The 144,179-nt window shown below is 39.1% G+C and overlaps 1 protein-coding gene and 3 pseudogenes across 1 annotated transcript; 2 read left to right on the forward strand and 2 right to left on the reverse strand.

Moving 5' to 3' along the window:
• The first annotated feature begins 253 nt into the window (after positions 1-253).
• Positions 254-91,292, forward strand: PTH2R (parathyroid hormone 2 receptor). Its single transcript, XM_012926579.2, has 13 exons — positions 254-475; positions 18,490-18,592; positions 28,484-28,594; positions 28,710-28,831; positions 38,354-38,451; positions 41,050-41,239; positions 42,402-42,555; positions 50,016-50,076; positions 59,868-59,931; positions 83,647-83,741; positions 87,215-87,353; positions 88,642-88,683; positions 90,595-91,292. The coding sequence occupies exons 1-13, from the start codon at positions 401-403 to the stop codon at positions 90,988-90,990; spliced, it is 1,650 nt and encodes a 549-aa protein (XP_012782033.2). The 5' UTR covers positions 254-400; the 3' UTR covers positions 90,991-91,292.
• LOC105942471 (nuclear transcription factor Y subunit beta-like) lies at positions 57,477-58,010 on the forward strand (annotated as a pseudogene).
• On the reverse strand, positions 81,149-82,224 carry LOC101530412 (E3 SUMO-protein ligase NSE2-like; annotated as a pseudogene).
• A 1,825-nt stretch (positions 91,293-93,117) lies between the features above and the next one.
• On the reverse strand, positions 93,118-93,296 carry LOC118757992 (U2 spliceosomal RNA; annotated as a pseudogene).
• Between the last annotated feature and the right edge of the window lie 50,883 nt (positions 93,297-144,179).

Consider the following 144,179-nt stretch of genomic DNA (forward strand, 5'->3'; position numbering starts at 1 on the left):
CCAGAACCCAGGGACCCCTGCTCCCAGGGACCCCGGGGAACTGAAGGAGGAGAACGAAGGTCTCGGGCGGGGGCCCCCCGCAGAGGCGCCCAGAGCGCCCTGATTTCGGGCTCAGAGTCCGCCCCCTTCCCGCCGCCTCCTCCCCGCGGCGGGCGCGCGAGGCTGCGAGGCGAGCCCGGGGCGCCCGTGCTCCGGTCTGCAAGAGCCACACAGCGCCGAGCCACGGGGCGGCGCGCCTCGGGCTGGACTCGCACCCCCGAGCGGCCTCGGCCTCCGAACCCCGGGCTCACCGCCCCGCTTCTGGCCCGCAAGTTCTGACCCCCGCGCCGGCAAAGTTGGCGACTCTGCAAGCTTCCCACGGGCTCGCCAAGAGCTTCCCGCGCCTCACTGGGGTTCGGGAATGGCCTGGCCAGGGGCATCACGACATCTCTGGGTGTGGGTGCTGCTCCGCAGCTGCCTCCTTATCGGAGCCCAGGTAAGAGCGGGGGCCCCGGGGCACCCGGGCCGGGCAGGCGGCCGGTGGGTCTGCACCGAGGAGCCTCGGGCGAGAGCCACCTCGGGACCCGCAGGGTTTGCCCCAGCGTCGTGGCAACTGCAGACCCCACGGGCCGCGGAGTCTTGGGTCAGGAGGGCGAGGCTGGAAGGCAAAGGAACTTTTCTTCCTCGCAGACCCGTGTTTCCTTTTAAGTTAAATCCAAGTAGTTCTTGCCTGGGGGCGATTTACCCGTCGCTGTTTGTGATCTTTAACTTCCAGCGTGAAGGGTGAGCCCTGTCGGACAGGTGCCTCGCCGGCTTTCTCTGACAGGAGCGGCTCGCAAGGGTCCTCGGAGGGAGAGTAGGCACACCGTGCTCTTCGCAGCTCAGTTGTTAAGGTTGAGAATGAGCAGTGTTGTTTTCGTTCTGTTAATGTCATTTAGAGATGTTTTGGGGGCATAAGTTTCCAACGGAATGCATTTAATGTGGAAAAAACAATTTGTTCCCTTTTTTTTTCTTTGAGAATCATGTAAACGCCGGGTTTGCAGCCCTCTTTTCAGAAGAGCTGAGGAGATGCTTGTAGGAGTGGGTGTGGATTTAAAATGAATAGGCTATTCCTCGACTGTGCAGCAGAGGGCGCAGGTGGACCGTCAAATGGAGTCCCGACTCCTGAAGTATCAGAAAATGAGGTTTATGTACTGATAGGATCTAAACTTATTACTGTACTTTGTTCTTGGATTTCATGAGACCAGTTTGATTTAAATTATTCTCAAAGGTTCAATTTCGAAAGGCCTATCTCTTGTAGGCTAGGCATGCGTTACTATGTTAAAGGGATTTCTTCCAGGAAACGGGTGCATTGTTAAATTCTGAGCTTTACCTGGTGTGTGACTAGGATGTGTCACGGAGGTCGAGACTGTGAAGCGTGAGTTCGTGGATCGCACACTGACTAATACTATTAACATCAGAGACTTCAAAGCAAGGTGTACTAAACTGTCACCAAGGTAACAGAAAGCACAGTATTCACGTGAGAAACCAGTCTCTAGAACTTGACAATGAATTTACATGACAGCTTTAGAACTCTGACTGCAAAGGTCCCTCTTACGTCCCTGGGTCCTATATGGATGCTGAAATCGCTGCCGCCTTGTGTAAGGCACAAATGAATCATTTTTTGTATTCATCCTCCTAGATTGTTTTTTTCCAAGGCAATAAGGAGAAAAATTTGCAATGGGATTGTGTGGAGGATGTTTTCTTTTCCTTTCACGGAAGCGGTCAGGCACCGTGTAGTTTTCCTAGAGCAGCCTCAAGCCAGGGGTTCCCACCTTGGATGCTATTGGCATGCCAAGCCTTGTGACTGTTGGCTGTGGGCCTTGCCCTGTACACTGTGGAATGTTTGCCATTCCTCGTCCTTCACCTGTTAGAATGCCATTGGCTCTCCGCTAACCCCCTACATACTGCTGTCACTACCAAGGATGCCTTTTGGTGGCAGAGCCACTCCTGGGAGAACATTCCTGTTTTAAAATTCTTTTACTTATGTCTATAGATGAAGAACTATGAAAAATGGCAGTCTGTAATTTATAACATGTGTCAACTTTCTTGGTACTTTACATAAAATCTGAATATCAAGGTAAGTGATTTACAATGACATGTTGACACACTTTCTGACTTTATTTTGTCTTACAAAAAGTGATATTGGATGGAGATTGTTCCACTTGTAATTATTTGCTTTTTATTTTAAGTCATGGTCAATCTCTATTCTGAAATCTGGTAAATTAATTTGGAAGTAAATGGAAGCCTAAAAATATTCTGGGTACTTTTTACTGTAGTGGGTCGCTTGATGGTTTTATTAGCTCAACTTTGAGATGTAGGATATGTGTGAAAAATGAGCCTGACTCACATTTTTAGAGTGCCCATTTAATGATGAATGCATTTGGCTAATTCATGTATTTAAAAATGTATGATACATTGCTGTAACACCTGAGAGAACACAGGAAGGCAGAGCTTTGGTAGAATACATGTTTTTGTCCAGTAAACGTTAGATCACTTCACAAAGCAGATGACACAGAACTAGAGCTGATCAACTGTTTTGAAGATCTCTTGCTTTTTGATGGGGTTGGTAAACATGCTGTTTTTGCCTGAACTCACAGTTCAGATCGCATACATTCCACCTCAGGCATCATTGGGGTGCTCATCAACGCATTTCCTAAAGCCACGTTATCATATGGTGATGAGGACCACTCATGGAAATGTTCAGTGTTTTCGTTTGCTGTGCCAGTGGGTCCTGCTGGAGACAGGTGGAGGTGGGGATAAGGGTGCAGGAGGTTTAAGGGGTGAGGGATCATGCTGTGATGGAGACAAGGTTGAAGAAGCAGGGCTGGACACAGACGGCCTCACTCCAGCAAAAGCACCCGATAGACCTTTGGAGAACTCTGTGGTGAAGATCGCCCATCAGAGGATCCTCAGACTTTGCCAGGAGGGCCAGATCCTAGTCTGCAGAAGATGGCAGGCCTGCACCAAAGCTGAGAAAATGTTTGAAAGTTCTTTCTTGGGAGGCTGCACCTCCGTGGCTACCTCCTGGATGAGATGATCGCCTGGTCATTTCACATCGGTGAAGCATATTGGCACTGCTTGGCTGGAGAATGGGCTGGTCCTGATTCAGTTGCCTTGTGAAGGCCCAGTGGCCATGGAAGAGTGTGACTGTGACACAGCATTTGCTGAGAAATGGATATGAATAGTCCTCAGTCACTGGGAACAGTCGCAGGAAACTCATGCCATCCATTCCAGGAACATGCCTCCGTGCAGTAGCAGGTGTGAGCAGATACTGAAGAGCAGATGTGTTTTCTGGTAGTCACTGAGTGTCGCTTCAGTGACGTCCTAGCTCTGCTGTGAACACTCTGATGTAGGGGCAGGAGTTTAGCCTGGGATCCTGAAATTCTGCCACATTCGCTTTCCTCATCAAGTAGCACTTCACCTCCCCGGGCAAGACACCATCTCTCTGGTCCTCCTGTCCATCTGTGCAGTGAGGAGGGTGAGCTTTACTCGCCTAGTATGGTGATTCGGACAATACTGGAAACTCAGACATCTCCTAAAGGGCAGGAAAATTATGCTTGATTATGATGCTTATTTACTTGTTAGATGTCAAAAACTGCTAAGCGCTCCAGTTGTTCATTTCATTCTACTGTAATCATTCATACTCCTATGTCAGAAAATGGGGCTGAGGGATATTGGTCGTATGCTGTACTGTTAAAGCTTACATTAGAGTAGCCATGAGACACATTGGGACTGCTCCTTCCACAGTGCATGCCCCCAGCTGGTGTCCTCATTGGAGAACTCAGTTGGGCACCACTTACGTATACATGTACCCTGTACCCTCTAGTGCAGCAATAAGCATGCCTGGACTTCTAGCCCAAGGGATTCTCACACAGGTCTATATCAGTCTTTGCATTAATACTATGGAGTTGAGTACTGAAGGTCATGTAAGTGTTCAAGTAGGGATATTTTGCTGCAATAAAAAACCATTTAAATGCATGTAAACCAGAATAGATATGACTGTAAAAACAGGATAAGACATCACACACACATACACACACACACACACACACACACAGAGATATGTGTTTATGTGCATAAAATAAACGCACTTGATCAGTAATTCATATTGTGTAAACATACTTAGGCAAAAGGTGTGTGCATGTGTATCTTCTGTAAATGCCTGTGTGTGGGAGGCAGAGAAATAGCAATGGGACACAGAGCTGAAAGAGGATACATCAGGTTCATCAGTAAATCGAGTACACTTACATTCTGGCTCTTCATCTCTGGTGTTAATTGGAGATTGTGTGGATGGATCACAGATGGTGCTACCAATAAGCCACTGCTGGTGGATTCATGAGAACCGTTCTCCAGTGTGGGAGGTGGGGGACCAGCCTTGGCAAAACCAGACTGGAGCTCAGCTGCTGGTTAGCTCTGCGCTGTGCTTACTGTGAGATTCCACCTGGGATGGTTTCCCTGCCTGTTGACAGCTGGGTCGCTTGCAGTCTCAGCTCCCTCAGGGTGGGCTTCAAGGAGACTGCGGTGCTGCTTGTGGTGTGTTTCAGCCCCTGCAGTCCAGGAGCAGTGGGATGGAAGGGAGCCGGGTGCTGTGTTGGCAATGCAGATAGAGTAGGATTTATTTCTCCAGAACTTCCTCAATTCTTGGTGAATAAAAATAGAACATGTTCAGCTGACATCCATGCGTTCAATTTATTTTCCAGTCTTAACATCAACTGGTTCTGTCATTCTGTTGGAATTCCCCCACGTCTTTTCTTTTCCTTCTATTTTGTTTCTTTGTTTTCTCTGACTTGCGCTTTAGATTTTGACATGGCCGTGTGACTGTGGGAAGCTTGTGCTCTCTCTTCCACTCATTTCCTCAGTCGTACAGTCATGGTAATGATAGCCTTTACACACAGAACTCGACAGTCTCAAATTTATGAATACACCAACAAAGACCTTAAGGTCTGACAGTGAAAATATCAGTTCCTCCCTCCTCCATTAAAGATTCATTGGAGAATTTCAGTACTATGACTGTTTGATGATGGTTACTTCTGAACTTGACTGGGACCCAATGTAAGCGTGTGTGTGTGTGTTTGTGTGTGTGGTGCTTCTCTCACTGTGTCTGGGAGAGAATTTTGTGAGGCTGCTCCTTCTGCCTGCAGAACGCTTTCTGCTATTTCTTAATCTTTCTTCTTCAAATGCCAACATCTTTCTACTGGCAGTTGGCTATTTTATTAGAGTTTTGATAGCTGTAATAATATTGCATTTATGAATGAGGATTTGATTAGTGTCTATCTTCATTTCAACAAAAGGTAGCTGCAGCAGTCCGGAGAGCCACTGCTCTGTCCTCTGGGGAAGCTGAAAAGCAAGAGACCTGGGAAATGTACTCCTCTGAGTAGTTAGGGCAGGCTTGGTGAGTTACGCCCTTAGATAAACTGGGTTTAACTACCTAGTAGATGATTGAAATTTGGATTATGGAGTTTATGAAAAAGCCAGAAGAAAAGGTCTTTAAAAATTTTTTTTTTTTGGTTAAAAAGATTGATTTATTTGAAAGCAGAGTTACAGAGACAGAAGGAAGACAGATCTTCCCTCTTGCTGGTTCTTGCCTCAAATGTCTGCAACATCCAGGGATGGGCCAGACTGAAACCAGTAGCCAGGAGTTTCCTCCCGGTCTCCCACATGGGTAAAAGGGCCCAAGCACTTGGGCCGTCTTCTACTGCTTTCCCAGGGGCATTAGCAGGGAGCTTGATCAGAAGTGGGGCAGCCAGGGTTTGAACTGACAACCATATGGAATGCCAGTGTCCCAGACAGGGTAAAGCACACTGCTGTATTACAACACTGGCCTCAGGAAGGTCTTAAAGGAAAGGTTTTTGCCATCACCACCCAATAGGGGATCTCTCTTCATGGTAAAGAAGCAGGTTAAGGGTGAAGCTTAACAGTTATTCCATTGGATAATAAAACCTAAAGAAGGAGAATCATAGATCGGAGGAGTGCTAGGGAGCTCTTCAAAGTGGTTAAAATTAGGGACCTTTATGTCAGAATGAAATGTGGAATCTGTATCTCCTGTTCTTTGTTACTTAGCATCTCAAAAAGGTTGCTTATTCATTTGAAAAATGGGGATAGCCAAATGCCAAAATGCATTCATTGGTGTGTTTAATGTGTATAACCTTGAAGAAGCACTAAGGACTGCCTATCCCAGTTTGTTTGCCATGAATATTAGTCATCATCATGTTTGTAAACATTGCTGTCATCATCACTATCATTATAATTTCTGTTATATTTTCTAACTAGTTATTGTTAATATAGAAAATATGATTTCATGTATTATTGTCTACAAAACATATTACTGAGTAGTCACAATATCTGTATCTATTATTGTTTGTCTTATTACATTACATTGCATTAGCTTTAATGTTGTATAGTTTTTATTGTAGAGGTCCCTCACACCCTTGCTTAAATTTATTCCAAGACATTTACATTTTTTGAAACTATTATGAATGGGACTGATCATACAAGTTTTTTCTCAGCCATGTGATTATTTGTGCATACAAAGAATATTGGTTAAGAAGTGATTCTCTATTTTTTTAAAAAGTGATTCTTGGTCAGTTTTTCACAGTGTATGTTAGACGATACTTTTTAAAACCATGATGGGTATTTGCAAGCTCATAGAGTAAATGTTATTATATATTGTATTCATATAATTTAATAGCTAAAATATTCATGTTGATAATAAAATACACGTTGATTAAAAATTAGCACACTTTAGAACAGACAAAAATTTGTTGACTGCTTTCTGACCAATATTAAGGTGACGAGATTGGAATAGATTTGCTTGTATAATTAAAATTCCTGAAAGCAAGCTCTATCTCCTTTATGCAGTCATTTATATGAAATTGTGAATGAGCTGTTAATTTTGAATAACTTATGGTACTTTCCACTTTCTTAACATACTTGGGCCAGCTCCAGTGACAAAAATTTTTAAGTATATATGTTTTTTCTCTCAGCGTAGATTGTTTGACAATGCTTATAAACCATTTTTTGTGGGCAAGATATGTGTATGCTTGCTTATCCATCCACCTACACTTCTAGGAAATGACTTGAGGAAAACATTTATGCATGTACTGAGCGCCAAGATAAACTTCTTTCACTGTATAGTCTAACATTATTTTTCCTTAGAGGATGAAGTCTGTAACACAGTACTTTGAAAGTTGTATAAGTGAAACTTAAGACCATTTTCATGTTGATTAATTAGCTTTGAGGCTTGTAGAAACTGGAACACAAATTGAGTAGACTTGTAGAACTTTTCCTACAGCTTCAAAAAAAGTCATTTAAAACCGACATTAAAGACACAGCATACTGCATTTTCTACAATGTTGACAATGTATTAGTAATAACACTTTGTTCGTGAATATACTGAGTTTTGCTACTTATGACAGTTACATCATGAAGAACCATGTTGTATTTTCTGACCTATCTGAGGGCTAGCTCTGTGCTTCGGAATTGCTTTATATGTATGTTCTGCCATAGTTGCCCTAGATAGTGTCCTACCAAAGGGGAAGTCTCACCAAATGTTTGTAGTGTAAATATGTTCACTGCTTCTCATTCAGACCAGCACACTCAGCACAGAGCAGGAAGGTGACTGAGCAAAAACTATTCAGGAAATACAAGGAAAAATCAATAATTACATTTCTCCTTCCTTAGATCTTCTCATTTTCAATTCAAGCAAACTGCAATGGACTACAACTTCCTTGTATTGTATTGACTCTCAGAGAGACTAGGGCATGGCCCTTGCCTCTTAAGTCGTCCTACTCTACAGGGGACGAGGAGATAGTCACTAGGGAGAGCTCTCTCCCTTGGCTCTCGACTTCTGCCTTTCTTCCTGCAGTGGCTGTTTAATTTTCTCTTCCTTTTGTTATGTATTGTTTGTCTTTCACTTTCGTATTTGCACAGTGTAAATGATTTGTCTTCAGTTGGGAATGGGAAAGTCTCCTGGATGTCTGCCAAAATTTTCTGATGTTCAACACTTTTTTTTTCCTTTCTGCTCCTTCACTGTTTACTTTGGCCAACTGTATTTAGACAGTGATAAGAATATAGGATTTATGATAAGAGCAGTAATCATGGCCACACTTGCATAGTGCTCACTGTACTCTTTATACATTACTTTCTTTAATCTTCACCACAACTTTATGCAAAAATCCAATCAGCGTTTTGGCACTGATTGTCTGTCTAACATTCTTCCATTCCTCGTTAAAGTAATTGTGTAGCAAGAAATGCCAAGCCGCAGTGGGGATAGACTGTGAACAAGGTACAACACCAAAGGTTCTTGCCCTCATCATGCCTTGCCCTCACCATTCCTTCATTTTTGAGAAGGCTATGGTACCTGAAAATTAAGATATACGTGTTAAGAATTTTTTGCAAGTTTAATAATTTGTTTAAACATTTTAAGATTTCTTCATGTCAATTAAAATGCACCACTTTGTTTATATTTTCTAATTCTGAAGCAGTTTGCATATTCATTTTCTGTAGTTAATTACATAGTAGGTAAATTTTAGGTAGAAAGCAAAGGGAGGCTTGCATTTTGATTAGATATGGGAAAATCAGTGATAACCTTATCCAAACAACCACCCACTGCAGCAACTCAACACAACTCATGACAATTCAAATTCGAAAGTACCTCAAGTGTTTTTCCTGTCCCAGACAATGTAATAATCATGGGAAATGCAAATACAACGAAACACCTGCGCATATTTTCCAAAAGATGTGGTGCTCAGAATTTTAAGATGTAAGTTTGAGTTAATATTTAAAAGAGCCTTGGAGTGATAATGGTCCTTTTGGAAGGAGAAATGAACCTCAAAGGACCTTATTTTTCAGTTGATACTTGTTGTCTCTTCCTCTTATCCATGTGTTTGATGCAGTATTACAGTTCAAATTCAATCAAGATTCTTTCCTTGCAAACATATACCAAGCATAGAGTCCAGCTACTTATTGTCCAGATGGGTTGAACAGTTTCTTGGGGAGACCATTTCTGGTCCGAAGTTAGAGCTGGTAGGATATCATCCCAGTCAATTGAGAGTCCCAATATAACATCAACAGCAGTTTGCAATATTATGGAATTGAAATGGTTTGAGTAACTAGTACGTTAGAAAAAAAAAAGCAAGTCCTAACCACAACCTATGATTAGCTCATTGACATTTCAGTTTTACTTCATATACAGGACTGGCTGCTATATACCTTAAAATGGCTATAAGGTACCATTCAGCTGTCTCGTGTCTATTTCATTTTAGTATTTAGCCATTTGTTGTGTTGAAGTATAGTTTTGCTGATCTTGGCAGATTTTAGGATAATCTAGACTGGCTTGTAACTCTAACAAGACATTTGTCGACATTTAAGGTGCAGAACATTTTTTTTTTTGGGGGGGGGTGTGCAGGAAAATCCTCAACACCATGGTGAGGAGTGACTAATCTTTGTGTCCCACCCAGCGAGGCATGAGGCAATCCACGCCAGCTCTTTCCTGTCAGATTTCAAGCTCTACTTTCTGTTGTTTGTCTATTTATTTTAGGTTTTTTTAGTTTGTATGATTGTTTGTTTGCTGTGAGTGGTTTTCGAAGTGATCCCGATGGTCATTGCGAGGGAGGGTGGAGGTCCAGAGGTGGAGCCAGGCTCAGACCAGAGAAAGCTTTCCTCCCTGGTCCTGAAGGACATTTATTGTTCTTCTGTTTCTGCGGACCGCTCAGGGCTTCTGGTTGTCTTTCTGATGACGTTGGTTTCTGCACGGTAGTGTTTGGACTTCTTCCGTCCCCTGCGGAAGCTCCGGTTGGGGGTGGGTGACCTCAGAGTACTCGGCCTCCGAGGGCATCCAATTCCCTGTGGCCTCCTTGGCAGTTGGGATATAGTCTTTGTTGCTCGTATTAATAGTTTGCGGTGAAGGTCTGGGAGTCTTCATGGTTGGGATCCAAGCTTCCTCCTTACCACCTGCTCCACTCTGGAGTGCCCCCCTGCTCCACGCACATGACCTCCCGTTAAGAGGTTGTCAGGATCGCAGCCGGTTCCCCCCTCATGCATTGGTATAGTAGTTTTACTGTTGTTTAGTGCCGCTTTGAGTCTGTTGTCTATGAATTACCAGATTTGATCTTGATAGGCTATATTGTACTTTTTTCTCACTTTTTTTATGGTCCTGAAAGATTTCCCTGCACTCCCTCCCCATTTCAGGTTAACATAGCATATTGAGGGTATAGTAGGTTTTACAGTTTTTCGATGTAGATCTTAAGTATTCTGACATTAATTGTTGGTTTATAGATTATATCGCATTATCTTATTGCATTGGATACAGGTTGTTAGAGATTGCACTAATATTACAATATCCAGGTACTATCTTCCAAGTTGTCATCTTTTCATCTCAGATTAAGGCAAACATGTGGTATTTAACCTTTTGGGATTGGTTCATTTCTCTTAGCATGATGGATTCCAGTCAGGCCCATTTGACCACAAAGAACTGCATTTCGTTTTTTTTAATAGCTGAGTAGTATTCCATAGAGTAGATGAACCATAGCTTTCTTATCCAGTCTTCTATTGATGGGCCTTTTGGCTGCTTCCAGGTTTTTGCGATTGTAGATTGTGCTGCTATGAACATAGGCGTGCATGTTGTTTTCTTGTGTAGGAGATGTTTTGGATATAACCCTAGGAGTGCTATTGCTGGATCATATGGTATGTTGATTTTCAGTTGTTTGAGTATTCGCCAAACTGATTCCCATAGAGGCTGTACAAGTCTGCAGTCCCACCAGCAGTGGAGTAGGGTTCCCTTTTCCCCACATCCTCGCCAGCAAGTGTTGATGGTATTATGTATGTGTGCCATCTTTACTGGAGTTAGGTGGTACCTCATTGTTGTCTTCATTTGGATTTCCCTTATTGCCAGGGAACTTGAGCATTTTTTCATATGCTTGTTTGCCATTTGGGTTTGTTCTTTTGTGAAATGTGTGCCCATTTCCCGTGCCCATTTCTTGAGCAGTTTGTTTGTTCTGGTGTTTTGGTTTCTCTGGATATCTTCGTATATTCTGGAGATTAGCCCTCTATCTCCTATGTAGTGTGCAAAGATCTTCTCCCATTCTGTAGGTTGTTTTTTTACTTTGTTGATTGTTTCTCTAGCTGTACAGAAGCTTCTTAGTTTGATGAGGTCCCAGTTGTTTATTTTGGTCTCGATTTCTACTGCTTTTGGAGTCTTTTTTAGGAAGTGAGGGCCTACCCCTAAGTGTTGCAGTGTGTTTCCAACATTTTCTTCCAAAAGTTTGAAGGTTTCTAGATGTAGGTTTAGGTCTTTTATCCATTTAGATTCGATCTTGGTGTATGGTGAGAGATGTGGGTCTATCTTTTTGTTTCTGCAGGCTATCAACCAGTTGTCCCAACAGCATTTATGGAACAGACCTTCCCATTTGCTTGGATTGTTGTCTGTCTTTTTGTCAAAGATTAATTGACTGTTCTGTGTGGGTTTCCATCTGTTGTTTCTATTCTGTTCCACTGATCTTCCTCTCTATCTTTGTGCCAGTACCAGGCTGTTTTGATGACCACTGCCCTATAGTATGTCCATAGATCCGGTACTGTGATTCCCCCTGTTAAGTTCCTGTTCTTCAGAGTGGTTCTGGCTATCCGTGGTTTTTTGTGTTTCCAGATGAATCTGTGTATCATTTTTTCCAGTTCGATGAAGAATGTTTTGAGTAATTTGATTGGGATTGCATTGAATGTATATATTGCTTTTGGTAGTATAGACATTTTGATGATATTAATTTTGCCTATCCAGGAGCATGGGATGTTGTTCCATCTTTCGAGGTCTTGTTCTATTTGTTTTTTGAGTGTTTTGTAATTTCCTTCATAAAGGTCTTCTACGCTTTTGGTTAAATTTATTCCCAGACATTTCATGCTTTTCTCTGTTATTTTGAATGGTAGCTTGTTGGTTAGATCTTCTTCCATCTTGCGGCCATTTGCATACACTATGGCTGTTGATTTTTGTTCATTTATCTTGTATCCTGCCACTCTGCCAAATTCTTATATGAGTTCTAAGAGTCTTTGTATTGAGTTTTTTGGTTCTTCTATGTAAAGAATCATGTCGTCTGCGAATAGTTGAAAGCTTGACTTCTTCATTTCCAATTTGAATTCCTTTGATTGCTTTGTCTTGTCTTATGGCTTCTGCAAGTACCTCTAGGACTATATTGAATAGCAGTGGGGATAGTGGGCAGCCTTGTCTCGTTCCAGATCTCAGTGATATCCCACAAGTTTTGATTTGTTGTGATGATGCCTTCATTTGTTTCAAGCAATTTTTAAATTTCCCCTATGGTTTTCTCAAAACCCATTATTCATTTATCAGCATATTATTCAGTCTCCAGCTCTTTGCATATTTTCTTTGGTATTTTGAGCTCTTGGTCTCCGGTTTTACTTCATGATGATCTGAGAAGATGCATGGTATAATTTTGATTTTTTAAAATTTGCTGAGGCTTACTTTTTGACCTATAGCATGGTCAATTCTGGAGACAGTTCCATGTACTGATGAAAAAAAGATATATTCTTAGTCTATAGGACGAAAGGGTCTGTAGATATCAAGTCCATTACTCTAGTGTCTGGGTGAGTTCTCTTGTTTCCTTGCTCAGTTTTTGTCTCATCAATCTGTCCATTAATGTTAATGGGGTATTAAGGTCCACTATTGCTTCTTTGTGGGGGAGGCTTAAGTAATATTCATTGTGCTTCTGTCTCATCTTTTGCTCTTGGACACTGCTATTCTGATGAACAGATTTCTCTCCCTCTGGCTGGTTTTTAAGCTGTGTTGCCTACTGCTCTACAGGTCAATTTTATTTTTTTGTTTTTGGTATCTGGTTCTTGTGCCATTCCCTCTAGCAAATTTCAGTCCCAGCTTCTCGTGCTAGGCTTCTACCACAGTCTCTGTATCCACAGCTCCTGTCTTACCACTCTTCATCCCTGTGATGCTATGCTGTAGCCACACCCTAGACTGCACAGTCTCTCTCCCACTTGCGTCTTGAACAATGCCCGGGATAATGGAGACACCAGCTGTCCTAATTCACTGGGTTCTGGTCTTGCCGGAACCTGCTGGCTTTTAGGTCTGAGGGCCACCGGGACCTATTTTGGTTGGAATCTATAAAATGCCAGGTTGGTACTGATTTCCCTATGGGACCAACGTGATGCAGTGAACCAGGATTGCTTTTGCTCTTGGATTAGCACATGCACAGCTCACTGTTGTCCCTTTGGTCCCTCAGCCTTTGCCAAAGTGCACAAAATGACAACTGATCACTCCTGGCTTAGTGCCTGCATAGCTCATTGTTATTACTCTGGGGCTGCAGCTTTTGTTACAGTACACAAAATGGCTCCCGAAGTGGCACTAGTGGGGTTTGGGCTATGAAATCTACCCTGTTCCTGCAATGCCATTTGGGATCTGCTACTCCGTCTCTGCTCATTGTCAGATCAAGCAAATCAATGGGAAGGACAGTTCTTTGCCTTGGTTCCCATCCTGATCTCTTGGTGAACTCCCCACCTGGTCATCAGTTGAGCTGCTATCACCGATTGCCAACAGCTGACTTCCTCTGGAGTATCTGGTCACTGTAACACTACTCTGTTGCTTCTGCTGATTCCCAGTGTCTGTGGGTCCCCAGGACCCCTCTGTTATCAGTCCGTCCTCTCCTATTTCCTGAAATCTCTCCTCTCTGCATCACCCTGGCTAATTATTCTCCATCGGTTTAAACCTGTCTTCACCCTATACCATCCAGTCTTTTTCAACCTTATTATTGTTAACAAATCTATAGAAGACATGTGCTTAGTATTTTTTTAGAAACTAAATGATCAACTTTGTGAAATTATGGTTGTTTAAAAATATAGTTGCAAAAGTTTTGATAGCTACCTTTAAGAATTGGAAGTGAATTCATTCTTTAGATTTATTTATTTTTATTTGAAAGGCAGATCTAAAGAGAAGAAGAAGAAGAAGAAGAAGAAAGAGAGAGACAGACAGAGAGAGAGAGAGAGAGAAGAGAGAGAGAGAGAGAGAGAGAGAGAGAGAGAGAGAGATCTTTCATTTGCTGATTCATTCCCTAAATGGCCATAATGGCCAGAGCTGGGCCTATCTGAAACTAGAAGCCTGGAAGCTTCTTTTTGGTCTCCCACATTGAAGCAGGGTCCCAAGAACTTGGTCCATCTTCTGCTGCTTTTCCAGGTGCATTAGTAGGGAGCTAGATCCTAACTGAAACAGCCAGGACACAAATTGGTTCCCATGTGGGATGCTGGCTGCACAGGCAGAATCTTAGGATAGTATGCCACCATGTTGGCCCTGACTACTTCTCTTGACTGAGAGCTGCTGACTCAAATAGAATATGATAGGACTAACCCAGACAGGTTTTTGTGGTAATTTCCAGTCTCCACTTTTGTTTATAAATTCTGATTTGCTGTATCTGGTGTGCAGCCTAAGAATCTACATTTTATGCAGTCATGACTGAATACTTGTGAGTAATACATCACATTTAAAATGTATTCAATTGAACTTAAACTTTTCCTATTGGGGAGTCATTGTAGTATAGTGAGTTAATCTGCTAGTTCCACATGGGTGCGAGTTTGAGTTCTAGCTGCTGTTGCACTTCTGATTCATCTCCTTGTCAATGTGCTTAAAATAGCAACAAATGACCCAAGTGCTTGGATTCCTGAACCCACATGGGACACCTGGGTGAATCTCCTGGCTCTTGGCTGTCTAGTGTAGCCATTTGGGAAGTCTCTCTCTCTCTCCTTTTCAAATAAATAGATACATACAGAAATAATGTTTGAAAAAAGTTCCAATTGAAAATTTTCCTTCTCATTATGAATATTAAAACCAAATCTAGGTGGTTTGACTCAGCAAGTATTTGTTATATGTCAAAACATGTAGTGAAAGATGTCCCAAAGAAAGAAGCACCAACGTGATGATGAGGTCTTATTAAATGCTTTCATACATCTCTGTATAACAGTGTTTTCTGAAATTGTTTTGAAAAGTTCTATGATTTTCAGAGTACGATTGTGTATAAAGAACAGGTCCAATTACTGAGGCAGTGTGATTTTTTAGTTGCCTTTCCTGATATTTTTTTAATATGAAATTGCTCATGAGAATATTTTTATTTGAAGAAAATATACTACATGAACTATCTGAAAATAAAAACTCTTACTATACTATGAAGCACCTTATTTTTTCTATAAAATATTAGCCAACAATGGCATGAATGATAGATCCATTGGTGCATATCTTAATATTGTTGAGTCTTAGCATTTAGGTATAAAGACAATAGACTCTAAAGTATTGTTTATCTCATAGATGAATAAACCAGAGCTCAAAGTTATTGACTGGTTTTTATTTGTATTTTTCTTAATAGCTATGGAGCCAGAGTATTTTTTCATATGAATATTAGCCATTTTAATTTGTTCTTTAGAAAAATACCTGCTCATTTCCTTTCATCTATTTCTTCACAGGGTTGTGTGTTTTGCTGTTGTTGAGTTTCTGAAGTTCTTTATGAATCCTGAATATTAGTCTCTTATCTGTTTTGTAGTGTGCAAAGCTTTTCTTCCATTCTGTTGGTTGCTTCTTTGCTTTATTGATTGTTTCCTTTGCTGTACGGAACTTCTTAGTTTGATATAGTCCCTTTGTTTATTTTGGTTTTGAATGCCTGTGATTTTGGACTTTTCTAGGGAGTCTGTGCCAATACTTATATCTTATGGAATGCTTCCTCTATTTTCTTCTACAGTTTGACTGTTTCTGGGTGCAGATTTAGAGTTAATTTTTTATTTTTTTATTTTTTTTGAAATTGAAAAACAAACTGGACATTTTATTTTATTTTATTTTATTTATTTTTTTTTTAAATAAAGCAAACATTTATTAAACTATAATAAAAACATTCAATCAAATTACAAAACCTGAGCAAGAAAAACAAATGGCACATGCTTAACTGTAGTAAATAAAATTTACATTCCCAAAATATTATACAGTAATTAGAAAACACCAGCCAAAGTAATATTAGGATACTTTTACGTGCAATCTCAACAAATTTGAACAGAAGCAAATTTTAACAAAGGTAAATTTTACAGTGAAACATAGCAGTAGATTAAGGATCTTAACATGTTTATTTTACTGCTATTTGACACTATGATACAAAAATAAGAGGATTTACATGACATTTTTAATAAATATCTCATGGGCAGAGATGATGCTTACTAATTGTACAAAATGGATTGATGAGATTAGCCAGTTAAATCTTTTCACCAGTAAGGCACTCAACAGATTTAGAGTTAATTTTTTAAATGAAGTAACAGATGAGGGTCTTTTTTCTTACTTCTGCAGGCTGATATCCAATTGTCTCAACAGTATTTGTTGAGAAGCCCAACTTTTTCCATTGGTTGTTTTCAGTTCTGTTGGATTGGTTGACTGTACATGTGTGGGCTCCCTTCTAGGATTTCTATTCTGGCCCATTGATCTTCTTATTTGCTTATGTAATGTCGCTGTCCCGCAGCGATGGACTTGGTGCATGGAGCCGATAATAACACCTGGACCCTGACTGATGGTCAAAAGCCGTAGTTTATTAGTGGCATCAAACTTTATACACTAAGGGCCATACAGGATTAGGGTAGAGATACTTAGTTCATCAACAAAACCATCAACTGTTTCTATGCCTTTGTTTGGAAGTCCTTTTCTCTTGTATATTACTTTCCACTCAACTGTTCTTATACAAATGATATCTCATCAGGTATACAAAAGGTAGCCATTTGGTTATTCTCCTCCAAATATCCAAACAACTGTAATCCTGTGCTCACTGACCTTCTACAGTCACAATGTCCTCCTACAATGTAACAGACTGTTTTGATTATCAGTGTCTTGAGGTCTCAGTTGTGATTCCTCAAGCTTTATTTTTATTGTCCAGGATAGCATTGACTATTCGTGAACCTCTTGTTTCCAGATGAATTTTGGCATTTTGATGAGGTTGGTCCTGCCAATCCAGAAACATGGTAAATTTCTTCATCTTTTGATGTTTGCTATTTCGTGTTTTAATGTTTTATAATTTTCATCAGAGGCCTTCCATATCTTTTGTTAGGTTTATTCCAAGGTACTTATGCTATTTTAAAAGAAATTGTGATTATTTCTCAGCCATGGAGTTATTTGTGTATTCTAGTACATTCAATTTGTGTTCATTAATTTTGTATCCTCCTACCCTGCCAAATTAAAGTGAAGATAAGTTGCAGTATGCATCTCTATTCCCAAATAAAAGGAGAACTCCCAATGAAGCTGTTAAATATACCTTGTCAATATGATACTAGGTTTTCCATCATTGACAGTATATACAATGCCATGACACACTTAGTTATTAGAATATTGGACTTGTGACTGTTGTTGAAGAACTATACTCTTGTAATAACATAGGAGAAATTGGTGTGTAGTTGATAAAATGGGGAGGGAAGGAGGAAGTGAAGGTGAAGGGGGTATCCCCCCAAAACTATCATTGAATAATAATAATAGTCATAATAATAAAACAAAAAAGAGAAATAGAATACATGGACCACCAAAAACAGTTTAAGGGCTCCTTTAAAAGTTTGAAAAAAGTAAAGAAGAAAGAGAAGGGAGGGTGGCAAGTATCATTATGATCTTAAAACAGTTTATCTAAAATACATGAAATTTGTTTCCTTTATATTTTAAGTTTTAAAATATAAAAATTTTAAAAAGTAAGAAGATATTGAGTGGTTCCTCCTCTCTCCCCACATTTCATTGGTAGTTTTATGGAAGACTTAAATGTAGTGTTTTAATTCATTTCTCTATGTGCTTTGGCTGTTTTAAAGAATTAACAAAATATTGGTCTCTATAACATTCCAGGGTTTTTTTTCAAAGTTTTTTTTTTTTTAAGATTTTATTATTATTGGAAAGCCGGATATACAGAGAGGAGGAGAGACAGAGAGGAAGATCTTCCATCCGATGGTTCACTCCTCAAGTGAGCCGCAACGGGCCGTTGCTGCGCCAATCCGAAGCCGGGAACCAGGAACCTCTTCCAGGTCTCCCACGCGGGTGCAGGGTCCCAAATACTTGGGCCGTTCTTGAGTGCTTTCCCAGGCCACAAGCAGGGAGCTGGATGGGAAGTGGAGCTGCTGGGATTAGAACCGTCGCCAAAATGGGATCCCGGGGCGTTCAAGGCGAGGACTTTAGCCGTTAGGCCACGCCGCTGGGCCCTCAAAGTTTTTTTTAAAGTAACTACATTAAACATTTCCACACATTTCTAGCATGGATCTTTGTTTTTTTTTTTTCACACTGATCTGGTACATGAATGATTTCTTTAAGATCTTTTACATGGATGGAAATGGAATTTTGATTCTAATGAAGGACTACTCCAAATAACCTAGCATCAAAGTTTATTTTAAAAGATTAGGAGATGAACTAATGAAGGCTTATGTCATGACTTATACTTGATGCTGAACCTGCTTGTGGTTTGCTCATTTGTACAGCTGGATTCCTCTGGCACTGTTACGATCGAGGAGCAGATTGTGCTTATGATGAAAGCCAAAGTACAGTGTGAACGCAACATCACAGCACAGCTCCAGGAAGGAGGTAACGGTGGGAAAGGGAATTTTTCTGTTCTCCTGTGTTCCTCATCATAATGCAGATTTATCTCCCTATTTGTTGTTACAGAAGTGCTTGTCTGTCAGCCCATGTTTCCTTGGAGAGGGATGTTTCACAGAATAGCACTCTTTCCATCTCTTTTTCAGCTTTTTATGTTTTGTTTATTAATATAAGCAGAACAGATTAATGTGTGTTTTTTAAAATTTTTTTATTCATTAATTTTTTTTTTTATTATGTGACACAGTTACATAGGTATTGGGATTCTTCCCACCCCTCCCCAAACCCTCCCCCCATGGCGGATTCCTCCACCTTGTTGCATAACCACAGTTTAAGTTCAGTTGAGATTCATTCATTGCAAGCATATACCAAGCATAGATTCCAGCATCTTATAGTCCAGTCAAGTTCAACGGCTACTTAGGGAGACCCTCTCTGGTCTGAAGACAGAGCCAGCAGAGTATCAAATTATAATTCTAAGAGGATGATTTTATTTGTTTATCTCCAGCATTCCTTCCTTTTTCTTTTCTTATTGTTCTACTTTTTTTTTGATAGCCTACTTTCAATTTACGTTGTAATCACAGTCTTAAAGCTCATCTAAATAAAGCATTTGACAAAAAGAAAAACAGAAAGACCAATTTTCAACAAGGAAGTGGACAAGGGCTACACACACAATAATCAAATCAGAACATGCTTTTTCATCTCCTTCCCTCCTTGGTTTTCGCTCCCCATGGAAGCAGTGACTTGGAAGTGAGTTTGGGAACATCAGCTAAACCTAGGCATATCAGCCTCATCCTTGGGCCACGCTTTGGGATCCGTCTGCCTGCAGAGAGCATGCATGTTGGTTAACACTGTACCACGCAGTGTCCTCGGAAGAAGGGGCCCTGCCTTTATTGGCAGCAGCTTTAGGTTGTAAGTCCAATTCAGAGCAGTGCTAAGTCAGTCCATTTATACACATCCAAGTAATATTTATTTGTTAATAAATAACTCAAGAAACTTATTTGTTAATTAAATCATGATTTTATTCCCTTGTCTGAAACTTTATCAGTTTTCAATTATTTCCAAAGGAAAAGAGTTAATATCTGTTTGAATTTCTCCAAATTCTCAATTAACTAAAGACAGCATTATTTTAAAATTTTTATTCCTGAGATAAAATACGCAGTTTGATATGTTTCATATCGGACTCTAGATATGAAATGCATTGTGATTGATTTATCAGATTGGTTATAATCAGAGAATGTGGCTTGCATGCTACTGAGTTTTTTAGTTACCAAGAATGGCTTGCATTGTATCAAAGTTGATAAATGTTTATTAGGTCTTTAAAGGAATGTATGACAGTGTTTGGTTTTTATGGTATCTGATTGGGCTTATTAGCTGTGGGGTCCATATGCATTGTACTCATAGTGATTCTTTCAATGTGCTTTAACTATCCTATCTTCAGCTATAAATATCTTAAAGCATTTTAACATGGTGATATTTTAGTTTCTCATTGAAGCATTTATTTTTTTATGTTTTTTGAAAAAAGTTATTAGGTTTATAAAAGTTTAGTAATGTCATATTTTTTGTGAATTATGGCTTTCACCAATATGAAACATACTTCTTTATTGATAGATGCTCTTGCTTTAAACATTAAGAATGTCTGATATAAAATTATCACATTGACAATAACATTTAATAAACAACACATTTTTTCTCTTCCATTTGGTATTTGCTTTGCATGATTCTCTTTCTTTTTATTAAAAACTTATTTATTTTTTTTTACATGAAAGGCAGATCTGACAGAGATAAGGAGAGACAGAGAGAAAGATCTTCCTTCTTCTGGTTCACTCCCCAAGGGAATGACTGGAAGGAGTTGACCTGATCTGTAGCCAGGATCCTGGTGGTTGCAAGGCAACCTAGGCTATCGTGCTACGCCCATGTTTCTCCTTTAAAATGCTCAAATTATGAACTTACAACTTTTTATGAGGGACTTATTTTTGTAATAATATGGGGGAGATTAGTGTGGGGGGAAAGGGGACTTAGGGAGGAGAGAAAGGGAAATCCCAGAGCCAATGGAACGGTATCATAAAAGACTAAAAAATAAAAATAAAAGAATAAGTAAAGAATGTTCTAATTATGGTGAATGCACACAACAATAAATTTAGTATTCCATCAATTTTTAGTGCATTGTTCAATACTTTCAAAAGTATTTGTATTGTTGTGCAATTACTCCCCAGAAAATTTTTATCTTGCAAAATTAAAACCCTATAGTGAGTGAAAAAGAACACCTAATATTTCCTCATCCTTTTGAAGAAACCTTCCTGTATACTTGTGTTTTGGGGGCATATTTTATAAATAGGACACATATGAGCCTCTTTCTAATTAATGCTAATCTTGTTAACTGAAGAGGAGAGCCCAGTTACATTGTTGTGATTATTGGCATGCACACGATAAATTTAGTTCTACAGTCTTGTCTGGGTTTCTAGTTTTACCAGATTCTCTCACTTATTCCCCTACTTCCTTTATCCCAACTGTTTTAAAAAAGATTTATTTATTTTTACTGGAAAGGCAGATTTACAGAGAGAAGTACACTTAGATAGCAGAATGTTGGACTTAATGACTGTTGCTGAAGAATTATACTATTGTAATAATATGGTGGAAAATAGTGGGGAAAACGTGACTGCGAGGGTGGAAGGGGGAATCCCTGTGCCCATGGAACTGTATGGTGAAAGATTAAAAAAAATCTCTAAATAATTAAACAATTAAATAGAAGAAATTTTGAGCTGGAAGATTTTCTTGGTGATTATCTGGTCTAACCCCTTCAATGTCCTTTTAACAGTTCAGTCAATGTTCTCAGGCACCTACAAAGTTTTGTTTTGTAGTAAACACTGACAAACAGTAAGATTCCAGTCTTGGCCTGTGTGGTTGAAGGGTTTGGAAGGGAACATGATATCTTTCAGGATGCTGTGCAATTTTAGCAACAGAGATCTGCAAACCAAGGCAATCTTGATAGCATTTTGATTAATCAGGGAAAGATCAGGAAAGGCTTCCTGGAAGGCTAATTATTTCATCTTCAAATCAAAGGCGAATTAGATGTGGAAACTGCAAGACTGTTGCTGTAGAGGGAATAGGATGGGCAGTGGTAAGTGTGAATGTGTCATCATCCTGTGAATGGCATGTCAAAGAATAAATCAGTGAAATATAAGCTCATCTGAGTCATGAGTCATGAATCATGAAATATGTAGATGGAGAAATACCTAAAGAAATGAAACACTTGAGATCCTTCCCCATACAAACTGAATTAAAGTTAGTTGAGTTTTGATCTACCTTTCAATGAAAATGTCTGGTAATATATAAATTCGATTCACTTTTAAATTGTAAAAACCAGCATGACCGTTTGAATTCACTAGCTAATTCAATAAATTTCATTTTAAAATTGAAAGATACATATCACAGTATTTAGGAGTGAGGTGTTGTCTACAGTTTAGTTTAAAATGATAGCAAATTATAAGTTAGAGGAAATAAAAGTTATAAAACATTACTAATTGTCAATTCTAAGTTGTGGGGGTATAGTGCTTTGTGTTATTTCTGAAAAATAATTATAATATATATAACATAAAAATTTCCCTGGTGTTTAGGAAAGAAAGGAAAATATAAAGGAAGATACTTAGTTATAAAACTTGTCTAACATTTAAAAAACCCAAAATATTATTGGCCATAACTTCCCTTAAAAATATGGTTGTATATCCCTATGAGTATCTTAGGGGTTAAATTCTGTAACTTTCATATTATTCTTTGTAAATAAGTGATTTAGAGAGCTACATCTAGCAATTACTTTGTTCTAGCATACGCAAAGAACTACAGGATTACTGTTAATGGCATTAATTTATTAAAGAGAGATTGGTGAATCATTAGGCAATTAATTAGTTTCTTGCTAAATAGTGAAGTATTTACTGACATGGCAGTCAAAGAGAAGATGCTAATTAATATCTCTGTATTTTAAGTGTGAAATCATGGCTTTCCCAACCTTTTCAACCTTTTGTTCATATTGTCATTCTCTTTGTGAAAGAGCCACCAGAGAACCAGTAAGATCCACACAAATATAATTTGAGCGTGCAGTGTTTTTCTGGTTTGAGGTTCATGTCTGCATGTGTATGTGTAAGGGATGATTTTTGTAGAGAGTTAGAAAAGGTCCTGTTTAGAGCATGAGAAAAAAAATCTTTCCTGTAACAGTTTTTTTTAAGAGATTATTTCTTAGTTAAAAGACAGAATGAGAGAAAGAGGGGGAAGAGGGAGAAACACAAAAATAAACAAAGGGAGAGAGAGATTTTGCATTCACCCTCTATATGGTAGCAAAAACCAAACCAAACCAAAACAAACAAACAAAGACAGAACAAAGCCAGGAGCTCAGAACTCTGTCTGAGTCTTCCTCATGGATTGGCAGGAATTCAAGTATTCATTCCATATTCTGCTATTTTCCCAGTTACATTATCAGTTCATATTCTGCTGTTATTCCAGGAGCTGAAACAAGAGCATACTGTTGGAACTTGAACACTCCAAAATAAGAAAATGGCATTGCAATTTGCAGCTTATGCCACTGTACCACAGTGCCAGTTCAACTCTGTCAAAGTCTTAAAACTGAATAATTATAGAATAAACTGTTTGCTGGATTCTCATCTATTATGGAGACTTCATTACATCATGTGACCAACTATTGCAGGAAATAGCACAGAACATTGCAGCATGTATTTTAGTGGGGTTACAGTTATATGTTCAGGTCCAGTTTATGCAGATGGCACAGTATTTCCTGTGTGCATGTGCAGTGTTGGTTTGTCCAATCCAGATGTGCAAAGGCATATGACTTATTAATGACAAAGTAAATGGATAGGAAATTGTATGGATTGCTTTCAAGACATGGACCTTTGTGTAGGCCAAGTTCTTGGGAGACACCAATTATTGCCCTCTGTATAAACAAGAAGGAAAAGAAACAAATGAACAGGAATAGAGGACAGTGAGGTAGGGGAGGCTGTGCACCTTCAGCAGGAGCCGCTGTGGTAAGTCCCTGTGTTGTCTCAGATACGCAAAGTGCGGAGCGTAGTGAGGCTGCTTCTCAGAACACATTCTTGTGTGTAAGACCAGTACGTGAGGGTAGACATTTTCTTGATTAAGTGTCCCACCAATCCACAGAGAAAATCAAATAGTTATTTCCTTGTGATATTATGGACACTAAGAGGTTAATTTCAGGTTTATGGCGAATTCTTTTCCACAGAGATCAATGTTTGTGTGGGGTTCTGTTATGCGGAGTATTCAAAGCCCAACAAAACACTTCAAGTCTTACATACTGCCTAGAAAAACACCCTAGATTATGTTTAGTGTCATCAGTCACTAAGAAATTTGAGAGTTACAAAGGATAGTACTTGTGGTGGCAGAATGCTGGCTCTTTTTTTTTTTTAAGATTTATTTATTTTTATTGTAAAGTCAGATGTACAGAGAGAAGGAGAGATAGAGAGAAAGATCGTCTGTTCGATGATTAACTCCCCAAGTGACCACAATGGCCGGTACTGTGCCAATCTGAAGCCAGGAGCCAGGAGCTCTTCTGGGTCTCCCACACGGGTGCAGGAACCCAAGGCTTTGGGCCATCCTCGACTGACTGCTTTCCCAGGGCACAAGCAGGGAGCTGGATGGGAAGTGGGGCTGCTGGGATTAGAACCGGTGCCCATATGGGATCCCGGCACATTCAAGCCGAGCATTTTAGCCACTAGGCCACGCTGCCGGGCCCAGAATGCTGGCAATTCAGAGATGTCTATGCCCTAAAAGCAGGTGTTCTATTTGTGTATGCTGAGACTCCCAAGATATGTTCAATTTTTATGTGTCAATTAAAAAGTTAAAAAAACAATAAAAAGGAGATTTAGCAGATAATATTAAGATTATGGAACTTAAACTGGGGAGTTGTTCTGGGTAGTCTGGAGGGGCCCAGTGTAAGCACTTGCATATTTGAAAGTAGAATTCAAAGGCTCTAACAGTTAGTCAGAGGCTGTGGTCACAAAGGATGGCAAAAGGAGGATTCAAACTGTGAAAAGGACTGCACTTGACTTACCTACTTCAGGGTGGTGGTGGCCATGAATTGAGGAGTGTTAGAAACTTCTAGAAGTTGTGAATGACCTCTTGCTGATGATCAGTAGCCAGAAAGGAAGTGGGAGCCCCAGTTCCACGGCTGCAAGGAACTGACTCTTCCAACAACCTGAATGAGCAAGAAGTGGATTCTCCCCACCAGAGACTCCAAAAAAGGGGAGGAACCCTGCTTAGCCCCTGGTTATGGACCCGAGAGCCTGCAAGTAAACCTGCAGCCAAGACCATCAGACTTCTGAACTACAGAAATGCTGAGAAGATAAATATGAGCTGTTAAGTTTGTGGCATTAAAATCTTTTTTTTCTTGTAGCAATGGAAAACAAATACAGCACTTATTACAAGCATCGGTCTTTGGAGAGTTGGGTAAGACATAGCTGCTAGGCTCTTTTCCTGGAAGAAAATACGTGGCTGATGGAAAGGAGTCTTGAAGAGTGAAGTATTGGCATTGAAAATTGTGTGACGCCCCAGCTGAGTGCTAGTTTTTGTTCCAGGAATGTGGCTAAAATGAGACATAAAGTAGACAGAAAAAAAAAAAAAAACCCATGCTCAAGATTATTCTCACGTCTTGGCTTAACAAAACAATACTTTTAAAACACTTTTTTTTTTTAAAGGCAGAGCTAGAGAGGAGACAGAGAGAGAAAGATCTTTAATCCATTGTTTTACTCCCTAAATGGCTACAATGATCAGAGCTGAGCCGATCCAAAGCCATTATGCAGAAGCTTCTTCCAGGTCTCCTTTTGGTGGTACAGAGTCCCAGGGACTTGGGCCGTCCTCTGCTGCTTCCCAGGCCATAAACATGGGGCTAGAGGGAAAGTGGAGCAGCTGGGACATGAACCAGCAGTCACATGGCATGCTGGTGCTGCAGATGAAGGATTAGCCTATGAGACCCTGGTGCCAGCCCCCAAAACAATTATTCTTGTTTTTAAAAAATTATATGCAAATTAAAAATATTTTATTTTTGATGTCATTTACATAGTTGAAAAGGATGCACGCCCATGAGGACCACTGATTAGGGTGGGGAGGGCCAAGTAATGGGTCAGACAAGTGCTTCCAGTTTTCCTTTTCTTTTCTTTCCTCCGTGTATCTAGGGTGGGAGTGGGGGAAGGAAAGGGAGGGGATTGCTCGTAGCTGCCAAACTACATCAGGTGTTGGGGATGTCCACTTGATGTTATCTTAGAAACCCCAATGTGGAGAAGAATGTTCTGATGGTATTGCTTGAGTGATTTTAATAGTTCTGAGATGCTGTTGATCTCATTGCTTCACAGTTGAGAAAATCCTTCCAGAGTCCTTTGACTGACAGAGTCCACCCCAGTGCATCCACTCACCCAGACCCTTGCTGCCAAAGTTGCCAGGACAGTTGTCTGACTTATTCTACTCTCCATCCTCTTATGTGGCACTTGACATCCTTTGCAGGCCTAATTGGGCAGTCATGTCCCCCTTATGCACCTGGGCAGACTATCCACTGCATGGACATCAGCAGTCGAGGAGGCCCAGTCCCAATACATGCATTCTAAGATAGGACCACAAATCATATGATTTTCCCTGTGGCTGTAGTTTTGACTCTAGTGGTCCAATTGGGGAGCCACTCTCTCCCCTCCAAGAAACCTCGCCAATGGTGACCCTAGATTTAACTTGTATGTGCCAGCCAGTACAGGGTCTGGTTCAGTCCATCAACTACATAAGCCTATGCATGCATTGGTGATTGTATTTGCCTAGTCAGTTCTAGCCTCAGCCCCATGTCCTATGCAAACTGAAGGGTGTTATGGCCAAGCCCAACCCAGTGTGCCACAGAGCTGGCCCTTGCTCACACCAGAGAGAACTATAGCTTAATTGGGGTGACCCCATATAACCCCACCAGACGTGCCTACAGCCCTGGTTTTTGCATGTGCCAGCATATACAACAGATTAGTCTGGTCCATGATGCATCCCCGTTGGGCTCTTGTACACGCCTATGGTGGTGGTTGGTGCTAGCTAATCCAGTTCAGGTCCTTCGTGTTGCCAGGTACATTGGTATGACTCAGAAAGGTCCTCTGGTTTTCCTCTTCCAAACTACCTGGTCTCAGCCTCCTTGTTTACCTGCAAGTACAGGGTTGGTGGAAGTCCCTCAAAAGTCATTCCTTACCTGTGACTTCTCCCACACATACTCATACCCTTTTGCCTGAGCAATCGACAGCTCCCCTGTCTGAAGTGCATGGGTTTCTGAGCCCAGTCTTCCAGTGGAGTAGTCCCTACCCATCTGCCCAGGGCCCGCGTGCAAGTGTGTGCAAGTCACCACAGCCAGTCTCCTTGCTTGCTGTCATCTGTCAGCATGCTGGATTCCCAAAATACTTAATCTTAGAAGATGATACAATTCAGATGAAAATATAGCAGGAAAAAGGATAGGATAGGTAGTGTTTCAGAATGCTATTTTAATGGGAAAAATTTATCAAGAAGTTGATTTGAGTGAACATTGGAAGAAGGAACGGCATAAGCCTTGGTGCTGTCTGGGGGAAAAGGTACTAATCCCAAGCAAGGGCAGGCAGAGTCCTGGATGGGACAAGAACCACGCAGAAGCTAAGATCAACAAGATGGGGAAGGTAGCAGAGTGTGTTGTCTTCACTTTGGCGATCAGTCTTTTGCACGGAGTAAGTTGGGGAAGATTTGGAGCTATGATGCTGAAAATAAAGGAAATGAGGATTTGAACCCTGTTCATAATGCACTAGTTACAGACTGAAGTCTGAGTCCAGTGGTGCAGAGTACACTTAAGTATACAACAGATTGCATAAAATGGGTTTATTAAGTACAGAAAGGCTGTATAGGACAATCGAACCTTAGGAACCATTGCAAGTTGGGTCTGCCAAGGATCAGAATGCTGCCTAGAGTGGATGGAATGTTGACAGCACATGCCCTACCTGCACCATATATGAAGCTTGCCAAATAACAGACACTAGATTATCTGCCTTGGGGAACACTTGACTCACTGGGACAAACTAGCAAAGACACCTATTTCTGGGAGGGAATGGAACAGAGCCTAGGGTGTTCAATCTGGATGTTGCATTTCCAGGACACTCAGGGTTATTCTTGAGAACTGTGTCAAAAGTGGTGCAGAGAATTGGGCTGGTTTCAAGCCATTCAGAGAATTGTCGTATGGGAGCAAGAGCCAAGTGAGGAAGTCCAGCTGGAGACGATTGCAGTAATTCAGGATGATGGATGTGAGATGATGTGAACTTTGTGGCAGTGAAAGTTGTAAGAAGTGGTGGGAATCTGTATTCATCTTTACAAGGGTATAGCTTGTGATAATTATGCTTGAAATATACACAAGACCCAGAGAAGTTATTAAAATTACTGGTGGAAAGAGCTTCATTTTGAGGCTTATCTGTGAAGTGTCATCTGTTACATGATTTTTTAAAAAAACAACAACTGAAAAAGAGCTTGGATAAAAAGAGAACTACAATGAAAATATTGGGACTTTAACTGTAGAAGTTCATTTCCAATGTTTCTTAAATACTATTTGTTATGACCATCATAACTAATATCTTGGCAAAAATAAATTCTTAAAATCTATGCTAATAAAATACTCCTACAAATGGCCTTCGATCAGGCTAGGTAGAAAATTTTGAGACATTTGCATGTTATCTAACTGTTCCATTCTAACTTAACAGATTAACGATTTGCTTTGTATTTTGGCTTAGGTAATGACCTGAAATTTTGCATTTTGAATGCATTTGTAATGCTTCTGGCTGTATTTTTTTTTTTTTTAGTTTATTTGCTTTTTATTCTTTTTTCTTTCCTTGTCAGAAGGTAATTGCTTTCCTGAATGGGATGGACTCATTTGCTGGCCCAGAGGAACAGTGGGGAAAATATTAGCTGTCCCTTGCCCTTCATATATTTTTGACTTCAATCATAAAGGTAATGAATTGTTCTGAAATGATTAATTTGAAACAGAAATGTACTTGGCTTTTTTTGTTGTTGTAATAGATTCCAAAGGAGTTGAGTAATGTAAATATTTTTTATGTCTTTACAGGGGTTGCTTTCCGACACTGTAACCCCAATGGAACATGGGATTTTGTGCATAGCTTAAATAAAACATGGTCTAATTATTCAGACTGCCTTCGCTTTATGCAGTCAGATATCAGCATAGGAAAGGTAATGAAATTTTTGTATTTGTGAGCCCTAACGAAAATGTTTTATGTGATTGTTGGTTATCAATCATTATTGAAAAATGCTTTCATTCTGTGGCACAAAGGTCATTAAAGATAAAAGCAATGTTGGACTCTTTCAAATGTATCTGAAACGTGTTGGTATTTTCTTTAGATGAATTTCTTGGCTGAGATATTTATAAATAGATGTATTATGTTATATTTACATTATTTTATGTTATATTTTCATTATATTGCATTACTTACAAGTATAAAAAATCATAATAGCTAATCTGTAACATGCTCCATGATTTTGTGAATTTAGTGACCCATGAATTGCTGCATCTTGTCTCATTTCATGTTCCTGAAGGCCTGTGCATTTTACATATAAAATGCTTCAAAAATAATCTTTAGCTCATTGGCAGTAGCAAACATTCACTGATACCTATATACTCTATGAAGCCCTTCCTGTGTGCCTTCAGTCCTGATGAATGCAAGGTGGGTGTTTAACCTAGTGCTTAAATCCCTGCGTCTCACATGGAAGGCGTTGCTTGGACACTGGGATCTGCCCCTGAGGAGCCTCCTGCTGTTGCAGACTGCTGGAGGCAGGGTTGATAACTGATGGCTCACTTGGTTGTGTTTTTGCCACCTGCTTGGAGACCAGTTTTGAGTTCCCAACGAGAGAATTTCCATTGGCTCCTTGCTGTAGTAGGCATGTGGGGATGGAAAGGTAGATGAGTGCTCTCTCCTCTCTCTTTTTTGTTTCTCTGTCTGACTCTCTGCCTTTCAAATAACTAAAATATTTTAAAATGACAAATTCAATTTTTCAACGCTTTTAATTGGTCATTAAATTAAATCATGTCTATATTCACGCTAATCTTACAATAACTCATAATCCTGTATCTGAAGAATCTAAACAACTGAAGATGGATAATATACCCAAAATGTATTTGTAAAAAATAATGCAAAAGTTAATTAGGAACAAGGAAAACTTAGAACCAGACAGGAAACGGTCAGCGTGGACTCACACACACCTTACTATAGGACACAAAGATTAGTTACTCCTCACTGAGGTATTGAGGATTTCTATGCACATCCCTCCTAAAATTGTTCTGCACTTGAAAAGTTGACATAAGCCTTATTAGAGTTATAAGCCAGCTAAGACTATCCGAAAATCTGCCAAGTCCAGCAAAATTATGCTTCAACACTATAAACCACTAAATACTAAAACGAAAATACATGAGACAGCTGAATAGTGGTACCCTATTGCCATTTTAAGGTGTATAGAAGCCAATTGTATATAAACTAAAACTGAAATGTCAATGAAGCAGTCACAGGATGTGGTTAAGAACTTGCATTTTTAACATATTTGTCACTCAATACCATGTCAAATAATTCCATAATGTTGTAAATTGTGGTTGATGTTATGTTGTGGCCTTTAATTGATTGGTATAATATTCTGCCAGCCCTGCCTTCAGACCAGAGATGGTCTCCTCAAGAAACCATTGAATTTAACTGGACAATAAGATGCTGGACGCTATGCTTGGTATATGCTTGCAATGAAAGAATCTTGACTGAATTTAAACTATAATACTACAACAATGTGGAGGAATCCACCATGGGGGGGAGGGTACGGGGAGGAGTGGGGTGAATCCCAGAGCCTATGAAACTGCGTCACATGATGCAATGTAATTAATATAAAATAAATAAATTTAAAAAGTTAATTAGGGCCTGGCATGATAGCGTAGTGGTTAAAGTCCTCGCCTTGTATGCCTGGGATCCCATATGGGTGCTGGTTCTAATCCCGGCAGCTCCACTTCCCATCCAGCTCCCTGCCTGTGGCTGGGAAAAAAAAAAGTTAATTCAAATTTTGCAGAATTTTGTTAGTAAGAATAAGTTAATTTTATTTCCTTAGTTGCAAATGGTGTTTTGTGTTATTACAACCCTCAAGCAACAATTTGAGAAGACTGAATCCATGAAGCAAAACCAGAGAGCTTAAGTTTTGATATGGTGTAGAATGAGTGATATTACTTACTTAGAAGACATAAATTTTTAAATATTTTAAATGAGGGTTTCTAAAAGAAAAGAAAAATAAATAAACTAGAATGTTTATTTTAGAATAAAAGTCACATATTCAGAAAAAAAGGAATTTATGCATACGTTTAGGGAAACGAGACTAAGCTATTGTTGATCACTTGTTTTTTCTCTAAATTATCTCTGTATTACTGGCTTGCAAAATGAAATAGTAAGCAAAGAAAGAACTCTAATGACAGATCACAATGTTATAAAGTTCTTTAGAGATTGAGATTTAAAACAGTATTGTATAACAGTTATTGTATAACATTTTCAGATAAACTGTCTCTACTTTTAGATAGTAGTTTATCAATGTATTTTCAAAACATTTGAGGAGGTAGTGTGCTTCTGTCCTAATCTAAGCTGAATAGTGAAAAAAGATTTGGAGTGAGGTAAATGAATGAAAAAAATGTCATTTAACAATTAATTATTGCAATGATTATTTTGAAGAATTTAAATTTTGAATAAATAACATGAGATGAGGTCAAACATGCATTTTTAATAAATAATTAGCAATCTTGAGAGCTTCTTTTGTCATATAGTTAACTGAAAAAAATGAGTTAATAAATTTGCATATAAATTTAGAATGCAGATACTTATAATAATAGAAACTGATGCATAGAAACAGACTGAAAAGAAATACATGAGATGCCAACATTGTTTCCTTTTGGTTACTGAGATGTTAGGAGGTTTTGTTTTCCTCTTCTTATATTTTAAACATTATCCAAGTATTTCCTATGGAAAATTTTAAGTGTTAAAGTTAATAGAAATAATATGTCTTCAACCATACTTAGAAGATTTAACAAGCAGTGAAATCTGCTCCTAGTCAGAATGTATGCAGTCATGATAATAAGTTGTGTAAGAGATAAAGTCTATAATTTATAAAAAATATATGCCTTCAGTCCTGATGAATGCAAGGTGGGCGTGAAATTTCAATGAACTTAATCCCAGAAATGAACAAAGCTTTCCAATGAGAGAAGAAACCCATGCACTTCTCCCTGGGATCCCAGCATTAGGCGAGCAACCAGATCATATAAGGGGATAAAAAGAAAACTGAATGATTAAGTCCTGGCCACGGTGAGGTCCCTGCGGCCTTCTGGGGGTTCATGGAGGCAGCGGAGCAGAGGCTGGGACTTGGTGAGCATGAGGCATTCAGAAGGAAGACAGCGGTTAGCTGAGGGCAAGGGGCAGAGCGAAGGAACAGGGAGGCATTTCTCCGTGAGGCACACAGAGGCCTCGCCAGGGGTGTGACTTCTGCAGCCCACGGCCAGGGAAAGAGAAATCCCCAGAGAGGCACAAGTCTCGGAGTGGAAGGCTGCTGGCTGACAAAGTGACAGGAGGAAAGATCTGTCAGTCACTGAGAGTTTTCCTCTAAGCAGTGGGGCTGGCTGAGAATGGCAGAGCAACACGGTGGCACCATAGCCCTGGAGGTACAAGCTGAAGGGCAAAGTGATGGCCTCCGAAGTTGCCAGCGCTATTGCTTGGCTTGAAACCACACTGGGTTCTTAGTTTGGAAAACTGACACATAGACAGCCCATGTTGGAATGCCTGGATTTGAGTCCTAGATTGACTTCTTTTTAAAAAAAGCATATTATTATTATTATCATTTTATGATACAGTTCCATAAACTCCTGGTATTTCCCATATCCCAGCCCCAATTCCCTCCCCCACCCCCACCTAGTTCCTCTATATCATTACTGCAGTATAGTTTTTCATACACAGTCATATGTCCATCATTGTGGGCATGGACAAGGCAGAGAGTCCAGCATCCTATTGTCAAGATATAGTAAACAGTTTCATTGTAAGTCCATCTTTTTCTGGAAGTAGAAATGCTTACTACATTGTATCCTTACATCTGGATAAGTTAATCTCCATTTCACAGTTACTGTATATCCCCTCAAATGAAAAGTCATAATTACAAATTCAACAATAGAAAGAAAAATAGAAATTTACAATGCCATGAAGTTAAATAACATGTTACTAGATATGACAGTCTCCATTACACAGCTACTATACATCCCCTTAATTGAAAAGTCACAAAACAAAATCAACATCAAGTAGAAAAAAATTAATAACACCATGAAGTTAAATAACATGCTACTAAATGACCAACGTGTAGCTGAAGAAATGAAAATCAAGAACCTTCTTGCAGAAAATGATACTACTGTATGATCTATGAGTCATTGAAGAATTTAATAAGAAGAAAGTGTTTTGAAGAGATGAAACTAACAGAAAACATCAAAACCCATGCAATATAGTTTCCACTGATTTTTGTTGGTGAAATGTGTCTCTTCTAGACAACAAATAGATGGGTTTTGTTTTTTAATCAGGTCTACTAATCCTTGACGTTTGATTGAGCTTAAGCCATTTACATTCAGAGTTTAATATGTATGGGTGGTACTTTGGTCCTGCCATTTTAGGAATGGGTTGTTCATTGGTTTAGTCTTCTGTTGTCATTTTAGTGGGATGTTCGTCACATTTGCCTTTGGCTTTGGTGGGTGCTATTCCTCTTCTCTGTCGAGGGAACATCTTTAAGTATCATTTGTAGGGCAGGTTAGGAAGAGGCAAATTCTTTTTTTTTTTTAAAGATTTATTTATTTTTATTACAAAGTCAGATATACAGAGAGAAAGATCTTCCATCTGATGATTCACTCTCCCAAGTGAGCGCAACGGCCAGTGCTGTGACAATCCGATGCCGGGAACCTGGAAACTCTTCCAGGTCTCCCACGTGGGTGCAGGGTCCCAAAGCTTTGGGCCGTCCTCGACTGCTTTTCCCAGGCCACAAGCAGGGAGCTGGATGGGAAGTGGAGCTGCTGGGATTAGAACCAGCTCCCATATGGGATCCCGGGGCATTCAAGGCGAGGACCTTAGACACTAGGCCATGCCGCTGGGCCCGAGGCAAATTCTTTTAACTTTTCTTGACTGTGGATGAATTTTATGTCATTTTCAAAGACAAAAGAAAGCTTTACTGGATATGTTATCCTAGGCCAACGATTTTTTTTCTTTTAGAATCTGGAGTATGTTACTCCATTCTCTTCTTGCCTGTAGAGTTTCCTGTGAGAGATCTCCTGTGAGTTTGATTGGCATTCCTTTATATGTCAACTGATTTTTTTTTTCACATACACATTTAAGGATCTTTTCCTTGTGCTCGATTGAAGAGAGCTTGATGATCATGTGTCATGGTGAAGATCGCATTTGGTCATCCCTCCTGGATGTTTTTTTCCAATTCTTTCTCTAGATTAGGGAAATTTTCTCTTATTATTTCATTGAATATATTTGTAAAACCAGTTTCTCTTTCTGCTCCTTCTGAGACTCCCATAATTCTTATATTTGGCCTTTTAATAGTGCCTTTCAATTCTTGAATACTTTTTTGGCCTGATCCAGCTCTGCTTCCAGCTTTTTGTTTGTTTCCCCCTGATGACAGGAAATATCTGCCAATTCTGAGATTCTTTCTTCTGCTTGCTTCATTCTATTTTGGAGACTCTCCACTGTACTTTCAATTTGCTCTACTGTGTTCTTACTTTCTGATATATCAGCCTTGATTTGCTTTATTGCTTCCTTAATTTCTTGTGTAGCATATTCCTTAAATTCTTTGAACTCTTGTAGTGCTTCTCATTGTTGATCAGAAGCTTTATAATGAGTGTTTTGAATTCTGTGTCTCCCATTTTCTCTATGTCTTCCTCAGTTAACTCTGAGGTTGGCATAGGGTTTGCTCCTTTGCAGGGGAATCTTCAGTAATATTCATTTTTGCCTTTGTATCTTCTTTTGCTCTTGATCATTGTACTTCTAGTTATCTGATTCTTCTCCTTGCGGCAGGTTTCTAAGCTGTGTCACCCATTGGTCTACAGTTCAATTTTACTTATTGCTGTTGGTGCACAGCTCTTTGCTTGCAGCCAATTGTGCCTCTCCCTCCAGCAACTTCCAGGTCTGGATTCTTAGATTTTCACCATGGTCTCCATGGCCCCAGCTCCTGGCTCAGCAGTCTCCACCTCCTGTGCTATTGTGCTGAAATTGCACTGTTGTCTGTACAACCTTTCTCCCACTTCCGGTTGGAACAGGTCCCAGGATTAGAGAGACACCAGGTGTCCTATATAGCTAGGTTGTTGTTGGTGCTGATCTTGCTGGAACCTGTTGGATGTTAGGTCTGGGTGCCACACAGACCTATTTTGACCCACACGATGCCACAGTAGTCATTATTTTCCTGTGGGACCAGTGCAACCCACGGAACTGAGTTCCTGTGAGCTCAGCACATGTGCAGTTCACTGTTGTCCCCTGCAGTGCTAAAGCTATTGCCACGCTGTGCAAAATGGTGCCTGATGTACCACTATTAGAGTTCTTGATCTGCTGGCCATCAAGTCTGAGGACTACCCAGATGTTCCTTAAAAGCAGGGATATCCTGATTTAAGCTGAAAAGTCCAGTCACAAACAATTTCACTTGAGCATCTTGTAAATGAGGGAATGCAGATTTAAGAAGATTAGCCACATATTCCTGAATAAACATCTGGTTGTTAACTGGGTTTCCGGGATTTAGTGGTGTACTTATTTTTCCTTCTTCAACCAAATTAAACATATATGCAAGAATTGATGCATGCATTGTTAAACCAACAGTATGAGAGGTGTCCGTCACAACAGAGAAGATATGTTGAAGTATGTCACAAAAGTAAGTTTGATAGAAACTCTGAGCCGCCGCTTCTTCTTGTGCACCATTTTGTAAAAGTGTAAAAAGGATTTGTAACCCTGTATCTGCGACATTCTTCATAGTATGTTTGAAAGCCCAAATAATGGAATCCAAAACAAGCTTAAACTGTGCAGGTGGAATAGCCAGGAATGCTGGGAAACAATGAGAATTGACAGCCTGAAGTAGTAAGAAAAAGTTTGTTCTATGTTCAGGATATTCCTCAAAGTCATTATTTATCATATTCAATGTGCATTCAAAAACAGCATCAAATATTTGAGGTATTTCAGCTGTTATATGTCCCCCTAACTTGTTGACAATAATAGCCATTGTACTAAGTACTTCTGGTTCTCTAGCAGCTGGGACATTCCTTTGATAATCAATCAGAACTGCATCCAACAAAGGAGGGACAAAATTTTCAGCTACCGTTTGTGGATCATTAGACCAGCTTACCTAACCAGATATCAATTCAAAGTTTCTCTTTTTACTGTTCGCATACTTCTAATCAATGGTTGCTTTGTAACCATTTCACCATTAGCCTGAATTGCTGCAGAAATATTTTCACTGAGGCACTTGTATACATTAAGCATATCTAAGTAAATTCTCCCAAGCTGTCTTTTAATAGAAAAAAAGAATGGTGAAAATTCATCAATCCATTTCCATATTATCATAATCCTAACCCCAGAGATTATTAGGAGCAGAATACAAAGATGCAATAAAATGGAATTCTGGAAAAAAAGACTCATAAAACAGGATGGAGGGAAAAATAAACCAGATAAGTAAAAAATAGGATGATAAATTTAAAAGTGAGAAGATGGACATTGCCTTAATATGTCACTGTAATATTACAAGTAAATGGCCTGGGAGCAGGCCTTTAGGCCAGCAGGTGAGATGCTGCTGTCCTGTATCAGGGGGTCTGTGTTTAATATCTCACTTTGCTTCTGACTCCAGCTTCCTGTTAGTGTAGACCCCAAGAGGCAGAGCTTGTGGCTCAAGTAACTGAGCTCCCATCATCCCTTCTTTGAAGACCTGAATCGAGATTGTTGCTCCTGGATTTGGCACAATCCTGCTCTGAATGTTGTGACCATTTGGGGATTGAATCAGTAGATGTGAGTTATTTTTGAGCCAAGTTAATGCTATCTACAAGAAGCCTGCTTCAGGGGTCAAAGTGTTGTGGTGTAGCTGTTAAAACTACTGCTTGCGTCGCCAATATCCAAGTGGGTGCTGGTTCGAATGCTGGCTGCTCCTTTTCTAATCTTGCTCCCTACTAATGGGAAAGGTAGTATATAACCCAAGTGCTTGGGCTTCTACCACCCTGAACACTAGGAACAAGCTCCTGGCTCCTGACTTCAGCCCGGTCTAGCTGTTGAGGCTTCTGGAGAATGAATCAGAGGATGGTGATCTCCTTGTCTCTCCCTCTCTCTGCAACTCTGAGTTTCAAATAAATAAGTATTTTTTAAAGAGCTCAAATATACCATGTAATATGCAAATGTACCATGGAATAGTATTTATCAGCATAACAGAGCTTTGTGTGACAATTTGGATGGATCTTGGGTACATTACTCTAAGTAAGCAAGGCAATCTCAAAAAGTCTCATACTGCGTGACTAATATAATGTTATGAAATAACAGAATGACAAAGAAGGAAGCAAATTAAGGATTGTCAGCCCAGATGGTGGGGAGTAGGAGGGTGGGTGTGTCTGTGAAGTGACAGCACAAGGGTGGCCTTTGTGCTGATGGGCTTGTAATGCAACGTGGTTACAGTGGTCATTCTAAAACTGCACATATGTAATAAGATGACACAGTACTATAAATATACACATTACAAGGATGTCAGATACCTGCTTTTGATGGTTTAATTATATAATACAACTAATGGAGGCTACTGGGTGATGAATACATGAGACTTTTCCTACTGTATTTTCCATGTATCTAAAAGAATTTTAAGATCAAAAAAATTAAAAAGGAATTAACCATTAATGCAGGTAACAATATTGATGAAAACAGAAACAGTATATGGAGAAAAAGCATATACCATGTAACTCTAAGAAGTCTAAGAACAATCCAGGAGTATATATGGTACATGAACAAATAAAGCTGGCTCTGGGTGACAGCAATTGGAGCAGTGGTTACTTGGAGGTAGAAGGTGGGCCATTTTGTTGTTGGCAAGGGGCAGAAACGAAAATGGCTTGTCAAAACCCACTAAACTAGTAAATCAAGATCTCTAAATCTTACTGCATATGAGTTGCTGTTTTAAAAGTTAAGGGAGATCTTGATACCATGTCAATTAACTTCATGATGTTGTAAATTTCCATGTTTTTTCCTGTTGTTGAATTTGTGTTGTGGCTTTTCATTGGAGGGGATGATATTCTGCCAGCTCTACTTTCAGACCAAGGAGGGTCTCCCAACGAAACTGTTGAATTTATCTGGACAATAAGATGCTGGACTCTCTGCATGGACCATGCCCACAATGATGGAATTATGACTCGTTTTGAGCTGTACTATTGTAACAATATGGAGGAAATTAATATGGGGGAGGGCTTGGGGAGGGGCTGGGGGAATCTCAGAGCCTGTGGAACTGTGTCATAAGATGAAAAAAAAAAGAATATTAGGATGATCAGTATTATCCAAGAAAATTGTATACTAACAAGGTCCATTAAAAGAAAAATTGAAAGAAACAAACAAAAAGTTAAAGGAGAAATGATTTTCCCCAAATAACAATTTTATACCAGTTTCCTGGTAAAGCAGTGTTTTAACTTATTTGCTTGTCTGTTCCCTATAGGAAGAATTCTTTGAGCGCCTCTATGTCGTGTACACTGTTGGCTATTCTATCTCCTTGGGTTCCTTAGTGGTGGCTGTTCTCCTCATTGGTTACTTCAGGTAAGATGTCCCCAGGGACTGTCTTCAGTAGGTGACATGTTCCATTTCTATCCACAGAGATGGAGGGGGTCTCCTCTGTGTCTGCCCCAAATATTTTTCCCAGGCACAGATTTTGATTATATTGACTGACAATTTTTCTGATTAACTCAGTTGTTTTGTTTTGGTTAAAAGTTTAAAGACTCTACAATAACAGCTCCGCACTGTGGTAAGTGCAAAGGCACTTTAAAAAGCTCATGGAAAATGGAATGCAAATGGTGTAAATTAATTTAGACAAAGGAGAAAATGAGAGGGAAGGTCTTTTAGATGAAGTGAATTTTCAGTTCACATTTAGGCATAAATAAAATTTAATCATAATAAGAGAATAGTGAAGAGTGATAGAAACCTGTGTTTAGAATAAGAAAAAGCACAGAAAATTTGGGAATTTAGGATTTCTGTAATGATTCAATATTAACGCAAAAAATTTTTCCATGTAATAGACCTTTTTTCAGATGTCATTGATGTTCAAGATAAGTTATGCTCTAGGCCAGAAAAGAGGTTGAACCATTGCATGATTACATTAAAAAGTTAGTACTGTGTTTGTATAAAAGATTTGGGGAGCACCAAGATAATAGTCTAACCCTGAGTAGGAGAGGAAAGAAAGGGGAGGGGAGGGAGGATGAGCATCCTATAGCAACTGGAATTTGAACCAGTATTGAATAATATGTTCCACTGTAGAGCATGGGAGCAGGATGTGCAGAGACTCACAGGTATAAAGAAGCAGACCACTAAGGGAACATAGGAGAGGCCCACACATATGCAGCATTTGATGCCAGGGAGGGATTAGATTTTTGCAGCATAAGGTTTTGTAAACCCTCGTCAAATCCTTTGAATTTTGCCACATAAGGATAACAGCTAATCAATTTTTACTTTTGTGTAGAGGAGCCCCATGGTCAGATTTGGAGGATTGGAGAAGGCTTCCTCAAAACAGCCCTGAGAGGTTGGCTTAGCACAGGTGCACTGAAGCTCTGTGTCTGAGATCACAAAGTCAGACAGGTGGTTGAGCTGGCAATAGAACCTTTATCATCTGGCTCTTCATAGAGAGCTGGTTCAATTCAATCATAGCTGGTTCTGAAACAAGCTTTGTGAAAATTAAGCAGTGTAGAATTAAGTAATACTTATTTGGTTTCCATAATTCATCATAGTATTTACGGATTCTTTACACTTTTTATACAGTTTCATGCCATTTCTATCCTTGATAACAAAACATACAAAAATTTCAGAAACTTTTTTCTGTTTCACAAAATGAGGTGTTCCTTTATTAGGACAGTAAAGTCTGCTTACATCCTGTGATGGCTCCATTCATAGTAAATGTCACGTATACATGATGGCCTATCTGGCTGTATACGGCTTCATTGTAAGGAATCAGTGAATGAGAGCTGTCCAGGCATGGTGCATATAAGCACATGTCCATAACATGTACTGATGCAATCATTTCCCAGATGTCTTACTTCAGCACGGTCTCATTGAGACTGTCCCCTTATTATGAAATTCAATCTAGACACAAAAGAAAACATAGTATTTGGTTCCATTTTTATAAAAGGTGGACATGAGGGATTCTTTTTGATGTTCAGTTTGCCAATCCAGTGACTGGAATGAGACGTGAAGGTGGAGTCTGACAGTGGATATTATTTTTCTTGATCTGGGTTCTGATTACCCTGTGAAATATATATGTGAATTTGCTCGCTTGTCTGCCATTTTTATATTATAAAATTTTATATAATATTTTATATTATAAAACATTGAAAATATTAATCATGGTATATACTTGATCTAGTATCACTTTTAAAAATAAGAGTGATTTTTAAATAAGAGAATATGAATGTATTATAATGACTAAGATTAAAAAATATATTTTTGGATTAATATATCTTATTCCCTTATATTTGCCTACTTCATCTTTTCTAGCAGAAAAGCAATATTAGTGTATTTATTGAACAGAAAAGTTGGGCATTTGGGTTTGGCTTTCTTATGATTAATAAATGATGGTTTCAGGCCCTTTGACAAGGAAATATAATCATTTTCATAGTGTGTGATTTTCACTAATATAAAATATAATTTTATTTATAAATTTCTGTGCAAGAATTTAATTATATCTAAGTTTAAGTATGTTTTTGGCTTAACTTGTGTCTAGCATTCCTTTGTAGTTCTAAGATTAAGTTAAAAGTTATTCTTAGGAAATTCATGTCTTTCTAGAGTATCTTTTTTCATACAGAATATGTTGAAAAACTCGGAGTTCTGGTTTCAATAATGTTTATCCTTTTTCAAAGTGATTCTCATGAATCATTTATCACTTTAACAGACAGTATCATCTGTACTGATATTTGCTATTAACACTGCAACATCTGGATGAACATGACAGATCAGGATATATGTAAATTTAATTCTCCAAAAGTTACTTTTTAGTTTCAGATCCGTTTTTCCTTTTGGAAATATCTAATAATGAGCTTCTGTTCTTGTCTGGGTTTATCATACTTTCTTTTTGGGGAGATGTTTGTGCTTACAGTCTGTCCCTATTTCTAATTTTGCTCAGATCTAGATAGTGAATATTTCTCCCCACAGACGGTTACATTGCACTAGGAACTATATCCACATGCACTTATTTGTGTCGTTCATGATGAGAGCCACCAGCATCTTTGTCAAGGATAGAGTGGTCCACGCTCACATAGGTGTCAAGGAGTTGAAGTCTGTGCTGATGCAGGACGGCCTACAGAATTCCACGGAGGCACCATCTGTGGAGAAGTCACAGTATGTAAGTATTTTCACCATTGTTGCTCACTGCTGATTTATACGATATTATGAATAAGCAAAAATTTGCGGTCCACTAAACATTTGTTAACTTGCTATGGGTTGTCTTATCTCCTAACTAAATGAATCAGACTGGCAATCTGCATTCTCTTATCTATACCGCTATTCTCTCCTCTCGTGTCTAGTCATGCATCATTTTAATTGTTGAAAGTGCCTGGGTCTTCCACAATGTTCTGGAAAGGACACTATAGAAAGCACATGGCTGGAATGGCATGGGATACATGTTCTGTAAAAATGGTCATAGCTCATTGCTGTCAAAAATGAAAAACCCATCAACAAAATCAGAAACCTGGGATGTAAAGACCCATAGAACTGAGTTCTTTGACGTGGATACAAAATTTTGTTCCAATATGGTATTCTGTAGTAATCTATCTTGCTCTTAAATGCCCTGGTGTTTGTAGGTAGAATCACACAACCGTTTAGTTCATCAGGTCACGAAGTGGGATAAATGGATATGAGTTACTGTTTTGATTGTACAGCTCAGTGCCTTGGCCATAGCTATGCCTGTTCACTGTGATTTTGTACTTTCTGCTGATTCTGATTCTGGACTCGCCTTGTCGTTTTCCTTTTCAGCAGAAGGAAGTGAGGTGCTAGTGTGTCAGGTGAAGCGGGCTCTGTAAGTCTGGCCGAGATGAGTCAGCTAAGATCCTCAAAGCTCCTTCACCATCCACAGACTTATAGACCTGTTAGATGTTTGTGGTTTTGTTATTACCTTTTTTTTTTGTCATTTTAAGCAATATTTACATTAAGAAGACCAGAATAAATAAATGCACTGTAGAAAAGCAGGTACTATTTTCCCATGATTTTAAAGTTTCATCTGATGCTCACGTATTATTTTTAAAAAGGCAAAAAATTAAAAAGTGATTTTTTTTTAATTTCTGAAGGAAAACATTTTGTTTTAGGAATGAAATTGAATCTGTTGTGTTTAAAAAGCCACGTTAAAGTAACTTCTGATCTCTTTCTGGAATCTTGGCCTTCCCACATATAGAAGACATTTTTAAAAATAATATAATGATTCTAAATAAACTGAAGAACTCTTTTGTAATGGTCTAATGTTGGCAGCCTGTACAATTCTAATACAATCCGCTTCTGTTTATTTGAAACAGATTGGGTGCAAGATTGCTGTTGTAATGTTTATTTACTTCTTGGCTACAAACTACTATTGGGTCCTGGTGGAAGGTCTCTACCTGCACAGTCTAATCTTCGTGGCATTCTTTTCAGACACCAGACACCTGTGGGGCTTCATCTTAATAGGATGGGGTAAGGCACCTTATCACCTTTCCTTTTGAATTACTGTGAAACTTAAGGGCTTGCTTTCAAGCCTGGCGTTTCTCCCACCATTTTTCTGAAACCGCCCACCTGTCCATTTTATGTTTATTCCACCTTCTTTCTCTTTCATTGTTCTTAGGCGAAATAATTAAGAATGATTTTGTAGTTCTCTCATTGGCAGCAATGATTTCCATTTTGGCTAAATTATTGGAGGAAATCATAGGAAGTATATTGCTAGCTGTGCACATTCACAGCTACTCTTGTCCTAAGTCAGTGTTCTGCCTTAACATAGGTCATTCTCTAAATTTGCATTTTTGAAATTTGACACTGTAGTAATGTGTCTTTGATTTGTATTCCTAGAACAGAGGAGGAAAATGCTAGAAAGAATTTAATATAATCAAGTTAGCTATATTTAACAAATACAAATTAGAAACTAAGGTGGATTTAGCATTTCTTTCAGAAGGCAATCATTCAAATTATGTTGTCTATAAATAATTATAAAAATGTGTTCAGCTTGCATTTAAAAATGACTTATTAATCTAGGAGTGATTATTGGATCCAACCCTAACACAATTGATAAGCAGACGAGGATGCTGTTTATTTGTTCAAATTTAAGGGAAATTAAAACTTGTGTAATTAAAATTAAGAGGTTTCTGAAAGCTAACTCATAGATCTCAGTTGCTATTTTTGTATTTAAACTATAAAGTTCTCAATACGGAAAAAAAGTACTGACTTTGAAGTTTTTTCCCCTTCAAAAATAAGGATTTTCCAGTGCCTGTTTTACTTTAACACTTGAAAATGTGAAGAAACATTAATTTCTTAGCAGCTAATTATTAACCCTTAAGAATACCAAGTGAAAATTTATTGCAGCACTTCATTTTGAAATACTAATTGCTAGGAATATAGTGTTATTTCTGAAGGCATCTCAAGTTTTAAGGCTCTCCCTTATCTTTGACTAACAATTCATAAAAATTATTTCTAAGGCCATTTTAGAAATTTCCTTCACAATAGTTTGTCTTCATTTCAAAATTATTTCTGTGTACCCATATGCAGCAATTTCTAAAGTTTCTTAGATTTGTTGGAAAAAATTTCAGTCATGCAGGTGAAAGTCAATGTTTGACTTAGTGATTAAAATGTTTGTAAATCATGTCGGAGTACATCTTTTTAAGATTTAAAAAATATATGTATTGGTAGGATAGAATTACCAAGAGATGGAGAGACAGCGAAATTTTCCCATCTGCTGTTTTGCTTTTCAAATAGCTGTGATTGTCAGGGCTGAGCCATGTCAAAATCAAGAGCCTTGAACTCCATCTGGGTCTCCCCTGTGACTGTCTGGTATTCAAGTACCAAGTCTATCTTTCCTACTTTCCCAGCCATTTTGTCAAATTAAAGTGAACCAGCCAGGTTTCTCATGTGGAGTGTTCATGTGGCACGTGGTATAATCTGTGTGGGTGACGCTAGGCCTGAGAACCTGGACTTGATACTTGCTTCCAGCTTCTGACTCCTGCTTTCGTTAATTCATATCCTAAGAATCACAAGCAATGAGCAAGTAATTGGGTCCCTGCCACCTAAGGGGAGACTAATTCTTGGCTACAGCTAGACTCAGTCCTGGCTGTTTCAAGAAAGGCATTTTGGGAGCAAACTATAGACTGTTCTCTCTTTCTTTCTCTCTTTCCAATAAATAAGTGTAGAGTGCTAAGAGAACTAAAAATTGACCTGCCATATTACCCATTTATCCCACTCCTGGGAATATATCCAAAATAAATGAGATATGCATATGAGAAGGGGATCGATAATCCTATAAATACAGCAGCACAATCTGTATTAGCAAAGACATGGAAACAACCCAGATGCACATCCAAAAAGGAGTGGATAAAGAAAATGTGGTATTTCTACCCCGTGGAATACTATTCAGCCATTGAAAAGAATGAAATTATATCATTTGCAACCAAATGTTTCTGCCTAGAGGCCATTCTGTTCAGTGAAACAAGTCAATCCCCAAAGGACAAATAGCCTAGGTTTTCTCTAATACAGAGCAACCTTCACACAAAATACAGGATCAATAACCCTTTCAATATTGATTTTTGCTACATCTCAGGGGGGTTTGAGTCTTTCGTTTTTATTTTCATTCATTCAAATAAAAGTTTTTGTTTTTCTTCTCACTTGCTCATTGGTCACACAATAGCATTGTTTGCTTCAGGAAGGTCTTTGATTTTCATTTTCATTTCTTCAGCTGCACACTGGTCATTCGTTAGCATGTTATTTTACTTCGTGGCATTGTACATTTTCTAGTTTTCTGTCTGCTGTTGATTTTGCTTTATGGCTTGTCATTTAAGGGGATGTACAGTAACTGTGTAGTAGAGACTCACTTCCAGATGTGAAGATACAATGTAATGCGCATCTTGACTTCCAAATCAAAGCTGGACTCCCAATAAAACTGTTGAATGTATCTTGATAATAGAATGCTGGACTCTCTGTCATTGTCCATGCCTATAATGCCAGGATAGCAGAATGATGGACTTTCAGCTCATTGTGAAGGACTGAACTATTGTAATGATATGAGGGAACTCAGTGGGGGTTGACAGGTTGGGGAGAGGGAATAGAACTCTGTTATGTAATAATAAAATAAATACATTTTAAAAATCATTTCTTTTAAGTCTTCTAAAAAGTTCAGGAGTTAGTATAAGTATCTGAAATATATTTTATTTATTTATTTTGGTTTCTACATTGCTTATCACATTGGTAATCAACCTTCTCTTTACTTACTGGTTGTACTGATAGCTAACTCATGCAGTCCTCTAACTCTTTACTTGGTGTGTATCACTCACTCAGTCCCTTCTTAAAGCAAAAAGTTTACTCAAACTCAAGTTAACTTCCACATCTTTCTGTGAAAAGGTGAGTAATAAACAGCCAGGATTCTAATGAGCTTCCATGCTTCATGAATTTCTTACTTCACTTAAAAACTCACTTATTTGACTCAAAAATTTTTGGCGCAAGAGTGAACTACAATTGATATAAATTATCTTGAAATTTTTCATTTTATTGAATAGTTTAAAGCATAAATGAGAGCAAGTGGGATTTCTGTGGGCACTCACTGTGAAAGCATTTTGTGTGCATTTTCATGCTTAGTTAGCCGGTCTCAAATAGCAATGACCCAGGATTTATAGAGTTCCAGTTCTAAAGCTAGTCTACCTGCTGACTATCCCTGTAACTTCATGATTTGAAAAAAAAGATATTCTAGTCTGGGGCATATATAATGAGAATAATATTGCTGAAATTCTGTTTTTTTTTTTTTTTTATGATAAGCTGCTTCCTACACATAGGAAGGGCTGAAAGAGAGTCATTTTAATTTAGCATTGTAAGACTAGAGGCTTGATTTTGTTTTTTAAAATAATATTTTTTTCTTTAAAAGTTGCAGAAAAGATTCTTTAGGACTGTTTCTCTGCTCCTAAACACTGTTTCTGAAAGGCCATAGTGAACTCTGTTTGATTAGTAAGTTGTTTTTCTCTTATTTCTCTACTAGAACTCTATTTTAAAAATATTATCTTTTGTATTTGATTTTACAAACTCATTTTCAAAATAATCAGAAACATTATAGTTGGATATAGCAGAATCCTTGAAAGTGTAACTTGTAGAGGACTGGTTTCATATTTCTTCTAGTGATGTGATTTATTGGTTTCACCTGAGGAAAGACCTTGCTTGAATTCCGCTGTTACTCTGGGGCACCACACTCTTGTAATTTTGAGCTCTCTTCAGCTAGGTAAATGCTCAGAAGAGCATTACTCGCATTGGAGTGTTGTCTGCCATTGTACTGTTTACCCTGATTTTCATGCCTCTTAACTGTAAACTGGAAGAAAAGAAAATTGCAAAATGTAGAGGAATGGATGTTTGTTTTGCCTTTACTAAAGATAAATGTTTGAAATGACTGTATTATAATTTTTATCACAAAGCAGATGCATAGAAGAATGAATGCAGATACTGATGGGATGGTCTCTTTAGTCAACCACACTTTCAAACATTTTATTAGTTTAATTTTTCTTTTAAACCAAAAATTTTCCCCCATGTTTATGTTATACACCTAAAAGGTGTCAGCCTTATTTCTTTGTCCTTATCGAATGTGATAATTTGCTTCTACATAAGCAACTACCCTCAATTTTCAGCTGTCAGATGAGGTACCAGTATGTTCGTATTATCATGTAAAAATACCTCTCGGTACTTCAAATAGATTATTTTCATATCTTGTGTTTTTGAAAGTAATCAGGAGAAGGCATTTACTTCCAGTTTTATTATTATCTCTGTTATAACATGGTCTCAATCTGGCAAACATTTTTTTGAACATCTGTTTGACAGAACAGTTATATGTGTGAAAGTCTCCATTTGAGAACATTTTGTGTTGCTATGATCAAATTCTTGAAACTGTGTAGCAAGAAAAATTGGTTTGTTTGGCTTCAATTTCTGGAGGTCCAGGAACATGGATGTCTTGTGAGGTTGTGGTGGCAGCTAACTTCACATGGTGGAAGTGTGTACAGGAGAGATTACATGACAGGAGAGGTGCTGTGAGACCGAGCTGACAAGGTTAATCAGCTTTACAACAACCCATTTTCCTCAAGACCTAGCCTACTCCCATGAGACTTCATTAATGTTGCCTGTGGCTGGTGCCCCCACGAATACACTCCGTAATTCACTAAGCCCCGTCTCTTTAAGGATTCCACTGCCTGTCAATATGAACATGCTGGGGACTGAACTGTTATGTGAACCTTTGGGGCAGGGGGAAACACATCCAAACCTTAGTTCCCTGCCAAGAAGTATGAGTCAGATATTTTTATGTTAATTTATCTGTTTCCCTATTCTAATGCTATGTATCAGGTTAAAAATATCATTAATTAGCCTTTATTTATTTGAGTGAGAGAGAAAGGGAGAGAAGGTACTTCCACCTGCGAGTTCACTCTCTCAGGTGTCTGCAGCAGCCAGGCTAGGCCACGCTGAAGTTAGAAGCCCAGAGCTCCATCTGGGTATCCCAAATAGAGGCAGGGACCCAACTATTTGAGCTATCACCTGCTGCTTCTCATGATGCACATTAGCAGGAAGTTGAAATTGGAAGCAGAGCCAGGGCTGAAATCTCGCTACTCAGATACGGGATGAGGCATCCCAAGTGCTCACGAGACTCATTCACACTGGTGTGTCTTACGAAAATAGCTCAGTTTCTAGTGAATGTAAATATTGAATAACACTTACGTTTCTATTAAATTTATTTAATATTTGAATTTAAGCATTTTAAATTTTAAATATTTTTCTTTGTATGTGTTCTAGATTATGTAATAATGGGATACTGATGAACGAAATTTAAAAAAAAATCACAGAAATGGTGATTTCTGTTCCTTTTTCCTTCATGATGATCTCTATTCTTGTGAACAGCATTCTTTGGGATGAGAAACATAATTTCATTCATATACACAGTCTAATACAAGACATTTGACATAATGTAAAACTAAACTGCAACTCAAGCACCAGCAGAATGTATAGAATATCATCCAGGAAACGTTTGATTTGATTAGGTGATTATAGAGAAACAGAGGATATGCCGTTCTTAGAAAACTTTTCACCAAGACAGAATAGCCAAGGGGCTATGTCAGGTCTTTTTTGGTCATCCTGTGAAAAGTGGAAGCAGCTGTGCTCTCCTCATTACATAGTATCGATCGTTTTCTTCATAGGAGTAGGTAGAACTACAGGGATTATTGCCTTTACCTTGTTCACTTCAGTCTGAGTTTCAGGTAAAGAAGAATATGGTCTATTTCTGAGTGTTTCATTTTCCGAGACAACAATAATCCTGGACATGGAGGTGAACTCTTAATACATGCTTCATGGATAAATGGGTGGATGGACGGATTAATGATTGGGTACATGATAGAACAAACAAGACCTTCTTAAGAAATACAAGAATTGGGGCCAGAGCGATGGCTCAATTGACTCTAATCTTGCAAGCATCTGCATCCCATGTGGGTACCAGTTCATGTCCTGGCTGCTCCTGTTCATGTCCCAAACTGCTTCACTTCTGATTCAGCTCTCTGCTAATGACCTAGGAAAGCAGAGGAGGAAGATCCAGTCCCTTGGGACCCTGTACCATGTGGGAGACTGAAGAAGCTTCTGGGTCCTGGCTTTGGATTGGTTCAGTTCCAGGTGCTGTGGTGATTTTGGGAGTGAACCAGCAAATGGGACAGAAGATCTTTTTTATTGTCTCTGCTTGTGTCTATAAATCTGCCTTTTCAATAAAAAATTAAGAAAAAATTAACTAGACTTAGGTCATTTTGTGACAAAATTTACTAGAATGTGGAAACTGGTCATATTAAAAAAGTTGAAAAACAAGAAATAAATATAGAATACAGACTCATGAAATTGAACAGTTAGTTAGATAATTTGAGGCTGAATTAGATGAGGAGGCCAAAATGACTCTCTGTTAAGGATCTCATATTTTCATTGTTTTGTGAGCATTTTCTTCATCTGAACCTATTCTCTGTTCATTTTTTTGCCAAAAAAATAATATCTGAAAAGTCATAAATGTGTTTTTAAAATGTAAAGAATTTACTATTGTGCTCGATCAAACTTTCCTAAAGTAGATTATTAAATTTTTTCTTTCTTTACATGATACTTCCCAGTTCTGTAGTGTTTTTATTGTATTTTACATATCTCTATTATTTCAGCTGGCTTCATGAAAACAATTTAATGAAAAGTTATCCATTAAATCTTGCAGTCCTCTACTGCATTGTTTTATAAAGTTATGGCTTATTTTTCCTTTTTATTGTCAAAATTAAATTAGATATAATATGAACTTTACTGTGGAGCAAAGAACTAGTGGAAAGTCTGTGCAATGTATATGTTGTTACAAGCCCAAATGTGCTCATTACTTATGATGGACAAATGTCTCATACTGAAATCAAACTACCATAGTGACCTATTTATATTAAGCTACTAATGCAGAGAAATACATCAATTTTGAGATGTATAAAGCATCAATGAGGAGGTTCAACTGTTCAGAGTTCCTAATTTTCTAAGTTGCTGGGCAGCCTCCCTAAGCCTTCCATTTTTTATATTGAAAAAAAATCTTATCCTTTAAAGCAACAACTTCTGTAGGCTTCTGTCTTGTATGGCAAGAGTCACTTGTACCTGTCACTGCCTATTTCTGTTCTGAGGAATTTGACTCTTCTGCTTGACCCAAGTCTCTCAATGAAAATTGGGTCAGCCTTTCTTTATCTATGGACTTCCAGGGACAAATAGCATGAATTTTCTCGGCCTTAAGTTGAAAAAATGAAAATTATTTCATGCTCTTTTACCAGCATTTCCATGTCTGTTTTTCTGTCTTATCTGCTAATATCATATCCATAGGTAGTGAATAAGAGGACAAAAAACCATCATGTTAACATAAATGTGTTGTTTGAATCCCTTTCTGATTACAGGGTTTCCAGCAGTCTTTGTGGCAGCATGGGCTGTGGAGCGAGCCATCCTGGCTGATGCAAGGTGAGTGGAAAAAAGTATAGGAGTGAAGAGAGAACCTGAGATGTTCTCCGACTTCCTGTTTGAAAGCCACACCCCTGTTCTGGATGCCATTGTCCTTCAGGGAGTGATGTGGGAAGTAACTGGACACTGTGGGAACCTCCATGAGGTCACAGAACACGGAGGCTCATGGGCCACGTGTAGATGTTGGCGCTCCACGTGTAGAGTGTGAGATGGATTTACAGCATGTGGTGAGAAACAAAGGTAAAGACGTAAGGAAAGAAAAACACGTAGGATGGGGCAAGCAGGTGAGGCGAACACGCTGACTGCTGAGATGAGCAGCGTTCATACTTGTTCTCTCTCTGCCAAATCATCTTCTCCCTAATATAGCAGTTATGTAAACATAAGGTGAGGTTTCCCAGGTAGAACCTCCAGAGCTAAAGCATCCTAGGCCAATGATACACGCTTGCTGTCTCAGCTTTAATGTATGTATGTAGCAGTGCTGTGCTCTGTTTTTTTTTTTTAACAGACTCCAACTTAGTAACCACAGATTGTGTATGTTTCATGACAGTAATTTCCTTTTGTTAGCTCCTGGGAGCCTTTCTTTCACTTGAGGTGGTGTATTTGTTGTGGGTGATTAGATATTTCTTCCAGTAATTATTTCATTTGCAATGCACTGGAAAAAAACATTGTACCATGTAATCTCCCTGCTCCATACGTGCTCTGCCACAAAAAGTCCAAGCTTTCCAGAGTCACTGCCTTTAGCTGCAACTCTCCTGCTACTTGCTTCCCAGCTGTCCTGCTACCTGTCTCACAGCTCTCTGTTCATCAGATTTCCTGAGTTCCAATCCAGAACAGATTTGCATTCTTAATGCTTTTGTCCAGTTAGGTCATTTGGATTTGTTTACAGCGGAGGGGCAACGCTATGGCCATCATTGTTGCTGTGTCCGTATTTGCATACAGGTGTTGAAATCTCAGGGAAAACTTCAAGCACATGCTTTTGATTACTGGAGAGAGAGTGAGTAAAGGAGTGCTAACTAATCAGTACTCCAAGAAGTGTATTTGAGTTGTGAAACTCTAACTTGGCTCTGAAATTCTGGAAATGGAGGGACCTAAGGCATTTTTGGGTCTATTTTAGAGTCAAATACAGTGAGATTAAGAGACACCAGGACACGGTCTCAAGGCATATAGCTGACCTGGAGCAGAATTTTGACTCATTCATGTGCTTAACAGATACTCTGGGCCTTAATACAGAAAACAACTATATTTGAAATGTACTTTATACTGACTTAGAGATTTAGTTTTCATTACTTGTTTTCTTTTTTAAAAATCATGACTGTCTTAAGGCAATAATCATCTCTTTCCACTGAAAATAAGAAATACAAGTTTCTTTTTTGTGAAACAGAGTATGTTAAGCACACGCATTGAAAATATAATAGATATTAAATATTGTTCTAAAGCAGTGAGCTGCACTGAAAATTATCTCATTTGCTTTATAACCTTACTTAGAGTAAAATCCTGAATTTTAATGTAGGAAAAAGGGTGAGAGAGTGATTTCTTTAAAAACAACAACAACAGAATGATTTGTTTGTTTATTTGAAAGGCAGACTTAGAGGGAAAGGAAGACAGAGAGAGTAAGAGAGAGAGGGATATTCTATCTGCTGCTTCATCCACAAATGACTGTAATGGTGCTAGGAGTGAGGAGCCAGGACCTCCATCTGGGTCTTCCTTGTGAGTGGTGGGGCTGAAGCGCCAGGACTATCATCTACTGTTTTTCCCAGGCCAAGGCATTGGATCAAAGGTAGAAATCGAACTTGAACCCATTCCCCTACGGGGATGCAGGCCACTGCAGGTAGTCACTTAGCTTACTGTGGCACAGTACTGGGCCCAGAGGGAATCATTTTATGTGCCATTTTTGCAAATAAAATCAAATAGTATTACTATTCACCTGACGTTTAAAAATTGTGTCTTTATTTTCTCATAAAGTTCAGCTTCTATGGACAGAAAGTTTTGAGTGTTTCCTTGGATGTAACCTGACTTACTTATCATGAAGTGATAAGAACAGACTCTGAGTATCTCTAAAGAACAGACAGGATCCATATTTATGATTTTTGCATTACATTTACACTTTTTACTAGTTGGCCAAAGCTAGATTCCTGATTTACTCTGCATTTTGCTCATCATGCTCAGATCTAGAGGTGAGGAGATCAGACCCATTTTGAAAAGACATCCCAAACTCGTGAAAGTTCAAAAGAAGTCTCCTCCAGTTCAACCATTCTATTAAGAATATTATTTAAATAAGGCAATTGAATAGTTCCTGTTGGAAAAATGAAATGATGAGTGTTTTGTTTCCTTTTTTTTGTCACTTACAAAACCAAAAACACCTTATGAGATACCCTAATTACCGTCTCCGTTCCTCATTCAGAAATGCCAGTGAGATGGGATATCTCTAACTCCTTTGCTATGTTTTACTTCAACATTCAGCAGGAAAGCTAGGCCTGTAGTGGAGAGGACCAAGAGAAGATGCTCTGTGACACACCTAGGACCCCTGTAGGTTCTCTCTGCGCCTCGTTCCTATTGATTGTGAGATGTAGAATGTGGTATCAACAGCACTCACGGTTTCCTCAGGCAGGACAATGCACGCTTCCACCCACGCTACAGAAAGCCCTGCTTTCTCGTCAGGCCCTTGTGCCTCATGCTCTACCATTCAGAACTGCCTTTACTAGAACGCTAAATTACGTTTAAAAAAATGTGAGCAAAGGGTGATTGCTGGGCTACAAAACAAAAATAGTGTGAACTGGGACATAGGGGACTTCATTAAAAATAAGGATTCATAGCTTTTCCTTTGATAAGTCTGAAATCTAAAGTTGCCTCTCCATATCAAAGAGAAAATTGGAACATAGACACTGACCACGATTGAAATTAAGTTTTTCATGTTTTTTTGAGCTGACTGATTTTTGATCTATTTCCAAATGCAAACATTTTGCAGAGCTGGAAGTGTATAATTGAATTCCGGGGTATAAGTGACAGGAAGATTATATGTTACTGATGTGAAGAAAGAAGATTGTGAAGATATTACCAAGTGTCAAAAACTGAGAAGAAAGTTTATGGAAGCCTTGTAACTCATATATCAGTGTAAAATTTATATTCACAAGTACATATGACACCTTCCTTACAGTGAAAGCCCTTTTAATTATTTTGTTTACATTTTTGACATGATTATAACATAAATCTATTCTGAAGTCCCATGTCATGGCTGAAAGCTTTAGCAGGGCGTTTGGCACATGCTCTGCACAATTCAGTAGTGCTATCTTATCTTTCTTGTATGACTGAATAATGTGAACAATAGAAGCCTGTATGTAATGCTAGTAATAGCCAATCACATGTGAGTGGAAATTTCTATGTCTCAGATTTCCATTTTGTTCAGATTGCAAGTTCATTGACTACCCAGATTTCAATTTTTGTTGAACAAAATTAGGCTGTGGCATAGGAATCTGGTAGATTTCTCCATATAATAAGTTAACAAAAGGTATTTTACATGTATGGTTGGGCAGAGATAGACAGGAATAAGGGGGGGGCCTGACACATCTCAGCATCTATATTTTCATGTACTATGACTGTGAAAATGGGGCTAACTGCCTATACATGAAAATTGAACTTTAAAAATATGTAATTATATAGTTTTAATGATTTTATATTTTAAAATTACCTGATTGATGTTGAACATCTTTTCATTTGATTGTTGTTGATAATACATGGCTGTTTTCCTGCTCAGTGATGATCTTTGTACTTTTTATTTGTTGATTTCTTTATCTGGTGGAACATAAAGCCTTTGATCATACTATAAAATAAAAATTGAAAGCATAAAATACTCAAAATAATTTCCATTGTTAAAAAGTAGATTTTTTTCATTAAAATGTTTTACCTTTATGGAATGAAACAGCCTTTTTTCTATATTACTTTCTTAATATAAATAGCTTCTTGATAAGTTTGCCATTTAGTATTTAACAATTATTATTGTCCTCTTTAAAATTCCTTACGCCATTTATTGTTTTTATTTTTAAAATTTATTTATTATTTTTAATCCATTAATTACATTGTATTATGTGACACAGTTTCATAGGTACTTGGATTCTCCCCACTCCTCCCCAAACTCTCCCACCATGGTGGATTCCTCCACTTTGTTGCATAACCACAGTTCAAGTTCAGTTGAGATTCCCCCATTGCAAGCATATACCAAACATAGAGTCCAGCATCTTATTGTTCAGTCAAGTATGCCATTTATTGTTGCTACAATCATGCTTAAGGAGAATACAGTTTGAGGCTTTCATTACATATCTTGACTTAAAAGATGTACATTGCTGTTTTGAGTGGAAGTAATTTTTTAATCCACTCTGTGCTATTATTTCTAGTGTGAGACCTTCACTGAATCAACCTAGGCTGAGTGAGGCTGGGTCAGATTTACCTGTATCCAGTTTCTGTGATTTCAATCCAATGTTTATTGATGACCTGCATACTATTTTAGGTTCTTGGTAATGGTAACGTGTCATAGCACAGAGGCAATAATAATAATTTCCACTCATGTGAACTTTTAGTTACAGTGGGAGGTAAGCAGAAGACACACAAGAAATATACAATTGTTGAATGTTGAAATGTTGAAAATGTTGAAATTTTTGAGAGCAATCTACAAATTCAGCATAATTAAAATGCCATGATATTCTTTACAGAATTAGAAAAAACAGTCCAAAAATCATGTATAATCACAAAAGACCCAAGTGATCAAAAAGTGATCCCAAGGAAATCAAACTGGAAACATCACAATACTGAACTTCAAATTATATAAAGCTGTTGTGATGAAAACAGCAGGCATGTGTAGAAAAACAGACATCAATCAATTTAATAGATGAATATAAATAAATTAATTGAATAGATTGAATAGATCAAATTAATCCATTTGATCAACTTTCAATAAAAGTGCTCAAACATCATTGGAATAAGAATAATTTTTTCAGCAAATAGAGCTGGAAAAGCAAGATATATATGCATGAAGAATAAATTTAGATCCACACTTCTCACCTTCAATAACAATCAAATCTTTTTCAGTCAAAAAACTTAAGGTCTAAGACTGTGATGTTGCTAGAAGACAATGTAGAAGTATTCCAAGACACTAATGTAGGTGATGACTTGCTGAACAAACCCCTCAAAGTACAGACAACGAGAGAACTAAACAAATGGTTTATGTCAAAGTGAGAAGCTTTTACACAGCAAAGGAAATGGTCAGTAGAATGAGGAGATATTCCCCCCAAAATGGGGAAAAATACATACTAGTTGCATATGTAACAGAAGATTAATATCCAGAATATACCAGTAACTTAACAAAAAAATCAACAGCTAAAAAAAAGTCAATCCAGGGAAGAAATGTGCAAACGATCTTGATAGACATTTCTCAAAAGAAGAAATACAGACGTCTCAAAGTGTATGTAAAAAATGCTCAACATCACTAGCCACCAGATAAATGTAAATCAAAACCATAGTGAGAAGTCACCTGAACCCTTATTAAAATATCTGTTATTCAAAAGACAGTAGCAAGTTCTGGTGAGGATGTGGAGAGGGAACACTTATATGCTATTGGTAGGAGTGTAATTTTGTGCAACTACTGTGGAAAATAGTATATAGATTTCTTAAAAAAACCAACAAACTAGAAATAGGTTTGCTGTATGAACCAGCAATTCCACTGGGTGTATACCCAAATGACATGAACTTGTGTTAAAGAGGTACCTACAGCATCATGTTTATTGCAGCACAGTTACAATAACTAAAATATGGAGTTGATCAAGGTGTCCATTACTAGATTAATGGTTAAAAAAACGTGATGTCTGTACATAGTGGAATACTATTAAGGTATAAAAAGCAATAAATTCTACTATTTGCATAAAAATGGATGCAACTGGAGGATATTGTGTTGAGTGAGATAAACCAGACACAGAAAGAGAGATACCACATGTTCTCCCTTCCTTGTGGGAGAAAAAAGTTAAAAAAGGAAAAGCAAAAAGCATAAAGAAATGTCTATGTGTATCAGTATTGCTGCAAGTATATTTTGACAAGTTTTTTTCCATATCTTGTCAAAAATGGTTAAGAATTTTACACTACCATTTAAGGAGATGTATAATAACTGTGTAGTAGAGACTGTCACATACAGATTTGAAGATATAATGCAATGTGCATCTCTACTTCCAAGCCAAAGCTGGAGTCCCAAAGAAACTGTTGAATGAATCTTGACAATAGGATGCTGGACACTCTGCCATTGTCCACGCCTACAATGCCAGGATACACTAAAATAGCAGAATGGTGGATTTATGACTGATTGTGAAGGACTAGACTATTGTAATGATATGGGGGAAATCAGTGGGGATTGGAGATTTGGGGGGCGGGGGCAAGGGAATTCCCAAAGCCTATAGAATTGTGTCATGGAATAATTAAATAGATATTTTTTAAAAGAAAGAAAATAAGGGCCCGGCGGCATGGCCTAGCGGCTAAAGTCCTTGCCTTGAAAGTCCCGGGATCCCATATGGGCGCCAGTTCTAATCCTGGCAGCCCCACTTCCCATCCAGCTCCCTGCTTGTGGCCTGGGAAAGCAGTCAAGGACGGCCCAAAGCTTTGGGACCCTGCACCCGTGTGGGAGACCCGGAAGAGGTTCCAGGTTCCCGGCTTCAGATCGGCGCGCACTGGCCCGTTGCGGCTCACTTGGGGAGTGAATCATAGGACGGAAGATCTTCCTCTCTGTCTCTCCTCCTCTGTGTATATCTGGCTGTAATAAAATGAATAAATCTTAAAAAAAAAAAAAAGAAAATAAGAGAAATACATTTATCTTTTTAGAAATGAAATCTAGTCCATATTAATAAAATAAAATACTTGGCAATTAAAAGAAGTAGAAGTTAAAAGTAAAAGTTAAAAAAGTATGTTAAAAAGTAAAAAATATGTTTTAAAGTAAAAGTTGAAGAGTAAAAAGTAAAAAAGATTAAAGGTAAAATTATAGATCTTACACAGATATTTAATGGATACTTGTCAATGATCTTAAAGCATTAATTTAGAAAAGCATTAGTACAATCTTATTCATTAAAAGGAGAATTCAAAGAGTCATTTGTTTTTCATCAGTAGATTAAATATTGAAAATTTACAAATAAAGCAAAGGCTAGCTAACATGTTACAGGATATAGATCAATTTTATTCTGAAGACAGCTAGTTTTCCTTTATATGGTAAAAAATCATTTGCATTGAGTATTCCATTGAATTTCTAAATTATTTGCATTATTGGCAATTTTTGGAGTCACACTATTGTAACTTCAGGAAAGTGAGATAAATTCTTCATCGGCAAATTTAGAAATGGCACATCCCAATGATGATAAAAGTAAAGTGTCACTGAAGGCAGCATGAATGATCACAGAGACACAGATGGTTCAAAAGAAAGTTTTTGACAACAAAATATGTATCTTCTCATTGTAAATATGGCTAGAATAATGAAGAACACTATACCACAGACAGGAAAGACTGTAAAGGGAGCCAAAGAATGTGTTCAAGAATGTGAGAGTGAATTCATAAACTTTATCACATCTGAAGCAGGTGAAAGGTACCCTGAGGAAAATGGAACACAATGAAGGAGGTGTTTTCTTCCTTTGCTTTGTTTGTCTTGGACTTGGGCATTGCTGTATGACTTCTGAAATTTTCCCTTTAAAGATTCAGAGAGGCTGTGAAAGGAGAGAAAGGAATTGGATCAGTCACAGCTACAGAGGGACTAATGAAGAGCTTACAGAGGAGCCATTCACTAACCAGTTACTGGCTGAGCAATTGTTGATGGCCAACCGAAAAATGGTCTGGTTTATACAACATCCTGTCAACATATTTCTGGTGTTCAGCAAATTCAGTTTTCAGAATCTGAAGAAATGATGGGATGGGAGTGAGAAAAATTAAGGTCTGTGATGCTGGATTGGGGACATTAGAAGAAAATGGAGAAAACTGTTCGTTCACACATGATATAGTTATGATGTAGCTTCCTGGTGCTTGGCTAATTGAGGCACTAATTCTGATCCGAAAATCTTCTTAGTCTTCTTTCACGAATGTAATGAAAAATTTGGATTTTAAAGATGTTAAAATATTTTTATATGAGACATTGTTGCTGTCTGTGACTCCTATCTGTGTTTTATGTTGAGATGTGTTATGGTGAGAGATTTGTAGTCAGTTTCTTTATTTCATATTGAATCACGGTTCTTTGCAATTCAAATAAGCAGCTGTGTTAATTCATGATGTTTTCCCTCAATGAAATATAAGGGTAGAATTAATTTTAAATTCAAATTGCCTTTATTATAAATTTGAGTTTGTCTTGGCTGTATGTAATATGTTGTATAATGACCCAGCTTGATTTTTTAAAGCATTTTCTTTATTTATTAAAATTATTTTTTGGGAAAACATTCAAAAGTAGCACCATTCAAAAATATAATGGAATAATCGTGAATATTGAAGAAATTATTATCAGTCCTGCTAAGCTTAGTGTGTATTAACAGTGTTGACACTCTTCATATGACTGTTAACATAGTTTTATTTGTTAGATATTTTGTTAAGACTGTCTTTGTTTTTGAGCTACATTATTCTGGTGTTGGCATTCAAAAACCCTTAATGGTTCCCCTTTCATTTGGTATATGATTTTTTTCAAAGCATATTTCAAGTATTAATATATTGTCTTCCAGAAGAGGAATTTTGTCATCTGATGGCAAATGTCCTTATTTTACCTTTTTAATTCAAATGTCAAGTTTCCTATTATACTGTGGTAACCAGCGAACACTAGCATCAGTATGTGTACAAACCTTTTGCATGGTGAATGAGTGAGAATGAGAATGAGAACAGAGTGAGTGCGATTCACAGTGCAAAGTGGGAGCCAGGACTTCATGTGCTGTCTTTATCTTTGCAATAAGCTGTATTTAGATAATGAATTTACATTTAGTCGAAAAATAAGGATTAGTATTTTCTCATCCATTCTTTTTGGTGATAATTAAGGTAGCTTTTAAAAATTTTAATACCACAAGTTACTATAGTGTATTTTGTCTAAAAAGATGTTTGACTGATGTGTTTGAAAGGCACTTCAATTCATAAGGCAGAAGCAGCCTCCCCCTGACTTTCCCAGGAGCCTTCCAGAGTGTGTTTTGGCTACTGTAGGTAACAATTTCCCCTCCTTCCACTCCCTGTTCATTATAGAAGTGCAAATAGGAAAAATAGTGAGGGGTAGTTGAGCAGAATCAACTGTCATCCTATTGTGTTGAAATAATCAATGTTAATATTTTGATAAATGTTATTTTACTTTACAAAACAGGCATATTTTCATAAAAATGGGCCTACTGTGCATATTGTTTTATAACCTGCTCTTTTTACTTGACAAAGTATTGCGAATGTCTCTGTCAGTTCACTCATAGTCTTCTGTAGTTGTTATTTTTCTATTCTATGATTATCATTTATTCACCAGACATGTTAGCTATTTATTTCTTTTCACTTACAAACAACAATTCACTGAAAAAAAAAAAGAAAAGCTGTTCACCAATATTTATGATATACTATTCACACAAGAGAGATCTACAAGCACGGAGACTAACCAAAACCCATTTATGTGTCTTTTTCACTTGTTTGCATGTCTTAAGATCAGATTTTTATTTGTTTGTTCCTTACAAAACTTGGGGCTGCAAATTTTGGTAAAGCTTAAAATGCTGCTTAATCCTCATTGCCCATTTGCTTTGCTGGTTTATTCAAGAAAGTTCCTTTTCATGTTTCAGGTGCTGGGAACTTACTGCTGAAGACAAGTGGATTTATCAAGCCCCTATCTTAGCAGCAATTGGGGTAAGTTTAAAAGCTTGTCTAGTTTTAACGAAAAGAGCCAAACTCTTTTTAAAACATAGAGAAAGTGTATATGTTTGTTTAATTTATTCCACAACAGGTTTGGGAGTTTAACACAAACAGCAATAACTGTTGAGAGAGTTGGGGCTACAGATTATACTGTTTTATGAACATTGGGATCTATGTCAAAAGCATGTTTCCTTTTGTTGATCTGCTACTACATGGAGTTAATTTCTAGTCTTAAATATATCTGTGAAAATTTGTGTATAGGGAGTTCAAAGTTAAAATATCATTCCTTTTCCAACTGCTGTATTGTATCTCCTTTTAATGTTTAGTTCATGGCGATGAGTAAGAAAGACGGAACACCAAATGACTTTCTTTTTTTTTTTTTTAAGATTTATTCATTTTATTACAGCCAGATATACACAGAGGAGGAGAGACAGAGAGGAAGATCTTCCATCCGATGATTCATTCCCCAAGTGAGCCACAATGGGCCAGTGCGCGCCTATCCGAAGCCGGGAACCCGGAACCTCTTCCGGGTCTCCCATGTGGGTGCAGTGTCCCAATGCATTGGGCCGTCCTCAACTGCTTTCCCAGGCCACAAGCAGGGAGCTGGATGGGAAGTGGAGCTGCCGGGATTAGAACCGGCGCCCATATGGGATCCCGGGACTTTCAAGGCGAGGACTTTAGCCGCTAGGCCATGCCGCCGGGCCCCACCAAATGACTTTCTAAAACTTTGTTTACTATTCTAAATATGTTGCCCAGATGTTAAGTGGATTAAATAACAAAAAATATGAATTCCAGAATTTTTTTAACTGAAATGTGCAGTTGAGATTTTCATAGGGATTACATTGCATCTGTATATTGCTTTGGATGGTATTGGCATTTTATACTAATTAAAATTTTAATTGCATCTTTCAGTTTATTTAAAGTGAACATATTTCATAAATGCACATTTAACAGCATAATGTTCATTTTCCACCCTGTCCTCCCTTCTTGCCCACACTCCCATCGTCTCTTCTTCTTCCTTTCTTATTTGTTTTTGTTTCCATTTTTGCTGTGAAACACTTTGCTAATAATCACAAAACTCCACCAAATAAAGAATTCAACAAGTGGTAGAGAAATCACTGTTTCTCAAGAGTATAGGCAAGATCTCTAAGTAATAACCAAATCTCAAAATGTCAAGTTTGCTTATGTATTTTCTTTGTGCTTTGTATATTAATTACCCCAAATCAGGGGAAGTATATGATATGTGTCTTTTTGGGACTGGCTTGATTCACTAAGCATTATTGTTTCCAAATGCATTCTTTTGTTGCAAAAGACCTGACTTCATTTAAAAAAATGATTGAGTACTATTCCGTAATGTATATATAGCACATTTTCTTTATCGAGTCATCAGTTGATGGACAGTTGGTGGGTTGAGGCCATATATTAGCTATTGTGAATACAGCAGTGGTAAACGTGGGAGAGAGATAACTCTTTCCTATGCTGATTTCATTTATTTGGGGTAAATTCTGAGGAGTGGAGTGAATGGATTATATAGTGGATTTGTTGTCATTTCTGAGCAATCTCCACTATCTGGTATAATGCATGTACTAGTTTACATTTCTACCAACAGCTAATCAGGTACTTTCCCCCCCAAACGTTGCCTACGTTTATAATTTTTTAAATTTTGGATGGTAGGCATTCTAGGTTGAATGAAGTGAATCTCTCTTCTCTCTCTCTCTCTCTCTCTCTCTCTCTATCTCCTGCATTTCATTGATACCTAGTGGTCCTGTTCATGTATCTTTTGGCTATTTATGCCTCATCCTTTGAGGAATGTGAGTTCATGTCCTTTGCTTATTTATTAACTGGATTTTTGTTTTGCTGTTGGAAAGTAGGGGTTTTGTTTTATCCGTTTGCATGGAGATACACTTTTCCCTACTTGATTGACTCTTTTGATTGTTACTGTCCTGTAATATATCTTGAAATTTAGTATTATTATGTCTTGGCGTTGTTTTTTTTTTTTAAGATTGCTGCAGATATTTGAGATTTGTTGTATTTTCATATGACTTTTAGGAAATCTGGATCTGTGAATAGTGTTTGGTTCACATGTAATGTTTGTATGTTTTTATGAACTACTTTCTGATATTTCAACCCATATGTACAGCATGAACTGATTGAACCAGGAAACTAGTCTCTCCATGTCCTTATTTTTCTTTCTTATGATGGAAGTCTTCCAGACCCTCTCTCCCAGCTTTTTCATGTAGTAATACTGCATTGTTGAGAACTATCAGTGGCTACTGCATTATGGACCAGTGAAATTCACTTACATCTGATTGTATTTTGGAGCCCAATATGCAACTTCTTTCTATCCTCACCCTCCACATCCTTTCAGCCTGTAGAATATCACTATTCTAAGTTCTTTGTAACTCTTTAAGGCCCTCCCCCCAGTCTAAATTGTCACCTATTACAGTACCCAGAGCACAGTGAGAATTTTTCTTCTGAATATCACCATGGTGTATAACATTTTTGGCAGTTTGTTCATCTTGCTCACTAAATTACATGGTTTATTGTATAACAATAATTTATTTTTTCCAGTTTTTATTCCTAGTATGAAGTGAGTTTCCTGGCACATGGTAGCCAATCAATTAATATTTGTTGAAAAAGCCAGACCTGCATGCATAATTGATACTCTAGGAAACTGAGAACACAAAACAAGTAAATTATAGAACTTCAGAATGCTTTTCATTTTCTAGGGAAGGAAATGGTAGCTCATGCAGGTGGTAGTCAAATGGTTAGAACAACAAAGAAGAGCTATTACCTGTATGTTCCCCCACTATGTCCTTTGCATGTCCATTCCAAAACATAGCTAGCTATTTCTAGAATTTTTTCCATCTATTTGACTACAATTGTAATTTCAGAAAATATATTAACTTTAGGGTAAAAGGTGTTTTTTTTTAACCAAAAATCTTGTATTGTGCGTGATATGAACTTATGTGACTGGATATGTTACTGAACAATCATTTGGAATTACAACCCTGAGTCTGCTTGCTGATTGACACTGGGATGGTAGAAAAAGTAGGCATTTATTGCAGAGTATGAAACAATGAGGCGGACAAGTATTTCTTAGTTCCTGGTCTCACAAGAAATTAGAGCTGGAGAGTCTTACAGGTTGGAACTGGGGCTGAGAGATGCTTCTTCAGCTCATGTCCAGGCTCCTGATTGGTCAGTGGTGCTTGTGACTTTCTTTTGGTTGAATGGTGATGTCGTGCTTTTTAGGGAATTTATAATGGCTGGGTGGGCTTAGTTGGTCTAGTGGTAGGAAGCTGGGATTACAGCCAAGTTATTACCTTCTGTCTCAGGCATGAGATTTTGCTGCTTGTATCTGGTATCCCACCAAACAAACCTGACAATATCAGTCATGCATTTTAGCTATTGACTCTTGAGTCTGGTGGTTGTGTTGGCCATATTTATCACTTCCTCAATTCAGAGAATTCCCTTTGATGAGTTTGGTCTTGTATTTCATCTGTGCTATCACAAAATTATTTACTCAAAATTTTAAGCCCATATTGGACTGCTTATTTCATTCCAGCAGTATAGGTTCTGTTAATAGGACATCTATTTATCTTTAGCTGATCAAATATGCTTAAAATTTCTAAGTGATATACAAGGCAACCTGAATTTGAAAGCGTAAAGAATTGTAAAGTATGGTCAGAAAAGTCATATGAAAATAACTCAACTTTTGAGATAACTACAGATTTCAGTATAGATCTAGAAGGAACCACTGATTGCAGAATTGTAGGACCTAATATAATAATAATATCCTGAACATAGATGAGAGTTGCAAGAGAGAGGGTAGTTTTACAGATATTTAATCACAGTGAGCTTCCTCTACCTAAAGGCAGACTTCTTTGTCTGATTGTATCTATTGTGAGACTTACCTAGAAGTGAAAATTCTGTGCCAAGGGGAATATTCTAACTTACCACAATATCAGTAGTGTTTAGAATGTGCATCTCCCATTGGGTCATTTACTCTGTCATTCACTTATCACATTATGATTAGGCAGCAAGAACATCTCAGGCCTTGTGTGACCATGCAGATGAGAGGCAGCGGGGAAACACCCTGGTTTCACTTCGCAATGATTCAGCATTATCATTGAGGCACAAATTTAAGTACAAGTGATCTGGTAGGGGATGGGCATCAGAAACAACTTCTGAGAAGACATTCAGACTTAAGCCTGACAATGCACTGAGCTGGTAAGGCTGAGTGAGTGGACAGATGGAAGAGTAAGAACCTGGTGTAGGAACCTCCAAAAGCAGTCTCAGAGGTAGAATGGCCTGAGGAACCAGAGTTCCTGGGTGCAAGTCAACCTCATGGCTTGGTGTATGGTTCATGCCAGATAAATCTTTACATGTATTCAAATCCTTAAAACATGTGTTTATCTATCTATCTATCTATCTATCTATCTATCTATCTATCTATCTATCTATCTATCTATGAGAGAGAGACTCATATCAGCTGGTTCACTGTTTGCAATGACTTGTCAGCTGGAGCTCAATTCAGGCCTTGAGTCATCATCTGCTGCATCATTAGCAGGATACTGGAATAGATAGTGAAGCTAAGACTTAGACCCAGTACTCTTGAGATGAGATGTGGATATTCTAAACTGTGTCTTTATTACTAGACCATACATCTGCCCCCTAAATCTTTGAGAAAGTATTTCACTTCTATTTTTGCCCTACTTAAAAAACAGATCTTACAGAAAATTCACTGTATGTGTATTGGCTATAATGCTTCTAACGGTCATTTTATTCCACTTCTCTCTCTCTCTCTTAAAACTTTTCTTTTACTTGTAGTTTGATTGAAGCAGAACTTCAAGCAAATTTTTTCACTCAAGAAGGTTGCATGAAATACACGATGTTTCTCTACATGATCTTTCTTGAAATTGTTTTTTAGACTTTTTAAAAAATAACAATAAATTATTGAATCTTTAATCTGGCAATTAAGATGCTTGTGTTCTGTATCAGACTAAGGGGATTTGAATCCTGATTTTGGTTCCTGACTCTTCTTGTCATTTTGAACTTTGGTCAGCAGGTGATAACTCAAGTACTTGGGTCCTGGACACACTAGTTAGGAGACCTAGATGAGTTTCAGATTCTCACCTGCAGCCCAGCCCAACTCAGCCCCAGCAGGATGTTGGGGGTATTTGGGAGCATAAGCCATCCAATGGGAACCTTCTCTTGCTCACTCTCCTGCCTTTCTTTCTACCTCTTTCATCCTCAAATAAAAAATATAGTTCAAACAATATTGGTACCATCTCATCAAATGCCTCCTGTTGGTGTATATTGCCATGGCCCCATCTGCGGGCTTGGGTCTTTTTATTTTTTTATTACGTTGCATTATGTGACACATTTTCATAGGCTCTGGGATTCCCCCAACCCCTCCCCGAGCTCTCCCCCCATGGTGGATTCCTCCACCATGTTGCTGTATTACAGTTCAAATTAAGTCAGTATCCTTTCGTTGCAAACATATACCAAGCATAAAGTCCAGCATCTTATTGTCCAGATAAATTCAACAGTTTCTTGGGGAGACCATCTCTGGTCTGAAGGTAGAGCTGGCAGAATATCATCCCGATCAATTAGAAGCCCCAGCACAACAACAATTTACAACATTATGGAATTAATTGACATGGTATTGGGTCTTTTTTTAATGATGACTTGTTTTCTGGTATGACTTCATTTGCTGATTCTGTTTACCATCATCTTTTCTTCATGAAGAGAGGTAATGTGTTTGTGGGTTGTGGGTTACATGCCCTCTGTGTAACCATTTTATCCTTCATTATACAGATCTTAGGTCTTTTCCTAATTTGGGAGGACTCTCTCAGTACCTTAAATTAATGAATCTACTTCCTGTTCTGTCAGATCCATTGTTTGCTATACCCAACGCTGATTTAAAACTTGGCTATAGTGTAGATTCTTTTTTTTTCTTGTTAAGAAAGTATATATATATATATATATGTAATTAAAAAATTTATTTCCTTTTATTATTATCATTTGATTATACAGTCCCATAGTCCCTGAGATTTCCCTTATTCTCTCCCCAATTCCCTCCTCCCTCACTGAGGCTCCCTATATCATTACAATAGTATAGCTCTTCAGACAAAGTTATATGCCCATCATTGCGGGAACAATGCCAGAGATTCCAGCATCCTATTGTCAAGATACAGTAAACAGTTTCATTGGGAGTCCATCATTGTCTGGAAGTAGAGATGCATGCTGCATTGTATCCTCACATCTGGGTATGATAGTCTCCATTACACAGTTACTTTACATCCCCTTAAACGAAAAACCACAATACAAAATCCACAACAGGAAGAATAAAAAAACAAATTAACAACACCATGAAGTTAAATAACATGCTGCTGAATGACTAATGCATCGCTGAAGAAATGAAAAAGAAAATCAAGAACCTTCTTGAAGCAAATGATGCTTCTGTATTATCTATGAGTCATTGAAGAATTTAATGAGAAAGTGTTTTGAAGAGATGAAACTAAAAAAAAAAAAATCAAAGCCCATGAGATAAAGTTTCCGCTGATTGGTAAAATGTGTCTCCTGTAGGCAACGAATAGCTGGGTTATGTTTTTTAATCCAGTCTACCAATTCATGATGTTTGGTTGATAATGTTAAGCCATTTACATTCAGGGTTAAATGAATGGGTGGTGATTTGGTCCTGTCCTTTTAGCAATGGGTTGTTCATTGATTTAGTCTTCTGTTGTCATTTTACTGGGATGTTCTTTGCATTTGCCTTTGGTTTTGGTGGGCGCTATTCCTTTTCTCTGTCAAGAGAACATCTTGAAGTATCCTTTGTAGGGCAGGTTTGTAACAGGCATTCTTTTAACTTTTCTTGGCTGTGGAAAAATTTTATTTCATTTTCAAAGACAAAGGAAGGTTTTGCTGGGCCGACAATTTTTTTCCTTTAGAATCTGGACTATGTCACTCCATTCTCTTCTGGCCTGTAGAGTTTCCTCTGAGGGGTCTCCTTTCAGTTTAATTGCCATTCCTTTATATGTCAACTGTTTTTTTTCACATACACATTTAAGGATCTTTTTCTTGTGCTAGATTGAAGAGAGCTTGATGATCATGTGTCATGGTGAAGATCGCATTTGGTCAACCCTATTGGGAGTTCTGTGCCCCTCCTGGATGTTTTTTTCCAATTCTTTCTCTAGATTAGGGAAATTTTCACTTATTATTTCATTAAAAACATTCGTAAACCTAGCTTTTCTCTCTGTACCTTTTGGGACAAAAAGACAGAGTTACAAGTGTATCTCTTTCATTTGTCCTTTTAATATTGTCTTTCAATTCTTCAATACTTTTTTTGGCCTGATCCAGCTCTGCTTCCAGCTTTTTGTTTGCTTCCCCCTGGTGACAGGAAATATCTGCCAATTGTGAGATTCTTTCTTTTGCTTGCTTCATTCTAATTTGGAGACTCTCCACTGTATTTGGAATTTGCTCTGCTGTGTTCTTACGTTCTGATATATCAGCTTTCTTTTTGTTTTAAACATATTTTTATTGCATTTAATTTTTAAAATTAATTACATTGCATTATGTGATACATTTTTTATGCACTGGGATTTCCCCCTGCCCCTCCCTACACCCTCCCCCCCCCCAGTGGATTACTCCACCTTGTTGCATTTCCATAGTTCAAATTCAGTTGACATTCTTTCATTGGAGGTTTTGACCAAGCATAAAGTCCAACATCTTATTGTCCTGGTAAGTTCAATGGTTTCTTGGTGAGACCATCTCTGGTCTGAAGGTAGAGGCAGCAGAGTATCATCCCAATCAAGTAAAACCCCAACATAATATTTCCAACCATTTACAACATTGTGGCATTAATTGACATGGTATTAATTAACCAATATGTTAATAGGAAAATGCAGGTTCTCAACCACAACCTGTGACTTCTTCATAGACATTTCAATTTTGGTTTATATTTAACCGTGTTCTATACACCTTAAAATGGCTATAGATTGCTATTCAGCTGTCTCATGCCTATTTTAATTTTAGTCTTTAGCAGTTTATAGCATTGAAGCACGTTTTCGCTGAACCTGGCTGTTTTTCGGGTGGTCTAACTCTATAATTCTAACAGGATATATGTCAACAGTTTAGGTGAACGTTTTTGGGAGGGGTGTGCAGAGAAATCTTCCATACCCCAGTGAGGAGTAACTAATCTTTGTGTCCCACCCAGTGAGGTATAAGTGTATCCCCGCTGACCGTTTCCTGTCTGTTTCTAAGCTTTCCTTGTTGTTCTCTGTCTATCTATTCTAGTTTTGTTTGTTTGTTTGTTTTGAGGGGTTTCTGGAGCGCTCCTGATGGTTATTACGAGAGGAGGTGGGGACCTAAAATTGGAAGCAGGCAAGGACCAGAGAAAGCTCCTCTCGCTAGTCCTGAAGGAAGTTTACTGTTCTTCTGTTTCTGCAGACCGCTCAGGGATCCTGGTTGTTCCAATGACCTTGGGTCCTGCTAGGCAGGATTTGGGCTTCTTCCATCCCATGTGGTAGATCCAAATGGGGGTGGTTGACCTCAGAGTTCTTGGTCTCCGAAGGCACTCCATTTCCCCGTGGTCTTCTTGGCAGTAGGGATGTAGTCCTCGGTGTCATACTGATAGTCCTTGGTGAGGATCTAGGAGTCTTCAGGTTTGGGATAAAAGCCTCCTCCTGTCCGCCTGCTCCACTCTGGGGACCCCTCCCTGCTCTATGCGCATGACGTCCTGTTAAGAGGGTTGTTAGGATTACTCCTGATTCCCCCATATGCCTTTGTAGTTTTGCTATTGTCTAATGCTAATTCGAGTCTGTTGTCTATGAGTTACCAGTTATGATCCTGATAGGTTATATTTCCCGTCTTCCTCACACCTTCTAGGGTGATGTAAGATTTCTCTGCTCTCCCTCCCCATTTCCAAGTATCCTGGGGTCTTACAAGTACATTAGGTTTTACAATTCTTTGATGTAGATCATAAGCAATCTGCCTCATATCATTGGTTACTTCACAATATCTTATTGCATGAGATACAGGCTGTTTGGGGTTGAGATAATATTACTGTTTTTCAGATTGACATCATTTCATAACAGCCACATCGATCACAACAACAACAACAACAACATCAACAACAAATTGTAGCACCCTGCTAAAATAATGTGCCACTGAGTAAACAGCACATGGTTAACTAAAAGGAAACACAGAAGTCTTTTGGGAAATGTGATGCGATCATATACTTCATGAGCACTTGATGAATTCTGCTAGAGAATAGAGCTTATTTGGAAGCAAACAAACTGACATAAAAACATCAAAACATATGAGATCCAGCCAAAAGAGCAAACAGACAATCACCGAAAAAAAAAAAAAAAACAGTATAGATTGGACTGTTGGAGTTACACTTTCTATGTTGGCCTCCTTATATGAGAGAGAATATATGGTATTTGTTCTTTTGTGATTGACTCATTTCACTGAGCATAATGGCTTCTAGTTGGGACCACCTGGTTTTAAATAGAATGATATCATTTTTCTTAATAGCTGAATAATATTCCATAGAGTAGATGTACCACAGTTTCTTTAACCACTCTTCCTTGGACGCACATCTGTTTTGTTTCCATGACTTTGCTATTGTAGATTGCGCTGCTGTAAATATAGGATTACAGATCCCCTTCTCATATGCAGATTTCACTCCTTTTGGGTATATTCCTAAGAGCGGGATTGCTGGGTCATATGGCAGGTTTATTTGCAATTTTCCAAGCACTCTCCATACTGATTTCCACAGTGGTTGCACTAGCCTACACTCCCACCAGCAGTGAAGGAGGGTGCCTTTCTCCCCACATCCTCGCCAGCCTGTGTTGTTTTTCGAGTTCTGAATGTAGGCCAGTCTCACTGGAGTTAGGTGGTACCTCAAGGTGGTTTTCATTTGTATCTCTCTGATGGCTAGAGAGCCTGAGCATCTTTTCATATGTCTGTTAGCCATTTGAACCTGTTCTTTTGAGAAATGTCTGTTCATTTCCCTTGCCCATCTTGCTACAGGGTTTGTTTTTTTACTGTCCCTGGGTTTCTGAAGCTCTTTGTACATTCTGGATATTAGTCCCCTATCACTCGTGTAGAATGCAAAAATTTTCTCCCATTCTGTTGGTTGCTTCTTCACTTTGTTAATTGTTTCCTTTGCTGTACAGAAGCTTTTTAGTTTGATGTAGTCCCATTTGTTCATTTTGGATTTGATTGCCTTTGCTTTAGGCGTCTTTTCTAAGAAGTCTTTCCCTGTTCCTATATCTTGGAGTGTGTTTCCTATGTTTTCCTTTAAGTTTGATGGTTTCTGGGTGTAGATTTGGGTCCTTGAGCCAGTTAGAGCTGTTTTGTATAGTGCGACAGGTGCGGGTCTTGCTTCTTTATTCTGCAAGCTGCTATCCAGTTGTCCCAACAGCTTTTATTGAATAGACCAGGTTTTTTACCTGGATTGTTTTCCATTTTCTTGTCAAAGATTAGTTGACTATACATGTGTGGATTCCTTCTGGTGTTTCTATTCTGTCCCACTGATCTTCTTCTCTGTTTCTGTACCAGTACCAGACTGTTTTGATAACCACCGCTCTGTAGTATGTCTTGAGGTCTGGAATTGTGATTCCTCCAGTTTGATTTCTATTTTTCAGGACAGCTTTAGCTATTTGTGGTCTTTTGTGATTCCAGATGAACTTCTGTATCGTCTTTTCTATTTCTGAGAAGAATGTTGCTGGGATTTTGATTGGGATTGCGTTGAATCTGTATATTGCTTTTGGTAATATGGCCATTTTGATAATGTTGATCCTGCCAATCCAAGAACATGGTAAGGTTCTCCATTTTTCAAGGTCTTCTTCTATTTCTTTTTTAAATGATTTATAGTTTTCATCATAGAGGTCTTTCACATCTTTAGTTAGCTTAATTCCTAGGTATTTAAGATTCCTTTCCTCTGTTTTAAAGGGAACTGTACTTACAATTTCTTTCTCAGCAGTGGAATTATTTGTGTACACTAGTGCCATCGATTTGTGTTCATTAATTTTGTATCCTGCTACTCTGCCAAAGTCTCTTATGAGTTCCAATAGTCTCTTGACTGAGTCTTTTGGTTCTGCTATGTAGAGAATCATGTCATCTGCGAATAGCGATAATTTCAATTCCTCATTTCCAATTTGTATTCCTTTAATTGCTTTTTCTTGTCTAATAGCTCTGGCAAGGACTTCCAAAACTATATTGAAGAGTAGCGGTGAGAGTGGACATCCCTGTCTAGTTTCAGATTTTAGCGGGAAGGCTTCCAATCTTTCCCCATTTAGTATGATACTGGCATTGGGTTTATCGTAAATTGCTTTGATTGTGTTATAGAATGTTCCTTCTATGCCTATCTTGTTTAGGGTTTTTAACATGAAGTGGTGTTGGATTTTATCAAATGCCTTCTCTGCATCTATTGAGAGGATCATATGGTTTTTATGAGTCAACTTGTTGATGTGATGTATCACATTTATTGTTTTGCGAATGTTGAACCATCCCTGCATGCCTGGGATGAATCCCACCTGGTCCGGGTGAATGATCTGCCTGATGTGTTGTTGGATCCTGTTGGGTAGTATTTTATTTAAGATCTTTGCATCTATGTTCATCAAGGATATCGGTCTGTAGTTCTCTTTTTCTGTTGTTTCTCTCTCTGGCTTTGGTATTAAGGTGATATTAGCTTCATAGAAAGAGCTTGGAAGGATTGCCTCTTTTTCTATTGTTTGAAAAAGCTTGTGTAAGATTGGGGTAAGTTCCTTTTGGAACATTTGGTAGAATTCAGCAGTGAAGCCATCTGGTCCTGGACTCTTCTTGGTTGGGAGGGCTTTAATTACTGATTCAATCTCAGTATATGTTATTGGGCTGTTTAGATTGTTAATTGCTTCTTGACTCAATTTTGGTGGATTGTGTGTGTTCAAAAATCTATCCATCTTCTCTAGGTTTTCTGATTTGTTCGCATATAGTTGCTTGTAATAGTTCCTGATGATTCTTTGTATTTCTGAGGTATCTGTTGTTTTGTCTCCTTTCTCATCTCTGATACTATTGATGTGTATTTTCTCCCTCCTGTTTTTAATTAGTCGAGCTAGTGGGGAGTCTATTTTGTTGATTTTCTCAAAGAACCAGCTCTTTGATTGATTGATCTTGTGTATAGTCCTCTTGGTCTCTATTTGGTTTATTTCCTCCCTTATTTTGATGATTTCTTTTTTCCTACTAATCTTGGGATTGCTTTGTTGTTGTGTTTCTAGTTCCTTCAACTGTAAGGTTAGCTGATTTACTTGGTGCTTTTCTTGTTTCTTGACATAAGCACTGATTGAAATGAACTTTCCTCTCAGCACCGCCTTGATTGTGTCCCATAAGTTCTGATAAGTTGTGTTGATGCCTTCATTTGTTTCAAGCAATTTTTTAATTTCCCCTTTGATTTTCTCTCTAACCCATTGCTCATTTAGTAACATATTATTCAGCCTCCATATGTTTGTAAGTCTTCCTTGGTGTTTTGAATTCTTGGTCTCATGCTTCACTCCTTGGTGGTCTGAGAAGATGCATGATATGATTTCCGCTTTTTAAAATTTGCTGAGGCTTGTTTTATGGCCTATAATATGATCAATTCTGGAGAAAGTTCCATGTACTGATGAAAAAAAGGTGTATTCTCTGTCTGTAGGATGAAAGGTTCGATAGATGTCAACTAAGTCCATTTGCTCTAGAGTTTGGGTGAGTTCTATCATTTCTTTGCTGAGTTTCTGATTTTTTGATCTGTCCATTTGCGTTAATGGGGTATTAAGGTCTCCCACTATGATCGCATTGGAGTCTATTTCTCCCTTTAAGCCCGTTAATATTTGTTTCACGTAGCTAGATGCTTTGGTGTTTGGAGTGTAAACATTTATTATGCTGATCTGTTCCTGCTGGAGGCTTCCTTTGATCATTATGTGGTATCCTTCTTTGTCTCTTTTGAGGCTCTTTACCTCAAAGTCTATGTCATCTGATATAAGAATGGCTACACCTGCTCGTCTTTCCTTACCATTAGCTTGAAATATCTTTTTCCATCCTTTCACTTTCAATTTTTTCTGATCTTTGTTGGTGAGATGCGTCTCCTGTAAGCAGCAGATAGTTGGGTTTTGTTTTTTGATCCACTCCTCCAATCTATGGTGTTTGACTGATGAGTTTTAAGCCATTTACATTCAGTGTTATTATGGATAAGGGGCAGTTTGGTCCTGTCATTTTGGTGATGTATTGTTCTATGATTGGGTCTTCTGTTAGCCTTTTAGTGGGATGTTCTCCACATTTGCCTTTGTTTCTGGTGGTTGCTATTTCTTTTTTCTTTCATGGGAACATCCTTGAGTATCATTTGTAGGGCAGGTTTAGAAGAGACAAAATCTTGAAGTTTTTCTTTATTCTGGAAGAATTTTATTTCATTTTCAAAGACAAAGGAGAGCTTTGCAGGGTAAGTTATTCTGGATTGAAAATTTTTCTCTTTTAGAATCTGGAATATGTCACTCCAGTCTCTTCTGGCCTGTAGTGTTTCCTCTGAAAGGTCAGCTGTGAGTTTGATTGGGGTTCCCCTATATGACACCTGATTTTTTTCCTGTGCACATTTAAGGATTTTTTCTTTTTGTTCAACTGAAGAGAGCTTGATTATCATGTGTCGTGATGAAGTTCGTTTTTGGCCAACTCTGTTGGGAGTTCTGTCGCCCTCCTGTATATTACTTTCTAATTCTTTGCTCAGATTAGGGAAGTTTTCCTGTATTATTTCACTGAATATGCCTCTAATCCCAGCTTCTCTTTCTGTACCTTCTGGAACTCCCATAACTCTTATGTTAGACCTTTTAATTATATCTTTTAATTCTTGGATACTTTTTTTAGCTTGACCTAGCTCTGCTTCCAGCTTTTTGCTTGTTTCTTCATGGTGACAGGAACTATCTTCTAATTCTGAAATTCTTTCTTCTGCCTCATTCATTCTGTTGTTGAGACTCTCCACTGTATTTTTAATTTGCTCTACTGTGTTCTTCATTTCTGATATATCAGCCTTAATTTGATGTATTACTGCTATTTCTTCTTTGAACTCTTGTTTGTACTTCTCATTGTTGACCAGCAGCTTTGCAATGAGTTTTCTGAGTTCTTTGTCCCCCATTTTCTCACTCTGGGAGTGGGCGAAGCTTTTGCTCCTTTGTTGGAGAGACTTCAGTAACATTCATAGTGCTTTTGTCTTGTCTTTTACCTTTTGTAGTTGCCAATCTGGTTGACGAAATCATCTCTATGGTGTATTACCTACAGGTCCATAAGTTGATTGTTATGTTCAATCAGTGCCCTGGATTTGGCGAACACAGCTGCCCTGAATAATTGCTTCGTCCACAGCACTGATTTTGTAAGCAGCACTGAGCTTGTCGCCCCCTGCTGGCCAATAAGTCTAAATACCTCTTGGGGTTATTTTGGGTGGAGTTGGAGGCATGCCTTTTCGGGGCTGTTTTTTTCCATGGAGCCTATGCAGTGCTCTAAGATGGAGGTATTTTTGTCCCCAGGTCAGTCCTTGGGCGATTCAGCTGACCTCCCTTCAGTGTAACAGTGTCTGGTCCCGTGACACTGGTATCTGAGAGTTGCTGAATTAGTGCATGCGCAGTTTCCACTCTTCCTCTTGTAATTAGTTTATCAGTGTTAGGAGCACATGCCTCAGTGTCCAAGATGGCACCCGTATGGGGCACCAGTAAAGATCAGGGGGCTGTCGCTGTCAGCTCCAGGGACCACACAGACCCCACAGGCTGCAAAGCTGTTGCCGTGGGCTCAGCTCCGTGCAGTTAACCAGCAACACGCCTACTCTGGATCTCCACTTGGGGTCCACACTTGCTGCCCTGCCACCCGATATGGCACCAGGTGGAGAACTGCAGCTGCTGGCTTTCAGTTCCAGGGACCACACACGCCCTGCAGGGAGCAGAGCCGGTGCTCCCCTCCACCCTTGGATCAGTTCCGTATGAACAGCCAGAAAGGGGCCTGTGTGTTGCTCTGTCAACTCCGCGTTCCGCCTCTCCACACAAGATGACGTCCTGAGTCCCCGACTCTCTCTGCCCGCAGCTGGTCCCAGTCACTCAGCTTGTCTGTCCGCTCCCAGACCACACTCGCTTTCCTAGCTCCCCACGCAGACACAGGCTCTCACCTGGCGGTCACAACGTCTGTGTGGAGGCCACTGCTGGATGTTTGGCTGGCGTTGGAAACGGATTGCTGGAGCCCGGATCACTGGAGCCTGGATAGTCGGAGACCGGATCACTGGGGTCTGAGTTGCTGCTTGCTGACTGCTGGTGGGTTCTTTGGTCCACCACAACACTGCTGTCTCGTTTCTGCAGCTTCCCTGTGTCCAGGGGGGGTTCCTGGTACCCCCTGCTTACTGCCTGAGCCCTACTTACCCCTTGTAATCTACTTATTGTACTTCTCCCTGCCTAAAGATTCTCCGCCTTATCAAACGTGTCTGTACTCTATTCCGCCATCTTGGTTCTCCTGATATATCAGCTTTCATTTGATTCATTTCCAGTGTGACATATTCTTTAAATTACTTGAATGCCTGCTCTATGTGCTTCTTGTTGATAAAAAGTTTTATAACAAGTGGTTTGAATTCTGTGTCTTCCATTTTCTCGATGTCTTCCTCAGTTAACTCTGAGGTTGGCATAGGGTTTTGCTCCTTTGCAGGGGAGTCTTCAGTAATATTCATTGTGCCTTTGTGTCTTCTTTAGCTCTTGGTCATTGTACTTGTGGTTAGCAGATTCTTCTTCTAGGGGCAGGTTTCTAAGCTGTGTCACCCACTGGTCTACAGTTCAATTTTACTCATTGAGGTTGTTACACGACTCTTTGTTTGCAGTCACTTCTGTCTCTCCCTCCAGCAAGTTCTGGGACCTGATTCTGAGTTCTTCTGTTAGATTTCCACCATGGTCTCCATGGCTCCAGCTCCTAGCTCAGCAGTCTCCACTTCCTTGATACGGTGCTATGGCTGCACCATTTTCTGTACAACCTTTCTCCGACTTCCAGGGTCCAGAATTAGGGAGACATCAGGTATCCTATATAGCTAGGGTATTGTTGGTGGTGATCTTGCTAGAACCTGTTGGATGTTAGGTCTGAGTGCCACATGGACCTATTTTGACCCGTACGATGCCAAAGTCAGTATTACTTTCCCATGGGACCAGTGCAATGCATTGAGCTCAGTGAGTTCTTGCTGAGCTCAGTGTGTGTGCAGCTCATTGTTGTCCCTGCAGTCTTTTATTCTTTGCTACACTTTAAGAAATGGCACATGATGTGCCCCTACTAGAGCCATCAGATCTGAGAGCTACCTAGATCTATCTTGAGTGGAACCTGTAGGATGCCACGTTGTTTTATTTCTCTGAGCCAGAAATGAGTTCACTCCCAGCTCAGTGCATGTGCAATACTGTCCATATCCCTTGCCTCCTTAATCAAAATGGTGTCTGATACGGCCCCAGGGGTTGGACTGGGTTGTGAAATCCACCCTGTGCTTGTACCACCTGTCCGGGATCTGCTGCTCTGTCTCTACTCCGGGTCAAATCAAATAGACCAGCAGTATGGACAGTTGTTTGTCTAGGCTCACCTCCTGAACTCTCCCAGTGAAAGTCCCTTCTCACCTGGTTGCTGATGGATTTCTGGCTGTTAGTGCAATTCAGATCACCAGTTGCTGGATACTGCTGGGGTATCTGTCACTGCAGCATGGCACCGTAGTGTCCTCTGCTTTGTTGCATCTGTCCGTGTCTGGGTACCCCTCTGCTGTTGTTCTGTCCTCTGCTATTTCCTGGCATGTGCCCTCTTTGCTTCACACTGGTTAATCTTTCTCCATCTGTTTAAACGTATCCTTACCTTATTCTGCCATATTGATTTACTCTGTAGTTTAGATTCTTTTACAATCTTTGTTGATCCAACTTGATACTTAGTTTAACAGTAAATAAAAAATACAATAATACAATTTAATAAAAATACTGATTTATCTGTAAGGCAGATGGGGTGGTGGGGAACAGCAAAGAAAGAAATCTTCAGTCCACTGATTTACTCCCCAAATGGCTAGGACTTGAACCGGTGCTTTAAGACTAAAATGTGGGTGTTGCAGGTACTAGCTTAATTACTTACCTGCCATGCTGATTCTTTCTTCCTCTCAGTCTGCTCTTCATTCAGCTCTGAATGATGGGACTCTACAGAATACACACTGGCACAGGCCCTGATGAGCTGCCCTGGGTCACTGCCACTGCTTACTTGATAGCCACGCATGTATAAGCTGTGCTACATATATGTTATTTATAAAATGGGGATTATAATATGCCTTGTCTTCGCAACAGCTCATTAAACATTTAGAATGTTAAGTAGTCTTATGGACCCGGTGGTGTGGCCTAGTGGCTTAAGTCCTCGCCTTGAACCCCAGAGATCCCATATGGGCGCCGGTTCTAATCCCGGCAGCTCCACTTCCCATTCAGCTCCCTGCTTGTGGCCTGGGAAAGCAGTCTAGTATGGCCCAAAGATTTTGAACTCTGCACCCACGTGGGAAACCTGGGAAGAGGTTCCAGGTTCCTGGCTTCGGATCAGCGCAGCACCGGCCGTTGCGGCTCACTTGGGGAGTGAATCATCGGACGGAAGATCTTCCTCTCTGTCTCTCCTCCTCTCTGTATATCTGACTTTGTAATAAAATAAATAAATCTTTTAAAAAAAAGAATGTTAGGTAGTTAACAGTTTTGTTCCTAATTAACACTTATTTCCAATTTTCCTCAATTTCACAGAATAATTATTTGGAATTTCATCCAACTATTGTTGCATACATGAATATATACGTGTGTGTATGTTGCAAAAGACATTGCATTGAACTCAATGTTTGTGTTTCTTAATCTTAATTCTTTCCATAATCATTAAGTTATTAAACTGTTTGGGTAATTAATGATAATTTCCTGTGGTCAGATTTCTAGGGAGTTGTAGCATTCATCTATTGAATTGAGGACAGAGTCCTTGGTCTTGTGCATTTTAGTATGAGTTGCCTATTTGCAGCCCTCTGTATTTCCAGGAGTAGGAAACGACCAGTGAAAGTCCTCAGCTGCATTGCTCCCTAGGCTGCTAGATTCAGCTCATTCTATTTAGTCTTTTGCATAGCAGCCCTTGCCAGTATTTTCACCCCAGTTATACTGTGTTTCTGTGGATCGCAGTCTTAAAAGATGGAGAGAGAGAGAGAGAGAGAGAGAGAGAGAGAGAAAGAGAGAGAGAGAGAGAGAGAGATGTTGGGGAAAGAAATACATTTGTCATTGAAAAAGTACTCCCATGTGATGGACGAAATTTTCCCACCTTTTGATTGGAAGACTGTGTTTGTGAACATGGTGTTATAGAGGGTGACGGTAGGAATCCTTAACTCTCATGTTTTCCATCTTCTTTCTCTACTAGGGAGGAGGTATGATACAGTGGTAAAGAATTCACAATGTGAACTCCACAGACCTGATTCAAATTCCATCTCACAGTGGGCATTTCAGGTCAAATTATCTAATCTCCTTCAACTGGAGTTTTTCTTCTGTAATAAGTAGAAATAATATTCATGTGAGGTTTTACATCAGAGTTTTAATAAATGACACATTTTTCTTACAATCAGTTCACAGCATGCCTTTGTTCAAGATCCAATACTCATTGGTTCTTGAGGAAGGCTGTGAAGTTGTTGAGAGGTATTTAGTGTAGCATGGTAAAGAGGGTGGAAGGTGGCTCCAAGCTGATGCAAGCAAACAGCTGAATTGGAGGCAGAGCCATATGAATCACCGAGTAACCAAAAATACCAAATTCCAGAAATGATGAGGATTCTGCAAGACAAGCCATTTTGAAGAGTATGGAACCGTATGGGTCCTCCCTTTTGCCCCTACTCTGGAACTGACACAATCCCCTCTTTTGGTGTTTGCATCACTACTGTCCCTGAATACTAGCACGCATAGACATCACTCTGCATGAAGGGATTCAACAAGCTCAGGCTTCCATCTCTCTTTGGCCCCAGCTCTGCAGTTGCGTCTTCATTTTGCATTGTTTTACTAATCCCTGAGACTCTTGGAAACAAGATCACTGATTTTACCACATTCCATCTCGTCCTTTAAATTGATTATCCATAGTTATGACTGCACCTGTAACATTTAAAATTCAATCCAGTTGGAGAATAAAGATGGCAGAATAGTGTAAGGAGACATTTAAACAGTCAGAGAAACATTTAATCAGGATGAAGCAGAGAGGACACATTGAGGAAATAGGAGAGGACAGAACAACAGCACAGGGGCACCTGGGGATTGTCAGACACAGGAAAGCAGCAAAAACAATGGTGTGGTGTTGCACTGACTGATAATCCAGCAGCATTCAGCTAACGGTGATCTGAACTCCACCAACAGCTGGAACTCCACCAACAACCAGGTGGGAAGGGACTTTCACTGGGAGCTTGGGAGGTAAACCCAGATAAAGAACTGTCCGTCCTGCTGGTCTGTTTGATTTCAACAGGAGTAGAGAAAGGGTATCAGATCCCAGATGGGCAGCGCAAGAATAGGGTGGATTTCACAGCCCATGTCCACCTCCTAGTGCTGAATTGGGCGCCATTTTGCCTAAGGAGGCAAAGGCAAGGGAAAGGACTGAGCATACCCGAGCTGGGAGAGAACTCATTTTTGAATCAGTGAACTGCAACAAAGTGGCATCCTACAGGTTCCACCCAAGACAGGTCTGGGTATCCTCAGCCCTGACAGCCAGAAGATCAAGAACTCTAGTAGGGGCATTTTGTACACTGTGGCAAAAGTTTAGGACTACAGGGGACAACAGTAAACTGCACATGTGCTGAGCTCGTGAGAATTCACTGAACTCAGTGCATTGCACTGGTCCCACAGGAAAATAATACTGACAGTGGCATCCTACAGGTCAAAAGAGGTCCATGTGGCACTCAGACCTAACATCCAACAGGTTCCAGCAAGATCAGCACCAACAACAACCTAGCTATATAGGACACCTGGTATCTCTCTAATCCTGGGAGCTGTTCCAACCGGAAGTGGGAGAAAGGTTGTACAGACAACAGTGTAACTTCAGCATGATAGCACAGGAGGTGGAGACTGCTGAGCCAGGAGCTGTGGTTACAGAGACCATGGTGGAAATCTAGCATAAGAATCCAGACCTGGAAGTTGCTGGAGGGAGAGGCACTATTGGCTGCAAGCAAAGAGCTGTGTACCAATGGCAATAAGTAAAATTGAACTGTAGACCAGTGGGTGACACAGCTTAGAAACCTGCCCCAAGGAGAAGACTCTGCTAGCCACAAGTACAATGACCAAGAGCTAAAGAAGACACAAAGGCACAAGGAATATTACTGAAGACTCCCCTGCAAAGGAGCAAAACCCTATGCCAACTTCAGAGTTAACTGAGGAAGACATCGAGAAAATGGGAGACACAGAATTCAAAGCACTCATTATTAAGCTTCTGATCAACAATGAGAAGCACATACAAGAGTTCAAAGAATTTAAGGAATATGTTACACAAGAAATTAAGGAAGCAATAAAGCAAATCAAGGCTGATATATAAGAACGTAAGAACACAGCAGAGCAAATTCCAAATACAGTGGAGAGTCTCCAAATTAGAATGAAGCAAGCAAAAGAAAGAATCTCACAATTGGCAGATATTTCCTGTCACCAGGGGGAAGCAAACAAAAAGCTGGAAGCAGAGCTGGATCAGGCCAAAAAAAGTATTGAAGAATTGAAAGACAATATTAAAAGGACAAATGAAAGAGATACACTTGTAACTCTGTCTTTTTGTCCCAAAAGGTACAGAGAGAAAAGCTAGGTTTACGAATGTTTTTAATGAAATAATAAGAGAAAATTTCCCTAATCTAGAGAAAGAATTGGGAAAAAACATCCAGGAGGGGCACAGAACTCCCAATAGGGTTGACCAAATGCGATCTTCACCATGACACATGATCATCAAGCTCTCTTCAATCGAGCACAAGGAAAAGATCCTTAGATGTGCATTTGAAAAAAAACAGTTGACATATAAAGGAATGGCAATTAAACTGAAAGGAGACCCCTCAGAGGAAACTCTACAGGCCAGAAGAGAATGGAGTGACATAGTCCAGATTCTAAAAGAAAAAAAATTGTCGGCCTAGGATTTCATAGCTAGCAAAACCTTCCTTTATCTTTGAAAATGAAATAAAATTATTCCACAGTCAAGAAAAGTATTTTTTTAATGTGCTTGCATGTTTATTGAGGATCTTACAAGAATTGCTTTCAATCACAGTTAAAACCAAGTTTGACCCCTAACAGATTATGCAGTGCTGCCAATCCCTGACAGCTCTGACAAGCATCACCCTGAGCAGGAGGCTTAGGTAGGAGGGAGGCTGCTGAGCTCCCTGTGGGCCGAGACACTGTCCTACTCGGAATGGCGGTGCCTCTTCTTGTTGTGGTTTTCAGTTGCCCTTCAGAGGGCTTCATCTTGGATGAGATCCGACATTCTCATATCCGTGTGGCTGCAGCCAATCTTGGGGCAAGAGGCCTTTTTCTTGCGCTTGTGCTTGAACTCCATCATGTGAACAATGGCTTCTGCTTCTTAGGTGTGGTCACGCACTTTGTTTTTCACTGGCTTCTTCATTTCCAACTGTGTAATGGGGCAGATGAAATTGGTCTGACTCTGGGTCACGATCATGTCTTCATCAACTCCTTTCGGTGCATCAGCCTCTCTGTCTGCCTGAAGACCGTCTCGTTAATTGCCTGCTCTACTTGCATCTTCATTGTGTCTTCCATCTTCGTTAGCTTTCACTGATTGCTTCCTTAGTTCCTTCAGCTGCTGCTTAAACTGCAAATTCTTCATTGTTTTGAAAGTCGGCATCAGAATTCTTATTCTGTAAGCACAAAAATTTCTTCTCTACTAGTAACTTTAAATCTGGCATGTTTTCTGTACATTCTTCTTTAACATGATTCATTGCAGATTGAACAGCCTTTATGTAGTGGTTTAGTTCTCCATCCATTATAGCAAATTCAACCATTGCTTTGTCCATACTATATTCACTACTCACTTCAGTTTGACTTTCCACAAGATCCAGAGCAACACTGGACACTGTGTCCATTCCCGAGCTGATGCAGGACTGAAAGTTTCTTAGGGAAGAGAGAGCCGACTCTATCCCACTGAAGGATATGAATCCAGTGGAGCCTGAGTTCGAGCTGGAATGTCCTGGCATCTTGAAATGATTACCTGCTGCCCAATCCTGATGCTCCTGATAGACCCGAGCTTCCCACATCTGGATCCCCAATCCCTTCCTCAACTCCCCTCCAATCAAGAAAAGTTAAAAGAATATGCCTGTTACAAACCTGCCCTACAAAGGATACTTCAAGATGTTCTCTTGACAGAGAAAAGGAATAGCGCCCACCAAAACCAAAGGCAAATGCAAAGAACATCCCAGTAAAATGACAACAGAAGACTAAATCAATGAACAACCCATTGCTAAAAGGACAGGACCAAATCACCACCCATTCATTTAACCCTGAATGTAAATGGCTTAACATTATCAACCAAACATCATGAATTGGTAGACTGGATTAAAAAACATAACCCAGCTATTTGTTGCCTACAGGAGACACATTTCACCAATCAGCGGAAACTTTATCTCATGGGCTTTGATTTTTTTTTTTTAGTTTTATCTCTTCAAAACACTTTCTCATTAAATTCTTCAGTGACTCATAGATAACACAGAAGCATCATTTTCTTCAAGAAGGTTCTTGATTTTCTTTTTCATTTCTTCATTAGTCATTCAGCAGCATGTTATTTAACTTCATGGTGTTGTTAATTTGTTTTTTTATTCTTCCTGTTGTGGATTTTGTATTGTGGCTTTTTGTTTAAGGGGATGTAAAGTAACTGTGTAATGGAGACTATCATATCCAGATGTGAGGATACAATGCAGCATGCATCTCTACTTCCAGACAATGATGGACTCCCAATGAAACTGTTTACTGTATCTTGACAATAGAATGCTGGAATCTCTGGCATTGTTCATACCCGCAGTGATGGACATATGACTGTGTATGCGTAATTGTGCTATGGTAATGATATAGAGGAAGTAGGTGGTGGTGGGGATATTGGGGAGGGGATTAAAGAAATCCAGGGAGCCTATGGAACTGTATCATAAAGATGATAATAATAATAATAATAAAAGAGAGATATGGGACGAGCAAGAAAAGATTCAATTCAGTTGCCTCGGCTGTGGACCATTTCTTATACAACATGTTTCTTTTGCTTTAAACCTTGATATACTATTCCCACTGATTTTCATACATTATAGGGGAAACAATACTTCCTCCTAAATGACTTTGTTATTTCTTTAATAAAAATAAAAAGATTCTGGGAATTAGTTCATTTACAAAAATCAATAATTAATTTCTACAATAATTATCCTTTTTTACTGATGCTTTGCTTTGAAGTTTCCTTTGAGCCTTGGTTTGGAAATTCTTGTGGCTCTTCATATTACCCTGTGATATTTCTGATTTCCAGGGCTGTTGGAGCTTGTAAAACTTATGAGTATTTTTATGAAAGCAAATTCAGAATCTCTATCCTTCTAGCATCAGCACGTTAACATCCACATTTATGAAATGAGCAATGATCAGTCTTTGAATACAAGTTAAGTTCAATGTATTTAGGTTTTTATAAACATTCTGCAGGCTAACTGTTTTGTGATATTACCTTTTATTTCAGCTGAATTTTATTCTGTTTCTGAACACAGTTAGAATCTTGGCTACCAAGTTTTGGGAAACCAGTGCACTTGGACATGACATGAGAAGGCAATACAGGTAATTCGAAAAACAAGCATGCATGAAGGGAAGCATTTTGATCATTATTTAAAGAACAAATCCTAATGTTTATTGGAGATATGAACTGTCTGAAGTGTGTGTAAGTTTAAGCATAAATATTTGCGTTTATTTGAATTTTGTGGCTTATTAGAAAAATAAGTTTTAAAAAAATATAAAAAAATCTAAAACCTTCCTAATGTGCTGAAATTTAATATATATCTAAAAATCTGTTCTGAGCATATTTGCATTTTCTAATAAATAAAATTAACCCCCCAAATAATTAGTTGATGATCTTGGAACAGTTTATCTTTTTTGTAAAACCATGTAACTGAAACTGAAACACATAACTACAATGTGAAGAAAATGAATGTGCTGTGTTGTCTCTAATCTTTCAAGTTGGCAACTACCCATTATAATTATTTCAATTTCAAATGCACAGATTTAAGGAGATTTATTACTTAGTCTTTTACAAAGAAAAAGTTGGATGTCTGTAATCTATCAAAATGTTTTAATGATGTGGCCATTTCTCATAGTGATCATCTTAGAAATTCTAAATTGTAGTCATGATCCAATTGTACACAAATGTCCAGTATTCAAATGGATATGGATTAGTTCAGTTGAAAGGGAAGGAGGAGGGGAAGGACAGAGAGAAAGAATACATGTACAAACACACACACTCACACGCACCGAGGATGACAGAGAGAATCTCCCATCAGCTGGCTTACTCCCCAGATGCCTGCAACAGCTGGGGCTGGGCTAGGCCCCACATCAGATGCTGGAAACTAGGGACTCAAGTACATGAGTCACCATTTGCTGCCTCCTAACGTGATTAAGAAACAAAGAATGAAATAAGGGATGAAAGGAAGGAGGGAGGGTGAGTCATTACATTTTTAAAAAAATATTTATTTTTTATTGGAAAGGTAGATCTACAGAGAGAGGGAGATCAGAGTAAAAGATCTTTTGTCCACTGGTTCACTCACAAATGGCTGCAATAGCTGGAGCTGAGCTGATTTAAAGCCAGGAGCCAGATGCCAGGAGCCAGGAGTCTTCTCCAGGTCTTCTATGTGGGTGTATGGTCCCAAGGCCTCAGATCCCTCTCTGATTTCTTAGGCCACAGGTAGAGAGCTGGTTGGGAAATTGAGCAGCTTGGATCCTATGGGATTCCAGTACTTGAAGGCAGAGGATTAACCAATTGAACCATCTTGTTGGTCCCAATTCATATGCTCTTGGAACTGTATTTTTGAACTATATTGAATCTGTTTACCACCCCCAAGCAACCCCCAAACCAAAACAAAACCCTCAGGCTTAAGACAGTTCTTCCAAAATGAGTGGACTTTAGTTAACTTAGGATATAAGGTCCAAGGACTTGTAGCAGTGCCAGGAAAAGCCAAAAGACTACAGGGCAAACAGAATGTGAGGCAAAGTATTCAGCTTTGTGCCAAGAGGAGCAGATGGCTCAGACACTATTGGAAGATAAGATAAGCAAAGGGAGATGGCATGGAGCCGATGAAAAACTCCAGATGTTTAAATTAGGCATCTCAACATGTAGGAGTTGGATTGAGGGTTGTAGCAGGAAATTGTATATATGATGGAAATTTTGTCTAGTAAAGCCTTAAACACTCCGGGCTTTTTGAAAATTCTGGGCGCTAGTCCCTAACTTTATAGGCAAGATGACTAAATCGTGATTCACACATGGAATTAACAGCAGGTATAGAAGCTGAGCTGAGTTGTAGATTTATTTCAGTGTGATCTCAACTCACCTAATAGATTGTTTACAAAAAGAAAAATCAACCAATAAAGCAGCTGGAGGAGGCCAGCAAGAAAAGAAGGTCATGATGAACTCATGGTATGAATTATTCTGAAAAAGAGATATTTTAGAAATAAGAAACAAGCCATTTTTTTTGTAATTTCTTGGATAACCATACACACGCAAAAACTTCCCTCACACTCGCAAAAAAAAAAACCTTTAAAACAAAAGTCAATAACCATAAAATGATGTGCTTGAATTTTTTAACTAGTTATGTCTATAAAATAAATTGCCACAAACTTAATGACTTAAAATACACTTGGTATTTCAAAATTTCTGTAGGTCAGGGATCTGGGTGTGGCAACCCATTTTGGATTCTTCAAGTTGGGATGCCAGTGGGCCTGTGATCTTAAAACTGGACTAGGGAAGGTTTCACTTTTAAGTTCTTGTGGTTGTTGGCTTACTTTGTCAGAAAGACAAAGGAGAGAATTTTGTAGATAAAATGAAAGTTAAGCAACAGTCATGAAAGTGGCACTTTCTACTGTTATTGTCACAATCTAAGTGAATCCCTGGTCCTGCGTATGCTCACTGAGTGAACATTAATGATGATGGAAATAGGAGGAGGTGGGATATTGGCAGTCAGAGTAAGCCAAATGCATTAGCCAAAGTTCTTGATAGACCAAATAAAAAGACACAGATGTGTATTCATGGATATAGATGGGTGTATGGGGGCGCAGATATTAGAGGAATTAGCTGATATGATTATGAAAACCAGGGATGCCAATGTACCTCTGAAGTGAAGTACTGAGAATCTAAGGGGCTGTCTGACCAAGGGAGATTGGTACCCCAACTGTAGGAGAGTTAATTCATCTTTCCTCTCCATCTTTTCGTCATAAGTGCCCCCCCCCCACTATATTGGACAATTTCTGGCCACATTGAGAGTGAAACTTCACGCAGTCCCATTACATAGGAAACAATCTCCTCTGAAAATACTCAGGCTAATACACCAAGAAATTAATGCTTTACCACTTCTCTAGGGACTCCTTAGCCCTGCCACACAGACATCTAAAGTTAACTACCACATTATCATTTGAGAAAACTCAAGATTTCTCCATATGCACAAGAAAATTTTTATGAAGAGGCAGTTACGGGAAATTATGTCAAACCATCTTGCAAAAAATCAAAACTATAAAATAGAACCATAGGCATTTTGAGATAGAATATTTCACAAAGAATAACCAGAGAAGACAAGAGGACTGAGTCAGATGTAGCTCAAATAAAGTGTAAGGTGTCCCTAGGAATAAGAATCATCAATGATAAATGAAGAATTAAGATACAAGAAATAAGAAATAAGAAGCAGTTTATTTTAAAATGTTGTCTATGAAAAGAAAGGCCATCAACACAGATGGAGTTAATGCTTCTTTAAGTTTCAAACAGAAGTTAAAGTTTTGAGACAAGAAATCAAAGCATTTCCAATTTATTAAATATTGTCCATTAAGCAAGCAAAATGAATTTAATAGAGAACATTTGGGAGATACTCATGATAAGAAGAAACTACTTGAAGTAGTGACAGAGGTGGGAGGATGAAAAGCTAGCAGAAGTGTTAGGACTGGAAAGAGCTGGGGCAGTCATGTTTACCAGCTCAGCTGTTTTCGTTTTCTCCATACACGGTTGCTTCTGAATGGCATGCTAGGTTATTAATGAAAAGGTTTGTTCTTACCTGCAGGAAACTTGCCAAGTCAACGCTGGTGCTTGTCTTGGTTTTTGGAGTGCACTACATTGTGTTCATTTGCCTGCCACACTCCTTCACTGGGCTTGGCTGGGAGATCCGCATGCACTGTGAGCTCTTCTTCAACTCCTTCCAGGTAAGCAGTGCTGCCTTGTTGCCTGGTTCTTGTTATTTGCATCCTCTACACTGTCCCTGGCAACTTTTTCCTCTGTTCCTCTCTCTGGCTTTGATGCACCTGTCTTTCTTGGATCATGAAAGGGTAAAACTGTAGGGCACCTGTGCTTTTCTGTCTCATAGTACTTAGGTTAATCCCTGGAGTACAGCAAGGGTGGTTCTGGAGCTGTTTCACACACAAATCTTGGCAGCAAAATAAGGAGGCTCACTGTTGTTAAATATGTAACACCTGATAAGCAGGGACCTGTGAAAATAAATAGAAAATAAATGAGAATGAAAAGGTATTGGCATGGAAAAGGAATGAAAGAGGGAAGAGAGGCACCAAGAGGAAGAGGTTGCTGTCACCGATGTATCTGAGGTTGCTGTCACCGATGTATCTGAGGTTGCTGTCACCGATGTATCTGAGGTTGCTGTCACTGATGTATCTCATTTGGAAGTGTGATGTGTCGTCATTTCCCATGTGGATTATTCTTTGCTCGCTCATTTGCTGTTTTTTCTTTTTTTCTGCTGCCTTAAAACTTAATACGGCAATCTAAATAATCTTAACAACAGCAATCTGCTCATGTCATTTGCTTGCTGAACACATCCAAAAGTTTTCTATTGCACTCAGAATAAAACCCAAATGCTGGCTTCTGGCCTACACAACTCTATGTGCAGAGCAACCTGCATGACTCGCCCATGCTCCAAATTACCTCCTAAGTTTTCACTGTATGGTTTCTTCTATATTTGCTGTTTCTCTAGACCTTGCAGTCTCAGAAGCCGACCCTTCTTGTCTCCCTAGCCTGGAATGCTGTCTCCCCACCAGTATTCACAGAGCTGACTTCTTTGTCATTGTAACACTCCAACCAGCTTAAAAGTCCATGGTTCTTATTGCATCACTTATTTTATATGCATAAACCTTATTGTCTTTTTTTTCTCATATGAATATTTGTATTTCTTCTATGCCTCTTCTATTCCAAAACGGGGATAGACACACAGAGCAGATCCCAACATACTCTATCCATTCAATACTATTTTTAGATGAACATTATTTCTTTGTGTTCTTATCCTATACTATTATATGTCCATAGTTTTTAACATTAAAAGTTTGTATATAAGTATCTTTCACCAAATAGAGGATGGAAGGTATGTGATCATTGAGTGCTAATATCAAATCTAATATAATAGAAATAGCTTTTTTAGTCATATTTAGACACTTCAGTGCAAGCATATGAGTTGCAATTGGATTGACCTTCTTTTTGGTTCTGCAGGGTTTCTTTGTGTCTATCATCTACTGCTACTGCAATGGCGAGGTAGGTGTGCTGGAAGGGACCCTGGATACCCTACAGTCTAGCTCTGAGTTAGCTGTGTCTTAGCTTCACGCCACTGTGACAGAACACCTGAAATTGCATAATTTATCAAGAACAGGAATTTATTTATTATATTTCTGGAAGATGGGAAGCCCAAAGTTGATGAGCCCACACCTGATGAAGTCACGTCAGCCCCCATGGTAAAAGACAAGAAGGATGGGGAGCATTTGAAGGAAAGGAGGAAATGAAAGGATTAAATCCACAACCTTAAGTCGCTTATATTTGGCCTTAACCCATTCATGAGAGTGAAGCCCTCATAACATTGGCATCACCCGTTAGGACCCACCTGCTAACATGATTGCATTGGGGATTAAGCTGCCAACATGTAAGCATTGAAGTCACATTCAAACCATAAGCAGGTATCAATGGCCATCACAATGTGACCTGTATCTCTTTAGAGGATTTCCAGGAGTTACGGGACAGAATGGAAAGGGAGAAATAGATGTATTAATCATAAATTATCTTGATGGAGCAAGAATTAGTGTTTGTAGCCCAGCACTTTTAAATATTGGTTATAAGCTCTGATGTTAAACATAATTTAGTGGAATATGACTTAATAATTGCTTGGACAGTGAACTTCCTATTTCAGTTAATACTGAGATTTTTATTGTTTCACTTGTTATAAGAAATCAAATATAAGCTGTCCTGAGCCAAATTCATTCAAATATTTTTATAATTTTTTTTAAAGATTTATTCATTTTATTACAGTCAGATATACAGAGAGGAGGAGAGACAGAGAGGAAGATCTTCCGTCCAATGATTCACTCCCCAAGTGAGCTGCAACGGGCCGATGTGCGCCGATCCGAAGCCAGGAACCTGGAACCTCTTCCGGGTCTCCCACGTGGGTGCAGTGTCCCAATGCATTGGGCCGTCCTCAACTGCTTTCCCAGGCCACAAGCAGGGAGCTGAATGGGAAGTGGAGCTGCCGGGATTAGAACCGGTGTCCATATGGGATCCCGGGGCTTTCAAGGCGAGGACTTTAGCTGCTAGTCCACGCTTCCGGGCCCTTTATAATTTTTTAATGATAAGATGGTGTCAGTTCTTTTAGGGTTTGACTGAAGAGAGGTAACCTCATTGTATGATATCTTTAACATTCCTTTAGCTTGTCTTACTGTTGGATAAGACGGCACCTCTCTTTTCTCCAATTTTAAACTTATTGCTAGTCCCTTAAATGCAAGGACACTTGTAACCTCCAGTGACCAGATGACGTCTGCATTTAGAGTTTTGTTGTATTGGCATTTTTCAGACCCTGCAGAGACAGTTTCAATTAATCAGTAGTTCATTAATCCCATGATTTGCTTCTGTGTTTGCTTTTACCTTATTTGTTGGTGGGGCAAGCAAGTCAGAAGCACAGAAGTTAGATGTTTCAGGTGACACTAGCTTTCCAGGGTTCCCGTTTCCCATTCATCTAAGTCTCTTCTGGAAAGGGGCGACAGCAGTAGAACTGAGTCTCCAATAGCAGTATTAGAAACAAACAAGGGCCCCATCCTGACACTTCTTGCTTTCCACCTACAAAAGAATTGCCTCTGATTCGTCTTGGCTGGTCTGTCTTCCACATTGTTGTTTACTCTTTTTTTCCCCCGTTTTTGGTGTGGCTACACAAAGAGAGCACACACACACAATGCAGTCCATTTCAAATCCTTTCATCTTAAAGACTGAGTTTTGTGTTCTCCAAAAATAACAGTTATCTTGGAGGTTGTTTCAAGGTGAGAGGGAAAATATAGTTGAAAAGTTCAAAGAAGAAGCTCAGCCACTGAATGTGGCTACTATTGAAATCAAGACAGGCATCCCTGTGGCAGGGTTGCAGGATCTGCTTCATCCTGTGTGATGCGCATTGTGTTTCCTGTGGCTTAGGTTCAGGCTGAGGTGAAGAAGCTGTGGAGCCGTTGGAACCCATCCCTGGACTGGAAAAGGATGCCACCATGTGGCAGCCACAGGTATGGCTCCGTGCTCACAACCGTGACTCACAGCTCCAGCAGCCAGTCCCAGATGGCAGCCAGCACTCACATGGTGCTCCTTGCAGGCAGAGCCTCCAAGCCCATCCCCAGGCAGCCCGACAGCCACGTGACTTTACCTGGCTATGTCCGCAGTAACTCTGAGCAGGAGTGCCTGCCACACACAGTCCAAAAGGAGACCGAGGAAGGTAATGAGCGCCAGGGATTTGGTGCTCCAGTGGCGGAGTCTTTCAGAGCACTGGAAGTCAACCCAGACGCTGAAGGATGCAAAGCAGTCACTGAGGATGCTGTCTGAGCCATCATCACTCGTGGCTTTTATGGGCTCATGGGTCTGGGTGTGTGAAGAAGATTGACTGGTGCTCTCCTCCTTGTGCCTGAAAACTGCAGATCCTGGGCTAAGACATTGTTCAACATGTTTTCAGGTTCCATGAATTTCATTCTTAAACACTAACAACACAAAAAGGCCAAGCATCAATGGAGTGGTTTTCTAACTTATTTTGGCAGCACTTTGTTTTCTGAATTGAGGTGTGAAACCTGCTTGATCAACTTTTCTGCTACTTTGGGGTAGAAACAGCTTCTTTTGCTTGATTGTTCCATTCTGTCGTGATTATCACACTATAATATGTCAATTTCCTGTAAGAAGTCAGTGATCAGTTTTTCTCGTTGCGATTTTAATTTATTCTTGTTGCAATTGTTTTGCTTGTGCATTCAGTGCTTTTAGAAACTGCAAAATGTAGCTTAAAAGACTAAGGTTATAAAAACAAACACACACTGGAAAGTTAGCTGGCTGCACATTGATAAAATGATAAATCTGTGACAATTAAGATTGATTCTTTCCAGGAACAAGGACATTTACTCAAGAAGGAATATTTTACACATCACTGCTTTCAAATGTTTGCTTGCAATTAGCCAAATCCCTGTTTATAAGTGGTGACATTGCAAAAGCTTTTTTTTTCCCAGTGTGATTGTATCTGCAAAGTAATTTTGTTTGTTTGTAATAATTCAAACTGACTGTAAATTTCAGTGTCTCTATCCTTGCTTTTTTTTGTTCTTTATTCTGCTACAAATGGCATGGGGGATAAATTAAAAGTTTGTTGAAAAACACAATTTGGGTCACTTTTCTGTATTTTCCTTTTGAGTGCACCACGCAGAACAAAGTTCCCTTCTGAAAAGCGGTAGTATTAGCATTTAATAAAAACTCCCAGTTATGATGTAGTTAAGAAAATGCAAGTTATGAGAAATAAAAAAATAACTCAAAGTGATGTATTTCCAGGCAAAAGGACACAGACAATGCTGATATATGCCAATCTATTGAATGAGTTAACCAACATGCAAACAGTGAAGTGACGTTGTTTTAATTTAAATCTCTCTCTCATTTTATTATGAAAGTCATTATTAGTCATTGCAGCAGTATAAATAGAGTTGATGCGTTTTTGATAATATGAAAAATGAGTTCCTCTTAAGCTTTTACTTACAAAATGTCAGGCTGTCTAACTACTTGTGCATTTGTAGGCATGAAGAAAAGAGAGTAGCCAAAGTTTTCCTTCAGGTTTGTTTTTATTCATTTACTCATTTACATCACATCCTGTGATGTGACGGATGTCATTCAAGCCGAAGCTGCCACAAGAACAATGAACAAAGAACCACTCAGTCAGTCACTAAGGCTGTTTGTCTCCCTCGAGTATGTGCGTCTGATTTCTGCCAGGTTCTGGAAATGTCAGACAGTGCAGGGTAGTAGTGTGCTGACTTCACACAGTAAGACGTGGCTCGGCTGATTTTGCAGCTTCACAACTATTGGCCCGTGAGCCAACTCTGTTCCATAGCTGTGCTTGACTGGCTTGGTTGAGGGGCCTGACGTATTTATTTGGCTGCCAAGATTGAAACTTGAACACTAGCATAATAAAATGACATTTCAGAATTATGGAAATGTAAGAGGGTCATGTGTGATAATATTCAGCTGGAACTGCTTAGTGGCTGGCTATAGAATAAGGCCTGAAGTTTGTCCAGGACCCACCTCTCTGTATCCCTTTTATTCCTGTACCTTCCTGAGTTCCAGACATGTTCACGTTGTTCTCTTTCATCTAGTTCTTGAAGAATTTGGCAGTAGCTTAAAAATACTCTGAAAGAATGCTATTCTTTTTACTTTTTTCTAATGAAATTAAAGTGCAATGGTATAGGTTCAAGGTTGACACATTGATGCTTGTATGACCCTGGGAAAAGGAAAGCCTGAAAAACGATATTTGTATTCATGATTCGAATTAAAGGGTATTATTCAAAATCTTATTTCTAACACATTATCCTGAGGTACATATTGTTAATGCAGCAGATGTTTTTCCTTTTAGAGTCACAGAAATGGAAGATTCAAGAGGTTTGAATAGTATGGTAGTTACAGGGGTGTGTGAAGATGCGTAAGCCACCTTACATGAATTACTGAAATGCAGAGTAATGCTGTTACATTTTTCTGTGACCAAAGGAAAGCCAATCATCAGAAGCATCAATAGGAATAGCTTTGGTCATGTTACACTGACTTATTAAATAATATGGAACATCTTTACTTTGCATGTTCTACACTTGATCTTAGCCAAAAGGCCAAGAAGCGATACTTTGCAATTTCTAAAGTTGCCAAAAAAAATCAAGATTTTTTTTAGAGGAAATGAATAAGGCATGTGCAAGTTGCACCATATTACTTAAACATGGGGATTAATGTTACACATTTCAAATATGAGCTTCTGTGGAAATTCTAATAGGCAGAGTAATGACCCTCCAAAATGTTCACCTTCAAATCCCCAGAACCTATGAGTGACACCCAGACTGGGTATGCTGGAGCCCCTGTGGCTGTGGTCCATGTGGGCAGGGTGTGCTTGAGTTGGCTAGTGTGTGCTAGTCATAGCCTTTCTGTTTGCTAGAGGGGAGCCACTGATTCACAGCCTGGGATGCACTCACAGAGCCAGTACTCCTCATGACCTAGGTCTATGCAGTGTGCAATGTGTCTTCTAACAATTCCCTGGTGCAAGGAGCTCTGAGTCTCCACGTGCAGACAAAAGTGGTACTCAGAAATCCAGCAAAATCTCCCTCCATTTCTGAAACTCTGACTTTCAAATAGGTTAATTTTAAAAACCCATCAATAAACAGCATATCCTAGACATGTGAAAAATGCATTGCAAACTCACAATTTCATGTACTATATTTGGCTTATTGTTTTCTTATTAAAATCATTCATTGAAAGAGCCACACAAACTCCCAAAATGAAAGGTTTTAGAATAGATTAGCCTTCAAAGGAGGAGCTGAATTTGAATTTGTCCACTTCCCGCCAACTAGTGGGAGTTCCAACCCAGTCAAAGGTATCCTCTTTGCTCCCCAACTGGGCCTGTTCCCAGTCACAGATTGCGTGTGTGCCAGTGGTTGCTCTGACCTAGCTTGGCATAATCCCTCAGCTCTCTTGACTTTTGCCTTAGATGCTACAGCCTGGCCTGGCCCAGACTGCCCCCCCCTTCTTTTTGGTGGGTGGTGGAACCTGGCCCTGCTCAGTCTATTCCCATCCCTGGCTCATGCAAACCAGTAGGTGTAAGAGCCTAGCTTGACATGACTTGTGCTCCAACCTGATTTCTGTTCTTGCTGGTGAGCTGAGTTTTGCTCAGCCCTGCCCAGTTCATTTCCCATTAGCCAACTCATGCATCAGCCAACAGTTGGAGCTAACTTTGTCCAGCTTGCATGACCACCAAGCCTGGAGCACTGATCGTCAGTGAGAGTTATGACCCACTAGGGGAGTATCCAGGGTTTTCCCACTTGACCCACTCCCAGATCCAGATCGCATAGATGCCAGCGGATGTTAGGCCAGTGCCCTGCATAATCTGCCCTTCCGTCTTGGCCTTGTATGAACTGGTGAATGTTGCGATCTGGCCTGCCTCACACCCTGTTTTAGGATGCACATGTGGGTGCTGCAGCCTGGACCTGCCCAGACTTTTGTGGGTCCCTTTACCCATTAGTGATGGCAGGTTCCATGGTCACACTAGCTCAGTCCATCACCACCCCAACTCTTGAGCTAACCAGTGGGACTTGTATTTCCATAGGATTGGCCCCCCGTCCTCGAATCTACCCCAGGACCTGGTTCTCTTGTGTGCTGGTTAGTGTCATGACCCTGCTCAGTGTGACTCATCCCCTGATCCAACATTCTTTCAGGTACTAGGATCTAGCCCTGCTAGACAGGCCCCCAGCCTTAGATTTCACATGGACTGGTGTGTGTGTGTATGTGTGTGTGTGGTGGTTAGTATTGTTTGGAGGTAACAAGTCCTACACAGGACTCTCAAGTGGGCTGGTGTATCAATCTGACCCATACAGATCATCTGATCTCTCCCCTTCAATCCACCAGGTCTCAGTACCCTTGCTTACCTTCAAGGAAAAGTTACCCTGTGGTTGGGAGTCCCTCAGGATTGATTCCGCACCGACATGCATAGTGGCCTCACTCATGGACATAACTAGGCAGCAATTCCACACCCCTAACCCCCAGATCTTGCCACTGGGTGGCCAGCAGGTGGAGCCTGATGCCAATTGGCACACTGGGCGCCCAGGACTTGCTCACTGTGTGGCAGCGGTGACTGTGGCCAGGGCCCCAAGCATTGAGTTCAACCTTGCTTGGATACTCCCAGCAGCTGTTAGGCTGCTGGAAGCTCTCTGCACTGAGGCCCTGAGGTTGAACTTCCCTAGGTCCCTCTCACTGCAGGATGTTGGTGGCAGGTGGAGCTTAGGCCCACCCTTGTTCTCAAGAGATCTCCTCCTCCAGGGAGGGAGATGCCTCCTGAGCCCAGGCAAGCACTCAACTTGCTCACCGTGTGCTATTAGGTGTCTTTTTGTTTCTGTAAGTTTTGGAATGAGTTTGTTGATATCTGTAAAGAATTTGCCACAATGTTAATTAAGAGTGCAGTAAAACTACAGATAAAATTCAGGAAAGTCATGGCATCATTATCTTCTTATCAGCCATAATGCAATAGTTGCCCATTTATTTATTCAATTTCTTTCAACACCATTTTGTTGTTTTTTTATATGCTTCTTCTACTTACTGTATTGTAGTTGTTCTAATTATTTTATTTTTAGAAGGAGTGTTAATGTAAAACTGATTGTCCAGTTAATTTCAAATCTTACTGTTCATCACTGGTAAATGGGAATACTATTGGCTTTTGTATGGTTGGGTTTATATCGTCGCATGAACTCACTGTAATCACTTATTAGTTTTAGGAATCTTTTGGTCAATCTTTAGGCTCATCTATACAGACCATCTATGAACAGAGTTTTATTTCTTTCTTTCTTCCTTCCACCCTATTAACATATACTTTTTTATTTTAGTGTTTTATTGTGTTATCTAAAACTTCCAGAATAGTGTTAAAAAGCAATTGTGAAAGGTAAAAATCTTGACCATTTTCTTGATCTTTGACGGGAAGATTCAAGTTTCTCGCTTAAGTATGAAGTTAGCGTGTAGGTTTAGTCTTGTTGATATTTATCAAGTGAAAAAGTTCTCTAATTCTGCATTATTAAGAGTTTTAAAAATATTTTAAATGGTTTCATTTACATAAGGTGAACCAGTTTAATCTATTTCGCACTAAACATTTAGGAGCATAGAGATACTTCTCACCCTACCCCACCCACCTGCATGAATCTGGGTCTCCCACATGAGTGAGAGAGACACAATTACTCAAATCATCACTAGTTGCGCCCAAAATGCCCAATTCACAGAGACTGGAATTCAGAGTTAAGCCAGACTATAACCCAAGTACTCTGACATGGGATGTGGGTATCCCCAGTGGTGTCCTAGGCACTGAACCAAGCACTCAGATCCCATTCATTGACTTTCTTTTTTTTTTTTTTAATTATTTATTATTTAACTTCAGTAATTACATTGTATTATGTGACACAGTTACATAGATACTTGGGTTCTCCCCACCCCTCCCCAAACCCTCCCACCATGGTGGATTCCTCCAGCTTGTTGCATAACCACAGCTCAAGTTCAGTTGAGATTTCCCCATTGCAAGCGTATACCAAACATAGAGTCCAGCATCTTATTGTCCCGTCAAGTTCAACGGTTTCTTAGGTATACCCTCTCTGGTCTGAAGACAGAGCCAGCAGAGTATCATCCCAGTCAATTGAAAGCTCCAACATACCATCAGCAAAAATTTACATCATTATGGAATTAATTGACATAGTAATGAGTAACCAATATGTTAAAAGTAAATGCGAGTTCCCAGCCACCTTCTGTGACCACCTCACCTGTACTTCAATTTTAGTTTATACACAACATATAACATTCAAAACATAACATGTTATACATAACATCATATCATCTTAAATTAAGGCAAACATGTGGTATTTAACCTTTTGGGATTGGCTCATTTCCCTTAGCATGATGGTTTCCAGTTTGGCCCATTTGGCCACAAAGAACTGTATTTTGTTTTTTTTAATAGCTGAGTAGTATTCCATGGAGTAGATGAACCATAGCTTTCTTATCCAATCCTCTGTTGATGGGCATTTTGGTTGTTTCCATGTTTTTGCAATTACTGATTGTGCTGCTATGAACATAGGAGTGCATGTTGGTTTCTCATAGAACAAGTGTTCTGGATATATTCCTAGGAGTGCTATTGCTGGATCATACGGTATGTTGAATTTGAGTTGTTTGAATATTCTCCATACTGCGTTCCATAGAGGCTGTACCAGCCTGCAGCCCCACCAGCAGTGGAGTAGGGTTCCCTTTTCCCCGCAACCTCGCCAACGAGTGTCGTTGGTGCTTTTATTCATGTGGGCCAGTCTTACTGGCGTTAGGTGGTACCTCCTTGATGTTTTAATTTGGATTTCCCTTATTGCCAGGGAACTTGAGCATTTTTTCATATGTTTATTTGCCATTTGGGTTTGTTCCTTTGTGAAGTGTTTGCCCATTTCCCGTGCCCATTTCTTGAGTGGCTTGTTTTGACATTTTGGTTGTTTTGTAGCTCTTTGTATATTCTGGATATTAGCCCTCTATCACCTATGTCATGTGCGAAGATCTTCTCCCATTCTGTGGGTTGCCTTTTTACTTTGTTGATTGTTTCTCTAGCTGTACAGAAGCTTCTTAGTTTGATGAGGTCCCAATTGTTTATTTTGGTCTTGATTTCTACTGCATCTGGAGTCTTTTTTAGGAAGTGAGGGCCTACCCCTAGGTGTTCCAGTGTGTTTCCAACATTTTCTTCCAAAAGTTTGAAGGTTTCTGGATGTAGGTTTAGATCTGTTATCCATTTAGATCTGATCTTAGTGTATGGTGAGAGATGTGGATCTATTTTTTTTGTTTCTGCAGGCTATCAACCAGTTGTCCCAACAGCATTTATTGAACAGACCTTCCCATTTGCCTGGATTGTCGTTTGTCTTTTTGTCAAAGATTATTTGGCTGTATCTGTGTGGGTTTCCTTCTGGCGTTTCTATTCTGCTCCATTGATCTTCCTCTCTATCTTTGTGCCAGTACCACGCTGTTTTGATAACCACTGCCCTATAGTATGTCCAGAGGTCCGGAACTGTGATTCCCCCTGCTAACTTCCTGTTCTTCAGGATAGTTCTAGCTATCCGTGGTTTTTTGTGCTTCCAGATGAACCTTTGGATCATTGTTTCCAGTTCCATGAAGAATGTTTTGGGCAATTTGATTGGGATTGCGTTGAATGTATATATTGCTTTTGGCAGTATAGACATTTTAATGATATTGATTTTACCTATCCAGGAGCATGGGATGTTACTCCATCTTTTGAGGTCTTGCTCAATTTCTTTTTAAAGTAGTTTGTAGTTTTCTTCAAATAAGTCTTCTACATTTTTGGTTAGATTTATTCCCAGATATTTCATACTTTTCTCTGTTATTTTGAATGGTATCTTGCTGGTTAAGTCTTTTTCCATCTTGGGGCTGTTCGCATACACTATGGCTGTTGATTTTTGTTCATTAATTTTGTACCCTGCCACTCTACCAAACTCTCGTACAAGTTCTAGCAGTCTCTGTATTGAGTCTCTTGGCTCTTCTACATAAAGAATCATATCATCTGCATATAGTGAGAGTTTAACTTCTTCGTTTCCCATTTGAATTCCTCTGATTTTTTTTTCTTGTCTTATGGCCTCAGCGAGTACCTCTAGGACTATGTTGAATAGTAGTGGAGAAAGAGGACATCCCTGTTTTGTTCCAGATCTCAGTGGGAAGGGTTCCAGCTTTTCTCCATTCAGTATGATGCTGGCGTTGGGTTTTTCATATATGGCTTTAATTATGTTGTGGATTTTTCCATCTATGCCTACCTTGGTTAGGGTTTTTAGTAGGAAGTGATGTTGGATTTCGTCGAAAGCTTTTTCTGCATCTATTGATACTATCATGTGATTCTTGTTTTTCAGTTTTTGGATGTGGTGTATCACATTTATAGATTTTCGAATGTTGAACCATCCCTGCATTCCAGGGATGAATCCTACTTGATCTGGATGAATGATCTGTCTGATGTGTTTTTGAATTCTGTTGGCTAGGATTTTGTTGAGAATCTTAGCATCAATGTTCATCAAAGAGATAGGTCTGTAGTTTTCCTTCTCTGTTAGTTCTCTGTCTGGTTTTGGGATTAAGGTAATGTTGGTTTCATAGAATGAGTTTGGAAGGGTTGCCTCTTTTTCTATTGTTTTGAAGAGTTTGTAGAGGATTGGGGTCAGCTCCGTTCGGAATGTTTTGTAGAATTCTGGAGTGAAGCCGTCTGGGCCTGGGCTTTTCCTTGTTGGGAGGTCTTTAATCACTGATTCAATCTCTACTTCAGTTATGGGTTTGTTCAGGTCGTTTGTTGCCTCTGGGCTAAGTTTTGGCAAGTGGTAGAAGTCTAAGAACTTTTCCATTTCTTGGTGATCTTCTGATTTGTTGGAGTACAGTGCTTTGTAGTAATTTCTAATTATGGCCTTAATGGATGCGGTGTCTGTTGTTATGTTGCCTTTTTCATCTTTGATGCTGTTAATTCTTGCCTTCTCTTGTTTTTTCTTTGTCAGTCGGGCCAGTGGGGTGTCTATCTTGTTTATCTTCTCAAAAAAACAGCTTTTTGATTCATTGATTTTGTGTATGGTTTTTTTTATTTCTATCTGGTTGATTTCCTCCCTTGTTTTGATGATTTCTTGTTTCCTATTGTGTGTGGGGCTCTTCTGCTGTTGTTTTTCCAGTTCCTGGAGGTGTGTGTTTAGTTCCTGTATTTGGCGCCTCTCTTGGGCCTTGACATGAGCTCCAATTGCGATGAGTTTACCCCGTAGCACTGCTTTGGCAGTGTCCCACAAATTTTGGAATGTTGTGTCAGAGTTTTCATTGGTTTCCATAAATTTTTTGATCTCATCTTTAATTTCTTCTCTGATCCATTGTTCGTTTAGTAGCATATTGTTCAGCCTCCAAGAGTTTCTGTATTTCCTGGGGCATTTTGAATTGCTGATTTCCAGCTTCATTCCGTGGTGGTCTGAGAGGGTACATGGTATGATTCCTATCTTTTTGAAGTTATTTAGGTTTGCTTTGTGTCCTATCATGTGGTCGATCCTGGAGAAGGTGCCATGCACTGCTGAAAAAAATGTATAATCTGTGGCCTTAGGGTAAAAAATTCTATAAATGTCAACCAAGTCCAGTTGTTCTATTGTTTGTATGAGTTCTGTTGTTTCTTTGTTGAGTTTTTGTTTTATTGATCTGTCTATAGTTGTTAGTGGGGTGTTAAGATCACCCACTATTATTGTGTGCATATCTATGTCTCCCCTTAAGTCCGTGAGTAATTGCTTCACGTAGCTAGGTGCGTTTGAATTTGATGCATATATGTTCACAATGGTAATTACTTCCTGATGGATCAGTCCCTTCACCAATATATAATGTCCTTCCCTGTCCTTTTTGATGTGTGTCAGATTGAAGTCCACATCATCTGAAATTAAGACAGCTACCCCAGCCTTTTTTTCTCGTCCATTGGCATAAAATATCTGTTTCCAACCTTTCACTTTCAGCTTCTTCGAATCTCTTCTGGTTAGATGTGTCTCTTGTAGGCAACAGATAGTTGGGTGCTGTTTGATAATCCATTCTGTTAATCTATGCCTTTTGATTGGTGAGTTCAGGCCATTTGTGTTGAGAGTTAAAATTGAGAGGTTGTGATTTTGCCCTGCCATACTTGTTTTTGTGGGTGTTGATATCTGTGTAATTGCCCTTCCTTGTGTGGACTTTAGTGGGGAGATCTTCCTGTTTGCCATCTTTGCTTATGATTCACCTCCTTTTTTTCTGGAATTAGTGCATTTCTAAGGAGATTTTGTAGAGCTGGTTTTGTGCTGGCATATTCTTCTAATTTCTCTTTGCTGTGGAAGTATTTGATTTCGTTCTCAAATACGAATGAGATCTTTGCTGGGTACAATAGTCTTGGTTGACAGTTGTTCTGATTCAGGATTTGGAAGATCTTTGTCCATTCTCTTCTTGCTTGTAAGGTCTCTTCAGAAAAGTCAGCCGTGATCCTGATTGGTTTTCCCCGGTATGTGATCTTTTCTCTGCTTCGTACTTGTCTCAGGATTCTTTCTTTGTCTTCGTTGGAGTGGAACTTGAGCACCATATGTCTGGGTGAAGATCGCTTTGGGTCGTATCTGCTGGGAGTCCTATGACCGTCCTGGATTTGAGCTGGATTCATGTTCCAAGTGTTTTGAAAGTTTTCCTGTATAATTTCGTCGAGCACCATTTGCATTCCTGATTCTTTTTCCGCTCCTTCAGGAAGGCCAATAATCCTAATATTTGATTTTCTGAGGTTGTCTTTCATTTCTTGTATGGTCTTATTGGCTTTGTTCAGACTTGTCTCCAGCTGTTTAATGAACTGGGTGTGTTCGTTTTGTGTGTCTTCCGTTTCAGAGATCCTCTCTTCTGCTGTATTTGTTCTGTTGGTTAGGCTCTCAATTTTGTGCTCTAAGTCAAGGATTTTACTTTTCATTTGTTGTATTTCTGAGGCTATGTGGTTCTTGAATTCCTTGAAGTCCTCCCAATTCTTCTCATTGTCTCTGACATATTTTAACATCATTTTTTTGAATTCCTTGTCTGGTAGATCTTCTATGTCTTCATCTCGCATCTCCGAAATAGACATTGGCTTTCGATCCTTTATTGGTAGGGTGTTGGCACTCTCATCTGGATCATTACCTTTTCTGGTATTTCTTCCCATTGTGTTAGTGTTTCTTTTTTGAGAGACCTAGGCACCAGTGTGCTGAGGGGTCTCCAAGCACTATCCTGTAGAGATCGGAGTCTGCAGGCGTGGAGTAGCAGGGTGTGGGAATTTTCAAGGCACTTTTGGTGCGTCTCCAGAACACTGGACCTCAGGGCGCCACTTCCAGGGCCCAGAGGATTCAAAGCGCACTCTCAGCTCGTCCCCTACAGGTATGCTACCACAGGGCGTGGGGGAGTGAAGGCACTCTCTGTGCACGCCCCCTGTGCGCTGGATCACAGGGCTCGGAGCAAGGGACTATAGGGCGTGGGGTGTTCCAGGTGCTCTCTGGAAGCGCCTCCTGTGCAGGCCTGCCCACCCCAGCACTTGCAGGGGACCGACCGCCCCGGCGCTAGCAGGGAACTGCCCAGCCCAGAGGCGTGCTTGGGTTCCTGTGGGATAGCACCGCCCAGCTGAGTGCCAGACCGCAAAGGCACAGGGGAGTATCCAGTGTGCCTTTTGCCTTTCTCCCAGACACAGTTTTGGCAGTTTCAAGGCACTCGCCCTGTGTCTCTAGAGGCCGGAGCCGGGGGGGGGGAGGGGCGGGGAGATGAGCACCAATTGTGTTCAGGCTCTGTGCGTGCCCCTGGGGGGCCAACTCCCGAAGCCTGCAACCCACCACTGTCCCCACCTAACTCACTCAAACCTCAGGTTCTTGCAGTCTGCCTCTTCCTCTGGTGGGAATCCTGGCCGCCGGTGCGTCTCCCGACTGCTGCGTCCGTTGCTGGTCGCGGCAGGTTGCGATGGAGCCTGGAGGCTGCGGCTGGTGCAGGTCCCGGGGCTTGGCGACCAGGGTGGGCAGATGCTGGCGGGTCCCGGTGATTCAGGGTCCTGGTGTCCGCAGCGGGGCAGGTCCTGGCGAGTCCTGGTGACCAGGGTGAGCAGATGCCAGCGGGTCCCAATCACCGCCGGTCCTCACGGCCACAGCGTCTGCGGGTCGGTCTTTGGGTGGGTCGGCGGCTTTCAGCGTCTGCACTCAGAGGTGACTCAGCAGGTCAGGAGCGGAAAGTCGTCTTCCCTGTCCTTTGCTTTGTTTTTCCCTGGTTGCTCTTCCGAGTTGTGTGGATTTTTTTGGCTCCACACTGTCCAGGGAACTTCACGTTCTTCTCCCTGTAGTTCTATGCTGCTCCACTTACACTTTTGTCGCATTCTAGCCCTCTCTGTCTGTGAGCTCTCTCACAGTCTTCCTCCTATGTCGGCCATCTTCAACCTGTTGTCCCATTCATTGACTTTCAAATGTAACCAGTCACTTGTAATTAGGATAAATCTCATTTACTACAGTGTATAGTTATTTTAGTTGTACAAAGTAAAAAATGCAAATGCATTTGTTTTGCTTCACTTGCTGAAGGCTTTGGCACTTATGTTCATGAGAAATATAAGTCTGTAATTTCCCTGTAATGTAATTGACTGTTGGTGTTAGGTTGATGCCTGCCCCATTGAATGAGTTAGAAGGCTTCCAGTATGTTTTTATCTTCTCATAGATTGTAAGAACTGTAATAGTTTATTACTTATATGTGTAGAAACTTTCACCAGTGAACTCATTCAAACCTTGTGATTTCTGTTATGGAAGACTGTTCATTATTGATTTATTTTTATAATTGATTTATGGTTCATCTGACCATGGAAGTGCAGCAACTCTCTTGAATACAACGCTGCCCCTGGAGAAGATGGACCCCCAGTGGAACTGCCTCTAAGAACTGAAAAACTAAATTTGTTTAATATTCCTCTTACAAGTCAGGAGTGCAGAGAAATTCTCCAACTTCTTAGACTGTTTGAGGAAGACTGTAAGTGTAACTTATTATTTATAGATAACAAATTCTTAATGGCCTTAGACATTAGAAAATTTAGAAAAATTAGAAATTTGTGGTGGGATCCAAGAACAACCCTGACACCCTCTTAGAAGGAGGTTGTATGTGTAGAGCAGGCGGGGATCTCAGGGTGGAACAGGAGGAGAAGAGGAGGTCTGTATCCTAGTCCCGGAGACTCCCAGAGACTCCTGAAGGCCTCCCAAGTGCTTTGCCACAGAAGCAATGGATACTTTGTCAAGGATTGTCAGTATGGACACCGAGAACCATATCCCGACTGCCTAGGAGATCACAGGGAATATGAATGTCCTCGGAAGCTGAGAACTCTGAGATCAGTCATTTCCTATTGGATTTCCCACACGGGATGGGATCAGCCCCAAACCCTCTCATAGGGTCTGGTGACATCATGGGAACTACAGCCAGGAGCCCTGGGTGGCACTCAGAGATAAAGGGATTGCAAATTTCCTTCAAGACTCAGGAGGGGAGATTTCTCTGGTCCTTATCTAGTTCCAGCCTTGGCTCCCAGCCCTCTCTTACACCAACCATCAGGGTTGCTTGTGAGCCCCAAAATTAGTTCAGATACACAGAGACTAATAAAAGTCTGCTAGTTGATAATCACTCAGCTTGTACCTTACTGATCAGGCTTCCCATTTGGCTTTTCAGACAGAGAGAGGCATAGATATAGATATAGAAAGTCTGGAACAGCCAGGGAAAAGGCCAACTAGCCTATAATCACTCAGCCTGTACTTACTGATCAGGCTCTCTATTTGCTTCTCCTGGACTTCACTAGGTAGGATGTAGAGTTAAATTCTTCCTCACCTACTAGGTTGTTGGGGATTTCCCTGCTCACATGCCTAAAACTTTTCTACTCTTCAATTGTTAAAATGCAAAGTTCTGTAAAACTGTGCTTAATCACTATACACTGCAAAGTTTAAATTGTGGCTTAAGATTCCCAAAACTTTACCAATTTATGACTGTTAATGCTAAACAAGATGTAACTGCAGAGAAACTTTGATGTTAAGTTTGTACTCAGCTGTTATATATATGATGGATGTTAATGTTGATCCTTTCACTTTCTTGCGCCACTCTGATTTAGGTTAAACTCAAAAACATGTTACCTTGGGAGAGAAAAAAAAGGTTTATAGCAGTCAGTTATGCATAAACTAAAATTGAGATGTCAGTGAAGTAGTTCCCGGATGTGGTTAAGAACTTGCATTTTCTAACACATTGGTCACTCAGTACCATGTCAATTAACTTCATGGTGTTGTTAACTTCCATGTTTCTTCCTGTTGATGAATTTGTGTTGTGGCTTTTCATTGGAGGGAATGATATTCTGCCAGCTCTGCTTTCAGATCAAGGATGGTCTCCCAATGAAACTGTTGAATTTATCTGGACAATAAGATGCTGGACTCTCCGTATGGTCCATGCCTGCAATGATGGAATCATGGCTGGTTATGAACTGTACTACTGTAACAATATGGAGGAATTCAATATGGAAAAAAGGCTTGGGGAGGAGCTGGGGGAATCTCAGAGCCTATGAAACTGTGTCATAAAATAATATAAAAATAAACAAATAATGAAACAAATAAAAGTAAATGATTAATTTCTTGTGCTTGTTTGGCAGTTTATGTTTTGAAGACCACAGGGTTCTAGTGGATTTCAAAATGCACATCCAACCACCATCCAATGCTGGAAGCAATAGAGAATTTTTCTTAGATAGTTACGACGTAAACCTGGAATTAAAATTCACACAAAATCTGGAATTTTAAACTCTCAGACTTGTTGATACTGATTTTTTAGTAACAACAATTACAGTTTAGATTTTTCTACTCCAGCATTCATTTCCAGGGACATTTCTTCTCTACTGTGTTGTCTGAATTTGAGTAAGAAGATAGAAAAATAGCTTTTACAAGAAGTATTTCCTTACTTGATAATGCAAAAGTTCCCATACATTATGACAAACTTTTTATGAATTTCCATACTGTTTACCACAGTACTTAAACTAATTTGCATTCCCACTGGCAGTGTGCAAGGGTTTCTTTCTCTCCCCATCACTGCCTGATTTTTTTTTTTTTTAAATAATAGTCAACCTAACTGTTAAAATGTCACTTGTGGGGCTAGCATACGGCACAGCACATTGAGCCACTGCCTGCAATCCCAGCACCCCAATTGAGAGCCAGTTTGAGTCCCAGCTGCTACACTTCTGATCCAATTCTCTGATAATGTACCTGGGAAAACAGAAAAATATGGCCCAATTACTTGGACCCCTACCACCTACACAGGAAACCTGATGGAATTCTAGGCTTCTGATTTTGGCCTGCCCCAATCCCAGCTATTGCAGCCATTAAGAACTAAACCAGTGGATGGAGCTCTGTCTCTGTAACTTTGCCTTTCAAATAAGTAAATATGTATACATATTTTAAGAAAGCACATGGTACCCCATGGTAACCCATAAAATGTGTATTTTTTACGTGCTTGCTAAAATGAAAAGAAACCACTTGTGTCATCTAAAAATAGAAAAAAAAAAACCCGGTTGCTTAAAGTTTTAAAATTAAAGCAGTTGAAGCCAAAATAGGGAACATAACTTCATAGAGCAGACTGCCATGGTCTTGGTGCCCCTCTTCTAAGCCCACTCAGCAGCCATTAATCTAGTGCTCAGCTGCTTGCTGTCCCAAGAGTTTCTTCTGTATCATCTCTAAGGTTTCATCCAAAGAAAAGGGTCACAGTTTAATATTTTAAGGCTGTTGAAGGATGCGATAGGGCTTCACAGGGCTGGTACTTTCCCTGTCTGTGGAGACATGCAGGTATAATGGCAACCAGTGGTTAGAAGTTGTTGAATTAATCTAAGAAGGAACATTAAGAATCACAGTCACTGTATTTTTTATTTTCATCATTCTGATCAGAAATAACAGAACATTATAAAGCTAAATAATATTCACATAAAGGAAGGTTTGAATTATGCTATGGTCTATGGCAATGATAGGGCTAGAAGATGCTCTAGAGAGCTTCTTGTGTTTCCTGCCCAGAACTCTTCCTTCTTCTGGCGATAATGCTTTGAACTGGCATGCTGTCCTGTGAGATACCTGCATCCAATGTTAGGTATTTGGGTTTGAGTCCTGGCTTCACTCTCTGTTTCAGCTTCTCACTAATGAGAAAATGGGAAACACAGGTGATGGCTCAAATATTTGAGTTTTTGCCACTTACATGGAAGACCCGAATGGAGTTCCACAGTCCTGGCATTGGCCTGACCTTCTGTATGTTGTGGGTGTTTGGTTAGTGAACCAGCAGATGGAGGATCTCTTTGTATCTGTCTCTGCATCTCTCTGTTTTTCAGACAAATAAAATGAAAAAGCATTGTGCTCCTCTGGCAAATTACTGAATTGGTGATGATGACACTCCAAGGAGAAATGGACTGGGCTTCTGGGGAAGAGACACTGTCTGCTCTACTGGACTGATAGGCATGCTGCGTTGCTGAAGCTGATATCACACAGAACTTCCCAATAGACCAGCTCTGAAAAGACAGCTAACACACGCATCCTGGCTGTTCTGTTGAAGGTATGAACCTCTCCACCTTGTTAGAGGGGTTTCAGAAGGTTCACAGAACCCACATAGTACTAGGAAATTAGGCATAGGTTTAATATTTTTGTGGCACCAAAATATATTTTAATTCCATTTTCTATGAATTTTTGAAGCATTTCTATATAAATATTTTAATGATGAAACTATATAACTTAGTTTAAATTTTCATATTCTAGTAAAACAAATGGGCTTGGATTTTTCTTTTTTTCAAAATGCATTTCCTTAAAATGCAAAAAGCAGTTACAGAGGTGGAGAGAGAGAAGGAGAAAGAGAGAGAGAGAGAGAGAGAGAGAGACTGTTCATCTGCAAGTTCTTGCCTCAAATGGCTTGTAAAAGTTGAGGCTGGATCAATCTGAAGCCAGGAGTCTGAAACTCCGTTTGGGTTTCACACATGAATGACAGAGGTCCAGGTACTTTCCTTCTACTAGGGAAATCCTCCACTGCTTTTTCAGGCATATTAGCAGAGAGCTGAGTCAGAAGTGGAACAACTGATTGCAAGTCTTCACTCAGATGCTGGCATCTACGGAGGTAGCTTAACCCACAGCGCCACAATGCTGGCCCCAGGATCTTGATTTTTAATAAGTCACAATTTGTTTGGAAGTGTGTGTTGTTTATTCAACAAATGTGTAGTATGTGTCAAGCTATTTTCAAGAAGGATTAATTAAAGATGTAAACAAGGTAGGATTTTTATTCTTAATATGGTTGCATTCTTTGGGTAAGCAAATGAATGCAGACAATAAAGAGATGAAGTCTTGTAAAGATGCCGTAATGTCAGGCTGAGAATAAATCTGATAGGGGGACAGAAGAGCAGGTGCTACTGAAGGAAGAGCTTTCACTGTTCAGTGTGTGCAGAGGATGTGGCTTTAGTGTTGCGCCACACCAGGTGGGAAAGGAGCTGCTGCAGAAACATGTTTGAGGCAGCTGCACGATAAAGGTCAAGTTCTGCAGCAAGGAATGGTTTTGCGTTTTCTAAAAAAATGTGATGAAAGTTGGCATTTTGAAAATAATGAGAAAAACAGAGAGACAGAGAGAGATGAGACTCGAGAGGTGAGCTTGATGCACCTTCCCTGTGAAACTCCTTCCCCCAGAGGGATTTCTACCTCATCCCCACATTATTCATCCCACTGACTTTTGTGCAATTTTATGTGCCAGTGATGAATACAACATAAAAGGGATGAATCATTCAGCATTCCTCTTCAGGAAGATGTCATCATCCCTGAGAGTGCTTTTCACTCAGAACTCCTAGAATGTCAAGAACTTCTCTGGTTTTGTGCCAATCCTCAGGGCTCTAAGCATGAAGTCCACAGCCTGGCATTCATCAACAGCTCTGCCATAACCCGTCATTCCTACCCCAAATCCTGTTACATCTTTTCTGTGAACTTTCCACATAATTGTGGCAACAAGTTGTTTATATTTCGTGGTCATATGGATAAAGCTATTATAAACATTTGTAGAGAAGTTTTTGTGTGAATATGTGCTTGTATTTTTCTTGCATAAATGTCAGAACTGTTAGTGTGTTAAGTGTATGTTTAAGGACCTACTTAACTGTGATGACTGTATCATTTTGTACTCACCATAGTGCAATACATGAAAGTTGAGCTGTTCCACATGTTTGTGAACAATTGTGTATTAATATTGGATTTTAATATTAGCTATTCGAATGGAAAGTGATACATAAGTATTATGTTAGTAATAGTTTTACTTCATTATTTCTTTTCCCAGCCTTTATAAAGCATTTGGAAGTCAAAGAGACATAATGACAATGGGTTTTTTATTTGCTGATTCATATCCTTAAATGTCTACAAAGGTCGAGACTCAGCCATGCTAAAATTGGGGACCAAGAACTCAAGTCAGGTTTCCCACTTTGGTTTCAAAGGATCCAACTACTCGAGCTGTAACCTGCCTCCTTCTCACGTCTTCATTAACACAAAGCTGGAATCTGGAGTACAGCAGAGGCACAAACCCTGGCCTTCTGATTGGGATGTGTGTGGGAGGCATCCTAATATGGATCCCTTTGGTTTTTTTCTTTTGGCCTATTTACAGTAGCTGGGGTTTCTAGAACAATATTCACTAAATGTCATGACAGCAGGTAAATTTTCTTCTGCAATTTCAGAGAAAGCATCCATTGTCTCGCCCTTGAACATGGTGGGAACTGTAGACTATTCATAGATGTCTTCATTTTGAATTAGGAAACTTCTTTCTTTTCTAGATTGCTGCAAGTTTTATTTCTATTTTTTTAAAAGATGCATTTGCTTTTATTTGAAAGGTAGATTTACACAGAAAGGTGACACACACACACACACACAAACACACAAGTCTTCTATCTGCTGTTTTACTCCTCAAATGGCTATACTGGCCGGAGCTGAGATGCCCTGAAGCCAGGATCCTGGAACTATGGGTCCAAGGGCCCACACACTTGGACCATTCTCTGCTACTTTCCCAATTCATACACAGCTGGACAGAAAGTGGAGCAGCCAGAACATCAACCAAGCAGTGTCCATATGGGATGCCAGTGCCACAGGTGGAGGATTAGCTTGCTATGCAACTGCACTGGCCTCTGTTGAAAGTTTTATTGTGGAAGAGTATTACAAGGTGTCAGTATTTTTTTCTAATCTAATGAGATATAGACACACGTGTCTTTATCTAAGAGTGGTGAATTACATTAAATGATTTCATTATGTTAAGCAGTCTTGCAAACCTGGAAAACGTTTTTTAGATTACGGTGTATCAGCATTTTTACTTCTTGCTGTTAAGAATGTTTGTATCTAGGATCATGAGGATGCTTTAATATCTTGTAATAGTTTGTCTTATTTTTGATGGAAAGATTAAATGGGATAGGAAATCTTTTTTTCTTGGGAGCAATTTGTGTACGTTTGGTATTTTAAGTATTTAATACAATTCACTATTGAATACTCTATGTGGAGTTTTCCTTGTAGAAAAGTTTTAAATTATGAAGTCCATTGTTTAAAATTTTAATATGGGTTATTTGGCCTTTCACTTTTTTGTTGGTCAGTGTTAATGCTATATAAATGGCCAAACTAGTGGCACATTATTATAATAAATTTTTAAAGATGTTTGTTTGTATTTGAAAGGCATAATACAGAGAGAAGCAGAGAGAGACAGAAAGATCTTCCATCTGCTCGTTCATTCCACAAATGGCTCCCAATAGCTGGAGCTATTTTAATTGCCTGGAGCTGAGACGATGAAGCCAGGAACTTCCTCCAGTTCTCCCAAGTGGGTACAGGGGCCCAAGCGCTTGAGTCACTTGCTGCTTCTTTCCCAAGCCATAAGCAGGGGCTGGATCAGCCAGGACATGAACTGGTGGTACATGGGATGCCGATGCTGCAGGTGGAAGGTTGGTTTGTTATCCACACTGGTCCCTTCAATATTTTGAAAGCAACAGCATTTAGTTTCCTTGGTTTTCCTTATTATTTGACAGCTTTCATTTCTCCTTGTAATTTTCTATTTTAGGTTACTTTTCTCCCCTGTGTTGCTCCATGAAGTGTGATTTAAGTTATTAATTTTAGAATTTTCTCCTGTTCTGAAATTTATGTTTCAGCACTACTTACTAGGACTTCATGTGGTTTGCTATGTTGAGTTTCATTTTATTCTTTGCAAAATATTTTCTGTTTTGTCTTGTAAGTTCTTTAACTAACGGTTTACTTAAAATTTTAAGCTGTTTTCAGATACTTGGGAATTTTCCAGATTTATTCCTCTTTTTTTTCCTACTTTAATTCCATTGTGATATGTGAACATACTCCGAACTATTGCACTGCATTTCTGGAAATTTGACTTTTGGAATACTGTAGGGTCTAATTTTGTCAGTGTTCCACATTTACTTGAAGGAGATATACTCAAATGTCTGTTAAACGATTAATTATAGTTAATATAGGATGATCTCAACAATTATTTGGATAATCATACATCATTGTAGTAATAGTCATTGAGGCACACATTGGTAATATCATTGATGGCAGTTTTGGGGCTTTTTCACCATGAAATGCAATCATCCTTTATTCAATATTGTATGTAATTTTCACTCAAAATGAACAACAAAGAAGATGTGGCAGAAGTTTTTGAGAGATAGTCATATTCAATTTGCACCAAAATCTACCATATGTGCTAAAAATGAGTTTGGTTCTTAGTAAAATTCTATGTTGAATAAAAACAACAGCTTTTCGTATCAGCCATGGAAAAAAGCTAGAGCCATATGTTTGGGAATGGTGAGTGTGGCTCTTGCCATAAACATCAGTAGGAGGAACCATTTCAGCAGCACATTCACTGATAGAAAACAAGCAGGAGTTTTGAGGAACTCAGAACCAAAACAAGGCTCTGAGGGCAGGGAGGCTGAAAGGAAATACATATATTTGATTTTCTGAGGACACGGAAATGCTTTCTTTCACAATAAAGTTATGAGGTATACATACATGTTAAAACTGCATGGATAATGTTTCTTGAAAGTGTTTTTGCTATTCAAAGCAAAAATTAATATACCATGAAATTTAACACATATGTAGTTTAGAAAGTATATTTCCTTAACACATGTGAGCTATCTGGGGTGTCTGTTAAATATTTAAGTTGCCCTGTTTCACAGCAGAAATTCCGGTTGCTTGGTCTGGGCTGAGTGTTGATGTAACTGTTCCAGGCACTCCGTGTGAAGATAGTCATTCTTGAGAAATATGAGCAGAAAGAATTCCAGAGAGGGGTCCTGGGCAAGAGATGTAAGGTGTCTGGTCGCTGGGAAGGGCTTTCTGAAAGACATAGAGCTTAACATATGCATTGCAGAGTAGCAAACTTCTGTTAACATGAAAAAGTAAGCAAGTGGGTCCATTTTGTACACAAACATTCATTACTGGAAAATCCTGAGTTGCAAGGATACATTTCAGTCTTACACTCTTTGGTAGATAGTAAGTCAAACAAAACATGTAACAGGATGGCTCATGTGTAACCATAGCAACACTTTAAAACCTCAGTTCTGAAACAGTCAAAATGGATATGTAAGCAATACATCTACTTTTCTTTTTAGCATCAAAATGAAAACCAGTAGGAAAAAGGAATTGAATGTAGTGAGGTACAGAGTTCTAGCTGAAGAAAATATGTTACAGCATATTGAGGCTAATACCTTAGCCTTTACTCAGGAATAACAGACAAGATAAGACACACTTCTTGTTTGTCAGAACTGTCAGAGATTAGTAACTTAGAGGGTATCTTAAGACTTTAAGGCAATGGCTTAACTTTGTATACATTTAAGATTTTGAGAATTAACAGAAATATATGGTTATAATTCATATGCAAATTCTGTATAATTCACATTGGGAAAGACATATCCTATGTTAAAATGGAATAAAAGTGGCAGTGTCAGGAATCTGTGTGACTGCACGGTTTTGGGAAATGCCAAAGAGCATTCCCTACTTTTTACGGCAGTGTTTTACAACATGAGGCCGATGTGCTTACCTGTCAGTAATCCGAAGAGACTATAGAATGATTATAGTGATGGAGAACAGCTGTTACCCCTAATTAGTAAGAACTAAAAGCAGACACAGAGGAAGCAGGTCCAAGCCATTTCTTTCTTCCTCGTTTTTCCCGTGTTTTTGCACATAGGCGCATGTGTATGTGTGAAGATGGGACTGAGGGTGCATGTTTACATGGCAGAGAAGATGTTGGTTAATTACACATCCAGGATGTATATGGGTTACGTGCTATCTTGTAACATTGTGATGGCTATGTCACTAGGTGACAGGGATTTCTCAGTTTCATTGTAATCTATAGGACCACTGCTGTTGATGGGGTCCTTGGTTGACTACAATGTGATTTTGGAATGCATGCTTGTATGCATTGTGTGTTATAATCAAATTCATTTGTTGCGCTTCTCAGTAGTATATTATTTTACAAATAAGATATAATGATTTCTCCATCTTTCATAAGCCTCACATTTGAAAATGAAAAGGCTACTGAAAATGTTTCCAAATCAAGGGAGGAATGATTTAAAAGTGTGAGAAAAAGGAAAGCTCTCATGAAAAATAGGGCACATGAAATGGGGCTTTTAAAGCTTATTTTTCTGAGTGTATGTCAATATTTTGATTTTTTTCTTATTCCAAATCAGCCAAAGAACTCTCAGGGCTGGTGCTATCCATTATATTACTCTCAGCAAAAATCATATTATGGAGACTATTGTGATTTTATTACGGCTGAAAATGTCTATTCTTCAGCATAAATCTACAGTATTTTATCATCATCTTAAATACGCTTTCCCTGACATGTAATATTGTAAAGTTGTCTAGCAACTCAAGTTATACATTTCATTTTCATTTTGTGACGCTGACGTGGTGTTAGCAAGGCACATGGTTTAGGGTCACAGTGGAAGCCGCACCCCTCCAGTCTGTGTTATTCTTTTTTACCCACCTGTGAGTCAAAGAACGTTTACCCGTCATTACCTGGAACCTGAGGGAGGTGTTGTTGTATAACCATGCTCTTTTAAAGCCCCTTCAAAGCCTGTGCCGGGAGGGCTTGTTCACTTCCTTTGTTGCTCAAGCACTCAGACTCTCGACCTCTTCAGCACCTGTTTGCTCTCTTGCATGCTGCAGATGGACTCTGAGAACAGAGGGTAGCCATCCTTTTCACTTTTTTCTCCTTTCTGGCTGACTCTGCCTGAATGAGGCCCGGGTATGTCTGTGTACCTCACTCTGAATAAACCTTACCACTCTCTTAAGCCACGTCAGTACCAGTACTTAAAATGCTTTTGAAGTATGAGGCAAGACCCTAAGGAATAAACATTAGACCAAATTAGACCATAACGGGGCTACTCTCTGTGCATTTTTTTCTATTTTGAATTGACTTGACACAGGTACACAAGTGCTGTTTCCCATGCCTGTGAAGACTCGTGAAACGCAAAATCACATGTGCAGATAGTTATTCTACTCTGTGGCAAGTATGTTAGTAAAAGGGAAGAAATTATGCAAAATTGACTAACACTGTAAAGCAAGCAAGCAAAATAAGGCCTTCAGTTTTGTTGTCAGTGACACAACTAGCCAGGGTTTTAGATGGCTACTAGAATTACAGTGCAGAAAGCACTCTTATTTTGTAGCAGTAAAATGGTTTCTGCATTTCAGCTGGTCTGTTGTTCCCATTATGTTCTCAAAGCCCCTGAGGTATCCCCACATCCCTTTCACAGGGCCCGGGAGTTCTCTTTTTGGCCAACTGGGTATTTGGATAAGATCAGATTTTTTAAAATAGTACTTCATAGTAAATTGGATGCAAAAGCAATTCACAAATCCAACTGTCCATTAGTAAGAAAACATTAAGCATTTTCATAAGATTCATAGGCATAGTAAGTTTAATATATATGGTAATGATTTTTCAATAATTCATACATTTTTGTAAATGACAGTTATTAATTTCTAATGTGGAAATTAATATGGATGTACTTGACACAAATAAAATGTGTTTTGAATTCTTAATTTTTAAATTGCAAAAAAGGTCTTGAGACCACAATATTTGAGATCTGATGCTTTTAGAACATACATTGTGCCTTAAAATAAGAGACTGAGGAAATGTAATTCTAGATATATTGTCGCAAGTATGTATTTTAGGTAGTCTTCATGACATTGTCTATTATGAGAACATATCTTAAAAAATGAAATGAAAATGCCTAGGGCCTAGGTTTTTTTTTTTTTAATTTTAGTTTTCTGTCTAACTTCCGCTGAAGCTAATAATTTAGCTTCCAAACAGTTTTGTGTGATTAATAACATAGCTGGTTCTTTTTCCAGAGTAAATGTCTGAACTGTATTATTTCTGGATTAGTAGAGACTATGTTTTTAAAGATACATTGTGTTCTTAGAAATCAGGCAATTTTTCTATGACTATGCTCTTGTGACTTAGTCATGAAGATATTGTGTGTGGATCTCTGTGGATCCTCTCTTGTCTTGAACAAAACGGGGATGGTCTACATTTCCAAGCTCAGTTATTTTTTCCATTCATTTACTTTTATCTACTATCAAAAAAAACATTTTCAGAGGAGAAGGTAGATTTCGATTTAAATCCACCAGGTTAACAGGGTGCAGGTGATTCTCCAGAAAAAAAAAACAAACAAGGAAACCTTGTAATAAAATGTGTCTTCTAGAAAGCATGGAACCAACCTGAGGGACATAGTTGTGAAACTCTGGCCCCATATTTGACCATGAATCTGGGAAAGTTCTAGGTTGTTTCTGTTACCTTCTTTCTTTTTTCTGATTTGTTGAAGCTGCTGAAGGACTTGATGTGCTATCAGCTGGTCTAAAGCAGTTTGCATTACTCAGAAAAACTTCCATGGCATGAAAGGAGAAATGGTAAAACTCATCTTGAGGTGCAATTGTTGCAGGGAATTTCACATGGAAAGATGAAAGCAATGTCAGCTCTTGTCTCAACATACAAGAAGAATTTTCACGTGGACAATTTCACTGATTAAAGCAAAATTTACCAAAGATAGTAAAGATGAAAAACCTCCTGCTGCAGCGGTAGGGGAACTTCTACCCAAGATTACGGCAGAACTCGTTTCTTTCAACAACAAGTTCGAGAGAAAACTAAGAAGGAACTAGAATAGCAACTAACAATCACAAGCCGAAATTCTAATACTGTCTAGCTTGCTCAAAACATCAAGGCCATCTGAACTGTGTAACTGGTAGCCTCCTTCCTGTTCTTATCATAAGTTGGAATCTTAGGCACCATCTCTTTGCTTCCTCGTGATGAAATTTCAAAGAAATGGGACTGACACTTTGAGTCTGCCAGAGATAGTTTTGGGGAGACAGGCCCTTTACATTCCCTCAAAAGACCTCATGACCTTTTTGCTAGTTTGGGGAAAAAAAAGGAAATTCAGGGAAGAAGGATTTGCATTTCAGTAGCAGCTGCATCTGACTTCCCAATAGGTTTGAATCCTTAACATGCAACAGTGAGCAGGAGGAATTTGTCTTTCAAAAGAGTAATGCAGGATAACCAAGATTCTATATGTTCAAAGGAAAATTTCACTAAGGACCATGACTTTAACTTATCCTAACAGAATTTAAGAGGTGAATCATCTTAGAATTTCAAACCTTATATTTATCATGGAGGCTGTGTGCTCTGGCAACAATGTTCAAAGAGAGAAATAGATCTGCCATCCAAATACAAGAATGGACAGTAACACTGGAAGATGCATTAAGAAGCACTCTCCTTGACAGAGAACGAGTAATACTCAGATGCTTCCAGCAGTGTAAGACGTGTCTGTATTCACCCACTAGACATGCCAGAAATGTGTCAGCATCAAAGAAACCCAGGAGACTCAGTTTTGCCTGATGTGGAAAAGTCAGGATCCCAAGATTCTGTTTTATTGCAACAGCAATTAATTTTTTTTAAAAGATTTTATTTTATTTTTTTTATTACAAAGTCAGATATACTGAGAGGAGGAGAGATAGAGAGGAAGTGGAGCCACCGGGATTAGAACCAGCGGCCATATGGGATCAAGGCTAGGACCTTAGCCACTAGGCCACGCTGCCGAGCCCAACAGCAATTAATTTTAAACAATTTTTTCAAAGTACTTTTAAGCTAACATGGATAATATAAATAATAAATTAGCTTACATTGATATTTGTATTAGCTTATATTGATATTTGTATTAGCTTATATTGATATTTGTATTTTACTTATGTGCTTAAGCTTTGTGAAATCCAAGTAATGAAATTTTGTATAATCGCACCTCTAAGCTGAGACCCTCCAAGCCTGCTGAAATCTTGGCCACATCTTCAAGATTGTGGCACAAGTATTGCTCAAGCATTTCCTATTGGTGAAGAGACCACCAATGGGGAACCTTTTGCCTGTAGGCTTCCATCCAACAAGGAGGGGTCAGGGAATGCTTAAAATCCTAAGACTCTTTCTCAAGCCTTTGATCTCTCTCGGTGCTTTTTCCCTCCCTTTTCCCTGGTCATCACTTTGCAAATAAACTTCTCTGTCTGCAACTGGTTTCCAGCTTCTTATTTCTACATTGAGGAAAGAACCCACTGAGCTTTACTGGTAACATAAGCAAACATCTTTCTTTACTCAAGTGATACTTCTATACACCTCTCACAAATTGCTATTTCACACCGTAGAATTGGTGGAATCGTCTGCCAGTGATTCAGTATGGCAGCACTGCAGTACTGTCCAGGAATTTCATTTTCTCCTTAGTATTGAGTAAAAATTAAAAACTGGAAAATGATAAAATATGATTGGTGGTATTAATGAATAATTGCATAGGTCTCATAATTGTTACATTGAGAGAAAGATGGGCTTTGAAATCAGTGTATCTTTATACTGATAAAATAAAATACTGATAAAATAAACTTAGAACCGTGATTGCCTAGTACCCACTTGGCATGGACAAGATCAACATCTGAGACTGGTTCTGGTGAAGAACTAGGGAAACTCCCCTGTTGGGCCATTGTTCCTGCTGATGAGCATGTGATTTGGGACTGGGTGTTGATCAGACCAGGCAGGGTAGCTCCACCTGTCCGCACATGTGTGGGGTGGTTTTGGAAAGAGGGGACCGGGCAAGGTCAGGTCAATTTTATTTCACTGGCAAGTGCAAGAGCCAAGTTGGAATGCGGGGCATGCCAGGCTAGGTTATTACACCTACTGGTTTCCATGAGTCAGGGATTGGGCAGGGTCAGGCTGTAGCACTCACTAGCAAGAGCTGGAACTGAGGGCAGGCTGGGTATTGCCAGGCTGCAGATTCATTGGCAAAGGTCGAGATAGGTGATGAGCTTTCTTCTGGGGAATTCTGCTTTAAGGTAATAACCCATCCATATACACTCATCGTGTTAGCATCTAAGCCAGGAATAAAATAGGTTTCTTCATTACCTGGCTAGAGATTCTTCTGCATTACTTTTAGTCTTTCTCCAAAACAAAACTTATTTAAAAGGACTAGAATACCAAAAAGCTGGATTATTTTGGTGTTTAACCTGGTTTTAATCTCTCAATTTCAAACAAGAATTCCTCCATGTATTACTGCTACCCTTGACTTTTGTTGTTGATAGAACACAATTCATTATGTCAGATGTCATTTACCTTGGAGAGAATTGAGATCATATACTAATTTTATGTTTTACAACTATCACACTTCCAGTACCCTATTTTTTATTTGTATTGAGCAAACTTGATTTCTGTCAGAGCCCTATAAATTGTGATACGCTAGAACATTTCCATTTGAGCTTTGTTGTCATTTTTGTCAATGTTTTCATGTTACATGTTATCAAAATTATATAAAATTGAAAAGGTAAAATTTTAATTGGTTACATCCCCAAAAGAGTCAAGGAAGAATATAGCTGGTGAATATTAAGACATATTTACACAATACTCTGAGTACAAAATGCTGAAACTTACACTTACTGTGTATATTGCTCTGTGAGCTAATAAAACTCATTGCATTGTCAGAGTTGACTTATATAAAACTTGAAATCATCCAACATCAAAATTCAGGATAATTGACTGGATATAGAAAAGTATTGACATAGATTAATGGGTTACTTCTATAGGAGCCTGGAACTATAGGATTTACTTATCCTAAATCTCTCTTTTGTCTGTATTACACATTCTTGTTTCAGAATTCTGAACAATGTAGTGGAAATATTGCTCCCTCAAGTCATTATGATTTTGGAATAACTAAGTCTCATGCTTCATTAATTGCATAGTTTACATATCTTTTAACTACATATGCTCCATGAATGCATGAAGTACAGATTTACTTATGTCAAACAGAGGCATTTAAAAGGCATTTTATAGGCAGAGATTTTTCACTAATAGATATTAGATGTTTGTTAAGGGATTGGTCAAGTTAATTCATTTGCATCAGGATTTGGGTAGGAAGGAAAGAAATAAATTACGGATCAATTTTGAATAAAAATGTTTATTATCTTCAGCTCCATCAGCAAAGTATTTTAAACTTTTCTTTTTGCATTGATATGATATATGTGTATATATACAGAAATGTGCACACACACAACCATATCTGTGGATATTTGGGTTGGTTCCACGCCTTATCTCTTGGAAATAGTGCTGCAGATGTTCTTTTATGTGCTGATTTAATTTCCTTTGGATGCGCATTTGGAACAGGGATAGTTGGTTGGGTTAGAAGACAGGTAAGGCTTTGATGGTACCTAGTCCTGGATTTTTGTATAAGACTTTCAGCTGTTGATTCGGTCTTATTAATCATTACTCGTTATTGATCTGTTGGTGTTTTCTATGTCTTCACAGTTCAGTTTTGTTAAGTTAGATGCATCTAGAAATGTATCTGTTTCCTTTGTGATTTCTAATTTGGTGAAGCAGCACTGTTCACAGTAGTTCTTAATGATCTTTTGCATTTCTATGGTATCAAATATAACATTTCCTTTTCATCCCTGATTTTATTTGAATTTTCTCTCTTTTTTTTAAGTAGCTAAGCTAAGCATTTGGCAATTCTTTCTTATCTTTTTAAGGAAACCAATTTGATTTCATTGAGTGGCCTCAATGGCCAGAGCTGAGCTGATCTGAAGCCAGGAGCCAGAAGCTTCTTCTGGATCTCCCATGCGGATGCGGGGTTCCAAAGCATTGAGCCATCCTCGACTGTTTTCCTAGGTCACAAACAGGGAGCTGGATGAGAAGTGGAGCAGCAGGTATACAAACTGTGACCCATATGGGATCCTGGCACATGCAAGGTGAGGACTTTAGCCACTAGGCTATTGTACCAGGCCCAGTCTATGTATTTTAGTTAGTAAATTTAGTTACTCAAAACTTTTTTTTGTTTTTGTTTTTAAAGATTTATTTTTATCACAAAGTCAGATATACAGAGAGGAGTATCTTCCATCTAATGATTCACTCCCCAACTGACTGAAATGGCTGAGGCTGCGCCAATCCAAAGCCAGGATCCAGGAACTTTTTCCAGGTCTCCCATGTGGGTACAGAGTCTGATGGCTTTGGGCTGTCCTTGACTGCTTTCCAAGGCCACAAGCAGGGAGCTGGATGGGAAGCAGGGGTGCCGGGATTAGAACTGGTGCCCATATGGGATCCTGGTGCGTTCAAGGCGAGGACTTTAGCTGTTAGGCCACTGCGCCGGGCCCAGTTACTCAGAACTTTTAATGACAAGTAATCGCTCAATCTTGTGATTTTCCCTTTCAGTTTCTTCTGTTTTGCAAATCATTTGTTCTTTTTCTAGTGGGTTTTATATTTTTGCCTTTTTTTTTTTTTGTGACTGAAGCTATCTTTCAATGTTCTGTCTGTAGGATACTGTAAGTATCTTTTGTGAATTTGTTCGTAGGGTGATAAAATCTTTCATTTTTTACTTCTGAAAAGTCTTTCTTCTTCACTTTTGACAAATAACATTACTTATTATGGTACTGTGGTCTAGTTCAGAACTTAAAATATAAAATTCCTTTCTCTTCTGGTACCTGCTATTTGTATAACGGGGTTGGAAGGAGTTCCTGCAAAGTGTTCCCATCCTTGTGCTTTCCTCCTGTACGTTTTAGACTTCTCCATTTATTTTGTAGTTTTGGGAGACTGATTGTAATGTCATATATTGAGGGTTTTTTTTTTTTCCTGAAGGTGGATGCTTGGGAAGCTAATTTGGCTCAAGTTTTAGTTGAACGCCATAGTGTAGTCTATCTATACATTTTGCTGTGGTTGGTGGTGGCAGAGGTGAGGTTGGGGTTCTGGGATGTTTTTCTTGTTCATTGGGGTGGTGTGTATCACACAGTCCCCAGCTGCATCTTGATTTAGATGCTAGAGACACAGACGCTTCCTGCTAGTGCTGTGAATGGTCTAGGCTTACAAGTTTAGGGCCACTATTTAAGTTAGGAACCAGAATTATGAGATCAGTGCTCATGTTGGGGATGGAATAGACTGGCACTGGGGGAAGACTGAGTTCAGAGACTCCCAAGCACTCCTAACTCTAGTGCTGTGCACAAAGTACTGGACACATTCAGTGTTTGAGAGTGCAGGCAGACTGGATGTGACGGTGGGATGCTTACCTGTATGGTCCTAACTGCAGCATGCAATTTCCTGGATAGAAGGAAGAGAGGATGAAATAGGGAGGGAGGAAAAACCCCAAGTGTCAAGGGAGCAGGTGTTATTGTTTAAGGGTCTGAGGAGTCAGAACCTGTCATTGTTCTGAATCCCCAACTCTTTGTAGTGCAGAGTGCTGGGTGAGCCAGGGTACAAGGATCCCTGTTTTTCTGTTACAACTGGTTGATTTAATGAGACTATTGATTCTGGCAAGTGTGAGGGTATGTGTTTGGAATGTCAGGGATGGAGATATGAGGGGCTTCTTTCTAGAGCAGTGTGGATTCAAACTGCCATTCCTTTATTAAGATGTGTCACACTACTACAGCCTGTAGTCTGGGGATTAAGGAGAATTCAATGCTGACTTCCTTCTCTGAAGCATAGTTGTAGGAGGACATTGTGACCGTAGAAGGTCAGTGAGCACAGGATTACAGTAGGTTTGATATTTGGAGGAGAATAACCAAATGGCTACCTTTTGTATATCTTATTGGATATCATTTGCATAAGAACAGTTGAGTGGAGAGTATGTATATGAGAACACCTGGTGGAATATACAAGACAAAAGAGTTCCAAACAAAAGCATTGATGGTTTTGTTGAAGAGCTCAATACTTCCTCCCTTATCCTGTATGTCCCTCAGTGTATAAAGTTTGATGCCACTAATAAACTACGGCTTTTGACCATCAGTCAGGGTCCACGTGTGTTATTATCAGCTCCGTGCAACAAGTCCATCGCTGCGGGACAGCGACACATAGTGACTGACTCCTAAGTCGTGTCCTGCTGGGCTCCTAGTCTATGATGACTGTGCATTATTCCCATAGCTATGATTTCCCACATAATCTATTTACGTGCAAAGACTCTGCTTTCCTGATGACCCTTCTCCCTATAACTGGGATTACCATGGGTCATGGGGCTATTTACCTTTGCTCTTTCTTGACGTAGCTATCCCTGTTTTCTGTGGTTTTCTGAGGTGTTCTTCATTGGACATTTATCTTGAGATGCAGCTATTGATTCATTGATTCTTCTCTGTGGGCAAGGTGGGTGCTGGGCAACTCCTTTTGGTTATCTTGGATCTCTCCTCAGTGGATTTTTAGAAATTACTTCATCTGATATATTTGCTTTAATTTCATTCCTTATGTTTTTGAAGAAAGCAGCTGTGAAACTACTTAGATGCAGCTGTCATTTATCGTTCTCTAAAAAGCTTTCCAGGCTATATGTCTCAAAATGCTGATATTCTTTATTATCTATTAGTCCAGAGAGTTCTTGCACCAGAAGTGTTGAGTTCTTATTAATTGAATCCACTATGGAATTCATCATTTGATTTAAAGTCGTCTGCCTCTTTGCCTTCAGGGATGAAAGGGAAATGGATCATTCAAAGAGCCAAGGAAAAGAATCACAGTGTGAAATACCATAAATTCCAGGAGTAAATGATTCTGCATCTATGGCTGTACTGATTTATGGAACATTCCATGTGAATTTATTGACTCAGTGCTTAGCATTATGAGTTTGATCATAAACATGACTAAGTAGAAATCAATCTCCTGAATTATATTCTCAACATTTCTCACTACCTTTGCTACATTCACTTTTCCATGTGCTTTGGTATATTGTATTGGTCATTGAAAAAATCAGAAGACCATGTAAAATTGAAGGAGTGGGGAGTAGACAGCCTGTCTGGTAACCGAAATGGCCAAGGAAATGGCAGAAAGTGTAGCTATGAAGGGGAGAGGAGAGCATGAAGACCTGGGGCCACTATTGTAATGTATCAGAGTCTTTATATTTGTTTTTCTTTACTCAGTATTTATTCTTTATAATTAAATGCAATTCTATACAGTGATTTATAATATATCATTTTTCTAAAAAAAGAGTTTTAACTTTATTTATTTGAAAGATTGCCAGAGAAGCAGAGAGAGAGAGAGAGATCTTTCATTTCTTGACGAGCTTACCGAATGGCTTATAGCACAGGGCAAGGGCATTGCTAGACTCTTGGAACTCCATTTTAGTCTTCTATGCGGGTGGAGCCCTTTTCTGCACATTTTCAGGCACTTTGGCAGGGAACTGGATTGGAAACAGAGCAGCGAGGACTCAAATGGTGCTCTGACACGTGATACCGGCAACACAAGCAGTGGTTTAACCTGTCATCCACAATGCTGGCCCCTACACTATGTAATTTGTATACTCTTTGTTTTTCATAATTATTTATATTAAACATTTCTTCTTGTAAGACCAAGCTTATTTTTCTTGGCTTCCTAAGCTAGTTTAGATCCTAATTTCAGAGTTCTTTGACATAAATGACCTTTAGAATATCATTGATATTTTCAGTTGGAAAAACAAAACCCATCAAGGTTAAGTGAATTGCCCAGGGTCATGAAATAAATAAGTGACAGAAAGGTCAGTGGACTACAATTCAAGGCCAGGGCTCATATATCACCACGCTGTCACTCCAAAGGAGTCAAATGCCACTTCAACTAATGTTTGGGATTTAACAGTCAAGGAGGAAAAGCTGTGTATGTTTTAGGCTCATGACAAGCAAATTTGACTACGGAGTTTTAAAAGGTACATGTATTAGATACCAATTACATTTCTATCCTATTATCTGGTTTTGCTTAGATCAGATATTTTCTATTTTTGCTTGGATAAGGAGTTGAAATCTAGGTTAAGATACATGTTGGCACCTTTTCCTGCTTTCTTTTCTTGTTATCTAGTTTTGTGGTCTAATTCTGTTCCCCAGTTAAGATTAATAATTCTGTTCCCCAGATAAGACTCGAGGTTTATGACATATTTTATTTATAAGTAATTTTGAGTAAAGTGTTGTGCAGTTGCAACAAAGTTAATGTATCAGAGGTTATAACACAAACTCAGAAGTTTCTTTTTCTTCTGTTCATAGTATAATACCATTTTTAGCTTCATTGGAGAGATGTTAAATGGCCTATAATTTCACTGAAATAATAAATTATCTTCTTAAGGGTAAAGAAGATAATATTATGTTTTTCTTTTTTCTCACCTAATGCGATATAACAAAATTCTTATCCATCATAATTGCATAATCCCATCTAAGTGAATTGTTTGTATCTTATTTCAACATTTTTAAGGTTAGTATGAATTTTTTTTAAGGTTTATTTATTTTTATTGGAAAGTCAGATTTATAGATTGAAGGAGAGACAGAGAGAAAGCTCTTCCATCTACTGCCTCACTCTGCAAGTGGTTACAATGGTCAGAACTGAGCTGATCTTAAGCCAGGAGATTCTTCTGGGTCTCCCATGTGAGTGTAGAGTCCCAAGGCTTTGGGCCATCCTCTACTGCTTTCCCAGGCCACAAGCAGGGAGCTGGATGGGAATTTGAGCAACCAGGATATGAACTGGTGCACATACGGGATCCTGGCATGTGCAAAGTGAGGATTTAGGCATCAGGCTATCACGCCACGTCTCAGTTATATAATTGGCCATGTTTTCAAAACCTCAGTCATGTCACTCATGGCCTGATGCTTACTGCTATTTTGTCATTTAGAGCCCTTGAGGATGTTTTTGTGTGTTGTGCAATGTCACCTTCCTCTTGACCACTTTGGGGCATCCTTAATTTCCCAATAATTACAGAATGGCTAGTGTATGCTTTCTTCTTCATGATGTTGCCTCAGGGAGTACCTATCTCTTGTTGCTATGGTGAATCCTCCAATTGATGTGACCTCCATCCACCTTACCCTTATCTGTTTAACACCACTTGTTCAAAACCAAAAATAGAGTTTGCTTAGATCTCTCAGATTCTTGTGTATTTTTTGGATGCTTTTCTATTTAATGGCTAATGAATCTAATTTGTTGTTTTCCCTCTGCACATTGTTTCCCACTCCTACTCTAAAATCTTGGCAAAAGGTTTCTATGGGCTGGATCGTATAACAACAATCTGAAAAATTAAAAATTGTTTCTGCATCTGATTACTTAATCAGAATTTTAAGTTCCAATTAGATTTGTGGACCTCAACTTTGTTCCTCACTAGTAGTGGAAGCCCACTTTCCCTAAACTCCTGATTTTCACATAGTATCTAGAGAGGTAACTAAGGGGCTATCACTTTTCCTGAGCCATTGTTCAACAAACTACTTTAAATCCTTATGTCTATTTGCCCAGGGCAACTCAACTGCCACTCACTGGTCTCCACTTAATGGGGTCATTTCAAACAATGCTAGAAAACACTGAAATTGAAAGAACTCAGGCTTATCAGCCTTATTCTAAACAAACCAAGCACAACTTGTGCCTTTTCTGGTTATGTTATCTGTTTTAATTATCATATCTAATTTCTCATCCATTGACATAACAATCCCCATATGTGCAGTGATCAAATCATTGAAGTTTCCGATTGATGGACCAAGTCATAGCCAGCCTTTTCCCCACAGACCCGCCCCATGTAAGTAAACAATGGGCATGAAAAATTGAGTCAATAATTTTACAAATTGGTTCTTTGGGCACAGATACAAAGAGGAAAAAACTTTGGATTTGTAAGTTGAGGATGAAGTAAGAGGAACAATGAAAGCAGCTATTCAATTCCCCAGAACCTAACTCTGGACAGGTCTCTCCTTACATAAGACCGATGAATACAATCTTTCACATAAAATAAAATGTAAAAGAAAGATTTTTGGTGGCATTATGGAATACTTTTGAGAATTTGTTCCTACCATGAGCAAAGTAAAGCATTAGAAAACATCCTTGAGTCCTTGTAAAAATAAAAATACATGGCTTAACAGGAAGGCAGAAGGAAAATGATGGAAGGCATAGGTGTGAGTTGTCTCACTTAGAAGATAATGGCTTCTTTTCATGAAATGATATGGATTTGATAAGCTGTAAGATAGCTAGACATATTGGTGATCAAGCTGGCATCATTAAGGAATTTATAAGACTTCACCTGCTCTATTTTATTTTTATTAGTTGAAATGACTTAAAGACTACATGAGAAGTGACAGATTGACAAAAGAAGAGTAAAAAAAAATTGGAAGCATATTTTGATTAATTCTACTTAGATAGGGGACAGGTTACTTAGCCCAGCAATTAAGACACTGGTTAAGTTGCCTGCATCCCACATAGAATTGCTTGGATGTGATTCTCAGCTCCACTCTTAATTCTGGCTCCTTGACAACTGGTATTTGACAAAGATGCTGAGAATATACATTTTAGAAGGATTAGTGTTTCAATAAATGGTTCTGGCAAAACCGGATATACAGATGGAGAAGACTAAAATTAGATCCTTTACACCATTTACAATAAGCAAGATAGATTAAAAAAAAAACCTAAATGTGAGACCTAAAACTATAAAATTTGTCGAACAGAGAAAACGCTTCCAGGAAAACTTTTTTTATAAGGCCTAGAAATAATGGCAATGAAAATGAAATAATAGAAATAGGGTTATTTAAAACTCAGAAGCTTCTGCAGGACAGACTAAGAAATTAGTCGAGTGAACTGCTATCTGACAGAATGAGAGAAAATATTTGCAAGAAACCTGACAAAAGATTAATATGCATAATATATTAGGTCCTCAAAATAGCCGATAATAAAAAAAACCAAGTGATCCAGTTAGGAAATGGTTAATGCGTGAAGAAAGGACCTGAAATAAAAACAAAAACACCAAAATTCATGAGATACAGTTTCCACTGACCTTTGTTAGTGAGATGTATCTTCTGCAACCAACAGATACAGGAATTTTGTTTTTGGTTCAGTCCTATTGGGAATTCTCTGGTCCTCCAGTATTTTGATTCTCACTTCTTTCTCCAGATTAGGGAAGTTTTCTTTTATTATTTTACTGAATACCTTCTTAAACTTGGCTTTTCTTTCTGTGCATTCTGTAACTCCCGTAACTCTTATATTTGGCCTCTTAATAGTGTCTCTTGATGCTTGAATGCCTTTTTAGCTCGACCCAGCTCCACTTTCAGCTTTTCCTCATTGTGGCAAGAAATATTGTCCAATTCTGTGATTTGTTCTTCTGCCTCATTCATTCTATTGTTGAGGCTTTCCACTGAACCTTTTATTTGTTCAATTGTGTCCTTAATTTGTAATAACATTGCTTGATTTTGTTTCAGTGTTGCTATTTCCCGTATGACATATTCTTTGAACTCTTGTATGTGTTTCTCATTGTTGATAAAAAGATTTATGATGAGTTTTCTGAATTTTGTATCCTCGATTTGCTTGATGTGTTCCTCAGTTAACTCTGAGGTTGACAAAGGCTTTTGCTCCTCTACAGGAGAGTCTTCAGTAATATTCATTGTGCCTCTGTTTCTTCTTTTGCTCTTGGTCTTTGCATTTCTGGCTAGCAGATTTTTCTTGGGGCAGGGTTCTAAGCTATATCACCCACAGGTCCACAATTTGACTTTACTTATTGTGGTTGGTAACCGCTTCTTTGTTTGTGATCACTGGTTCCATTCTCCCCAGTGAGTTTCAGGTCTGGGCTCTTGTGTTATGTTTCCACCATGGTCTTTGAAGCTCAAGTTCCTGGCTCACCACGCTTCATCTCCTGTGATGTCTTGCTATGGTTGCACTATTGTCAGAACAACCTTTCTCCCACTTCCAGTTCAAGCAGTTCCAGTATTAGGGAGACACCAGGGATCTTAAATAACTCAGTTGTTGGCAGTGCTGATCTTGGCGGAATCTGCAGGTCATTAGGTCTGAGGACATCCCGGACCTATTTTGACCCATAGGCTGCAAAGTGGTATTATTTTCCCTCTGAGACAGTGCATTGCACTGAGCTGGGAGTGGGTTTTTCCCAGTTTAAGCACATGTGCAGCTCACTGTTGTCCCTCAAGTCCAATAGCCTTTGCCACATTGTACAAAAAGGCACCAGACGTATACTGGTGGAGTTCTGGATCTGCTGGCTGTTAGGTCTGGAGGCTACTCTGACCCATTTTGTGTGAAACCTATAGGACACGTTATTGGTACTGTTTTCCCTGTGGGACCAGTGTAATGAACGGAGCCAGAAATGAGTTCATTTCCCCATTTAATTCATGCATAGCTTCCTGTTGACTTTCCAGTCCTGCAGCCTTTGCTTTACTACACAAAATGGTGCCTGCTGTGGCTGGCAATGGTGGGGGTCTGGGCTGTGAAATCCACCCTGTTCCTGCACTATCTGATTGGGCTTTGCTGCTCTGTTTCCACCCATGTTTGTATCAAGCAAATTGGTAGGATGGGCAGTTCTTTACCCAGGTTCATCTGCTGAGCTCCTGGTGAACTCCCCTTTGCACCTGACTGCTGGTGGAGCTCTGGCTGGCAGTAGAACTTGGATTGACATTCATTGACTGCTGCTGGGGTATCTGGTCACTGCAGCACTGCTCCGTTATGTTCCATGCTTCCCCATGTCCATCAGTCTCCAGGTGCCCCTCTGCTGTTGGCCTGTTGCCTCTTTTCCTAGAATCTGCCCTCTCTGTTTCACCCTGGCTTATAATTTTCCATCTGTTTAAATGTGTTCTTACCCTAGTATGCCATCTTGATTCTCCTAAATTTTCTATTAATTTATGCCATTAAAGGTTAAACATATGCAAGCTTTAAGATACGTGTTGAATGCTTTTTGAATGCAATGGAAAAGTAAGGAGTGTGCTAATGATAATATGATGACATTCTGCTGAGCAAATTTAAATCAGGTCGTCCTGGAATTCCCATTCTATCTCAGTGACAAGAACACAGACCTGTTCTGGCTAATCTGACAAACGAAGCTACATGATAAAACAGGTGATGGTATTGAGGTACAATTTCTTTGGTCAAGAAGAAAATCAGTTGTCAAAAAACTTTGAATTCATAACTCTGATTCTGTTACTATGCTTTTATTTAGTCTCATTTTCTCTCCAAAGTAAGATGAAGGCTACTTTCCTTTTGTCAGTATTTCAAATTTTCTTTCTGTTTTCTGCCATCATGGACTTCCAAGTTTCTTAATCACCGAGAAGCTTGAGTAACTTGATACTGTTCATAACTCAAACTCTTCAGACTTTGTCTTATAGTTGACATTGTCTCCTCCCTTCGGGATGCACTTAATAAGATTTATAATATTCTAAATGCAGAAACAGTTTCAAATTTTCCTAGCTTTGTTTTGCACACTTCTGATAACCTTTCCCAGATTTTAATTAAAAAACTGTTTAAAACTGTATTTTTAAATTGAAAACGTGTTGTGTCAAACATGACACATTTTTATAATAATAACAACATTCCAGAAGACATGCAAAACATTGGAGAATGAATAATATGCTACTAAATGAGCAGTGACTTGTTGAAGAAATCAAAAGGGAAATTAAAAGCTTGCTTGAAACAAATGAAGACATCAACACAACATATCAAAGTAAATGGCACATGATCAAAGCAGTGTTAAAAGAACAGTTCATCTCAATCAATGCTTATGTTAAAAGTTAGAAAAGCACCAAGTGAGCTAGCCATACATCTAAAGGAGACATAAAAACAACAGCAAAGCAACCCAGGAAAAAAGAAATAACCAAAACATGGGAGGAAATACATCAGATAGAGACCAAAACAGCAATATATAAGATCAATGAATCAGAGAACTGGTTCTTTGAGGAAATAAATAAAATAGACATCCAACTAGCCCAACTAATCAATAAAAGGAAGGAGAAGATATGAATCAATAGGATCAGAGATGAAAAAGGAAATATAACAACAGATATCTTGGACATTAATTAGAATTATTAGGAACTACTACAGGCAACTATATGCTAGCAAATCAGAAAATCTAGATGAAATGGATAGATTTTTGGACACATACAACTTACCAAAATTGAATCATGAGGCAATTAATAATCTAAATAGACCTATATGCAAGAATGAGATAGAATCAGTAATTAAATCACTCCTAACCGACCAGATGGCTTCACTGCAAAATTCTGCCAAGTGTTTCAAGAATAACTGACCCCAATCCTTCACAAGCTATTCCAAACCATAGAGGGTGGAAATCCTTCAAAACTCTCTCTATGAAGCCAACATTACCTTAATACTAAAGCCATACAGAGACACAAAAGAAAAAGAGAACTACAGACCATTATACTTGATGAACATAGATGCAAAGATCCTCAGCAAAATACTTACCAATAGGATCCAACAGTACAAAAGGCAGACCAAACACCCAATCAAGTAGGATTTATCCCTGGCATGCAGAGATGGTTTACCACTCACAAATCAATAAATATGATTAGCCACATCAAGAAGCTGAAAAATAAAAACCATATATCATCTCAATATGTGCAGAGAAGGCATGTGACAAAATGTAACATCCTTCCATACTAAAAACTTTAAGCAAGATAGGCATAGAAGGAACATTCTACAACACAATCAAAGCAATATATTAAAAAACCCATCGCAAGCATCATACTAAATGTGGAAAGACTGCAAGCTTTTCCACTAAGATCTGGAACTAGACAAGGATGTACACTTTTCCCACTGCTATCCAATATAGCATTGTAAGTCCATGTTTAATCTATTAAGCAAGAAAAATAAATAAAAGGCATTAAAATTGTAACTGGGGAATTAAAATGATCTCTATTTGCATATGACATGTTTCTCTACATGAGAGAACCCAAAGATTCAATTACTAGAATATTGGAACTTATGGCATGGTAGCAGGATACAAAATTAATGACATAGATAGCTCCATGGCTAAGAACTTGTGAGTACTATCTCTTTTAAAGCAGTATAGAAGATCCTTATGTATCTTGGAATAAACCTAATCAAAGATATGGAAGACCTCTAATAAAAATTACAAAACATTAAAAGAGGAAATAGAAGAAGACATCAAAAAAATGGTGAAATTTACCATGTTCCTGGATTGGCAGGATCAACATCATCAAAATGTCCATTTTTACTGAAAGTAGTATACAAATTCAATGAGATCCCAAGTGAAATCACAACAACATTCTTCTCAGAAATAGGAAAGATAATATTGCAAAAGTTCGTCTGGAAACATAAGAGGACCAGTAATAGTTAAGGCTATCCTGAAGAATAGAAATAAAACTGAAAGAATCATGTTTTCAGACCTCCAGACATACTACAGGGAAATAGTCATCAAAACAGTCTGGTACTGGTACAGAAACAGAGAAGAAGATCAATGGAACGGAATAGAAATGCCAGAAGGGAGCCCACACATGTTCAGGCAAATAATCCGGGGAAAATGCCTATTCTCTTCAACAAATGCTTTTGGGATAATTGGATAGCAGCTCATTGAGGTAAGAAGAAAGACCCCAACCTGTCACCTTATACAAAAATCAGCTCTAAATGGATCAAGTACCTAAATCTGCACCCAGTTATGATCAAACTATTAGAGAAAAACACAGGTAGCACTCTCCAAGATATATGAGTTGAGAGAGATCTCTTAGAAAAGTCATCAAAAGCACGGGAAATCAAAGCCAAAATAAACAACTGGGACTACATCAAATTAAAAAGCTTTAATACAGCAAAGGAAATGATCAACAAAGTGAAGAAGCAACCAACAGAATGGGACAAAATCTTTGTATGCTACACAACTGATAAAGGACTATTATCTAGGATTTACAAAGAACTTCAGAAGCTAAACAGTGGCAAAAGTAGCAATACTATGGAGAAATGGGCAAAGAAAATGAGCAGACTCTTTTTTCAAAAGAATAAATTTAAATGGCTAATAGATATACGAAAAAAATGTTCAGGCACCCTAGCTGTCAGGAAAATACAAATGAAAACTACATTGAGGTTCCATCTAACCCAAGTGAGACTGACCTACATACAAAACAACATCTACTGGTGTGAATGTGGAGTAAGGTCCTTCCTTCACTGCTGGTGGGAGTGTAGGCTAGTACAACCACTATGGAAGGCAGTATGGAGTGTTAAGAGAATTGAAAATTGATCTATGGTCTGATCTGGCTATCCCACTTCTGGGAATATATACAAAAGAAATGAAATCTGCATCTGAAAAAGCAATTTGTAGTCCTGTATTTACCACAGCACAAAGACACGGAAACAACTCAAATTTCCTTCAAAGGAGGAGTGGATAAAGGAACAGTGGCACATCATAGAATACTACTCAGCCATTAAAAGAATGAAATTGCACCATTTACAACCACATGGTCCTTTCTAAAGGCCAATATGTTCAGTCAAACAAGTCAACCCCAAAAGGACAAATAGCATATATTCTGTCTGATACAAGGCAACCTTCATGCAAAATACAAGATCAATCACCCTTTCAATACTGTTTTTGCTACATCTCAGGGGGTTTAATATTTTTATTTTTATTTTCATTCATTCAAAGAAACATTTTTGTTTTTCTTGTTAATTTTTTCACTGATCACATAATAGTATCACATAATAACACAGTTTGCTTCAGAAAAGTCTTTTTCCTTTTCATTTCTTCAGCAACACATTGGTCATTCAGTAGCATGTTACTTAACTTCATGTTGTAAATTTTCTATTTTTCTCTGTTGTTGATTTTGTTTTATGGCTTTTCGTTTATGGAATATATAGCAACTGTGTAGTAGAGACTATCACATCCAGGTGAGAAGATACAATGCAGTGTGCGTCTCTACTTCCAAATCAAAGCTGGACTCCCAATGAAACTGTTGAATGTATCTTGTGAGTAGGATGCTGGATCCTCTGCCATTGTCCAGGCCCACAATGTGAGGATACGCTTAAATAGTAAAATGATAGACTTATAACTGTTTATGAAGAACCATGCTATTGTAATAATACATTGGAAATCAGTGGGTGAGGTCTTGGTGAGGGGTAACAAAAATTCCAGAGCCTATGAACTGTATCATAAAACAATAAAAATACTTTAAAAATATAATTTGAAGTTGAAAATGTGTTGTGGTGAACATAATATATTTTTATTATAGTAACATTTTGTATACCTTCTTGATAAGTCAAATGATTCATAATATTTACAATTGGACTTGGTGTTCCATGATGGTTATATTTTTGTTCAGGACCCAAGAGAAACTATTACTAATTATGGAGGAAAACAAAATCCTGTAATAAATGACTAATCCTTCATCAGCAAATATGGCTTCAACAAACACATCCACCCCTGCCTTGCCCTGACAAAAGCAATGAAGTGTGTTTCAATCAACAAAACATTTTTAGAAGATGAATTCATATCTGGAAACGGGCTAACTGTGCTGGAACCTAAATTTAGTTTTCCAGATTCATTGGATATGGTTGCTTCATGGGGAAGTGTGGCTTCTTTGGTGGGGCAGCCAAATCACTGTCAGGATGATGTATTACTTGATGCTGGGTTATGATTATGTCAGATTATATCAACAGCATCTTGAGTTTTCTAGGTGGGCATTGATTTGTGGTTATGAAATTGGTCTCTAATTTAAGTTGGTACACAATTCTTATCACAAATGTGTAAACTGAATTCCTTCAAGCATGATGGCTACAATTCAAGTATGTAGTCCCTGGAAAGAGATGACGCTTGTCATTGGATAAGCTCTATGCTCAGAGAAATTGATCTTTTTCCTCTAGAAATGGCTGCACAGGAATGAAGCAGAATTTTTTTTTTATTTCTGCAGGAAAACCATGATTAAAAGAGTTTTTAATATATACATGGATAAAGAAGTCACAAGAATAGAACACACCTCTTTAGCGTAGTGCTTATCAGTGTACCACATCTACCATACATCACTGAAGTAAACCTCCATGTTTCTTTCATAAGAAACCTGAACTCATGACTCCTCGGCTGCTCTATCCAATGCGCATGAGAGTCTCTGGTGAGTCAGTCTCTGTAGGAGTCAGTCAAAATTCATCTTGGTCTTCCTGTGTTTCTCAGAGATCTTTATTAACCTTCTTGTCCTGGCTACTTAGGAATCTAGGAAGGGATTTTGCCTTATTCAGACATGGCCTTTGAAGCTCAAGTTCCTGGCTCATTACGCTTCATCTCCTGTGATCTCATGCTGTGGTTGCACTATTGTCAGAACAACCTTTCTCCCACTTCCAGTTCAAGCAGTTCCCGGGATTAGGGAGACACCAGGGATCTTAAATAACTAGGTTGCTGGCAGTGCTGATCTTGCAGATTGTGAGATCTGAGTGCCACCTGGACTGATTTTGACCCATAGGCTGCCAAAGTGGCATTATTTTCCCTCTGAGACCAGTGCATTGCACTGATGTGCCTGATGGGGCTCTGGTTGGCGTCTGGGCTTTGAAAACCACCCTGTTCTCACACCGCCTCTTTGGGATCTTCTGCTCTGTCTCTGCTCCTGGTCGAATGAAACAGTTCAGCAGGATGGGCAGTTGTTTTCGCTAGGTTTACCTGCTGAGCTCCGGGTGAACTCTCCTTCCTACTTTGCTGCAGGTAGAGCTCCCACAACTGGTAGAGCTCAGATTGCCACTCTCTGACTGCCATTGGGGTATCTGGTCACTGTAACACCACACTGTTTTCTTCTTCCTCTTGTTCATTAGTCTCCTTGTGCTCCTCTGCCATCAACCTGTCCACTCCTGTTTCCTGGAATGTACCCTCTCTGCTCACCCTTGCTCATGATTCTCTCAGTTTAAATGTGTTCTTGCCCTATTCTGCCATCTTTGTTCTCCCTTAGGTTGGTATCAATATGAGATGTTGTTGTATGAAAGTGGATAAATGGAATGATAAGACAGATGTATTGGTGTAAGTCTGACTAATCCAAAAGCAGGTCTTAGCATATCTAAGGAATGAATGCATGGATACAAATCTGCCAGGTAGTTTTCTCTACTATTTTTAGATTTTTTCTTGATTGAGTGTTTGAGTCATAAAGGATAATGAATGAGTTCAGACTGACCGCTAGGTTTTTTAGAGTACTTAGGAAAAAATCCCCTCACTGATGAAAACTGCAGTTAACACCACTAGATTTTCTAAAGGCTCTGATCCTGCCTTTATTCATCCAATTTACCAGGAAGCAGTCCTATTATAACTAAAGGGAAGGTGGAATTTATAGGAACATGCTCAAACATCAGAAGGCTGCTAAATTTGCTCTGGGATAATGATGCAGTTTTTGTTTGATGAATACTACTTTGTCCAGTGAAAATTAAGTATCAGCTAACTGTGAAACAGAAAAAGAGGGAAGAGAAAGGAAGGTTTCAAATTATCATCTCAGAAATAAAGTTCAAAGTCATTTGAACAATGTACTAGGCTTGCTAAGTAGTGCTAGGTGTCCACTTGAGCTTTGTGACCAAGGATCAGAAAGCATACTTTTGTATTTTTCTCTAATTATGTTTAATTATGTTTAATGTTTTATTGCTGTGGTGGACTAGGCAACTATTTGGATTTCACCATTTTTTTTTTCTGAATTTAGTTATGATAGAAAAAGAAAAATAAGGACTTTTAAATAAAGAAAAGATTACAGCAATGGGATGTAAAATCTAATCTTGGTAAAAGGGAAAACAAAAATAAAAAGGGTAGTATTCATGCTGGAGCTTTGAGTGATGGTTATTTTTCAAAACTGTGGGAATACAGGTCAGTAGATAAAGTAATATCAGAAGTTTGAAGGATGACCATCACTCATAATTTAGAAACAGAATTTGTATTTTTGAAGAAGTTACTGCAGCAACAAAAACATGGTCACTTGATATACACCATACTTCTCTGCCCTTCCATGTAGCAAATTCGAAGAACTTCCCCATTGTCAGAAAGAGTATAGGAAAGCTAGTGAGTCTCAGCAGAAGAGAGAGTAGAATATGAGGTTATGCATTCAAGAAGGAAAATCAACTCTGTTGAAAGCAGTGCTAATATGTTACATTTGAAGAAGTGTCCTATGAAGCATTTGTTGAATCTTAATGCAAGTGCTGTCACTATATGAGAGTGGTATCTCAAGGGGTTAATTTCTTTTCACTGGATATCCAGTGAAAAGATTTGAGAGGAGATGAGTTTGTGAAGTAGATCAAGGTATGACCACAGATCCGTGAATACGTTTGAGAACAATCAGAGGAACTTTGAGGGCCCAGAGTGTTGATAGACCCTCACATGGATGTTCAGGTCATGAGAGTGATAACAGGAAGATGATATTGAGTATGCCTTTGAGACAAGTGCTAAAAATGAAGTATGTTCAAAGCTGTTAGTTGACAGATGCATGACATAAAATATTCTGGATAGAGCTGGAGTTTTTAAGCAGAAGCAGAACAATGACCTGAGAAATGTCTTTCCCAACGCTAGCCCACATGGGTGGAGGTCTGAGGGGAAAGCATGTGTGCTTGTGCGAGATGCAAGTTTCTGCATTGTTAGTAAAGAAATAGAAAGTTTCAGAGTAAGAGAGGCACGGAGACACTGAGAAAAGAGGGAGGATGTTGATTCAGGGACTTCTTCTGGAACAAACTTGAGTAAAAGACATGAGCATTGGGTAAAGGGTTTCAGTTCTCCCTATTGTGAGCCAGATCTGTGCCAGCCGATAGACAAGCAGAACTTTCTGAAGCACCAGGAAGAGAACTCCATTTTCAATCCTCTGGAGAAGGAAGTTTTTAGTGCTGTATGTTTTGTTCACTTCTGGTAGAGTTGTGAACACAGAGGTATGTACAATAAAGCCAAATGCCTCCCAATTATGATTCACACATCCCACCAACACAAGTTCTTTTTAACCTTCTCCACCTTCTGTTCTTTTCTTTTGGTTTTTAGATGCCAGTCTCTAGGATCTCTTCAGTTGTGAAAGGAAAAATTTGTATCCACTCAATGTTAAACACCACTCGAGGCTCCACCCACATCCAATTGCTATGTTTCACTTACATATTTTCATTTATATATACACATATATAATATATAAATTGCCACATGTATCTGTACATGTACATACCAAAGATGATAAAAAGTATCATGCTGTTCACATATTTTATACTTTTTCAGAGAAGATAGCGTTAATTTCAATGACACATACGTGTACGTATATCCTATGGGTATAGTAAGTTTTAAAATCATGTAAACTTTTACATTAACTTTTAAACTTTAAATTCCTGTTCATTGCAATTATAACTATTATTTATTTGTTACTTTACATTTGACCAACTTCTAGCATTTCAAATCCAAAGAGTTTTTGAATTGTGATGAATTTCATTCTCTCTCACTAGATTTATGAAATCAATAAATTTTAATAATAGAGTAGGTGTTATTATTCTAACTTGAATATGAGTTAGCCCAACATCAACAAGGCTTTGTTCTTCTCCAGTTAACTGATGGTAGAGGCTGAACTGACTTCAGATTGTGGAATTTGAGGCGTTTCCAAAGTGCTAAATTTCTGATTCAGGGTTTCCATTTTCATTTCCAAGTGAACTAATTTCTCACCTTCCCACCTTTTCTGTCTCCATTTCTTGAGTTGCCTTTCTTCCACTTTGTAAATAGGTTGGAAGAGTTAGATTTTCTATGTGGTCCATAAGTGTTCAGGTTTAGTATAGTGACTGTCGCTTTATATTCCACACAATGAGAAAATAAATCACCTCAGGTGATGTCGTTCTAGAACAACATCATGATTATGTTCTAGAATCATAGGTTAGTGTCCAGTGGTGATGTGTTTATGAAAACAAATCATGACTTGTATCTCCTAAAGAAAATTAAAGATCTCATTCACATCCTTCAGCAACATCTGTTCAAATCTTTCTCCTCATAATCTCTCACTCTCTTCAGCTTCTGTGAAAACGTTTGTCTTTTAAGCACCTTCTTTTAACTTTATTCCTCTGGTCTTGGGAGCCCAGGTGTGACATTAGGTGTTTTCTTCACTACAAAGCTTCTTTTTATTCCTCTTTTCCATATTCCACGTTAAACCTGAAGTGGGGGAAAGCTGTAGGATTCTTCTGGCATAGTGAAACTAACACAGCATTAAGAACATATGAGCAAAATTGACGTTTTGAGGTTTGATACTTATTTACATCCCTTGTCTATACTCTTGAAGAGCAGTAGCTTTTCTATTTACTATTTGTTGAACTGAAAAAAAAATGTAACGAATGGTCAAATGTGATTATAAAGAAAATTAAAAGTATGTCAATGTAAAAATTAATGGAAAACATGAAAATGAGGAGAGATGGTGGGAGTGGGGGAGGGAAAAGGCAGGTGAAAAACACTGTGGTCTTAAAATTGTGTATCAGATAAGTGAATTTTTTCCCTTTTATAAATAAAAAGACAACATTCTGGCAGTCCCCTTCTGTTTGCCCAGAATCCCCATTAAGCCTAGTGCAAAACCTGGGTTAAGCATCAGTCCACACCAGGACTGAAAAAACAGTTCCAGAAGGTGGATCACTGACAGCTCCATGTGAGAAGTGGCTTTTAGTGGCAATTCACAAAGAGCTGTGCATTGCTAAGAGATTCTGCATCTGGAGTAGTAGTAGCTTTATAGGAAGAGCTCTTGACAGCACTAGATAATGTGAATCAATAAACAGCTCTACCTAAACAAGTCTTTGGTTTTAAGAAAAACAGCTCCAAGTGCTCCTAAGTGTTGCTTACTAAGTTTCAAGCTTTTGTTGGTTTCTCTCTTGGTATAACCTGAAGTGTCTGAGAAATCCTATGTTGTGGCAGAGAGCCGCCTGCATTTAGCCAACTATCCCCAAGTAATTCATGAGTCAATCCTGAGTACCATTTGTAAGATAATACTATTATTAAAAGTTAACAAAGAATAAATTAGCTATAAACTCTGTGTGCCTTTTCATTCCTGGGATTTCCCCTACAATTTTATAATCACATGGAGTTTTACACTCACTCCCAAGTACTGTCTCAATATGATTTTAGATCAACAATATCAGATTTGACTATGTCATTATTTCTTCCCTATACTATTGCCTTAGCAAAGCAATGCTAGAGAACATGGGTGTAAGATGCTACGTTTCCCTGGTTACAGGAGCAGATTTGATTGCTTTCACTCTTTGTAGTCTCTTCAGTGAGTTGAGGAGTGCACGCACATCACATACTGGTTTAATGCCTATGCAGTGATAAAATTATTTTCTTGCTTTTATACTTTCGTGCAGTATTGTTCTACTTCGGCAAGATAATTTTTATGTAGCTAATTTTTTTTCAGCACTTCATTTGTATCAGCTCATTCTCCATTGGTCTGACACATACGTGCACACACATACACACACACACGAGTACTCTGGCTTTGGAGCACTGAGCAAACAGTGAACAAATAAGAAGCAACATATTTGAAAAGTAATTTATGTAAAACAAGAATAAGGAAGAGAGGAATGAAGGGAATAAATGATGTAAAGCAATTCTAGCCAAAATTGTTCTTGTGTTCCAGATCTTGTTATGAGATAAAGAATAAGTTCTCTATGCCACTGGCTCTTCAAAAACCCAGAACAAATCTATTCTGTATTGAAGTGGGAAAAGGCATGGGAAAAAATAGGAAAGCAAGAGTTAGAGTTCTCTTGCATAGAGAGAATTCTGGCCACACATTTTGTTTGGTGACCACAATAGCCTATGATCTGAGATTCCGTAAGACTGACTGTTTTGAGGCCCTTCAGAGTTTTCCCTGAAGCGGGTGGGAAGGAAGACGTGCTATGGGGGTGGATGAGTTGTTCAGTGCTTTGAGAATATTCACATGCTTCTCCCCATTCCAACATGCCATTGTGTAACTCATCTGCAACAAGAGAATGAGACGAATAGTGAAGAGTGTGTGCCACCCTCCTGTTTGTCCAGATAGCTGAGTTCAATGCATTTCCAGATGCTAAGTTGCAGGAAGAGGTCTATGTGATTACAACCACTAGGAATAAAGTTATTTCAGTGTTAACCAATCACAACTGAATTGTGATGTGAATATAAAAACACCACTTTGTTATACATACCATTGAGATATGTGGTTTCTTTGTGACTTAATATAGTTTAGTCTCTTCTAATACAGGCAGGAATTTCTGATACTTCACAAAGATAGGATACGACTGGATCAGAAACTTATATGAATTACCTAATCCATGCAGACCTGATGTTTCAAAACTCTAGAAGGTGATCACAGCCCAAATCATAAAGGTTGACTTCAAATTCCCAGAAAAGCTTTTAAGGTTTATCTCTCCATACATACATGCTATCTTGCTTAACTAGTAAGTCTAAAAGCAAAATCCTTTATAAGTCTTGTAACATAATTTTATAATGTTTCATATCTTACTTTCCTGTTTTCGCAAAACGCTGATTAAAACTGTCATAGTAGGCACCTTTATCTTTTCATCACATAATTCAATTTAATGCATAAAGACTGAAATAATACTCCAGTCCACCTGTACAGCCAGTAGTGTTTCTAATTATGCATTGGTTCATGTTTCAACTGTACATATGAGAAGGCACCCAAAGAAATATGAAGAGAACTTACCATGTTCATTTCTTTCCACAATAAAAAATAATTGTAATGTCTCTGTTATTTTAATAGATTGATCTATACATACTCACGTTAATCTTTTTCCCCATGACAGTTGTTATCACCTTCACTTTCATGGTAGCCCTGGCAATATTTGATCATGTATTGTAGGAAATATGTAAGTTATTGCAAATATGTAACGCAATAGAAGAAACGGGAAACGAAAAGTCCCTTAAAACATGGCTGAGTTTCACCAAATTTAGTCTTGACTGGGAAATGACAAAGCTGTCTTCTTACTTTAAGATATCTGTAATAAGGAGTCTGCTGCTGCTGCTAAAATGTTTCTGGTGACTTTTTGTAGACTAGCCAATTGGCATGACAACAGCTAACAGTGTAAAGATGGGTGGAGCCTGACGAGTCATCACATCAGATGGCACCCTGACTGCAGCTTCCTTTGGGACTGAGTGTACTGCCTGTGCTCCCTGTCCGCTGCTGAGAGCAACGGTGTGCTCAAGGAGGACTGCAAGGTAGAGTTGTCAATCCAGGCCTCCTAAACTGCTAGACCTCCCAATGTCTAGCAGTTCATTTCTGTAGCAGTCATTCTCAAAGTGTGATGCCTATCTGCAACATCAGGACCCGCAAAGAACTTTCTAGGAACACAGAATTTTTGGCACCTCTCCTGAGTCAGAAACTCTGTGAATGAAGTCCAGTCATCTGTGCTTTTCTGAAAGACTTCTTTGCTTATTTGAGAGACGGAATGAGTGAATGAGTAAGTGAGTGGGAGAATAGAGAGACGAATTTTTCAACTGCTAGTTCACCCCAAATGGCTACAACAGTTGGGACAGAGGTCAGGAGCCAAGCAGTCAATTCAGGTTTCATATGTGAGTGGCAGGAACCAAGGCAAGAAATGATGCAGTTGGATGTCCAATCAGGGAGGAGCTACAGGAAATCTACTCCTTTATGTCCTTTGGGGAATGGAGTGTTCCTCATCTCCAACCCTGAGAAGTGAGCTCAAAGCTGACTTGCTATTGTGTAGCTGTAAGGTTGAGCCATTTAAGAAATAACCCTCTTGGCGATATTCTTATTATCTTAAAGCATGCAGACTCTCAGAAAAATGCCAGATTATTAATAATTATAGTAATCCTGACTATCAGTGCAGGACGAGGGCCTCCTGAGACACTAACACTGTGTTTCAGTTTTTAATGTGCACAAGGAAATCCTGCTCCACTGCAAAGCATGATTCAGTGTGTGGGCCAGGGGATCCAAGCTGATGCCAAGAATTCTGAGTACTAGACACAATGTGGGTTGTAGCGATACAGATAACCAGAACTCCACAATGTTCCTTTCCCAGCAGAAAAGAATAGGCTGCAAGTCCTACCAGTCTTAGAATTAGCAAGAAGCTGTTATTTCTATTCACTGGTGCTCTGGCCAGCCTTCCACAGTAATGGAATAGGGAGGTTCTACAGATGCCACATGGGTGGACTGTGCAGGATAAATTGGATGGTAATTTTGCACAGCAATGGCAGTGTAAATGGACATGTCTGGCCTGCTGTAGCCTGAAAATCAGAAACCACTTTTCATTAGTAGCAGATAATTAACCTGCTATCACAAGTTGCAAAAGTTAAGTCCTCAATCCAGTTTTATTCTGCAGCACTTTGACAGAGGCAATCTTGGGTCAAGACTGTATCCAGCATGCGAGAGAACTTGGTCTGGGGGTAGACTCTATGGGGTTGTGCGGGCCCAACCCTGTGGAAATACAAGTCCCCCTAGTTGGACACCCTAACAGGGTTGAGGTTCCCACAAAGGGGCGCGTGTGCTGGAATCGGGGATGCGTTCTATCTAGGAAACAGTCACAGTCACCCGAGGCATTAGTGTGGGCTGGGATTGGATGCACCAGGCCAGTTCAGACCCCAACACCATCTGGTGTCATGGAGAACCAGGGTAGATGTGGGACTGACTAGGCTGGGTTTCAACCCCCTACTGAGCCATGTGTGAGCTGTATGTGGGTATGGACGAGCCATGGCTGGGCTGAAACATCCAACAACAAGAACCAGAATGGGGTGAAAGCCAGCCAGGAAAAGCCATTATTCCTGCTAGGACAGGAGGTGAACTGAGTAGGGTTGGCTCAAGGACCCCCTGGCATGCACAAAATCTGGCATTGGGAGGGGTTCTGATGGAGGAGCCTGGGCAACTCCTCTGGCAGGACACAGTCCCTGCAGGTAAGCGCAAGAAGCATGATAGGAAACAGCCCAGAATAGGCCTTGGAAAGTTTCCCACTGGCACACATTTGGCAAGGGTCAGGAGCAGACCAGGCTGAATCAGTTCATGTCATCCACTGGCAAATCCGATCACCAGAACAGTGTGTGGGTTGAGCCAGGTTTGGTTGTGACAAAACCAGTACACATTATGGAATGCCAGGGTGTGGTTGCCTGTACTGGATATGAGTGCAGCACCCAACCAGCACTAAATGCTAAAAAAAAAAAAATAATGCTATCAATATAACATCAATGAAGAGCAGATAATAATACTTTCTAAACATCTTCGAAGTTAGGTCAATGCACTTAGATTTAATCCAACAAGGCTTATCAGACCAGCAGTCAAGATTACCAATTATTATCTAACATGGCTGTTTATAGGCTACTGGGTATTGGCAATAAGGAGCCAAATATTGAGTGGATAGCAGTGTTATTGCAGCCTAATGAGATACTATCTGTTTACCTTTTAAAGGCAGTGACATTGAAATAAAATTTTCCCGTGAATTGTATTTAAGATCCAGTTGCTGATACAAAACAGATGAGTTTTGAATTGATGAGAAATAGAATAAAGATTAATTAATGTCATTTTCCTTTTTATTAATTCATAGTTTACTCATTGGAGTCAAGGACTATAAAGCAGAAGATGTGCTTATTTTTAACAAAGATTTTGCTAATGTTACTTATGGTATTTCTTGGGCTAAAATTCAGAGTGGGAGGCTTACTGTGTGCAAAGATTATGTGGTTGTGTTCTTCTGGGAGGAATAAATAACAAACACAATGAAACAAATTAGTCATATAGAGACACATTAATCTAGTGATTATTTCATCATAGCTTGACCTCAGTAGCTTTTAAAAAGCATTCATTCTGTGGTCTAGAAACATTTGCATTTGCTCTCATTAAGTTTTCTATTGTACGTGAATCTAATTGGGGAAACTGAAAATGAGATGAGTGTACAGCACTTGTGATTCTTCTCTCATTCTGTGTTAATACCCTGTATAATCCCCTCCCCTCCTCTGTGGACAGCACCTATCATTAAGATCGAATGGCATCCCTATGACTAAGTTGCAGGAGGTAGCAAAACTGGCAGCACTTACAGATGTAACAAAGGGACAAAACAAGTTGATTTTGGTGAACTAGAATGCAGAATCTCTATGTAGATCTGACAATAAGATGAAAGCTGTCTTGAATAGAGGGTTGGCCCTTGCTCAAGGGAAAGCTGCTTTCCTGATGTCCATGAGGAAGTAGTCAGCCATGTGTGATGTGAGTTGCCCACACAGAGGATGCTCTCTAGGAGATGAACATCTCAGCTCCAGAGAATTAGATTCTCCACAACCTCATGAGTTATAATAAAAAGCATCTCTGCACCCCAGGGATTTTTTCCAAAATAAACTGACAAAAAATTGG

The sequence above is a fragment of the Ochotona princeps genome, chromosome 5 (assembly GCF_030435755.1).
Source record: "Ochotona princeps isolate mOchPri1 chromosome 5, mOchPri1.hap1, whole genome shotgun sequence".
Lineage (NCBI taxonomy): Eukaryota > Metazoa > Chordata > Mammalia > Lagomorpha > Ochotonidae > Ochotona > Ochotona princeps.

Coding starts and splice junctions, on each gene's coding strand:
- PTH2R (XM_012926579.2), top strand. CDS start 401: ATGGCCTGGCCAGGGGCATCACGACATCTCTGGGTGTGGGTGCTGCTC. Junction 50,077..59,867: donor GCCATCCTGGCTGATGCAAG/GTGAGTGGAAAA, acceptor TTCATGTTTCAG/GTGCTGGGAACTTACTGCTG. Junction 87,354..88,641: donor TCTTCTTCAACTCCTTCCAG/GTAAGCAGTGCT, acceptor TTGGTTCTGCAG/GGTTTCTTTGTGTCTATCAT.